The sequence below is a fragment of the Lycium barbarum genome, chromosome 3, assembly GCF_019175385.1.
Source record: "Lycium barbarum isolate Lr01 chromosome 3, ASM1917538v2, whole genome shotgun sequence".
Classification (NCBI taxonomy): domain Eukaryota; kingdom Viridiplantae; phylum Streptophyta; class Magnoliopsida; order Solanales; family Solanaceae; genus Lycium; species Lycium barbarum.
In genome coordinates this window covers 123,158,901-123,303,079 of record NC_083339.1, presented here as the reverse complement: position 1 = coordinate 123,303,079, position 144,179 = coordinate 123,158,901, and the positions used below count along the sequence as shown (strand labels likewise).

General features: G+C 34.0%; 10 protein-coding genes and 1 long non-coding RNA gene across 11 annotated transcripts; 8 read left to right on the top strand and 3 right to left on the bottom strand.

Annotated features, from left to right (window-relative positions):
* Positions 1-1,122: 1,122 nt before the first annotated feature.
* On the top strand, positions 1,123-5,447 carry LOC132632196 (protein NTM1-like 9). Its single transcript, XM_060348029.1, has 6 exons — positions 1,123-1,599; positions 2,175-2,455; positions 3,508-3,804; positions 3,921-4,283; positions 4,380-4,829; positions 4,943-5,447. Exons 1-6 carry the CDS (start codon positions 1,380-1,382, stop codon positions 5,225-5,227), a joined length of 1,896 nt encoding a protein of 631 aa, XP_060204012.1. The 5' UTR covers positions 1,123-1,379; the 3' UTR covers positions 5,228-5,447.
* Positions 5,448-10,354: 4,907 nt separating this feature from the next.
* LOC132634099 (uncharacterized) lies at positions 10,355-12,361 on the top strand. The gene is made up of 2 exons (XR_009580040.1): positions 10,355-11,137; positions 11,592-12,361. It is a non-coding gene; the product is annotated as an uncharacterized LOC132634099 (long non-coding RNA).
* A 4,897-nt stretch (positions 12,362-17,258) lies between these two features.
* LOC132632194 (heavy metal-associated isoprenylated plant protein 9-like) lies at positions 17,259-21,130 on the top strand. The gene is made up of 5 exons (XM_060348028.1): positions 17,259-17,554; positions 17,654-17,837; positions 18,215-18,387; positions 18,510-18,600; positions 20,371-21,130. Exons 1-5 carry the CDS (start codon positions 17,537-17,539, stop codon positions 20,817-20,819), a joined length of 915 nt encoding a protein of 304 aa, XP_060204011.1. The 5' UTR covers positions 17,259-17,536; the 3' UTR covers positions 20,820-21,130.
* A 4,074-nt stretch (positions 21,131-25,204) lies between these two features.
* Positions 25,205-26,483, top strand: LOC132634098 (uncharacterized). Its single transcript, XM_060350401.1, has 2 exons — positions 25,205-25,409; positions 26,038-26,483. Exons 1-2 carry the CDS (start codon positions 25,286-25,288, stop codon positions 26,331-26,333), a joined length of 420 nt encoding a protein of 139 aa, XP_060206384.1. The 5' UTR covers positions 25,205-25,285; the 3' UTR covers positions 26,334-26,483.
* Positions 26,484-69,602: 43,119 nt separating this feature from the next.
* On the top strand, positions 69,603-75,506 carry LOC132632193 (uncharacterized). Its single transcript, XM_060348027.1, has 7 exons — positions 69,603-69,739; positions 69,842-70,448; positions 71,046-72,553; positions 73,551-73,730; positions 73,834-74,011; positions 74,128-74,664; positions 75,057-75,506. The coding sequence occupies exons 2-7, from the start codon at positions 69,866-69,868 to the stop codon at positions 75,344-75,346; spliced, it is 3,276 nt and encodes a 1,091-aa protein (XP_060204010.1). The 5' UTR covers positions 69,603-69,739; positions 69,842-69,865; the 3' UTR covers positions 75,347-75,506.
* Positions 75,507-79,313: 3,807 nt separating this feature from the next.
* LOC132634097 (peroxidase 5-like) lies at positions 79,314-81,081 on the top strand. Its single transcript, XM_060350400.1, has 4 exons — positions 79,314-79,574; positions 79,854-80,045; positions 80,138-80,300; positions 80,383-81,081. Exons 1-4 carry the CDS (start codon positions 79,365-79,367, stop codon positions 80,793-80,795), a joined length of 978 nt encoding a protein of 325 aa, XP_060206383.1. The 5' UTR covers positions 79,314-79,364; the 3' UTR covers positions 80,796-81,081.
* A 1,156-nt stretch (positions 81,082-82,237) lies between these two features.
* LOC132634096 (peroxidase 5-like) lies at positions 82,238-83,957 on the top strand. Its single transcript, XM_060350399.1, has 4 exons — positions 82,238-82,505; positions 82,776-82,967; positions 83,068-83,230; positions 83,333-83,957. Exons 1-4 carry the CDS (start codon positions 82,308-82,310, stop codon positions 83,743-83,745), a joined length of 966 nt encoding a protein of 321 aa, XP_060206382.1. The 5' UTR covers positions 82,238-82,307; the 3' UTR covers positions 83,746-83,957.
* Positions 83,958-85,075: 1,118 nt separating this feature from the next.
* Positions 85,076-87,234, bottom strand: LOC132632192 (nascent polypeptide-associated complex subunit alpha-like protein 2). Its single transcript, XM_060348026.1, has 3 exons — positions 87,037-87,234; positions 85,696-85,808; positions 85,076-85,595 (listed from the first exon to the last, which is right to left on the bottom strand). Exons 1-3 carry the CDS (start codon positions 87,176-87,178, stop codon positions 85,248-85,250), a joined length of 603 nt encoding a protein of 200 aa, XP_060204009.1. The 5' UTR covers positions 87,179-87,234; the 3' UTR covers positions 85,076-85,247.
* A 9,755-nt stretch (positions 87,235-96,989) lies between these two features.
* On the bottom strand, positions 96,990-98,815 carry LOC132634095 (uncharacterized). The gene is made up of 2 exons (XM_060350397.1): positions 98,437-98,815; positions 96,990-97,613 (listed from the first exon to the last, which is right to left on the bottom strand). Exons 1-2 carry the CDS (start codon positions 98,612-98,614, stop codon positions 97,309-97,311), a joined length of 483 nt encoding a protein of 160 aa, XP_060206380.1. The 5' UTR covers positions 98,615-98,815; the 3' UTR covers positions 96,990-97,308.
* A 12,920-nt stretch (positions 98,816-111,735) lies between these two features.
* LOC132632191 (RPM1 interacting protein 13-like) lies at positions 111,736-115,074 on the bottom strand. The gene is made up of 3 exons (XM_060348025.1): positions 114,630-115,074; positions 112,961-113,047; positions 111,736-112,140 (listed from the first exon to the last, which is right to left on the bottom strand). The coding sequence occupies exons 1-3, from the start codon at positions 114,885-114,887 to the stop codon at positions 112,009-112,011; spliced, it is 477 nt and encodes a 158-aa protein (XP_060204008.1). The 5' UTR covers positions 114,888-115,074; the 3' UTR covers positions 111,736-112,008.
* A 23,845-nt stretch (positions 115,075-138,919) lies between these two features.
* Positions 138,920-142,854, top strand: LOC132632190 (caffeic acid 3-O-methyltransferase-like). The gene is given in 5 exon segments (XM_060348024.1): positions 138,920-139,413; positions 141,385-141,695; positions 141,797-141,861; positions 142,284-142,529; positions 142,531-142,854. Coding segments are annotated over 5 exon segments (1,089 nt in total). The 5' UTR covers positions 138,920-139,000; the 3' UTR covers positions 142,585-142,854.
* Positions 142,855-144,179: the final 1,325 nt, after the last annotated feature.

Here is a 144,179-nt window from a genome sequence, read left to right as displayed (position 1 = left end):
GATGTTGAAAAACAAAAACAATCTTATTTGTTTGATATCCAGACTTAAATTTTTTTAATATTTAAATATGTATTCAAATTCAGTTATTTAAATCTAAATGGACATCTCTTAATATTAACATGTGTTTTCAGATTCAGACATCTTGATCTTTATATATACAAATGAGACCTATATTGTGATTATATATAGATATTGCAATACTCAAGTTAAATAATGATAAAATTATTTGAGTTGATATTCGGTTCATTGAATTAAAAATGTACAAGATATAATAAGATTATATATATTTAACTGTACATTAGATAAACCATTATCATCAATTTTAACTTTGAATTTCTTAAAAGACTTTGGATGAAGAACAAATGTATCATTTTACTTTTTAATTATGCAATTACTAATCTCGAAAGTATTATCTCACATTTAATATATTATAAATAATCACAAATATGGTACAGTATAAGATACTAAAACAAATTTGTTATTTTATTAATTGACGTTTCATCTCAAAATTATTGTCCTTATCCTTACGACAAAACAACTCCTAAATGTCATATGTTGATCCCATCTCCCAACCCCCAACTAGGCTAAACAAAGCCAAATGGAACTTGAACTTCATTTCTGTCCCCTTTTTTCTTTTTCATTCATTTTCTTTTACACGATTTTTTAAAACCTGACACCATTATACGTAAAAATTAATTTATCACAGTTATATAAAATTATTATAATTTAAATTTCGAACCCAATAAAAATCACCGTGTATAAAATAAAAAGGTTGGAAGTCGAAGAAAATAGCAGTAGCAGTAAAAAATAAAAGTTGGTTCTCGAAGCTCTCGGTGGATTTGGTCAGGGAATTATCTTTTTTTTTTTTATGTTTAAGTTCGATAAACATATCATCCGTCATTAGGTTTGGTTTTATTTTCCACGTGGCAATTTACCATTCGCTTTATGACTTCCGTACCGTTTCTTAGTCTTAGTAGCTACGTTTCCCCAATTTCCTTATATACCCTCATCAATTTCTTCTTACTAACGTTATCAACGATGGACAGAATCGTATTTCACTTAACAGAATGGCATTTTCGAAATTTCAGTACAAACCCGTCCCAACATTTTTACGCGGTATATACACAGAATGTAAAAAGCACGGCTTCCTCTCTTCCAAATCAGCATTTTTTAAGAAATAATTCAACAAAATGTCACTCAGCTCACTTTCTTAGTTGTTTCCTCTATGAAAAAAAAAAAAACTTCACCATAGCCATTTCACTTGAGAATCTCTTCTCTTAATTCAACAACCAGATCTCATCAAATACTTCTACTTTTTCTATTAAATAATCCATTAGTTCATCTGCTTTTTTCACTTTTTTATCACATCTCAAAAGTGTATGGCTGTACTAGCGGGGGGTAATCCGATCGCTGTAATTCCAGTAGATAAACAGATGGGTATACCGCCGTTAAATTCTTTACCGGTGGGTTACCGTTTTCGACCAACGGATGAGGAGCTTGTTAATCATTATCTACGGTTGAAAATTAACGGTGCTGATAGTCAAGTCAGCGTTATTCGTGAAGTTGATATTTGTAAACTTGAGCCTTGGGATTTACCTGGTTAGTTTTACTGCATTTTTTTTCCACCCTTTTGTTAATTTGCTTAAAAATTTAACTTTTTAGTCTCTTATGAGTTATGATGTTAGTTAATTAATTTTTTTGAAAACCCCCAATTTGGAACCCCCAATTTTATTTCTTAGAAAGACTGATGCTTTGGCCTTTAAGATTTACTTTATCTCGTTTTATTAAGGTTTAGGAGTTTATTATCGTACAACTGTCTAGAACATATGTTAGTGAAAATCACACCAACATCTAAGTGAATGGGGTAAATAATACAAAAAAGAAAAAAGGTTAAGGGGTAATAGGACCCTCGTATAGTTTAGATGTGTAGTTGGTAGTTTTGGTGCTTGGTAATGCGTTATCCACTCGTAAAGTGGGCTGTTTCAATTTGAAGGATAAAATTTGAGGACTTTAGTGAATAACCAACTCTTAATTATGTTACAAAGTATACTTTCCGGGAATAAAATGAAAGGAAAGTAAAGGATTGTGGTTGAATAAGTGAGTGTACTGGTTAACCTTTCGTGTTATCCCCCAAAAGTTAAAATACTTGTGTGGATTGGTTTGGATGATTGCAGATATGTCAGTGGTAGAGTCAAATGACAACGAGTGGTTCTTCTTCTGCCCAAAGGATCGTAAGTACCAAAATGGGCAGCGACTGAACCGAGCAACAGAACGAGGCTACTGGAAAGCTACTGGTAAAGATAGGAACATTACTACTAAGAAGGGAACAAAAATTGGGATGAAGAAGACGTTGGTGTACTACATTGGCCGAGCTCCTGAAGGCAAGAGAACTCATTGGGTGATTCATGAATACCGTGCAACTGACAAGTCATTGGATGGATCACACCCTGGCCAGGTCTGCACTTCCTTTATTAATCTTGTGTCTTAAATTTGTATCTTTATTTTCTGATTGCATCATTGTGTGCATAAGATGTTGCTTAGATCACGTAAGTCATGCCTTATGCTGCATATTTATGTAATGGGTTATTTGAACATATAGGGTTGGTTAGTTTTATCCTATTTGGTTCTTTTCTGTTTTTCAGGTCACAAAATAATGCATGAACTACCTAGTTTCATAGCTATAGTAGTCTATTATTATGGGATTGTATAAATAATCCCATGAACTGGGCTAGATCATCCAGTTGCTGGTGTGGTACAAGTAACATCATCTGCAAAAAAATTGGTGAACCAATTGAATAAAACTTGGACCTTTCACTAGAAGGGAACAAGATTCATGATATAATGTATTACTGCTAAAAAGCTAAATTTTATTAAATGAACTTTTGTTTGTGCTTGGTTGTTTTGGTGGATAACATCTTCAGCGACATGAATTATAACTTTTGAATTGCTTAATTACCCGTTGCAAAATTGAAGATCCCCCGTCACATCCACATGAGGATTTTCCTGAGGCTGTGGAGTTGTACCGATAATAGCCTAACTAGCTGTTGGATTTTTTCTAGCTTTGTTCTTTAAAAGATTTTTTCTAGCTTTGTTCTTTAAAAGACTTTTAAGAGACTCGGACACCCGGTGCTAGTCAAAAAAAAAAAAAAAAAAAAAAAAAAAAGACTGAATTTTAGAACTTCTTACCTCTTTCCTAATTAGAATAGGCTCGTGCATGCCCTACATCAGTGGCAGCGTATTACTGAAATACACTGCAATTGCTCTCATAATTAATGCTGATTCTTTAGTTTTTGAGTTGTCCCGATTAGTGAGTTCGGATACGAAGCATCTACCTATCAAAAATAAATTGAAAAACCTTTTATCAGAGGCGTCCTTCTGAAATTGAATCAGGAAACACGCTTATACTTCTATTGTTATTTCAGTTACAAAAATACATATTTCTTTTTATGTTTGTGATGAAGCAATGAAAATTAGTTCATGCTGGGATATGTGATTTGCCTGTTGCAGGGTGCTTTTGTGCTTTGTCGTCTGTTTAAGAAGACTGATTTGAAGCCGGATGTTGAAAATTCCACTTTAGATGCTGAACAGAATGCTTCAGCTGCCAAATCACCTATGGAAGATGAATTATCAGAGGCAGCGACTCCATTAGAGGTCATACAACCTTTAAATGATAGTGATAAAGGCTATGCAGCAGAGTTTTCCAAAGGTGAGATGTATGGCAAACAAATATCCATTGAGAGTCACAACAATAGCTGTATTGCTGATGATGCTGAAGATCAAATGTTGGACATAACATCCATACCGGTAAGTTAACCTACATCAGGGTTCTACCTTTTTGCTTGAATAACAAGCTTTTTAACATGGATTAAATTGGTTGAAGTGATTATTTTCGTTTTCTGCTTCATGTTTAACCGGATCAGGAGCTAGCAAAAATGTTTGGAAATTTTGGTGACCCGTCATTGCAGCCTGGAGATTGGAAGATCTTCTCCCCACTGCACTCACAGATGCAGGTGGAATTTGGATCTTCCTATTGGCAAGCTCCCTTGAATAATGACATCTCTGCTTATCAAAAAGATGTCCAGTTTCAGTATGGAACAAATGCTCTTGATATTAATGACTTTTTGGACTCAGTCATCAACAACTCAGATGAGTTGTCATGTGAAGATTCTGGACAAGAATTGGCATCACATCATATTGACACCAAAAATTGCAGCATAACTGGCCCGATGATTAAGGACTCTGGATCCTGTAGTGAGTCAGAAGCAGAAGTTACCCAAAGCCTGGTAAGTAGAACCATGTCGACATCATTTAATCCATGGCATTTCTTAAAAAGGTTTTCTTAGATAGCTGATCTTATGCTGCATTTCTTTTTATCCAAGGTTGAGCCAGAATTCTTTGATCCTGAGGTGCTGTGGGGCAATTTGGATGAGACTGCAGTTAAGAGAGAAGTTAATTCCAATGGAACTACGGTGCTACAGGCTCATGGTGGACCTTCTGTTAGCAGTGATCATACTGTAGGAAATCTAGGTTTCCTTCAAAATTCCTACCCTGGGCATTATGGTTATCCTGCTGGTTTTGGTGAAAGTCAGGTCCCGAGCTTCCCAAGTGTAGAACAATCAGGTGGTTACATTAATGTATTAAGCCATTCTGGCTCAGGAACTGGAATAAAAATCAGGCCCAGGCAAATACATAATCCACCTGATGACATGCAGCCTAGACCACAAGGAAATGCTAACAGAAGAATACGTCTCCAAATGAAAATGCAAGTTGGACCAGTTGAGTGTGGCATTCGTAGTCGGGGGGCAGAAAGTCATCAAGCAGTATCTGAGGTAAGCCTCTCCAATCCCTTTTTTCCTAAAGTTATTACTTCTTTCTTAAATTTAGAAGACACATTTACCCTCTTAGACACCAAAATACAAACTATTATATTGGGATTGTGCAGGGTGAGAAAGCCACTGATGAACATAGTTCCACTGCCAGTGATACAACATGTGAAAAATATGAGGGAGTTAGTGGGGACACTGATGACTTGAGCACCCGAGTGGAAGATGCAGATGATTCTCTAGTTCAAGAAAGTCTTGATGCGTCCTTGAAGACTGCTTCAAAGCTCTCAACTTCATCACATGTTTACATGTCCAAGGTTCTTGTGGTTGCAAGTCTGCTAGCGGTCGTCATCGGTGTCTGGGGTTTCATTGGTGTCTCGGGTTACTTTAGACTCTCCGTATAGTGTGGCATCGGCTACCTGACTTGTATTTAGAGATTCCTAATGTATGAGGGGCATGTGTTCTGGGTATAGCATGAACAGGCCTTTCCTGTTTGAATTTATCCAATATGTTTATTGCAGCAGGAACTTGAGTTGAGACATTAGAGATTGCTAGTGTATATTTTGAAGGGCTTGCTCGTTTTGTACATGTATCTCTAAGAGTAGGACCTTACTATTGAGTTTCCTTTGACTGAGTTTATCCGTAACTTTTATTTGGGATTTCGATATTGAATCCCCCTTCCCTTCACTTTCCACACGAATACAAAAACCCAGCGGGGAAAAAAGAGAGAACACCAAAGCAAGGCGAATGTGGAACTTTGCTGTGGTGACTCTGCTTTCAAAATCATGACACACCATAGTCGCGGATGGCACTTTATTCCCTCGTGGGATTTGATGAAAAGGAGAAGTTGTAGCTTGGTTATTATTACCAAGATTTATGACATCTAATTTGCTTCTAAGGTTCTTAAACTTCCGAGGATCCTTAGCAACAGTTAGTCCTTAGCAACAGTTAGGTTAAGGGAAGACGTAGATGAATGAAAGTCAATACAGTTCACATGTTCGATCGGGAACTGGAGAAAAAGTAGAAAGGTTGCAAACAGGCATTGGAGCTTTAGAGTCTTTGATTGAGACAAATTCATATTCCATTGTATTTAAGGCTTGGGGAAAATTATAAGGCTCCAAAACAAGCCCCTCTGAGCGTAAATTTCTTATAAAATTAGCCTAAATAGGGGATACCCTTAGAGATTCTTGTGTAAGCAACTATTTGCTAGGCATATGAGATGCCAACTAGTTACTTTCCAAAGAAAATAAGGGTCGTTCAAACAATGCGTTTTTTCATGGGGGGAAATGGGAAGGGAAGCTACGCTACTGTTGGATTTGAACCTCCGCCTCAGTTGTGGAAGGCAGGGCCCTCAACTAATAATGCATTTTACTTTGTATTAACATGGATAATATCTTGACTACTTGGTTTCAATACGATTGACAGACTAGGTTTTCTAGGATGCCTGCGAACAAAATACAAGGCACATTTTTTTACTAGTGTATACGGTAAAAACCGGGTCAATGTGTGACCGGTGAGACCGGAGCCAAGGATATGTTCAAATGAGCACGAGCATGTTCGATCTTTTCTTCACACCGGGGTATCATACCGGATGTAATTGACTCGAGACAAGAAAAGCGTGTCCGTTTGTCCGGATACGCCGAGCCAAAATCAACGTGTCCGTTGGTCCGGTTAGCCGGTTGTGATACGCGGCAGGAAACCGTTATGCCATCAGCACTGACGATCGTACGGGTGTCAGACCGTACGGTCCTACCTTATCTTTTTTAGAGTGTTTTTATTCATAAAGGCTTTTGTATTGTATTCATGGCCCATAAGGCATACCTATAAATAGAGGACATTCTTCCCCTTTTTGGGGTTAGTTTTTTTCAGATCTCAACATTGTAATAGTCAAATATATAGAAGCTCTCTCACAGAGATATTGGTCCGGATTTTGTGGTGTTCTTCCTTAGCTTTGCTCATCCTTTCAATAAATTATTTAATATATATTTTGGCATAAATCATCAATCACAGTACACATTCACACAGCTCTTACACGTATATATATATAACTTCAAACAAATCCATAGTCACCTCATACCAACCAAATAAATTAAAGTTCATCCACATATCTTATACCTCACTTACAAATTTAATTGTTACCGAATTTTGAGGTAAACAACCAGATAGCGATTATGAAAGCTTTCGATGCGACAAAAATGGATAACAGTGTTAAGGTCCAAAACAACGGATTGGTTTAGGAAGAAATATTGAGCAACAATAAATTGAGACTTTTATGTTTAACGGGTAAATAAATATAAACTTATTTTTGCACCATGAAACTCGTCTAATATCTTGTGACCATGGTTTGGTTATTTAAAGAACCAACTGACTAGGGAAATAATTTTCTTGGTCATTCTAGAAACTCGACCTCTTTATTAATTGATATAAATAATAGGAGTATCTTGTATTATTTCAACTTTCAAGTGTGATTTTTACATTTACCAGCTAACTACTTGATTGGGATATCATCAGCACATCCATGTATCGAGTATCCAAACATTTTCTTCCTTATAATTAGTTTTATTTGAACAAACGGAGGATAAAAAATTTGCTTCCTTATAATTATAATCTAGTTATATTAGAATAAACGGAGTATCCAAACATTTTCTTCGTTATAATTATAATCTAGTTTATTAGAACAACTGGAGTATCCAAACATTTTCTTCCTTATAATCTTGTTTTATAAGAACAAATGGAGTATATAGAAAATATTGCTGAGATATATACCCAGTTGCCCGCTCTATGGTTATAACTTATAAGTTTATGACTCTTGACATTAGAAAGCTAATTGAGATAAAAAGAAGGAAAAAAAAAAAGATGTGGGGTGACAGAGGCTCGAACTCTCAACCTCAGGATCACTCAGCAGCTATGAGACATACGCGCTAGCCAACTGCGCCACCACCCCGTCGTGGTGAGAATTGTTTGTATTCTTTATATCAATTCTGGAAATAAAGTCTTTGAATATGCACATTTCACCTTCGCTTACTTAAAAATGTATATCTTGATCCCTTTGCCTACGAATATTCATAAATTTTCAGAATTATTAACTGTTCCAACTGTTTAATTATCCATGTATTATGTAGAATAGGTTCTTTATTTTGTTTCGTTGCAAGTCTTTTGTTTATTAATTAATAAAATTAGCCCTTTGGGGATGTAATTTTAAAAAATAATAATCATGTATTATGTTAAACATATATGTTATTCCATATTTGAGGGTAATATACTTCTAAAAGTCTAAATATAATGTAATGCTTAGATAAAGAAAAGCGGATATTAGATGTATTGAGTCATAAATCACGAGGACCATAATTAAGAATTAACAATAACTGAGTGACTAATAGTGCTACTCTCCCTTATTTTTTAAAACCTATTTTGTTTTGTGCTTTCAATTCGGGGAAGTTACTTTGATCAAGAGTCAAAACCATGCCAATCACTATCAGAATCATCATAGGGAGGATTTAGTTTTCCAACATATGGTCTATGCATGCATTGTGTAAAAAAAAAGTGAATTGAATAAGTTGAAACGCTTGAATATACATGTGATTCATTTTCGTTTCCATGTTTTGCTCGGGCAACTCGTGCTCTTGAATCGATTACTTACTCTCAAGCAAGTTATCAGGTTCGCCTGCCCTGAATTTCAATTCAAATTATGCATTTATAGTGGGATTTTCAAGTACATGTTCTTTTTTTGCTTCAATTAGTTTATTACACCTTATTACATTGGTGCATGTCTTCACTTTTCATCATGAAAGCGTGATTGCTTACATCCGAAAGAGCCTTCATTTTTCAAGCCTAATTCACTGTTTTATTTTGAATTTGCGCATTCAAATTAATTTCATAATTAGATGATGGAATACTACATAGATCGTATTAGCATTTATACAGCGACTTGTTCTGTAAAAAAAAAAAAAAAAAAAAAAAAAAGACAAAACAAAACAAAACAAAAAAAAAAAAGGAGAAGAAGAAGAAGAAAGTTTAAAAACAAGTATTCCAGATTTCGAGGATCAAAATCTTTTGCGTTCAAATTAATGTGACAAACTTAAAAAGAAGCAGGCAAAGCGTGTATTCTTCACTCAGCTATATTGGACTCAAAAGGGAAGTAGACAGACAACATTGGCATGGATATATGTCACACAACTTACATACCATACATTCAATGCACTTGCCCCTTACTCCTCTTAATTGTCACTCTTACTTTGACACCTAAACACAAACCCTCTATCAAAATCCCACTCTTTTTTCCCTTTTTGACTTGGAATACTATTGTGGGCTCCATTCGTCCGGTCCCTAGTGATTCAGGATTTAACTTTTATGGATTCAACCTTTCAAAATTTTCGACATTGAACTGATAGTATTTTAAAAGTTATGGTTTCATGTATCAGAATTAATAGTATATTAAAAGTTATGATTTCAGCATTGAACCCATAGTTTACTTTTCTTCATAATGCTTAGTTATAGTATTCCGTTATTGCTTCTTTACATTCGTTCTTATCTGAACCCTTTTGTCATGCTTTTTTTTTTGAGTTGAGAGTCTTTCGAAAACAACCTCCCGACCTCCCAAGGTAGGGTAAGATTTGTGTACACTCTACCCTCCCAGACTCCACTTGTGGGATTTCACTGGGTATGTTGTTGTATGGTTTCATGTATGCTATCTATTGCAATTTTAATAAAGTTTTACATATAAATTTATGCTCCGCATCGAAATTTACGAGTTCAATTAAAACTCCACCTATAATGCTAGGTTCGCCCGTGGCCCCTGGTACATACATGTATCCTCTATAAACTTTATTTTATATATGACACAACTTAAGGCAAGTTGTATTCAACTTCTTTTTGTTTCACAAATTACTGGATTCAAATCTTATACTTTTGTGTATGTGAACTTTCGGTCTCCAAACTAAAACAAAACGAAACTTCACATAAATAACACAAGTTATGTGAGACACAAAGAAAAATTTGTTGGAGGAATCTTCACTATTGTTGTCCCAACCTTTTTTCATCGATTTCCCGTATACAAGTTATCCACGTATTTTTTGGTTATTTATTTATTTATTTGTTTGTTTTCTTGTTATTTGCCTAACCAAGGTTGAAACAGAAGCATTAAATGGATTGCATGAGAAGGGAGAAATTAATCAGGGGAGAGTGCATGCACTAGAAATTCAAAATTTGCACGAAATCACAAAATTGTCTTGCTGCTTCCTTACGTTAATTGGAGGATAGATTTAGTAGTAATAAAGTCATCACCAGTAGCGAGGCGTGAATCAAACCATGCTTAGTCTGTTCGAGAAATTCAAATTAAAAATTACTCCCTCCGTCTCAAATTATTTATCATCGTGATTGAAAATAGCTATCTCAAAATATTTGTCGCTTTAAAAGTTCAGAGCATAATTAATGTTTTTTCCTTCCCATTTTACCCTTAATAGAATTTTGTAATAATGAAAAGATAGACACATGAATAGAGTAAACATTTAATGGAGAGAATATAACTTAAACATAAATAGAGGTAAAGTAGTCAAATACCCCTCCTAATCAATGTTTTTTAAGAGACGTGTAAAATAAAAAAACGACAAATAATTTGAGAGATATGGAGCAAAGTAACAAGAACATGGGCCGCTCCATGGCCGACGCCTCAAATTAAACGACCCGTTAAATGCACAATGAATACAACTATCCGCTGGCACGTCGTTTCGCTTACCCAATGTGTTCACTGTACAGAAATAATTTGATCTTTTCCAATTCCCATGTAAATAAATGACGATAAGTTGTATGTTGCATCTAGAAATCTATAAGTTGTACCAACAAGCAAGTGGGTTATTCATTTCTTTAATCTTTAACAATTAATAATTTTAAGTTACTGCTTATCGTTAATATTTTTTGTTGATCCCCATGGCCAACTCCAGAGCTACTAGACACCAAGAGTTAGAGGGGAGTAGAACCAGACTCTCTAGAATTACATGGGCATTCTGTTTTGAGATTGCATGTGCGTGAAGCTCACAGAGCAACAGGCAATAGAGACACTTGTTCCTTTATAGCCAGTTTACTCACTCTGGTGAACCCTGATTTTAAAGATGTGCTGACCAACAGGTTAGCTGAACTAGGCATTAGAGTAATCCACACCGTGAAATTACCGTCCCAAGCCAAGGAGCGCTTGATTGACTATCATGTTGAGGGTAATTCTACTTATAACAAGATCTTGGTTATCTTTGGCTACACCATACTGTTACTCCTCCAGAATGTAACCCGAGTTAACTATATGACAACTTCATGACCAAAAGGTATTAATATTTTAATACATACACACAGAGTCATCGCAGCGGAATATTAAACAGGAACTTACCTTCAGCCATAGTTATTCAAGTGTAGTTGGAATTGCCTTTCTTCTAGCACCAAAATTGTAACCCTGAAAAGAATGATAAAAGACCTAGAGTCTTCTAGCCTATGCCTATCACAATTTCAGAATTCTGGACTGATGGAGTCACAAGCGTATTTATAGGTAGGCTAGGGACTCTTAGGCAATAACTTTAACCCTAGGGACTTCTCCATAAAATATGGTTACCCTAGGGACACCCAATAAATGTTTCCTCCCATCAAGGAAACTTCCGGATATGCATAATAAAAATTATTATCTGCTATATTCATTATTTACTTGGAAGAGAAGGTAAATAATTTGTTACCATAATTGTGGGCCACATTAAATGTCTCATTAAAAAGACAATATTCTTACAAAAGGATCAAGGCATTGCGTGCTAAAGTTGGATGGTTTCCAAATGGAGATCAGATGTTGGTACCTTACTCTTTCGCAAAGGCAGAGGCTATTCGGTCAATGTTAGGCGCTTCAATGCCTCTTAAAAGAGGCAGTGATTGATTTTGTGATTTTAGCATCAACGTGTTCTGACTCGTTGGGTTCTCTAGGCTTTGGATTCTTAGCATGGTCCGAAATGTATGTTTACAAAGTCATGTATGAGACATTGATCTTGACAGGATCTCCTATTCTGGAAGACCCCAGGGTTCAACATGAGGCCCTTAATCTTTATGATACTCATAACGCGGTTAGTGAGTCAGATTATCCACAATTCTTTCGTTACATTGGAGGAAGTAGTGCACAGACAAAACTATTGAGGAGTTTCTATTTGCTGTGGCTCAAAATCTGACGCCCTATAGACAAAATTCTAACTTTGTCACTAGTAATTTGTCTGAACAGGACTATTAGCTTATGAGGGACTTAATTGAGATTCACAACAGGGAAATGTCTAGGCTGGGACGTACTATGCCTCTTTCGGGACTGATCAATGCTCTCACTGCTGACATTGAAATTGATTTTGATTGATATAAACGGTGTTCGTCAATTTGGTGGTGCTCATCATATGGCCGGCTAGCTCTTTAGTTCTAAGATAGTGATTCTAGTAATCTAGTATTTTAGTCGCTTTTGTTGGTTGCCTATGATGATCTTTTTTGTTTTTCGGTTATGTTTTAAACAACCGCAGAAAAATTGAAAATGAAATTAATTTGCCCTTGTGCTTGGTTTTAAGGTGAACTTTAACATGGCCATGTGCGCTGTGCCAAATTTCAAGAAACCGTAATTCTCACTTGTCTTCCTTAATTTTCTCCGTAAATAGCTTCTAAAGATTAATGTACGATTTAGTTCTGTCCTTTAGGCTGCTCGGGGGCACATGAACCTCCCTGAATCACGAGCGGACACTGGAATTTGAATGAATTAACAAGAGAGATACTCATGCTCTATTGTGATAAGTGCTGACAGACGGGTGTGTCGCGTCGGATATGAATGGGTCGGAAACAAGTTAGGTAAACATTGATAAAATATTCGATCAACTGATCATATTTAACACGGATGAAAAGTAGGTTAACTAGCGGATAATATTGATATTCATATTATACATGTCTTCTTGAACTTTGTTAATCTCGGGAGAACTCCTATCCTCATTTACATTAAGTTACAAAAAATGAATCAATATACAATGAGACCCATCAATTTCAAAATCTTCACAAACAAAAAAGGAAATATAGACTCAAGTAACTTTTGGGCGGTCTATGAGCTGCCCATTTATTAATTCAGCTCATTTTGATCTTCCTAAATTCAGTCTAGTTACTTGTTCATTTGACACCCCTAAATAGACGCAAGCAATTTTTGAGCGGTCAATGAGCTACCCATTTATTACTTCAGCTCATTTTGATCCGCTTAAATTCAATTAACTCCTCATTTGACATCCCTAAATAAACTAATCAAGGAACTAAGAAAACATGATTCATTTAATTTCATACTGTTAACACCTAAGTTCTGTGGACTCTAAGATGACAAGCAGCAACTACTCCAAAACCCAAATTTAATGCTCTAACACTTGAAACATTCTCACTTATCCTTCTCATCTAATCCTCGTCAGCAGAGGGCTTTGAGGAGCCACCAATTATCCATTTATGATCCGTCAGTTATCCATTTTAAAAAGGATAATATGAATTTGACCATTTATCTATTTTATCAGCATTAATTGTTGTGGGAATTTAATTAGGTGTATGTGTCTTTAAAGTAACATATTATACTGCACAAATACATATATAAAATCTCAAACTCGAGCGCGCAAAGCGCACCCACCATGAGTTATGAGTAGGATCGGCAAAGTTAGCCCATCAACGCATGATCCGCCTAATTTGTTTTTGAGGGGATTAATGACCCATCCGTTTTGTCAGTTTAGCTCATTTTGACCCGTCTAATTCAGCCCATCTAAATTCGAGGTTGACTCTAGCACGCAAAGACCATGAGTTATGAGTAGGATCAACAAAGTTAGCCCTATCAACACATGTTCCGCCTAATTCGTTTAAATTTGAGGTTGCTAATGACCCATCCATTTTGTTAGTTTAGCTCATTTTGACCCGTCTAATTCAGTTCATCTAAATTCGAGGGTTGATATGTAGTTCAAATTGATCGATGAGAAATCTAGTCAAAATATTTTTAAAACTATATTTTTTTGTTTGATATGTGTCATGTCATATAGTCATAATAAAGAAAAAATTTATTAGGTAATTGGTACGTACTTGAGCAAATTATAAACAAACAAAGAAATTAAAACTTGGTAAGAATTGGCGGAATAAGTTATGACCCGTTTCTTACCCCATTTAAGCTCAAGTAGCTTTTGGAAAGGCTATTGACCTGCCTATATATATTAAGAAAGCCTATTTTGAACCGCCTAAATTCAGCTCAACTCATTCATTTGACACCTTTAATTATGAAAATATGCATTCACCACTACCTTAATTATTTTACTACTACATCGATTTCCACATGTCCTTAGAAAAAGATCCAGTCCTTGGACTTACCAGTGGTCCGTGTAATTCATAAGCAACCTTGTTAATAAGATAAGAAGAGCACAAAAAGGATAGGGAAAATGCACCTGGAATTTTTTCAAACTTCAAAGAAGCACCCTTTAGAATAATCGAAGCCATTCATTGGTGGTGCAATGAATAGTTATGCTAAGTAACTGAAGTTACCAATTAATTAATGAGATCTGAAATAATAAACTAGTAGAGGAGAACTTATCCAAAGTAGTGGCCTTAAGCAACTTAGCTCTGTTTGGCAAAGTTATTCATTTCTTCAGTAGACTAATCTCTAGTTTAGATCGCACCTATCTGGCTTTGACTCTAAGCTCCATTTGAAAATTCAACTGCCTTTTGACTGTATCAAGAAACCAGGGAATACAGCACATGCAACCAACACAATCCATCTAAACAACACTCAACTAAATTTCATCTTATTTGGAATCTAAACCAATATACTCGCACCTCAATTATTTTACTGAATACTTTTACTTTCATCACAACAAATATCAATACTATTGCTTAAGTATATATAAGGAAAAAATCATGTACAGTCAAACTTCTTTATAGTGACGTCGTTTATTCTAATATTGTTTGGCTGCTATATCATTGTTAAGTATATAATATAACATGCAAACTATTTCTAAAAAAACTTGGACGTTATAATAAAATGTTACTCCATTATAGAGGATGAATATGTATTATCGAGAGGTTTTACAGTATATCATGTGAGTATCATCACTCATTGATCGTTAGGCTGCATCTATTTAAACATTTAACTTAATTCCATTTGTTTAATTAGGGAACAAAATCGGAAGTATATTCTGAACGTTGAATTGTAACCAGAAAGGTGTTTGAAAGCTAATGGGTGGTTGAGCTTTGATTGCCTTTTTGCTACTAATGATGCAATATGAATATGATGTGTCTGCATGTTACGAACTTTTCCATCCCACTTTACCAAATAGTATTCAAAATACCAGATTTAGTGACCCACAATTCCTCACCTATAAACTCTTCACCAACCGCACAAAAAACCACCAAAACTAATTAAGGACAAATCACAAATTTCAAACACGTCAGAAATTTCACCAAAAACATCTCTATTTAAGGAAATATTTTATTAATCCAATGAGATCCAAACCAAACTTGAAAATGTTATTGTCGGTATACTATCCGAAATTTTCCTTTGGTTGGCATGTCATTATTCAAGGAGTAACTTTCTTTGTTAGGTGGAATGGGTAAGTTGTAAACTTGTAATTAATGCTTCGACACTACTGATTAGTGCCGAGTCATTTCCACGTAAACCTACCGCCCGTATGTGTCAATGTAGGGACATATTGACGACTTTTGATCTCAAAAGTATTTACTTTAATTACCAAATTAATTAACTTCAGATAGAACTACCTTTTTGAAGTATTTGGAATGGATTTGAGGGGACGGACGTAAAAGGTAAGCAGTAGTCAGCACTTAGCAGTACATCAATTTCATTGTCTGTTGCTGTTTCGTTAGGTAGGTGTAGTGAAAGAGTCATTATGAATTTTGTAGTTAATTGATTGATGAACAGAAAAATATCACGTGAAATACAAACGAAAATGGTATTTTAAGTCGGCAAAATTTCGTCTAGTTTCCTTTCTCTTCCGGTTTCTGTTTTCCTTTTTCTGGGGTCTCATTTTATTTTCTGCTTCTGTTTCTCTCCTAGAGTTCATCGATTGAATAAGAAAAATAGTTATTCAGTTTATACATTCTTATTTCTTAATCATAGTTAATTTTGGACACAATCACTTCAATGTATGGCTTAAATATGAAATATTAATATGATTTAACCTAGACATTGGACGAAAAGAAATAATTTTTGGGCTTAAAGGCGAGAGACAGAGACGGATTCAAAATTTTAACTAATTGATTCGACTTTTAAGATCTTAGGGGGTCCAAATTTTGACTTGATTATTCAATCTTTGATGCTTTAGCCGAACTCATTGTATTTTTTAATTATGAATACATATCTTATATTAATAAAAATTTCAATTGAATAAATATACTCCCTTTATTCCATATTAGTTTTCATGTTTTGCTTTTCGAGAATCAATTTGGCTAATTTTCGAAACTAAACTGGATTAGATCAATACAATATTTTAAAATTATAATTTAGATATTAAAAAACTACACGAAAAATATTATAAGTTGCAATTCTTCTCATATCAATATGGTGAAAGAATATATATCAAAATATTGATCAAAATTTATATAGTTTGATTTTTAAAAAGGAAAAATGAATAAATAATATGAGACTTGAGAATAGTTATACCCCGCCTCAAAATAGTGATCCATCCAATGGGGTTTGAGATGCAGAAGTGGAACAACCCATGTGATACCAACTTTGAAGCCCGAAGAACTTTACACGGAAATCATTAGGGATTTCACATCCCAAAAACTTTGATCTCAACCCCAATTTTTGTTCAACTACCAAGTTGTATCGCAGCAATTAACGGGTAGGGATATATACTTTTTCTTTGCCAGACTCGTCTGGCTTTATATGCAGAAAAAAAAAAAGTACCTTTGAAATTGATGGTCAAATGAAGAGAAAAAAAATATCAGATAATGGACTTTGCTAGCACTTTCATTGTCAAGCAATTGGAATAAGAGTATTGTTTACTGATCCCTTAACAATCTCCATGCGAGGCACCACGTGTTTAATTATCACTACCTTAATATCATCAGCAGTTCAATATCTAACCTGTTCTAGAATTTTCTACAATTAAAAAAAGAAGGATTAGGAAAATGGTGAATTAATTAAAGGTGTCATTAACGCCTAGGTGAAGTAAACCGTGTTGGTTTAGATAATTAATGTGCTCTAAGGTGAATGTATTAAGACAAAATTATGTGATTAGGTAGGTGATTAATTATGAGTGGGACACACTCAAGCAGGAGATGATAGTTCTCGAAACCTAGGCGTAATAGAATTTGAATTAAATTAGTGCTCTCATAATATTCTCTTTTGTTTTCTCTCTCCTATTAATTCCCTTAATTCTTTTTTAATTGAATCACCTTTATGCCTATAAATTTGGTTAGCCCCTACTCTTTGGAAACCCCCCCTTTCTCTCTTATGTTCTTCCCTAACTAATATACAAAAAGCAAGAATTAATTTTATGTATAGTTAGTTGCTCTGCATGTGCTCTGCCATCGCACAGTTTGCTTTTTATGATAATAATCGCACCGCCCATTTCTCTCTTTACAATCTTATTCTGTCATATAACTGCAATTTGATTCTCTATACACCCCCTTTTCGAACTATATAAAAGCTCTCGCGCTGTTTTTGAAATTATAGTCATAAAAAAAAAACAGAGAAAATGGGTGAACAAATCATGGTTAGTGCACTGTTTTTCATTTTGTATCTTTTTGTTGAATGAATTTATGTGTGTTTCTTGAATTGATGAGATTATGAAATGAATTATATTACACTGCAGGAGCAAGCAAAGGAAGAAGTAAAAGTAGAGGAGAAAAAGGAAGAACAAACAGAGGAGAAGAAAGAAGAGAAAGTAGAAGAGAAAAAAGAAGAGCCAAAACCATCTCCCCCTTTCATTTTGTACGTGGACTTGCATTGTGTGGGATGTGCCAAGAAAATTGAGAGGTCTATTTCAAGGATTAGAGGTTTGTATACATTGTGCTAATTTGAGCTAACATGTTATTTTAGCTGCTTATGTGATTTTCTCGTAAGATTTGTTGGTTCCGGGTTCCGGCCATTTATTTCTAAAGAGATGATCTGCAAGCTGAATGATTTTATAGTGACAAAAAATAGTTTAGTAGTAACTTTTGTACGGAAAAAATCATAATTTTAGCAATCATTGAGAAATTGAACTCTTATTTTTCCCCGTACTTCAGTAGTTGTGTGTATGTCCCCGTAGTTTACCTTTTAATATAGGTGAATTAAGAATCTAGATTCTTATTGAGTTCTATTGAATTTACACAACTTGTTCTAGACTTGTCTATGTTTTTAATAGTATTGAATTTGCACGTAATTGGAGCAGGGGTTGAAGGGGTAGTGATAGACATGGCCCAAAACCAAGTAACAATAAAGGGAGTAGTAGAGCCACAAGCAGTGTGCGACAGTATTACGAAGAAAACAAAGAGAGTTGCAAAAGTATTGTCACCCTTGCCAGCAGCTGAGGGTGAACCAATTCCTGAAGTTGTTGCTTCACAGGTAATTTTGTGGCATGTATATTGTTCTTGCTTGTTGCTAGAAATTGATTTTTAAGTTACTATTGGTGAGTATGCATAGAGAATCATTAATGTAAAACATATCGTTCGTTTAATATATTTCAGGTAAGTGGATCGACTACGGTGGAGCTTAACGTCAACATGCATTGTGAGGCTTGCGCCGAGCAACTTAAAAAGAAGATTCTCAGAATGAAAGGTAATATAACTACTACTAACCATATTTTGTGACTTAAAAAATATGGTAAGGTGTTTATTATAACATGTTAAAATATATTGACGAAAATTTCTCTTTAACGCCATCAGTTGGATAAATTAAACTTAAGTAGTAAATAATTCAGAGTCAAACAGAAAGCTCAATAACATTGGTGCTGACTGCTGAGATTCTATTCACTTATGCCCCATTTTTAAGGTTTCGGTGGGACACAATGGCAGGTGCACGAATGTTATCCATATATATATAAGCTGTAAAAGTACTTTAAAAAATTACTCTATTTGAATAATTTACGCATAATTGATAACCTGAAAAACAAGATAAGAAACATGAGAAATGATGGGAAATATCTATTAAACTCAGTTAAATCACTCTGAAATTCCCCCGGTAAAATCAAAACTTTGCCTTTGATTGGATCTGGACCAAACATAATGAAAATTAACCGGAACAACAGCTTTTGAAAGTGGACAGCAGTCAGCAGATAGTAGTATATTTAAATATGATATTTTATCTTGGAATATAAAAGTTTGACCCAATAGAATTTGGCGATTCAGATTTCATCTCTACAGCTTTTGAGCCCGTTTGGATTGGCTTACAGCTTAAAGCTGTTTGCAGCTTATAAGCTGAAAAAAATAAGTTGGGGTAGTCCAACTTATTTTTTTTGGCTTATAAGCTGTTTTCAGCTTATAAGCTGCTTTAGATAAACTAAGTCAAATGGGTTCAATTATTTTTTTGAGCTTATTTTAAGCATAAAATGACTTTAAGCTGGCCAGCCAAACACTCAAAAAAACTGAAAACAGCTTATAAGCCAACTTATAAGCCAATCCAAACGGGCTCTTTATATTCTTTATTTACGAGTATAGTAAAGTATTGATTATTAAGCCGACTCTAACTTTATTGGCAATGTTTTCCCATTTTAAAGTTGCCGTAATTAACATTAGAAAGCAAACTGTCTAGTCGTGACTTGTCACACAATAACGTAATAATACATGTAGAATTAAGTTTTTCACACTATTAACTTTATTTAACTCATTATAACAGTATTAGTTACAACTTATAATTTTTTTATTATGAAAATTTGTAAATTATATTACTCCACGAATATAACATGCACCATGTCACTAATACTATCTATGTTCCAATTTATACTATTGATGTTTTATTGAACACAAAAAAATAAAGGGGAAAGAACGTCATTGCCCCCTGACAACAAAATTATTGCCCGTCCATAACAAAATTATTACCCGTCCATACCTCTCTTACTTTCATACCCTTAAAATTATTTACCCGAAATACCCCCAAAATTATGATACCAACATGGTATATAAATATACTGAGATTGTATCATTTTCATTTATTCAAAAGACACACTTTTCTAAAAATTAATTCTATGATACCATCATCTTATATACATATACTATGATGGTATCGTGGAGGACAACTTCAGTCCTTTAATGAGGCACCCCTAAGTCCTCCGTGATACCATCGTGATACATAAATATACTAAGATGATGTCATGGAGGACTACTTCAGTCCTTCTCTTAGTCCTCCATGATACCATGAGGAAAGGTCTGGGCGAAGGTTTACTCGGGTAAATATTTTCGGCCGATCGGGTAAGAAGCGAAATTAGTTTAAGAGGAGGCGGGTAAATTAATAGTTTACATTTTAGGGAATTTTGTGTTGTTTTCCCAAAAATAAATTGAAACCTAATGATCTAAACCATGTAAATTATTAATTTGTCTTTCCTGAATTCAGGAGTGAGAAGTGCGGAAACAGAAGCCAGCACGGGAAAAGTAACGGTGACAGGCACCATGGACGCCGATAAGCTCGTCGAGTATGTCTATAGACGCACCAAAAAGCAAGCCAAAATTGTCCCTCAACCCGAACCCGAAGAACCAAAGCCTGAAGAGTCCAAACCCGAAGACACAAAGCCAGCTGAAGAAGCTAAACCCGAAGAGAAGAAAGACGACGAAAAGAAAGAAGGTGGCGACGGTGAAAAACCACCGGAGGAAGAAAAGAAAGAAGGTGAAGAAGAGGAAGAACAAAAAGGAGAAGAGATCATTCCAATTGGAGATATTCATGATCAACACACCATCAATAAGATGATGCTTTATTATCCGTATCAACCACTTTACGTTATTGAAAGAATCCCACCTCCGCAGCTCTTCTCTGATGAAAACCCTAATGCATGTTGCATTACATAATAACCATGCAATCAATAATAGTACTTAATCGATCCCACACTGAGTTTTTATGATATTGTGGGATGATGATTAAACACGTAGGAAGTATTTCATTTGTTGTATGGATGGTCATGTGAAGGGGATATATTAATTTTCCCTAGATGAATAATGATAAATACCAATATTTATCGTGTAATACCTAGTCTTGAACATAGTACTTCAAGAGTAGCTACGTTACATCATTGTTGTTTTTTCTGTTATGTATATATACTATTATAAGTATTGTTGTTTTTTCTGTTATGTATATATAATATTATAAGTATTAATTACCATCTTCAATGTTACAATATGACATTTTGCTCAATATTAATTTTCATGTATATGACGCAATTATACACATATTTCTGACGTTGTCTGCCTTTGATTTTTTAATTCTATAATATGCTTGACTGTATTTCGGAATTATATGTATCATGCTATCATCCAGAACATGAAAACAAAGTAAGATAGAGTAACTCCCAACGAATTGATAAGCCAAAGAACAAGCAAAATTGAATAGTACAAAATTTTTAGTAACTTATATTGATTTTTTTTGTTTTGTTGTTGGAGTGAATATGATAGAAATGGGCGAAGAGGTGGTCCTATCTTTAATATTTCGTAGGTTGGAAAATGTCGCTTCATGTATGATCCCATATGTAGAAGTCTAGAACTAACACTTCAGCTGGGATATCTGGACTAAGTTTGGCCCACTCATCATGTACCATGATACAGTATTATATTATAGTTCGTAAATTCACATATCATTAACCTATCATGTTAATATTAGTTTAAATCATTAACCTTTCATGTTAATAAAGTTTAAGGTCTCTATTACACCGAAAAAAGGAACGAAAAAAGTAGACGCATTTGTGAAAAAACAGAAAATGGTAAAAACAAAAATTGTTACTATATTTATATTAGTGTAATTTCAGTGATTATTAAACACTACGTATGAGTTTATACTGAAAATAGTTAGTTTCATTCTATTAAGGATAGTCTATTAAACATTTAAATTTTCAGTACCTTTTAACTGATGAACTTTAGGTTTTGATTCTATATTTCTCTTATAATTTTCAACTATCGATATAAACATATTTCAATTGATGTAACCTGTATGGGATGAAGCCATGTTATAGGGACGAAATTAAAAGTAGAAGAAAACGAGAACACTTTTTGGAAGAGACATATGATAACAATTGGTAAAGCTTGTGGTACTATTCCTATTAATATAAAGGATATATTGAGACATGATGCGTGTTATAAAGTGTTCGATTGTGGATTCTCTTTTTTCCCTGAGCAGAGACAAATGCATGGGTTCCACGTGGTGAGGACCTACCTTTGACGGTTTATGCTATCTGAGTCATCTTCTGACTTGTATCTTAGTGCCACGCCAAACAAGTGGGACCCTTCTCTGACGTGGTTTGGGGTCACACTTGTCGCTTCTAAGTGTTGGAACTTAGGATTCCATTGTGTCCTCAATTTCATTTCTTGGGTCTCTATTGTATTGCCCAATAGCGACAATACACGTTTAACGTTAGAACATGGAGTGTTTAGTTTCATTTTTTTAATATGATGATATTCTATGAAAAACAAAACAAACAAACGAAAAACAACGATGTGATGCACTAAGCTCCCGCTATATATGTGCGGGGTTCGGGAAAGAGTCAGACCACAAGGGTCTATTGTACGCAAGGGTCAGTCTTACCTTGTATTTCTGCAAGAGGCTATTCTAACGGCTTGAACACTTGAGTACGTGACCTTTAGATCACATAGCAGTAACTCATCAGTTACGTCTAGGCTCCCAAATATGAATAATTTTAAACATAATAATTTAAAACATACTATTATAGGTTACATTAAAATTTATAAGTTAAATATATCATGATATTTATACCGAAAAATTCAATTAAAGTAGTTTCATTCTTTCTATAATAATATTATTAAAAATAAAAGTGTGTCATGTAATGGAACTGAAGGAATACCATTTATATGTCCATTATATTTTTGTGATAATTATGTTTGTTCTATGATTACTATTTACTACACGATCGAGCCAATAAGTTGAAAATGATCGCACAAGACAAACACATTAATTATCACTTTGGGGCTCTCTCGCCTTGCGCCCTCCCTGCCTTAGTGCCTTGCCGTAATATATTTAAGTTTTAACCCTAGCTAAATATGCCTTCATTAGATTTCACATTATACCATCTGAACTAAATGTCGCACTAGGATTTCATTGGTTATCCTTTTAACGTGGTTTATAAAATGTGTAACAGACTTAATATGAGAACAATAGGAAAAGCTAAAGTAATTAGTGTCTCAATCAGACAGAATTATTGCTGAAGAAGATGATAGGGGGATCATGTGAAGGGAATCTATGAGGAGTTGCTTTAATACGATCAGTTCTCATTTGATTAAAGGAAGAACATGCATGCTTTTATATTAACTCAAAATCTTGTGATTATAGACCCTCTCTGTCATTAATTCTAAAATAAGTAGGGGTTTGTCCTGTTGTATTTCTATTCAAATATTACTGCAGCTTTAAAACATGCAGGGCATGCAGCAAGACCAACTAGAAAGTAATAGGCCAAAATAACTTGAAGATATATAATCAATTAACCAACACAGGCTTGGCTTTTGTCGCAAGCTCATGCATTAATTTTGAATTTTGTCATTACTCCCAAGTTTATTCTTTTGGCTGTTTAATTAACCGAGTTTGATAATTCTAAATTAGAAGTAATAAGAACACTCAATGTATGGGGATGCTTTCTTCGATTAAATTAAAAAGATGTTCTGATAGTAACATAGAAATTGGCAATGGGATCAGAGGAAGTGCAGCCTTATTCCTTGTATAAGCTTTAGGTTCACTGAGGAATATACAGGATAAGATTACTTTGGCGTCATGTAAGACCATGAGCTATTCAAAAGTGCAACCACCTTTCTCATGATAGTAAAAGGAATTGGGCAAATTCTTTTGGGCTATCATTTTTGAAAACTTCCGAAAACTAAATATTCCTTTAGCCTCCCTTATTACTTTAGGCTGCCGCTCAAACACCTTTAATTCGTAGCGGATCTAGAGCTTGAAATTTATGGGCTAGAATCAATTAAATACTCTTATTTAATAAGTTTTCATTATAAACATATAGATATCGTCATAAATACACATTTTACGTCCATCCCTCCTTCAACTATGGGTGGATTCACAATTATAATATCGGGTTCATCTGAACTTGGCACTTTCAATGCGGAACATAAATTGATGTGCAAAAATCCATTAAAATTGTAGCAAATAGTAAATATGATTTATGTGAACCCATAGCTTAAATATTTTTTTTGTATATTGAAACGATACAATCTTTCAAAAGCAATGCCATGTAAGTCAGGAGCAAAAACTCCATATCCTTCAATGCATTTTTCCCCAGGTTATTAAACCTTAAATTATTATGATGGTGCCCTTCGTTTGCCAGAAAATTTGGCACATTTCTTAGCCTCTCCAAATGTGTTTAATAGAGGCCTTGTTAATATTCAACAAATATCTACAATCTTCAATAATAGACCTAAGTGGATGATGTTGTTTGTTCTCATCGTTATTAAGCTTGACAACAATTAACCAACATGTTTCCACTTCTACTTCTTGAATCATAGAGTTTAAATATGAATCCGCTGTGTACAAGGGATTAAATTATCAATCTAAGACTTCACACTGCACCAAATAGGTGCATGATCCAATCTAATGATAAGGTCACCAGTTTCCTTTTTATCTTCCTCTTAATTTCTCACACTTCACCGCTTCACGAGTTCACCCTTCGCCTAAAAAGATGTCATAAAAGGAAGAGGAAGTTTTTCAAAAAGCCAAAGGGTACCTACACTAGGATGCATGGAAGAAATAATAACTTTCGTGGTTAAGTTTCCAAAAACACTAACATTTAACAATATCCAATCCTTAGCATTTAAAAAGTTAACTTACATGCTAAGTTATGCAAGGCCACATGGGTTGTGATGAACAAACTTTATCTTTTGCTGATTGACTTAGGAACATGATGAGTTGATGACACTAATCTTTTTACCCTCGTCCTAGTCATAGTCCACGTCTCTTTTAAAGAAAATTTCCTCGATTCAGAGAACCATAAAGTAGAAAACTTTCAGCACCCAAAATGTTAAGAAATAGGATTAATTTGTACATATAAGATGAATTAAGAATATTGTAAAAGCGAAAAGTAAAAGAGGTGTGCTAGCTCTTTCATCCAACTTTTTTAGAAAGAATCTTTTGTGTCTTGTCTGCTGCTTTTGATTTAGGATTAGCAGATAGATCGTCACTAATGTCATAATACACTGTAAATGAAACTATATATAAGTCCTTATCAATCAGCTAAATCTCAACTTGAGGTAACACAACTGTTATTACATACTTATATAACACGAGGACTTTTTAAGCCTCGAATTTGGGCATGGCGAACATGCAGATAGTTCCAGCAGGCAGAAATGTAGAACCTCAGTATGTGGAAATGATGGTGCCTCTCTACTCTTATGGTTGTGAGAGAAAAGTCAACAAGGCTCTTTCCCATATCAAAGGTAAACACAATGATGCATTTATTGGAGTAATATGTCATCTAAAATCCCCATCCCCCCTCCCCCCACCCCCCCACCCCAAAAAAAAAAAGAAGATTTTTAATGATCTTAAAGGGTCAGCAGAAATCTCACATTTTTTTGTTATTGTGTTGAGTTTGTAGAGGTATAATTTGTATACTTTTAAGTCTCTTTTATAGAATAAAACACATACATGACGCCTTCCCAAGTGCACGGGCCAGGAGAGGATAATGCCCAAGTTATAACAGTTATTGTCATAATTAAGCAACAAGGCCCAATAAACTAGGGAAATGGGCTTTCTTTAGAGGAACTATTGTATGTGATTTCTGTGTGTGTATGCCTATGTCACTTTGGTCCTGATTGTGACTAATCCAATACTCACTGCTTTCTTTTTGAGCTAAACTTTAATCCAATAATCACTGTTTTTCGTTCGAGCTAAATTTTTTGACAAAACATAGAAGCACTCATTTTCGTTAAAAATGATGAATATAGTAGTATTTTGCATCGACTAACTTTTGGAATTGGTTACTCTCTTAGTTTTAGAAGTCAATTCATCCTAATTTCTCAGTTGGAATCTTGTACTAATACCAGTAATAATATATCAAAATTGCAGGGATATACTCAGTGAATGTAGATTTTGAACAACAGAAGGTGACAGTATGGGGAATATGCAACAAGTATGATGTGCTAGCCACAATTAGGAGCAAAAGAAAAGGCGCTCGTTTTTGGAATCAAGAAGACAATAACATGGACATAATGCAAGAAGAATCAGAAACAGATTCATCATCAAGCCCACCAGCTTCTCGTTTTCGAATTAGGCCCACTGCACCAACTTTGGCTCTCATAAGGGCTCGATCTCTAAGCTGGAAAGCTTTGAAAAAGGCCTTCACAAGAACATATTCATTTTAATAATTAAAACATTATGTCCTACTCCTCAACGTTGCTTCTTTACTCGCCACATAAAGAAATATGAGCATGATTGTAACTTTGTTTTGTATATAGCTGCCACTTTTATGTCGGCGATTAATTAAGTTTTCCCATCTTTGGTTCCAATCTTCACTTTTTGTGGCACAAATAATCCATTTATGTTTGATTTGGGTCTTTGATTGGGATAAAGTTTTGACATAAAATCAATTGCCATTTTTACCTTATTAATGTTTCGAGCTGCTAAATTTCACTTATAATTACTTGCCAATTAACTGGTCGAATTCCTCATCACTGCATACATAGTAAATTAGAAACTAAACCTCTTTATACTACCGTTGCTACATATTGAACATGAGAACTCAACTCAAAACAACGGGAGAATCCACTAAGCGCAACCTTTAAACTCATTATTAATGATCAGCAATTATTGAGAGACTCAATTGGTTTATAACATCGCCTTCGATTATACCGCTTCTTAGATCCAAGTCACTACTCTTGACACTCCTCTAATTTCGTTGGTTATATCATATATGACTGGTATTTTTTTTTTTTAGGGCCTAATTGGTCGCAATTGGAATTTGGAACTCATGCTGGGTCCAAGCCATCACTCTGACACTCTACTGTTCCATCATTTTAAGTCGCGATCTCAAGTCTCGATCAACTTGATCTAAAAATAATTGTTATACACTGAAACCAAAGGCTAGCCTATCAGATAAATAGCTCAACCTATAAATTCATAAAAATACTCATCGCAATCCATGAGGGACTCAATTGATTCACAACATAACACCATTGTTTTAAAAGGCAGTGTCAGGACTCGCCCCAGGGCTCGCCTCGGGGCATGGCAGTGGCAAAACGCCTTGGGGCTAACGTGCGGGGCTTAGTTCCTATGAGGCTTACGCCCTAAGCGCCCAATCGTACCTCTTAAACACGTCTAACGCCTAACGCCCAGGGCTCGCCTAACAGTTCTTACACAAATTATATTTTAAATTCCTTAATTAAAATCATTCACCCTCATAATTGTTTACCAAAATAATGATACTTAATAGTTTTTCATCTATAGAAATAGAAGATTGAGTGTAACTCATATAACAAGTCGTAGTATTGGATATTTACTATTTGAGAACGTCGTGAGGGTGAATATCACTTAATTTAAAAAAAAAAAACATAGCGGAATTGTACATTTTCACTTGTCATTGGTCATAAGTCCTATGTATCAGAATTATCATATAATTTTATTTTTTGTTCATGAAGAAGTTATGTTTTAATTGTAATATTAATAAATTTTATTGATTATTTGCTTATAGGGAGATAAAATGAATAGTATGATAGTAATAGTGTTTTAAGAAACTGTGTTTTTTTCCGTGTTTGAAAGTTAAAATGTTAGAATTGTTTTGCATTTCATAATAGCTTTTATTTCATTGTATTATTTATACTTGTAAAATTATGTTATATATAATTACAAGTTATAAGCGGTGTATAATGGATTGCTTTGATCATTTTTTTGTGAGGATCAAGCGCGCGCGCTCTCTCTCTCTCTCTCTCTCACACACACACACACACACACACACACACACACACACACACACACACACATATATATATATATATATATATATATATATATATATATATATATATATATATTTCATTTATTTACAGTTTTCTTTTTTTTTTATGTAATTTTACCTATTTAAAAATATTTATTGTAATTATATTATTTTAAGAAATACTAAAAATTAAATACCCATGGAGCTTACACCCCGTGCCTCGAGGCTTACGCCTCGTCGAGGCGTATGTAAAACGCCCCGCCTTACGCCCCGCCTTTTAAAACACTGCATAACACTATCCTGCACGTACATAAGAACGTATATATACGGTCTTTGTTTGAGTCCGGAGCCAAAATGACTTGTTTTTGCAGCCATTAGACTAAAATAGGCTGCCATTTTTTCTTTTTTTTTATACCACAATGGGTATTTCGTTGGTTATCCAACGAAATACCCACACAAGGCACTGTTCATAGCCGGATTTTTTTGTTCCATTTCGCTACACTTGTAGCGAAATGCAACAATTTTTTTATTTTTTTTTTGCATTTCGTGAATTAATAAACGAAATGCAACAATTTTTTTTTTTTTTGCATTTCGTGAATAAAAAAACGAAATAGAAAATTATATATATATATATATATATATATTGCATTTCGTGTATTAAAAAACGAAATAGGATAAAAAAAAATTGTTCATATAAAAACGAAATTGGAAAATATATATATATATATATATTTGCATTTCGTTGGTATATCTGCGAAATAGTAAAAAAAAATTGTATTTCGTTTATTAAAAAACAAAATATGAAAATATTGTTTTTTGTATTTTTGTATTTCGTTTATATAAAAAAATAGGAAAATAATTTTATTTTCATTTCGTTTATATAAAAACAAAATAGGAATACATATATATATATATATATATATATATATATATATATATATATATATATATATATATTTTCCAATTTCGTTTTTATATGAACGAATTTTTTTTTTTTTATCCTATTTCGTTTTTTAATACAAGAAATGCAATATATATAATTTTCTATTTCGTTTTTTTATTCACGAAATGCAAAAAAAAAAAAAAAAAACATATTTCGTTGATTAATTCACGAAATGTAAAAAAAAAAAAATTGTTGCATTTCGCTAATTCCGGCTATGAACAATGCCTTGTGTGGGTATTTCGTTGGATAACCAACGAAATACCCATTGTGATATTAAAAAAAAAGACAGTCTATTTTGATCTAATGACTGTAAAAATAAGTCATTTTGGCTCCGGACTCATCTTTGTTTAACGCGTTGACAAACTTAAGCCACGATTGGAGAATGATGCGTTTTTATGCCAAGGATTGAAATGTCAAGTCACTTTTACAAATTGTACTATTCATTAGGCATGTGAGGGAGGACATGTCAAGTCAAGTTTACAAATTGAACTTTTTGTGAGGCCTTTCTGTTGTTTAAAAATGGGGCCTCTAGTTTTCGAGTTAGGAATATGTCGGTATCGACTTGCCATATATTACATGGAGTACGCAACTTTTTTAATTCAAAAAGTGTCAAATGGCATCAAAATTGCCCACTAAAAAAAAGTAACCAAATTATCTTTTTCGTACTAAATGCTCAATAGGACCAAACTGCAAATTTACAGTTAAGGCCTATTGCGCACTAATTTAGTGTGCAATAGAGGTTTTTTTTTTTTTGTACAATTTTAAAGTTCTCAAATTCACGTTTTTTCCATACTTTGACCAAAGATTAGTTATGTTTCAAAACTCCAAAATATTAATATTTTATATAGAACTTGATATATTTTTTTTGCGGACAACAATGTCGGCTCATTACATCAAGTATACCTAAACGTTTGAATCGTCGTTTTAGGGGTTGTAAAGTGCCCCGAAGTAAATTTTGTTTGATTGAAATCTTGTTATCTTTAGGTTTACGCAATATATAGACACTTTTTATGTTTTTGGTTTTAGCAATATATAGAATCTTGTTATCTTTAGGTTTAAGCAATATATAGACGCTGCGAACAATAATGTAGGCTTAAACGTTTGGATCGTCATTTTAGGGGTTGTAAAGTGCCCCGAAATGAGTTTTGTTTGTTTGAATCTTGTTATCTTTAGGTTTAAGTGTTTTATTTTATTAAGATTTAACTTGTTTTGTAAGTCAAGGCAATTTTATTTTAAGGAGTAGAGAGAGAAAAACTAGTTGTAAATTGATGAAACTTTAAACGGTCATAGCTTCGAGCTCGGTTGTACGTTTGACGAGATTTTTTTTTTGATTTTGGATATTTTTTCGAGATCTAGCGGGTCAAACTGCGCAATTTAGCCAGGCCGATTTTTCAAAAAACACCCATTATCTCATTCAATTTGAATTTTTCCCCAAATTGGTGCAAAATTTTCATTCTTCTCTGGTAAAAATCTGATGATAAAAAGTAGATTTCAAGATGGAAATCGCATGGTGATGAAGTTTTGAATGTCAATTTCAATGTTGAAAATTCAATTTGAGAAACAATATAAGTAGCATTAGTGAACACTATAAAAATTAAAAAGTGTCTACATATTGCTTAAATGCCAACTTGGCTTAGTGGTCTAGCTATTTGACTACTTTTTTACCTCAACCACTAGGGATCGAACCTTGGTGGAGGGACATGATAAATAGTTAAAAATATTATTTTAAATATTTTGGTATTATTTTGTTATTGTATTTTTGAATTATTTTGAACTTCTCGTATTGGATGAATTATTTTTTAATATAATATTTTTATTTGTACATTCGAAATAAAGTAATGTCTTAACTAAATAAAACACTTAAACCTAAAGATAACAAGATTCAAACAAACAAAACTTACTTCGGGGCACTTTATAACCCCTAAAACGACGATCCAAACGTTTAGGTATACTTGATGTAATGAGCTGACATTGTTGTCTGCAAAAAGAGATATCAAGTTCTATATAAAATATTGATATTTCGGAGTTTTGAAACATGACTAATCTTTGGTCAAAGTATGGAAAAAACGTGAATTTGAGAACTTTAAAATTGTACAAAAAAAAAAAAATCCTCTATTGCGCACTAAATTAGTGCTTAATAGAACCTGTAAATTTGTAGTTTGGTCCTATTGCGCACTAATTTAGTGCGCAAATGGTAGTTTGGTTACTTTTTTTAGAGGGTATTTTGGTGTCTTTTGACACTTTTTGGGTTAAAAAAGTTGCGGACTCATATTACATGTGTTTTCGGTCATCATACTCCTCCGTCCCGTATTATTTGGCCATATTATTAAAAATATATGTTTTAAATTACTTATTTATTTATAAACTTAGGATAAAATTAATTAAATCTTTTCCATCTTATCCTTAGTATCAAATGTTCTTGAAAATAGTCACACGTAATTATTGGAAAGAGATAGGGGTAAGGTAGTAAAATATATCTTTTATTTATTATTTCTTAAGAGGCGTGCAAAAAAAAAAATGACCCAAGTAATATGAGACGGAGGGAGTGTTAATTAATGCTGCTCATAACTAGCGCTCTTGGTCAAAACAAAAGCATAATACGACTAAATAAGTACATGTTAGTGGTAGTTTGGTAGGTAATCAAAATTATCTCGGGATTATAATCGCGGGACTAATTTATCCCACCTTTTGGGATTATTTTATACCATCAGATGGTATAAAATAATCCCGGGATAAGGTGAGATATCTCACCCTTGGGATTATGCTTCATTTTGTACCGTGTTTGGTAAGAGGTATAAATTTATCCTAATTTATCCCAGGATAAATTTATACCTCTTACCAAACACAATACAAAAAATTAGTGCTGAGATATCCCAGCATATACCATGCACCAAACTACCCCTTAGAGTTAAATGGATAGTTTAACCAAAATCGACCACTGTACTTGTATTATAGAATATCTAATTGTCGTCCTACTTTTGAAATTTAAATTTTAAAGCCGATATTATTGTATTTGACCTCAATTATATTTTGCCCATTCTATATTGTGGTGGTAGGGTATGTCACAACTTGTCTTATATTAAAGAGTTTATGTTTTATGTAATAATGTTATATAAATATATTTAGAAAATCATGTCGCATATTTATAACAATAATCATACATAAATATTGATTGTTTATTTCGTAAAAATTATAATATATTAAATCATAGGGCTGTTAATATGGACCTCATCATAGTTGAGAAACTGGTGTCATTTTTTGGACAAGTTGTACTTTTAGCCGATCAGCCAAAAATAATTAACATTCGTTAACCAATATATAAGAAATATACACTATTATGTATTAAAAATATATATTTTATGCATATTATATATTATATGTAAAAAATTATATATTTATTAGCTATTATATTGGTGGGCGGCTAATTATGTCCAACTTCTTTTTTCTTGCGCTCCATAGACGACCACGTGACACCCTTATATGCGACAGTAGTACGAGCTTGAGGTATGAATCATCATTTTAAAGTGTCTTCGTAGTCTATTGCCTGCCATATATTTTCAACAACACAATCTTGAAGAATTTCTATTCATCTTTAACACCATAATAGTAATTATTGTATTTACAGTTTAATTATCTTCGTTTGATCAGTATCGATCGATATTTCATTTGTATCAAGTGAAAAGAGACAAATGAAATAGTGTGAAAAAATCTTTTAAGATACCAGTCCCCGCTACAGATCAAACTTAGAGATATTTTAGGATAAATAACTAATTCCAGAATAAGTTTATACCTTCAACCAAACAAAATATAAATTTAATCTTAAATTTAATCCTGGAATATCCTATCGTATCTCATCAAATTTAATGTTATTTGATCCTACTTTAGAGCCGGAATAATTAGTTCAAAAATTATAATTTTTGAGCTATAATAACTTAATTCGCAAACCAAATGACCTATAGACATGGACAACCACAAGGGAACAATTTAATTAATACTATCAAAAGAAAGGATTGAACTTAATTTTTCTTTTTCTTTGGTCCTTTTCTCTCTCTCTCTCTTTTTTGGTCCTTTTCTCTTCTCTCTCTCTCGTCCTTTTAGGTCGCATAAGACATAGTTTCATTATATATTTTTTCTCACCACAGAGTTTCCATTACGGAAAAGGTCCAAAAATACCCTTGATCTATTCAAAAAGGCTTATAAATACCCTCCTTCCACCTTTTGGTCTAAAAATACCCTTAAGGTTTGTTTTTGGCTCAAATATACCCCTCAAACTAACAAGTTAAAATTAACTCTTTTAAAAAGCCAAATGACAATTTGTAATTGGTCAATAATAAAATTCCGTAATTTAAAAAAAAATTCAGATTTAAAAAAAAGATGCCAATAATAAATTGCCAGTAATTTAAAATTCCAGATTTAAAAAAAAAAAATTGCCAATAATAAAATTCCGTAATTTACATTTTTTAAAAAAAAAAAATTGTGTGGCAACTTAAAAATTAAAAAACTAAAAAATATGAACGAAACTGTTTTTTTTTTTTTTTGCATTTCGTGAATTAATCAACGAAATATGTTTTTTTCTTTTTTGCATTTCGTGAATAAAAAAACGAAATAGGAAATTATAATTTTTTTTTTCATTTCGTGTATTAAAAAACGAAATAGGATAAAAAAAATATTTTCGTTCATATAAAAACGAAATTGGAAAATTGGACAAAATATATTTTCCAATTTCGTTTTTATATGAACAAAATTAATTTTTTATCCTATTTCATTTTTTAATACACGAAATGCAAAAAAAAATTATAATTTCCTATTTCGTTTTTTTATTCACGAAATGCAAAAAAAAAACAAAAAAAAAACATATTTCGTTGATTAATTCACGAAATGCAAAAAAAAAAAAACAGTTTTGTTCATATTTTTTAATTTTTAAATTAAATAATATATGTGTCCAATCACAAAATGCCATTTGGCTTTTTAAAAGAGTTAACTTTAACTTTGTTAGTTTGAGGGGTATATTTGAGCCAAAAACAAACCTTAAGGGTATTTTTAGACCAAAAGGTGGAAGGAGGGTATTTATGAGCCTTTTTGAATAGGTCAAGGGTATTTTTGGACCTTTTCCGTTTCCATTATATGGTACATCATATTCACGTGGCTGGATGAGCCTATATCACTATAACAAAATATGCTTTTAGCGTCAATTAATTTGCGACAGTAATTTAATTATCGTTAATTATATTCGAAATACCGACAATATCAAACTCTAGCCCTAAACAATAAATGCCACTAAAGTCTTTAGCGATCTTAGATCTAATGGCATTAACCAATTGCTGGTAAATATTTTTGTGACAATAATTATAGCCGCTAAAAGGAAAATATATTGACAATAGTTATATCCGCTAAAAGGAAAATATATTGCCACTAAAAACCTCTTTTGATGTAGAATTCCCCTAATTCATCATTCATACACAGACCCAAGTCTTAAACATAGGGAAAACATAAGATTCGAAGAAACAATGTGGGCTATATATAACACTAGTAACATTTGGCCCGTGCTAAGTCCGGGCTCAAACAAACATTAAAAGTTAAATTCTTTTTTTTTTTTTTTGTCCATTCCTTGTGGCATTAAGTTTTAAAAGAGTAGTTTTCTATAAACTCCTAAAAATTAGGATCTGTTACATAAACAACAAACTAGTAGTAGGAAATTATATCTAGTAGTTATAGTTTAGATTAATTACATCCTATAGCTAAAAGTAATATGTTAAATACAATTAATAGCTACCTATATTATTAAAGTAGGATACTCATCATCACATTATTCACTTCCAACCCAACCCTCTCATCTCTCTCTCCTCTCTTCCCCTACTGCTCCGGCGAGGAGCTCTAGCTCCGGTGAACCGGAGAAGCCATGCACCTCCACCACCACACCATCGCCACTGCCAGCCCCTTCCCCTTTTACCTTTTTTCCTCCCTCATCGTCACCACTACTTCTTATGTGTTGCTTCCAAGTATTCTCGTCAGTAATAGCAGCACTAACCTATGTATTCTCATAAGTAAATTGCTTCCAAAATGATGCAATTTTTTCTTGGATATGATCATTGTACTTGCATCATTTTATTCACAACAAAAAGAAAATGACGGTGATGGCAACTTTCTCTTTCTCGTCGCCGCTCTGCCTCCTTGCGTTGTACACATTTCGATCAGATCTGGCTGGAAACAGTCAGATCTGGCCGAAAGAGGTTTTTTTTTTTTTTTTAATACAATATGGTGTTGATGATGATGACAGTGACGGCGGTCAAATTTAGACGGAAACAGTTAGATCCGATCGGATTCTGATTGAAATTTTATTTCTTGTATTCCGTATTTGAGTGTATTCGTTAATTTTATTCTAGTATGCGAATGAATACATTGAATTTTGAAATGTATACAAATAAATAGAGTGAATTTTATTTCTTTGTATTCAGTTTTTGAGTGTATTCGTTAACTTTTTAGTGCAAAATTCTGTTTTTGTATACAACCGATTAAATATAATAAAGCGAATACAATGTAAAAGTAGCTACAATGAGTATAGTTGAGTTGATTACATTTAAATTGAATACAAAATTCAGCAAATTTTAATGACTGTATTCATGAATACAGCGACACGAATAAATATGTAACAAGTGTTGTGTGTTGTTATATGTTTGCTATGTGATGTAAATAGGTAAAATGTTGCTAAAAAGCAAAAATAAGGCTTCCAAGTTAGTCATTTATGAAATTTTCCCTAAATATAAATCATACAAAAGTATTTGGGAGTTAAAAAGAACATTCTTCTTACTTTAGAGTTTTTTCATTTTATTTCTAGCAAATGCAAATGTAGGATATAATAATCCTCAATAATTCGACTTGAGCTTTACTATATGCTTGATTAATCATTTTTCTGAATTAAATCAGTATTGACTAACCAACTTATCATAGAAAGATATTTCAGTATTCAAGAATAATTAAAACGATACCGCTATAAGCAAGAGTGTTTGACGAAGCTAATCATTTTATTTACAAGTTTTCTTCTTTATTTTCCTTTTATCGCTTTGAGTATTTTTATTTCTATTGAAATTATCTCTCAAGTCTCAACTAATTCTATAGGTCGAAACCAAGTATGTTTGTTCAACGATTTTAAGATGAAATCAATAAACAACACAAAACTACATTCACAATTATAATTAATAACCTAAAGTCATTACTAAAGTAAGCCCATCATATAAGAACTCGACAAATTTATCATGTGTAGTATATAAAGAGATTACTTAATAATCTTATAAGAGTAAAAATAAATACTCCCTCCGTCCAATATATGAGAATTTCGATAGTCAATCAAGTTTTCTTTTATCGAATTTTTTTATATGCCTTTTAAATATTTTAAGTTGTTAATTATTGTAATTTATAGTACTTTTTACGTAGTTTTCAAATATATAAATTTTATTTCAAAAAAAACTTAAAGTTTCTATATTTGGATGCACGATCAAAATTTAGAAGTTTGAATATCGAAATTCTAATTATGCCACATAAATCGGGATAGAGGAAGTAATAATTAAAGCAAATAAAGTAAAAAAAATAAATTAAAACTATAATTAAATTGAACTAGGACAGATGTAAGTGCATATGATGACACATGTTCAAATGTACAATTTTACAAGAATAAGGACAAATAATATCACAGTAACGTAATAAAGCTCAACAAGAGATCACAAAAAGTCAAACAACTCACCTATTAGGAAGGTCCAAGTGGGAGTGGCATTAAGAAATTAGTGAGGGCAAAAGGTGGGAATATGCAAGGCAAAGATAATTGTTGCAACAAGTGTAAGCAGAGAAATAGGAACTTTACTAAATGACAAATATAGCCTGTCAGGACTACAAAAAGCATTCATTTCCCCTTATATACAGAGTTTTAAATTAGGAAAAACAACACCATACCCCTAAAAGAGTCATTTGCACGATTACCCTTTAAAGGCACTGGTCTTTAATTGTTGTCCCTCAAATTGGTTGTCTTTAATTTTTGCCCTTCACCTAATATTATGAGGTTTAGGATTCGACCCCAGTTTAGTCAATTTTTTTTCAAGGCAGAGTTTTGAGCAAAGTTAGGCCTCACACAGAGTTTTGCATGTAGGTAGAGTTTTGCATTCAAAATACTGCCTGAGGTAGAGTTTTGAACTCTGTCTTGCGAATCCAAAATTCTGCCTTGCGATTTTTTTTTTTTTTTTTTTTACACTAAGCTGGGGTTTGAACCTAGAACCTTGGGGTATTAGGCGAAAGACAAAAATTAAAAACCACCAATTTTAGGGGCAAAAATTAAAGACCGATGCTTTTGAAGGGAAATCCGCACAAAAATATGCCCCTAAAATACAAAATAATTACCCGTTCCATGCCCCTCCTAATTCCTCCCTTAATATAATCCCGTCTCCGCCACTGCTTACATGACTAAAGTATTTCAATATTCTTAGCATCTTGTGAGTCAATGTGGAGAGAGATGATTAATACTCCCCTGTATTTCATTTTAATTGTCCATTATACTAAAAGTAAAATTTCTTTTATTTTGTACATTTTAGCAAATCAAGAGACTTATTATGCCTCTACCACAACTGTCCACAAGGCTTCTCTGTCAAATTCAAGGACTTATTATTCTCTTAGGGGTCGTTTGGTTGGAAACAAGTTATCGCAGGATAACTTATCTTGGGATTAGTTATTCCACCCTCCTACTATGATAAAATAACACTACAATCTCGGAACAACTAATCCAACGAAACATGAGATAAACTCATCTCAAATATAATTCCGGAACTATTTATGCTTATCCCTCGTACCAAACGAGCCCTTAGTAAAAACAAACGCATAATATATATGAGTAGCTTTTAAAGGGGAGTGTCAAGTCGGGACAATTAGTAAAAAAGAACGGAGGGAGTAATTTGGAAAGGGAAGTTAATAAATTATAGCTTCTTTATTCATATATACTTCATAAGCAGCATTACATAGAGCGAAATACCGAAAATACAAGACAAGAGATAGATCGATCCACATTATTTAGAAAGCCAGGTTAAGCATAATTATCAGGAAAATAACTATGCATCAGTCTTCTAGTATTTAACGAAGCCAAATGGAATAGGTTGGTTATTGAGAGCCAGACGATTATTACGGGTCACGCCCACATTGAGACACAGAAACGTAGCACCAAGACAATACCTTAAGGGGTCGTTTGGTTTAAGGTATAACATGGGTTATGCCCGTACTAATTTTTATACCACGTTTGGTATAAGGTATAGATTTATCCCGGGATTATTTTATACCTTGTACCAAACGTGGTATAAAAATTAGTGCTGGAATAACTCAACTTATACCTTCTTAACCCACTTATACTGGGATTATTTTATACCATCTTTCAGATGGTATAAAATAATACCAACAGATGGTATAAATTAGTCCCGGGATTGTAATCCCGGGACTATTTTGACCTCAAACCAAACGACCACTAAGTGGTAAGAACCTGGTTTAGTCTCCGCTTTCACAATCTTAAAAAAAATTGTTTCCTAGGGTACCACCAGTTACCACAAACCTATCGGGATTACCAACTTTCCAAACAGTTTCGTAAATACAGCTTGAAGTTGCAACTGTGAACATGATATTAATGTCATTCATTTCACGGACGACATCAAAAGGTGTCGGACCCGACTTCTTAGTAAAGAATGTCAAAGGCGTGCCTTCTTGAAATTCGCCTATCTGGACGATGGCGTTTGGGCATCTGGTGTTTCCAATATTGATTAAGTATACACTTCCGCCGCCAATGAGAGTATTGAGAATAGTGTACTGCTGACCGGTCTTGAGTGGTTGGCCGTCCATGTCAAGCACTTCAGGAAAAACATTAATGTCGTCCTCAGTAGTAGTGGTGTTGGAAATCTTACGGAAAATGCTTCATCATGAACACTTGTAGGGACTTCTCTTCATCACGAACACTTGTAGGAACTTCTTCTAAGCTTGAGGAAAATACTTGATCACGAACAATTGTAGAGAATTCTTCGTAGTTTGAGGCATGCCAATGACACTGTCCTTAAAGATATTTCACCCGGTATGGGTGTATCCCCCAGGATTCAACAAGCTCTTCTAGTACAAAACTAGGAGCCAGAATTTAACAAAGATTTCACAAAGTAATAACCCAGCAAAAGAAATAATAATAAGAAGAAGAACTATTTGCTCTTTGTCTTTTTCTGTACCCTCTATGATGACACAAGATCATATATATATACATATATATAGATGATTTCTCATTGTCTCTGTCATCTGCCAACGTTCCAAATATTTAATATGAAGTAAAAGCCATAAAGCAACAAATTGAATTGCAAGATACGTTGACAGTAAATACATTTGACTAAAAAAGATATGATCATCAAATGATGTGACCGTTTGGCAACAATCATATTTATCAAATGAATGATGCCATTTAAGGCTAATAAAATACTAATAAAACTTTGTCAATTACCGTTGGTATTATTTTGAGATACTAAAGAAAAATAATATATTTTTTCTAACAATCCCCCATATATATCAAAATAATAATAAGAAATAAAATAAAAGGTTTTGCTGGGTTTTCACATATAAATATAATGCGTCGAATCTGGTGTCGTGTAGACTATGAACTAGACCTAGACAAAATAAGAATATGCTTACAGAAAAATTGGTGAAGTTTACAACTTCTATGAACCAAAAATTCTTTTGTAAGCTCATGGTCTTATTCTATCACATCATACTCGCACAATCTTTGTCGTTATCGCGATTTTGCGCTAAGAGGCCATGCGCGTGTCCTGGTATTCATGAGTGCTCTAGAAATCCGTCACAATTTCATAGGAGCGGCACCACTCCACACTCATATAGGTCCACCCATCAAGTGTATTCTGCGAGCAATACACCACCTATAAAGGATATGGTAATGGATTAAGAGTTTATAGCTCAACCTCACTTTGCCTTGCAGATTTGCATTATATTCACACACCATAGGAAGGGACATAGTTTAATAGTGCACTTTTGATCAACTAATGACTTGTTATTACCCATATGAACCTAATTCATGGGATCTCCAATCAAATAGGTTGAGTTACCATCATTGTTAATCTTCTCAAATGACAAAAGTCTCATTCCCCTCGATGTTTCTTTTAGTCTTGTGAATCGACCAAATTCACCTCAGACTTCACACAATTATAAAAACTATCACATCTCACAATAGCGCTATTAAGAAATTATTTTCTCACACAACTAATGTTGTTTGGCAACCACAATATATACACGTTGGTTTTATCCCAACCTCAATACTCACTAAGAAGTATCTTAATCTCATCACTAGCCAACTTCAAACCATAAACTCATATTTCATTATGGTCTACTTGGCTTATTTTCACATTAATTATTACACCCCACAAAGGGTAAACACATACTCACTAGTGGATTTTGAGATCCACTCAGCATCATTGTATCCTCTCCAGTACATCAAATATTAATTCACTATAACACTTATCCATCAGTTGGTTCTTTTCAAAATCATGTACCGAGAAAAGAAATAACACCATAATTTTTTTTTCAAAAACATTTTGAATAACAAGACCAACTGAAATATTATCACTTTTAAAACATTCTCTCAAAATAACTCTAGTAATATATCATGACCTCCATAATTTCAAAATTTTCAAAGTAAGGACTTCCATGACTCATAACACCGTAACCCTCACATTTTCAAAGTATTTAAGATAGGGGAACAATATTTTCATAACCTCGTAAGTAGTATTAGTAATTCTCATAAAACATTTCATCTTATAAATAACAAGCTAATAATATAACTCACCCAAATAGCTATACTCACAATATGTCATCATCAATAAATATTTTTAAGAAAAACAATATGAGAAAAATAAGTATCGATACTAAAAGTATTTTTTAAAAGTAGTAAGCACATATAAATCATAATTCCAATACTTATTGTCCACAATTTGGAAACAACCTCATCATCTTCAAATAGAGTATTCACTCCAATGATAACACGAATATTTTTCAAAAGTAGATTTAAGAAGATTTTTTTTTTTCCATTCTAAGAACTTGAATAGTTCTTGAATCACCAACATAAGTAAATCATTTTTCTTCTTCTTCAACTTGAGTGTAGAACTCAAAATTAACTTTACTTGCACAAATATGATTAGTAGTATCAAAGTCATCTAACACTGAATATTTTACATTAGCCACAAGATTCGCTCAAAAAATGACCACAATAAATATATCATCCGCTTAACCAAAATTATTTTCAATTAGCGGTATTATCATTCTCCGAATCTTCTTTACATTGATGAACATGATGACATAGTTCGTCCCACACAAAATAATAAGTATTTCCATCAAAACCTTCTTTATTGGTTTTGCGGAATCTGACCAATACCATATCATTTGACACATGAAGTTGACTTTGTCAAGCATCATTCTCATAAAAAAAAAACACGTTAGGACCAAATTCAATTCCATATTCAAAAACCAAAGTAAAATTTTCACATAAATATCTCACATTTGTAGAAAAAGAAATTTGTCATAATTCAACATTTGTTCATCCAAATCATCAAGCAAGATAATTTTAAAGCCTAAATTAAATTTACCAAATCTCTTCAATGTGCAAAGAACACAACGTATACAAACACAGATCTCAAAGATAGGTCTACAAATTCTTGCACCATAATTAATCTATAAAGATAAACATCAATTTCAAGCCAACTTTTCATAAATTATCACAACATATAGATGCATATTATTATACATATCTTTGCACTCATCTTACCACCTCAAATATAGATTATCCACAAATATTCAAATGACTTGGACATTATTTAAGAGCTACCTAAAATAATATAACAACAACACAAATTCATCACAAACCCAAAACCAATTCATTGTATTCAGCATTTTGTTGACCCAAATGACTAAGACAAAAAAAAAACATGATTAATTTCAGAGTCTACATTATCCAATATAAAAATGTTCACCACAAAATCTCAAACTTGTAGACATCATGATAAACCCACTTATAATTCTTATACTAGAAGTCTGCTCCACAATTCAATATTAAATCTTAGAGAAGATAATCACTAAAACTACTATCCAAGCACAACTTAAAAGTCTCAAATAAAAGTATAAATTAATCATATCAAAAAATCATTACTACTTTACTTTTAGATCATATATTTTCCATTATACTATAATTCAGAAACATACCTGTAACTTAGACAGATTGTACTAAGTTATTTTCTTTTAATTTTCCGTAAGAACATAGCATGAAATATCCTTAAGATTGTTGGAAATCTTACGGAAAATGCTTCATCATGAACACTTGTAGGGACTTCTCTTCATCACGAACACTTGTAGGAACTTCTTCTAAGCTTGAGGAAAATACTTGATCACGAACAATTGTAGAGAATTCTTCGTAGCTTGAGGCATGCCAATGGCAATGTCCTTAAGGATATTTCACCCGGTATGGGTGTATCCCCCAGGATTCAACAAGCTCTTCTAGTACAAAAGTAGGAGCCAGAATTTAACAAAGATTTCACAAAGTAATAACCCAGCAAAAGAAATAATAATAATAATAAGAAGAACTATTTGCTCTTTGTCTTTTTCTGTACCCTCTATGATGACACAAGATCATATATATATATATACTCCAAGAAAAAGATGATTTCTCATTGTCTCTGTCATCTGCCAACGTTCCAAATATTTAATATGAAGTAAAAGCCATAAAGCAACAAATTGAATTGCAAGATACGTTGGTAGTAAATACATTTGACTAAAAAAGATGTGATCATCAAATGATGTGACCGTTTGGCAACAATCATATTTATCAAATGAATGATGTCATTTAAGGCTAATAAAATACTAATAAAACTTTGTCAATTACCGTATAAAACTTTGTCAATTACCGTTGGTATTATTTTGAGATACTAAAGAAAAATAATATATTTTTTCTAACAGTGGGCAGGACAATGGGATCGTCGGAAGTGAAAGTTGATGAAAAGGCCACAAAGGGAACCAAAGAGAAAGTAGTAAGCAAGAGGAAGCTGAAAATGGACTTCATGTTGGAGAGTGTTTTGTTATGTTGTGTATCTTTTAGTCTATTTTTAAAGCTTGAATTTATAGAGCTTAGTATAAGTAGCAGATGTATTTACTAGTTGCACGTTTTAGATATGAATAAAATTGTTCTCTTCTAGCAGTCGCTATGTTCCACATTTTTGTGACACTTTTGTATAAGACATGTCACAGGAAGTATAAACTTTATTGAAGGAGTATAATCTCCGAACCACAACACTTCTGTGTTTTCATATTTGTACACATTTGGTTGAAATTATTTTTTTAAACAAAAAACTAAGAAAGAATCTTTAAGACAAATTGTTTTTTTCCCCCTCTTTTGTAAGACATATGAAAAGAATCTAAATTAAGAGGAAGGTTGCTTTGCGGTTGCAAATATTTATTAAGAAATGAAAGTTATGACCTAATCTGATATGACTTTGTACCAAATCTTATTTGGAAAAACAACATCCACCTGCATTTAATTAATTCTTCGATCGTCTTTGAGTTCGATCCAAACTAATTATATCATGAAAAACTAATTTAATTGCAAATATAATTAAAAATAAATGAAATTGCGTAGTCAAAGGAGAACTAACTACGCAATGAAGTCAAAGGAATATATAAGTAGTCAAAGGAAAATTTAACAATAAATACACATATAATAAACCTGCTTAAGAAAATTTACTACTCATATAGTATTTCATTAACTTCATTGCGTAGCTTATAAGCTACAAACGAAAGCGACTGCAAACACTATTTAAGTCAAGATAACCACGCCTCAATTTAGATAGGAACGAACCCAATAATAGTAGGGATATTGGTTCTTGAAGGCGATGTTACTTTATCCAACTGGTTAATTTAGTTTGTATATCAAACATAATAAGCTAAATTAACATATCGCCGTTGATCTATTACATTTTTTGTTATAGAAAAAAGTTGTATTAGGCAATACTAATACTCCTAATTTCCTGACATAGATATTTTAATGATGACCAAAATATATCTACAAGTTTGAAATGGAAAATGTAAGGTTGAAGAGAACCTAAAAGTGTTACTGTGATTAATTTAGGGCCCGTTGTTACTGTGATTATTCATTTTTTTTTGGATTTTTTTTTGGATTTTTTTAAAAATTAGTGTTTGGCCATGAAAATTCCAAATACAACTTCCTTAAAGTTGTATTTGGAATTTGAAACAAGAAAAACTTGTTTTTCAAGTTTTTCACTTTTTTTCACAACCAAAATAAGTACATTCAACAAAAAAAAAAAACTATTTGCAAAATGTATGGCCAAACACAATTCCAACTCTAAAATTTAAAAAAAAAATGAAAAAGTTTTTAATTTCTACGGCCAAATGCCTACGTAGTCAACTTGTAAACCATTTCTGTATTAATTTAGGGCAGAGTGTGATTTTTGGTGGGTTATAGTCTTATAGACCGGATAGTCTAGCTCTAGCATTATGACTTTATCAAGATACGAGGGATTTAAAATTTACTATACAACTAATTAAAAGCACTAAGCAATTATTTTACTAGCTAGGGTTTGGCCGAGCAAGAAATTTTTAAATACTTTCCTTTAATCACAAATTTACTATCTTGAACTTTTCAGAATTTATTTCATCTTAAGAAGTTTTTCAATAATGTTATCAAATATTTTAAGTATTTTATTGGAAATACAGATTTTATCAGTCGATTTAATATTAATAGTTGAAAATGACTAGTATTATTAGTAGGTCGGGTAGGTAACATCTGTTTGAAATCTGTTATGCCTAGATGATGAGTGGTCAGGTCACATCCAAATAAATATAAAGTATAGCCCTCATTTTTTTTATTTTTTATTTTTTCATCCAAATTTATGCATTTTTATTCATCTTCTCGCAAAAAGTTACACTTTGATCTTTGATATTTGAGGGAATTCTAACAATGTTCCCTAATCCCTTTGAGATGAAGTAAATGCATAGCCTATTTCTACTTTCCTATACAAAAGTAGTGGACTAGTGACTATCATCAGAGTCTTCATAGAGGATCATATTTGATGCTGTTTCTTGCTTTCTTGATTGTACGAACAGCTGGTATGCTCCATCTGTCTAGCGTCATTAGTCCCTTAACTTGGTTAGGGAGATCTTCATATACATAGTATGTTTGATTGTTAATGTTGCCATGGCTTAGAGCAGCTAATTTATCTGCAACTTTGTTCCCTTCTCGATAGCAATGCTGCATGATAAAACCAGTTTGTTCTATGTACTGCCTCAGCTCTTCCACTTCCTTGATCATCCTCCATGGAATAGAAATTGCTTCATTGACACAATCCACCAAGATTTTTGAGTCACTTTCTGCAATGATGTATTCATATTCATATTCATTTTGAATACACCATTTTACTCCAAAAAGTAAAGCTACAGATTCTGCCCAGTTACTAGTTCCTTGTCCCAACTTGAGGGTATAAGCATATATAAGATGTCCTTCATAGTCCCTGATAACACCTCCACCTCCACACTGTCCATCTATACAACTCCCATCAGAGTTAATCTTTACAAAGCTACTAGGAGGTTTGATCCATTTAACCATAGTTGTGGTCCTGCAGCTGAATTTGAACTCCATGACTTGAATTATCTTGTACCAGTCTGGTTCTGGATGAATGCTTTTGAACTGTCCCTGTACAACTTGAGCAATGATAAAAGCTATCTTTTCCAAGGAAATTCTAATACTAGGCCTTTCTTTGCCATACTTTACTCCACATCTAGTTCTCCGGATTTCCCAAGTAATGATAGAAGGCATGATTCTCCCTATGAGAGTTTGAATAGGATTCTTGAACTTTCATTGCCACCAGGTGGTGATTAATTGCCTTTAAGATTTGTTAGTAAAAGGAATCCCACTGGACCACATATAGTACTCCATATTTCAGTAGCAAATTGTCCTGCATAGAAAAGATGATCCAACTCTTCATTTTGAGGAATTCTGCAACATATGCATTTTGATGGGATATTAACTCCCATCGTTGCTATTCTTGCATCCACTGGAACTCTATCTCTTAAAATCCTCCAAACCATGAAATTCATTTTAAAAGGAACCCTTTTTTGCCAGGTCATGGTATCCATCCAGTTTCTTTCTCTCCTATTTCTTAGGATTTGTCATGCTGAGGAGACTGAGAATTTGCCATTTTCTTCAGCTGTCCATATTGGTCTATCCATTTTGCTAATGTCCAAACTAATATGCATATCTTGGATAGTTTGTAGTACCTCATTAGGCAGTAGCAAATCTCACCCTCCCCATCTCCATTGACCATTAACCAGAACTTCAGAAAGTTTTTAATTCCTTGGTTTTCTATCTTCAGGAAGGTAATTCACTAAGGCTCCAAGGCTTGTCCAGTTGTCATACCATATTGCAATATCACCTTTCCCTATCTTCCATAGGATATGATTATCCATTTTCCTCTTGATCTTACACATAGCATTCCATGAATGAGAATTCCCTGAATACCATCTTTTCACTACATAATGAATCCTTTGGCAATACTTGTTCAACGTGAAATCTCTCCAAAGAGATTGACCTGTTCTCAGATTCCACCATTGTTTGGTGGTAAAAGCATTACAAGTGTCTTGAACTTTCCTGAATTTAGCTCCTCCTTCTTCATAAGGATAACACATGTTATCCCATGATGACCAGTGGTAATTGTTCTTCTCCTCAGATCCTCCCCAAAAGAATTTGTTGAGCATTTTCTCCATTTGGTTCATCACACTCTTTGGTGGATGCACTGCTGCTAACATGTGAATTGGCAGTGCTAATAAAACATGTCTTATTAACACTGCTTTTCCACCACTTGACAAGAATCTAGTTTGCCATCCATTGATTTTGCTTAATACTCTGTTCATCATTTCAGAAAAAACTGCTGCATTCTTCCTTCCATTGAATAATGGGCATCCCAAATATTTTATTGGGAAGTTCTTGTGAACCATTCTAGTGATCAATTCCACCCTGTTGATTGCTCCTTGTTCTTCATTACTTGCTAAGGAAACTGAGGATTTATGCCTGTTTATCAGCTGACCAGACACTTCTTCATAAGTTTGAAGTGTTTCCATCAACAGCATTAGAGATTTCCTGCACCCACTGGAAAAAAGAATAATGTCATCAGCAAAGGCTAAGTGATTAATTTTAGGACCTTTTTTGTTCATATAAAAACCTTTAAAATCAGCATTGCCATTTAGATTGTTTAATTTTTTTGAAAGGAATTCTGTACAAATAACAAAAAGAGATGGGGAAATAGGGTCTCCCTGTCTTAATCCCCTTTCTGATTTGAAGAAGCCTTGTCTAGTGCCATTGATAATCAGAGAATACCAGTTGCTTGATATATGCCTGTAAATTAAATCAACCCATAGCTTACAGAAACCCATCTTTCTCATTAGAATGCATAAGTATGGCCAAGATACTCTGTCATATGCTTTGGCCATGTCCAATTTCAGCACCACATTTCCTTTTTCATCAGCTTTCTCAATATCTTGAATAATCTCTTGGGCTAGAAGAATGTTTTCTGTAATAGATCTTCCTTTGATAAAACCACTCTGATTAGTGCTTATTATACTAGGCAATATATTGTTGAGTCTGGTGCTTAGAACTTTTGCAAAAATCTTACTAATGACATTGCAAAGACTAATTGGTCTGATGTCTGAAAATTGTTGTGGAGATGAGACATTAGGCAACATCACTATGCAAGTATGGGTGAGCCATTTTGGTAAATTTTCTCCATAGAAGAAAGCCTCTATAGCCTGAACCACTTCATGAGATATAATAGACCAACAACTTTGATAAAATTTGGCTGAAAATCCATCCGGACCTGAGGCACTATCAGGGTCCATGTTAAGCACACAATTCTTAATTTCCTCCTCATCAGGGAATTCAGTTAAAGCCTGGTTTACTTCTGGTGAAATAACATGGTCAACCACTTTTAGCTCAGAGAAATCATTTGGTGCAGGAATTTGGCAAAAAACACCTTGAAAATATCTGACTGCAGCTTCTGCTATTCTTAGAGTACCCTCCACCTATTGGAGATGCTCATCTTGGATCTTATTAATGCACAATCTCCTTCTTCTATCTTTGATAACCTTGTGAAAATAGGCACTATTGGAATCTCCTTCTTTTAGCCAATTTACCCTTGCCTTTTGTTTCAAAACGCTTTCTTGATTTTTGAGGTATTGGATATAACCAACTTTGGTCCTGCTAAGGTTAGTTCCGTTTTCTTCATTATTATCCTCTAGTAATTTTTGCTCCAAAGCCATAATATCACTTTCCCATTTCTTAGGACTTTCATGAATATTACCAAAAGTCTCCCTGGACCATCTGCTAAGCCTAGAAGCAGTCTTCTTTAGCTTTTGATGTAGAATCCACATGGGGTTACCTTGGCATTCTTCAACCCAAACTTCTTTTACAATCTCCAAAAACTGCTCATGCTCAGTCCAAAAATTTAGAAACCTAAAATACTTCACATATGGCTCATCTGTGACACTGAATTGAATAAGAATTAGAACATGATCAGAACATGCCCTTGCCAAGTGAGTCACAGTATTAAAACCATATTTTTCAAACCACTCCACATTATAGAGGAACCTGTCCAATCTTTTCCAAATAGTATCCGGGGCACCTCTATTGTTGCACCAGGTAAAAGGATTCCCAGAGAAACCAGCATCTTGTAAACCACTAGAATCCAAGCAGTGAGTAAAATCAAAACTCCTCTCTATTCTATGAGGAGATCCACCTTCTTTTTCCACAGCTACTGCAATAACATTGAAATCACTCATAGTACACCATGGTCCATTAATATTCTGAGACAAACTATTAATTTCCCCCATAGTTGATTCCTAAGATGAGATCTTCATTTAGCATACACTGTGGTAATGTAGAGAACTTCATCATTGTCAGTTTGAATAACTTTGCAAGTCACTTGTTGTTCAGTATCACTGATAATAGAAACTGTATAGTCATTATTCCAGAATAACCAAATTTTGTTGTTGATATTTGAATAGCAACCTTGCATATCTATGCTTCTCATATATTTTGGTAGATGTTCAGCCTTTACCATAGGTTCCTGAAGACCAATAAATGAGAGGTTGTATTGACTTTTGAGGGTTTTGAGTCTTGCAAACGAACTTTGAGTTCTAACACTCCTTATATTCTAGGATAGAATACTAATCATTGGACACTAAGGGAGTTAGACTTATGCTTTGCTTTTGTTTGCTCTTACTCTCCTTTCCTCCAGCCTCCTCCATGATGGATAAACTAGAGATTTTTGAAAGAAGTTCATCTTTGGTAGTTCTACCATTCTGATTCTGACCCATCATCATGTCAGCATCTCCTGCTTCCTCAGGTTGAGAATCTGAGAGATATTGAAATTCACTATCAGAGATACCCTGCAGATCCTCCATTTCAGTGTTTTTCTCATCCTCCTCCTCAGAAGCAGTTTCAAAATGTTTATATTCATCTTCTTCAATATTTTCTCCGGGAGGTTCAGGTCCTGGATCCACCACCATGCAATTGTTAGTAAAGGACTCAGTTTTTTGATCCACTATCTTTTCAGCTTGAACACTACTTTTTGTACTAGCATCCATTTTGTTAAAGGCTTTGCCATTTCTAAGAATAGTATTCCCTCTGTCGATTGGAGAATCAACTTGTTTTTCCAGATCTTTTGATCATTCCATCTCCCCATTTAAAATTTCACCTGTAATGGAAGGTGACTTGTCCATAAATGTGACACCAACATCCCCCATCTTGCTCATCTCTACTTTCTCATCAGAGTTTTCCTTACTCTTTTGCTTTTCAACTAATGAAATGTTCTTCTCTAAAAAGTGACATGTCCTTCTGTGCCTTTTTACCTTCCTGAGACCTGGTTGCCAAAGTGGATCATTGGAAACTTCCCCTTCTCCATTAACTGGATCCTTATCTCCACCAGCTCCATTAGCAGTGAATTCAAAAACACTCTGACCCTCCCTCTTATTATCCTTTTTTTTGTTGAAACCAGCATAATTTTTACCAATATTATTTTTAACTTGACTGTTGGCTGTTATACCCCTTTTTAACCGGGTTAAATTAGTAGTACAACATATTGGTGATTCCTATTTATGTTTGTTTATTTTAAGGAGTCGCCACCTAATTATTTATGGTGAATTAGGACACCTAAAGTTTATTAAAGTTATGTTTAAAGTTAACTCTGTTTAAGATCTGTGAAACTTAAGATTCTAGGTAAGGGTTCAATTAGTCTAAAAGGAAGGTATTAGGCACCCTTTAAGACCCATTAACAATGGTTAACCGACCGAACTTAGGTGAGTTAATTAAGGCTAAAACAAGTGTAAAGTATAAGTATTATCCTATAAGGTAGTTGATTTAAACTAAAAAAAAAAAAGAGTGGAAATCAATATTTAAACGAGAAAAGTAGTGACTAACTTTGTATTTGAAACCAATTGACACCTTTTAAATGTGTTGTGGGATTTTAAAACCTCTTTCTTCGTTGGATGTAATAACTTGAATTTTCTTCAACCCCAGTTTTTTTTTTTTTTTGATCTCGTCTTCTGAGCTTTAACATTGGCAGCGTTTAATTTCGACACTTCTGCATCCTTTTTACTCATATCCCATTAACTTAGGCTCCCTGATATTTGTCCTCTTTTCATAAGTGTTTATAACTATTGTTGTTATTGCTATTTATTGGTTCTGCATCTTCCGAACATATTGTTTTTACTAAGGAATGACAACAAATAACGAAGCAACCTAGTTCTTCTTTATATTGTTAATCTCTTCGAAAACATATAATTAAAGATAAAGTCATTCCAACACAAGCAAAGTGAAAGCAAGTAGAAATGAGTAAGATGACCCATAGCCATGTCCGGCTTTAACGGAAGGATAAATCTCTTATATATTTCACTGTCCAAGCAGTGCAAAGGCGAGGAAAAATGAGGGTGTGCGGATTCCGCGTAATGGCGGCATCGTTGAGTCTCAAAGTAAAACTCTCCAGCTCCGGTGTACATGTCAAAACAAATAAAATAACAAAGGGTTAGAGTAACGATATGGTTCTTTTACAAAATAAATAAACGAAGTAAAGTAACATTATCGTTCGATTCACAACCCATAAATTCACTGAAGCCATTACAAACATATACATGAATGAGGACCTTAAAGACATGAACAATTAATCAAATTTTCACACCACAATAAACAAAGAAACATGCTCTATGTGAAGTTGCAAAGGTATGAGTGACCTTATGAATTCGTTAAACTTTCGGTGAATTTAATATTTATACATTGCTCTCATGTTTTCTAGTACCCGAACTGAATGCTCATAAAAACTGAAAAGATAACATTTTTAACTGATACTCATCAAGAATTTAATTGGAGCCATGGGTTTAAAGGAGTGTTATCCTAGCTTTGTCTCTAGTGGCCTAAAAACGGTTATTTCTATAATCCAAGGTGTTCAATCATGAGGGTTGCTGGTTCTGGTTATAGCGAATAAAAAATGCCCAACCAAGTTTTATAAAAAAGAAAAGTTCACATGTTGTTCTGACAGCAATCCTTCTTGCCCATATTTATATTGAGTCAGATTCATAAGTGAAATACATCTAAAGAGTGGGCTAACATCCTTTTCTAGATACACCAGTATGCCAAACAGTAGCATCAGAATTAGTACAGGGGATTAACTATCCTTGCCAATGTCGAGAAAGAAATAAGAATCAACCATGAAAATCATAACTACTTGTGAGATACGTTAACATTCATGTTACAACCAACAGTCCAGCAGCATGATTTATATACCAACACCACATACTGTTTCTTTTAAAATAGTTTCGAATCTCGTTTACGTTTAAATAGGTTCAGAGATTGAATTTTAACAAACTATAGACCTGAAAGATACTCCTTTTGAAGTGGCTGTAATTACAGCAGTTCATGACCATAAGTGAAGCAGAAAATGGCTAAATGCAACAGCAGTTTCGACCTCAAAATGCAACAGCAAAAATGCTAAAATACACCAGCGGTTCTAGAACTCATCGAACATCTAAGGGAACATCTAAATACGGTCTAGACACGGAATGATGTTTAAGTCTTACTTAGCAACATAATAGAGGTTTGATTCATTAGACACGCAGCAGAAATGTATCGGCACTGGATGTAAGATTATCGACAGGCCCAACCGACGCTAAGCAAAGCATGATGCTAACCATTTATCCCAACACTGATCCTAACTCACACAAGGAAATGAACCACATACTAGCAAGAATTGAGTATTGATAAGCATAATTAGACTTAACGTCTAAGAATAAACTAAACACGGTTGTCGATTAGCACATATCAACCCAACTTAAACTAACAAGATTGCGACTAATGCATGGTTTTAATCAACAAATACAACATATACTACATTAAATATTGTCATCGAATACTTACTACTTATACTAAGCAAGTAATCAACCAGAATCGTTTAAGACATAAACAAACCATATGGCTTCTAATCAAACAAACTGCCAAAGCAAAACAGATGTTAAAAAGCTTAAAGAAAGAAGGATTACCCCTCTCGGGCGCAGTGAACGGGGTGTCGATGTCTCGAATCTACTCGACCACGACGAGCTCGAAATTGACTGAAGTAACTAAAGCTTCAGATTGGAAAGTGAAGATAGAGTAATGTGTGGCTATTTTTTCAGAACGAGGCTATCTTTTCGATGAGGATTTCAGTCCCAAGTCTTATATTTTCAACAGAAGGTTTTTCCGATTTTAAAGAAAATCAAGATTAGAGTAGAAACGAAGCTTAAGACTTGGGGATGGGAAACTAGTAGAAACGAAGCTTAAGACTTGGGGATGGGAAACTTGTGTATCCTCTGAAAACCTCCGAAACCCCCCCCCCCCCCTCAAGATTCCATCCGCTCCCAGATTTATAGGGCTTCGTTCTGTTTAAGAAAAGAGAAGGAGGAGCGTATGAGAGAGAGGAGCGGCGTGGGGAACAAGGGGAAGTGGGGATGGCAGAGAACGTGGAGAGCAGGGAACAGGCGTGGAGGAAATGGCAGGGAACGTGGGTGTGGTGGAGAGGAACGTGAGGGAGTAGAGAGATGAGGTTGAGCGAGAGAGAGAGAGAGAAAAAGACGAGAGAGGGAGGGCTGCGGTTGTGAAAAAAAAGAATGAGAGGGAGAGGAATTAGGTTAAGGGGGAAGGGGAAATGGGTTGGACCGGGCCGAGCGTTGGGCTGGACTGGGTATTGGATTAAAATAGTGGGCTGGGGAATAAAATTTTGGGCTAATTATTGTATTTGTATTTTCGGGCTATTAATTTGGCTGAAAATTATTAGTCTTTCCTCCTTTATTTAATTATTCTTTGGGCTTTTGACTTAATAACTAGTACAATGTATACTATGATAATTAGTGATAATATGTAAAAAATAAAAAAAAACTTGATAAAGTATAATTAATTTAACGAGTACAGAGTCCAAAAATAAAATGATGACGAGCCATTTAAAATTTGTGATAAAGTAATACTAGTAATGTTGATAGTAAAATAGTGAAAATTAATAGTAGTGAAAATAAAGTGTTTAGCTCGTCAGTAAGTTTAGAAGCTCAAAGAAATAGATTGAAATAAAGGAGGGACAAAATTGGGTGTCAACATTGGCCACACCCATCTGTTGTGCCCCTTTCTTCTGTTCATTGATTCCCCATTTACTTTGAGAACTATTGCTTTGCTGATTTGTTTTGTTCTTGTTCTTCCCTTTGCCCCTTGTAACTGTGGTCCATCCATCTTGAGCACCAAAAATTGTATTTCCTGCCCAAGTTCCATCGTTCTCATCATTCTTTGTATTCATTATGTTCCTCATATTGTTTTTGTTGCCATAATCCTTATTCAGACCCTGCTGGACCACATTATCCTTTGCTGGAGAATTTTCTTTGTTTTTTTTACCAGGAACCCTTCTAAAAGTCTTATCCTCTCTCACTTTTTCCTCTCCCTTGTCTGCTTCTCTTCTCAATTCTGGGTGTAGGATCCTACAGTTAACATCTCAATGCCCTTGAACTTTGCAGTGGTTGCAATATTCCGGTACATTCTCATATTCCACAGCTTGCACAATGGTTTCCATACTACCATCCTCATGTTTAATCTCAATCAACACTTCATTAACCAACGGCTTAGTGATGTCAATCTCCACTTTAATCTTAGCTGTAGTTGGTCTAGACTTAGAAAGGGTGGCTTTGTCAGTTATGATAGGAATTCCTATTGGATCAATCACCCTACAGAGTGCATCCCATTCAAAATAATGCCACCTTAGGTCAGGTAGATTGACCCATACAGGGGCCAAAGTGGTCTCAGCTTCAGGTCTAAACTTAGTGGTCCACTTTTGCAATTTCATTTGTACTCCACCTATAGTTAGGAAATTTCTACCGTATACATTATTATGGTCTTCCTCAAGGTCAAAGTCCATGAAGATATTGTGTAGGTCATATGCACCTATTCGAACTCCACCTTTAGTGGATATCGTTTTGTAGAATTCATTATGAATCTTCTCAATAGCTGGTCTAGTTCGAATAAACTTACCTACTATCGTAAGACGACAGGTCTCTGCCAATAGCTTATCTTCCTCAGAGGTGAAGGAGACTACTGCTTTGCCTTGCCTGATCTCATATGGCCGGTGGTTCAGTTGAACTTTCTTTTTGGAGTTAGTAGCATTCACTCCACCAAGAACAGCCGCTAAATTTTTCATTGTATTGTTTGTATCCTTACCCGTACCATCAACTGAGCTGTTATTATTACTACTTTGAGGATTGTGGTTCAAACCATTCTGAGAATCTGATCTATTGTGGAAAGAGTTGTTGGTTTTTGACTGATTAGAAGTAGGTAAAGGTGGGAAGTTTGCATCTTTGTTGAGTAGAGGAGCCGAATTGCTTGGATTTGCCATCTCCGATGGGCAATCAGCCCACCGGCGGTGGAAGTGGTTGTCGCTCAGTTCTGTTACTGTGGAAAATAGGACCGTTACTATCAGAAATTAAGCCGTTGAGAATTTTGGGAAATAAAATAAAGATTTATTTTTGTAGAGAGAAGTTGGACCTTCTCTCTCTAAGCAATAGCTCTTTTTGAGTTTCTGAATTCGATAGTATAGCCCTCATTTCGCATGAGAATATATTTATGATTCTATAAACCGGCCTTATAGCTATTTAGAATAAGGATTTCTGTATGTAATTCTTATCGGCAAATAGATTCCTCCGTATGGCAACTGACAATTCTATTCCATTTACGACTTTGATGGTCGTTACATATTATTTCATAATAAATTGTATTATATTACATTGCGTTATGTTATATTGTATTGTTTTAATAAATATAATATTTGGATAAATTATACAATATTATTTTCGTTGATTTCTAATGCCACACACCAGCAACTTGAAGAATAAACCAATATTACGAAGAAAAAGTATGTAAAGTTATTATAAATAAAAAAGGCAGTATAAAGGATAAAATAAGATTATTAAATGGTACTCCCTCCGTCTCAAAAAGATTGTCTTAATTTGACTTGACACAAAGTTTAACAAAAATAACGGAAGGGTTTTGAAATGTGGTCTAAAACAAGCCTTAAATATTTGTGTGACTGTAAATCATCTCATAAAGTTAAATTGTTTCTAAATATAGAAATGTACTAATCTTTTTGGGACATACTAAAAAAGAAAGGAAGATTTTTTTGGGACAGACTAAAAAGGAAAGAAAGATATTTTTGTGACGAAGGGAGTATAAGTATAGACAAGATGAGAAAAATTGTGATTACACCAAATTGGTCATTACATAAAATAATATTTTTCGTCTTTAGATAACAACAGGTTTGGCAATATGACATAATAAAATTTGATAACAATTAAAAATAGATATTATATTTAAAGTAATAATACAATACAATATAGTAGTAATAGGTAACAACCATCCAAAGAAGCTGTTATCGTCCTACCACCTAAATCCTTTTTAATAATCATCATCTATTCTCCTCATTCTGCAGCGCGAAACACCATTTTGCGTTCACTACGCAAAACCCAAATGATCAAGAAATGTTAAAAGTGAAAGAGAGAAAAAATGATTAAGAACTAGCTAGTTCAAATGCGTTTCATATCGAAATAAAAGTATGTTGAATCCAAATCACTACAAGACTGGCTCTACATAAATCTAGTAGGTTAGATAGATCAAGTTCTCTTTCTTTTTGCCCACTTCACCTAAAAGAATTAACTAGTGTTCTCATTTACATTTTGAGTGACTGGTTCTTTAGATAAGAGATCTACACTTATCAATTGTCAAAAGTAACATAACGCGCAGAATCTAGAAATTTGTCTTTTAGATGAAAACTACAAAGGTGGATTACACATGTAAAATGCCATGACGAATGTAGTTATCTGATGTTTCACGCAACTTCCAATTACTCCAAATTAAATACTAAAATATAAGTACTCCTCTTTAGACAAGCCACCAACCTTTATTCAAAAACCAAACCATTGTAAACTTTGTAAAAGTTTCAACTTTTCAATAATACCAACATCATTACGGGGCAGAATCCACATGGAACATTGTCAAATTATCCTAAAAAATAAGTCAAAAACCTCAACATATAAATATATATTTTGGGCTATAGCTATCGCCTATCACCCTCTTCTCCTTTTCATTTTCTTCTAGTGGTTTCACACAAATTCTTTCCTTGGATTCTCAAGTTTCTCAACTACCCAAATTGTGATTTTTGAAAGCAACCCTCTTCCAATTTCCCAATCAAGAAAAAAGTAGTGTATTCAGAAAGAAGAAAAATAAAACAGAGAGGATGATACAAGTAGGAATAATGGTGGAATTACTTGAAGAATACGGAATAGTGATATCAAGAATGAGAGAGCAACTATTTCTACCAAGGCGTTTGCAGGTTCCTCTGTTTTTCCAGAGCCTTCGTTCCCCTGAAATTCAAGATTCTTCTTCTTTCCTTGTCTACTTTTAGTTCTCTATACGAACAATTTGTTTGATTTTTATATATTGGTTGATTTGAATCTTTGTTAGGTTATAGCTTCATATATAGGTGTAATGCGAGGAACCCTTTTTTTTTTTTTTTTTTTGCTTGTTTAGTGCAGCACTGTACAAATTTTGTACGTTGAACCTTGTAATGTGCATCACTATGGATGATGATTCATTTTCATCAAATGAATTTAAAAAAAAAAAAAAGGTTTATGAGTTTGTGTTCATTTCGTTGGTGTCGCTTCCAGTGAAGGAAGAAATATTTGGCTGATTCAGTTTTGATGTGAGTGCTTATCTTCAGGTGAGTTACTTTATGCAGAAATGGATAAAGTCCGATTTCTTGTTCTGTGGGATGATAGTTCAGTTCAAAGTTAGAAATGGAGCATCATGAAAATGAATACCAAAAGTTACACTCATTATACTAACATCTTGGATTCTCCTATACTTCTACTTTGCTTGATATCCACTTGAGCATTTCCTATTATATTTTTTAATTACATGAAAAGAACTGTTGTTTATTCTTAGCGTAGGGGCTACACAAAATGAATGAGTAATCGTTTTACAATCATTTAAATTTCATTATAGGATAGAACATTTCATGAGGGCAGGGCCTCAACGGCTCAACCCAACTAAATACGTCTTGTCCGTATTGAAGTAATTGTAACTGTCTAGGGGTCGTAAGCCATGAGAGTCATGGGTCCATAATAATCAAGTGGGGTTAGAGAAGAATACAGGGTCCAAACACATCCAATGGCCCCCGTCATCACAAAATATACAATCCAACCAAGGTGAAATAGCTTTTTTATGTATATATAAATTGTTAAATTCAATACTATAAAAGATGCTACTTGTTAGCGATAAAGATAGCCATGGTTGATGTTAATTTCCTATTTAAATATCAGCCCTCCACCATCTGATTAGTTTAACTATTACTGACGGAAATTTCAACGGTTGTATGTCACACTTCCAAAAAATTGTTTTGGTTGCTTCTTTCATTTTCCTTTCTCACCTCCTTCCTACCTCTTTCAACAGGGAAAGAATAATCTTCTATCACGAACCAAACTAGGGGGTCGTGATCGGCAAATGGCAGAGCTCTCTCTGCTGACCGAATCCTTAACATGTATATGTTCCTTTTAAGGCATCATCAATCGGGTGAATCACATGATTTAAGGGTTAAAATTCTTATTAAAGATCATTGAATAACCAAATATAGTTAGTACAAAATAATGCTCATCTTGATGACTAGGGGTAAGATGTGAGATGAAATTTTCATCTCTGGATCGAGCCCTAGCCCTGGGAAGAAAAATAAAATCGAAATGGAGAGTTTGGGTCTCATAGAAGGATATTAACAGAACTCATCCTGAAATCTGAAAAATTAATATCGCCCTAGCACTAATTTCCGTGTTTAGCACCACTTATATCTAGTGGTTGTTGGAATGCCATAAACCCCTCACACTAATTCTAGTGCTCTAGCACTGATTCTAGTGCTGAGGACTAGCCATCCCAGCAAGTTATTTAGTGAGTACTTTGTTTTACTTTGGACATTTCTTCTTGACATTTTCAATTTAACTTAAAACTTTTTATTTCCACTCGCAAACATCTTTCATACTTTTCAAACATAACACTACTATAAATATGAGCTTTTTAACTGCAACAATTTAAATATACGCTATTGGAGCTGGAATTACCGCGGTTGCGCTGGCACCAAACTTGCCCTCCTCCAATGGATCATCGTTATTAAACTGTCTTACACTTCTTCAAAATGTCAAACATCTCTTTGAGTAACTTAGAACGTGAGTGTGAGTCTAGAACTTAGCGAAAAAATTACGGACGTAACACCTTCCAAGCTGGTAGAGACTGAAACTTTCATTAAATTCATTCATAAGCTTACTTTGTTAGATGAACTCAAAAGTTATTTCAGGTTGCATATTTTAGAATCTTAAGTATGATATTCTTATATATATTTTTTTAAATTTCCATATAATTATATTTGACTCTACCACTGTGGGACAGAAGGCTCATGATTAAAGAGTAGGGGTGTACATGGATCGGGTTGGTTCGGATTTTTTAAACACCAAATCAAATCAATTGCGTCGGGTTTTAAAATTTATATACCAAACCAAACCAATAAAATTCGGGTATTTCAACCTCGGGTTTTCTCGGGTTGTTCGGTTTTCTCGGGTTTTTCGGGGTTTTTTCGGAATAGTCTTGATACAAAACATATAACTTTTACTTCAAATATTTCTTTAGCCCTAGTAAGATACAATTATATAATTAAGGAGTTTCTTAAGAAAATAACACAAAATGTGAGAAGAGTGATGACATTGTATTAAAATATTCAACAAAAGCTAATATAATCGGTTAAAATAAATATTGCTAATTAACAAGCCATAAAAGAAAATGACTATAATCTGAAAATACTAAGTCATGCTAAAATAAGTATTAATTATATGACAAAGAAAAAAAAACTTAAGTTATGTATTTTTACTCTCTAAATTAATTATGCAAAACTAAAGAATAGATATCCAACATTATTGTCATTTCTAGTGGTAAGTTGAATTTCTTTTGTTAGGATTAGTGTTGAGTTGGTTTTGGTTTGGACTTTATTTGAGTTACTAACATCCATAGGATATAAAACTTATTGACATTCAAAATTCTAATTTCAAGCTTGAATAATATGATAATAGATAAAAAATTACGAAAAAATTTAAGAAATATTTATAAATTACTTTACAAATAAATATTTTTATGTATAAAATATTTTAAAAATTGAATACATATAATGTCGGGTTGATTTGGTTCGGTTTGACTTTTTTTAGCTAAAACCAAACCAAACCAATTATGGTCGGGTTTTTTTTTCCAACACCAAACCAAGTCAAACCAAACCACTAGTCGATTTTTTTCTCGATTTGACTCGGTTTATCGATTTGGTGCGGTTTTTCGGTTTACTTTGTACACCCCTGTTAAAGAGTAATGTTATGTCATTGAAATGTTGTGTATCAACCTCTGCCTCTGGTTTTCTGTTGACATAATGTGCAACAGCACATTATATTTCGAGAGCGTCCCTGTGATTTGAATAGGATGTGGACCTCGCAGGCCACCTAGACTGAGGTTCAAGTCTCATGGCATCACATGTATATATACTAAATTCCACGTAATGTCATTCACCGGAAAAAAAATTGTTCTATAAACTCTTTTACTTCGATTGTGCAACACAGTTCGCCTCTGCATTATTAAATTTTGCTACTTATGAAATTGATAATTTTTTGTAAAGATATAAAGATATTTCTTAAAGAATATCGAAGAGGAAAACAACAAGAAGGAAAATGATCATATATATTAGTATATTACCATCTATAGCCTTGAATAAGAGGAGGCCAGATTTCTTAATGTGTAGTACTTCCACTTTCCACAAATTCATTGTCGTTTAAAACAAGAATTAATCTAAAAGATTTAGAGATTGATGTAATAGTTTAGTTGTTCCTTCGAGGACATCCGATAGAAACAAATAAGTTGTACTATATAGTTTATATTTGTTGCAAGTTGCAACTTGCAACGCTACCTTACAATATAGTGAAGAGTTTAATTTCAGTAAAACCCTCCTATATATTTTCTATTTTCTTATTACTCACTGTCCACTCCATTGTTAAGATTTTGTTGAAGGAATATGCAAGCAACAAAGTTAAAAATAGGGATGAAAATTTATCTCTCAAAATTCACTAATCATAGGACTTTAAATAGATGCGTAAACAAAATAGTACATATTTCTCACAACTAAAGTATTATTCTTAGTACAATTTAAGAAACTAAATATTCTAGTAAATCAAATATTAAATTTATTCTCTAACTAAACAACTAATTTATTCTGAAAAAAGTGTATGAGCAACATATGCAACATCCAATATCAATAACGAAATAATTAGTAAAAGAATCAGAATGACCTATTATCGCTATTGTACCTAATACACTTGCAAGTAGTTGCAGATACAACCTTCACAGACCCTAGTCAAATTATGACATGTGAGAGGTTCAATGGACTAATCGTTGACGTCCGAAGCTTATCACAAACTTTTCAAAATAGAAGCTTAAAATTAACTAGTCCCTTCAAACATAAATAAAAAGAAAAACTAAAAAAATCAACTTAATTAAAATTACTGCTGGTCATCAATTACCAATAACGGTGAAATGACGTCCAGATGGTGACAATATGCCATAATATTGGTTCACTGCGTCTAGGTATTGCACTTTCCTAAGTTTATTAAAGTAGGCCTAACTGTTGACATAAGGATGTATGTTTTGATGATTGACAAAGTAAATGAACAAAGATAGTAAACTAGCTTTGAAGACCGTTGATATAGAGCGAATGAACTAGACACAGAAAAATAATGAACAAAGCCACTGAACAGGGTGGGTGAACCAGGTCTGGTGATATGTTCTATGAGATCTTGAACTAGACAGTTAAGCAGGCAAAACTCATGAACCAGGTCTATTAACATGTTCCACAAAAGTTAGTGCAGCGAATAGATCAGAGATATACATAAACATGCAGTGAATGAGTTGAATGAGACATGTTCTTCAGAGTTCAGATACGCAGAGGTGCGCAAATACAAAGGACATGGGAAAGAAGTGTATGAGAACAGAAGGATTCAGATGCAGTTTTAAACAGGGGGAAACAGGATGTGTGATTAAGCTTGTCCTGATGAACATAGAGTTGATTGAACCAAGTCCAAGAACATGCTCTATCTCAGAGATAAGTGGATGAGCTAGAAGAAGATAGATTCGAGAATCTTGCAGAACAAAGATGACTGAAACAGGTGTATGGACATGTTCTATCTCAGACAGAGTGAAGATTTAGAGAAGAAAGAACCAGGTGCTTGGACCAGGTTCAAGAACATGTTCCAGGTCACAACCCTATTGCGAGTAAGATTTGTGTGTTATGGTAAAGACTTGACGGTCAAGAATTGCAGGAGTGCTTGCCATAACTCGGGACTCCTACAAGGACAGTGAAGCCGCATTGAAAGGCGAGAATCCTAAGTCAACTCAAACCCTATTACAGAGAAAATACTCAAAATACCCCCCAACGTTTGACCAAAATCCCAACTACACACCTAACCTTTGCGGGGGTCCTATTACCCCCCTGGACAATTTTTTTCAGTAGCAAAATGACCCTTTTTTGCTGATGTGGCAGAGAGCGTGAATACACTGCCCAGTGGCGCGTGACGACCTTCAAAAATCTGCATCTGACGTGTTTTGGACGCCAACTAAGCTGCCACATATGATGCCATGTAGATAAAATTTGAACTCCCTCCATTTTTAGGCTACTTCATCTTCTTCTTCACCCTATTTAATATCCATCTCCATTTTTTTTTTTATTGTTTGATCAAATTAACCTTGGTTTCTTTCACATTTGGGTTTGTTTAGATTATAATCACTGTTTTCCCAAATCAAATAAAAAAAACAAAAAAAAACGACAAATCTGGAAAAAAAAATCAAGATTGAAAAATCTAATCTTGTTAAAGAGATTTGAGATTGGAAGTTGCTTGTTTGGAGTTGCTACTTGTTGCTTGGTTGGAGATTCTTTGAGTTGATTTGGGGAGAAAATTAAACTCCATTGTGGAGAAAGCTATGAAGAACACCAAGTGGGTTTCTTTAAATTCTTGATTGTTTGATCAAATTAACCTTGGTTTCTTTCACATTTGGGTTTCTTTGGATTATAATCACTGTTTTCCCAAATCAAATTAAAATAAAAATAAAAACTAAAGAAAAAAAAAACGACAAATCTGAAAAAAAAAAATCAAGATTGAAAAATCTAATCTTGTTAAAGAGATTTGAGATTGGAAGTTGCTTGTTTGGAGTTGCTACTTGTTGCTTGGTTGGAGATTCTTTGAGTTGATTTGGGGAGAAAATTAAACTCCATTGTGGAGAAAGCTATGAAGAACACCAAGTGGGTTTCTTTAAATTCTTGATTGTTTGATCAAATTAACCTTGGTTTCTTTCACATTTGGGTTTCTTTGGATTATAATCACTGTTTTCCCAAATCAAATTAAAAAAAAAAAAACTGAAGAATAAAAAAACCACAAATCTGGAAAAAAAAAAAAAACCAAGATTGAAAAATCTAATCTTGTTAAAGAGATTTGAGATTGGAAGTTGCTTGTTTGGAGTTGCTACTTGTTGCTTGGTTGGAGATTCTTTGAGTTGATTTGGTGTGATTTTTTTTTTCAACTCCTAATGAAGACGATGATGACGTGGCACGTGGGCCAGGCGCGTGTGGACAACCGTCATTTAATATTTGGGGGTTGGCTGATTGGTCTGCCACATCAGCAAAAAAGGGCCATTTTGCTACTGAAAAAATTTGTCCAGGGGGGTAATAGGACCCCCGCAAAGGTTAGGTGTGTAGTTGGGATTTTGGTCAAACGTTGGGGGGTATTTTGAGTATTTACTCCCCTATTACAACTAATAGGTTGATTCACAAAGGGTTTGGGTTTTGCCGACTTGCTGTGCACTCAATGTTATATATATCTAAGTCTTACCAAGAAGTAGGTTTGTACATTCATAAATAAAGAAATCAGAATGTTGAGCTAATACAGTAAATGCAATATTGAGTGTTCTAATTCCAAAAGTTCCACCTGATACTACGAAGAAGATTGAAGATGTTCTACAGAGTTTATGTTTTACAATTCTTGAGTCTAGATTTGTGTATTAAACTGTTTTATCGAGTTGTATCTTTATTTGCTTTATTAAAAGCACAAATTATAGCTACAAACAGTTAGTCAAATTCAACTTCAAGTTGGGATAACTTGAAGGGTGCTTACTAGTTTAGGGAGATTATTGAGATAGAAATTCAAGGTTAGTTCCTAGGTTACAGAGTTTGTAACTTGAATTTTTACAGGCTCACAGTTGTAGTGGAGTTTGGAAAAAATCCTACACAAGTGTAGGTCTGGGTGTTTTCCACGTAAAATTGTTGTGTTCTTACTTTACTGTTCTTTACTATTCCGCAAATGCTAGCTTTGAACAGGTAGAGTAATGTGTTATATCTCATAGGTGAAACACTGGTATTGATTAGGATAAAAAACAAGTCGTGCAACACAACAAGTGGTATTAGAGCAGGCTTTATTTAAAAGGTTAACACCTCAAGAAAGAAACATGATGAATGCTGCACCACCTCTTGGACACAGTGAAGGATACTCTCCTAGACGACCACCACTGTTCAATGGACAGCATTATAGATGGTGGAAAGCTTGCATAGAGGATCACCTATAGGCTGTGGATTACGAGCTCTGGGATAAGGTTATTGAAGAACCTAAATACCCCCATGAAGGATGCTGATGATGGCACTAAAGTGAAATAGGAGAAGAGTGAGTATACTGAAGGTGACATTAAAATCCTGGAAAAGAATGCTGAGGCCAAGAATGTCTTAATCTATGGGCTTGGACCAAATGAGTATAATAGAATCTCAGGATGCACAACTGCCAAAAAAATCTGCGATGCCCTGAAGAATGCTCATGAAGTGACCACTCAAGTAAGGACATTATGAAAAGCTATGTTAGCTACTGACTTTGAAAATTTCAGGATGTAGCTTGGAGAAATAGTTTCCGAGATGTTCATAGGATACACCTCCATTGTGAATGAATTGACGTCCCTTGGAAAGACCATCATTGCTGAAGATGCAGTAGATAAAATCTTAAGAACTTTATCCAAGTCATTCAAGATGAAGGTAACAGCCATAAGGGAGGCAAAGGACATAGAGATCATGTCTCTAGATGAACTAGTACGGAATCTGAATGGATCTCTTGCATTCAAAGCCACAGAAGAAAAAGAAGAAGATAAGATGGCTTTAATTACTAGAAACTTTCGCAAATTCCTCAAAAAGGAAAATGAATATGGAAGAAATAATTCTTCTGAAAGGGGAAGGAGCTTTGACAAGCCACAAACTGGAGGATGCTTCAAGTGCGAGAAGACTGATCACTTGATTAAAGATAGTCCACTATGGGAAATAGAGTGGAAAAGAGAAAAAGCGGAGAAGGAGCGGAGCAATGACAAAAAAGACAAGGAAACCACAAAAGCTATGCTGGAAACCTGGGGCTCTAATGAAGCTGATCTCTAATGAAACTGATCACACTGCTCTCATGGCTACTGAAGACTCAAAATTTGGTACTGAGGAGGATATCAAGGCAAGTACCTATGAGCTTAAAGGCAAGTTAGATTTGCTCTCAAAAGAGAAACTGATGGATTTAATGAACAACCTAATTGGTGAATACCAAGAGATGAGTACAAAAAGAGTTAAGTACCTCAGTGAATTCAAGCTTAAAAGATCAACTGATGAATAGTGAAGCTTGTAAAGACAGTATTGAAAAGGAAAATTATCTGTTAAAAGAACAGGTTGCTCAACTTGGTTCATCTGTCTTGGCTCTTAAATAAAATTGGGAAAATCAGGGATGAGTAGTGAACAACTTGGGGTCGAATCTGAACTAAAGAGATAAAAGAGGAATTGCGTCTTGAGAAAGAAAAATCTAAAGAAATCGGTTCCAAATTGCTTATAACAGAGCATGATCTTGAAAGAGCAAGGTCTCAAGCTTCTCAATGGCTCTCAAATCTCACCAGTTAAACACACAATATAACCACAGGATTGGGATTTGATATACGGCCAAACCTGAAGGTGTACTCTCTGTGGTAAGTAGGTCGTGTAACACAACATAAACTTAATTGGATGTTCCTACGTTCATTCTATTCCCTCCATCTTAAATTATTTATCGTGATTACTAAAAATAATTTTCTCAAATTATTTGTCGTTTTAGGAGTTCAAGGCAAAATTAGTTATTTTTTCTCCATTTTACCCTTAATAGAATTTTATCATTAACGAAGATGACACATAAATAGATTAAACATTCAATGGAAAGAGATTAAAACTTAGACATAAACAAGAGTGAAGTTAGTCAAATACTCCTCCTAATTATTACTTCTTAACGGGCCTGTAAAAAAAAAACACAAATAATTTGAGACGGGGGAAGTACATTGCACCAGATAATAAATGATATTATTCTCTAAAGAGTTTATTCAGCGCCACTAACCAAAATCTTGCGATTCAAGTGATTAGTCGACGACAATATATATTAACTCGAACCTAACTGAAACCGAGGCTACATGACGTATTAACTTCAGCCTTCTTAATCAAGAAAGTGTTCATCTTAGGGCTGTTCAGCGGAAACCGATAAATCGAATCAAATCAAAGAAAAAAACCAACGTTTTGTAGGTTTGATCTAATTTGATTTTTAAATATTAAAAACCGACAAAATATGATTTGATTTTGATTTTAAGTAAAAAAATAACCAAAAAAACCCGAATCAAATCGATTATACGAATAATATTTAAAACACCCCCCCCCCCCACACACACAGATATATATATATATATAAAAAATAATTTTAATCTTATATATACACTGTAATTTTTCGTCGAGGGGGTTCGGATGAACCCCCGGAGCCTACCTAGCTCTGCCCCTGCTCAGACCATGTTGTTAGATTTTGTTTTGTTGCAAAGATGATACTCAAAGGCTTTCTTTGAATAGTATGGAACAATTATCAATATATGTTTCTTGTTGGTTTTATCTTGTTGTAGAAATACGTGCAATTTTTGTTGCTTGAACCAAGTAGTTGCTTGTTAGAGCCTCAGTTTGGTGAGTATTCTTTTCTGGGTTTCTAGTTCTTGTAGTCATGTGTTCTGTAATTAATTCATTTTGTGTATATAGTTAAGAAAAATAATTAATCTTATTAAAAACCGATAAAAACTGAAAAAATAAAAAAAAAATGAAAAAACCTACATAAACCGATTTAATAAAAAACAAATTAATTGATTGGATTTGGTTTTGTATTTGAAAAACCGACTTAATTGGTTTGATTTGGTTTTGTATATGAAAAACCGAATTAAATGATTTAGTCATCTTTTAAGTACTAACCAACCCAAATCGGATCATGAACACCCCTAGTTCATCTAATCAGAAGTTTATCCATATTCATTTCAAGGATATCAATCATACTTTGGGTACATTCATGCATTTTCGAGGGGAACCATAACCCATGTTCCTCCTCTCATATTATGTATATTAAAGTTTTTTTTTTCAAGACTACTTAAGTTCATGCATATCAAGGGGAACCATGGCCCATGTTCCTCCTCCCATATTATGTATAGTAAAGTTTTTTTTTTTTTCAAGACTATTTAAGTATATATGTGTGTAGAGCTGTCAAATGGGCGTGTTAAAACGGGTTAAGTTAATAAAGTTGTTTGGGTTGAAATACATTGGGCTAAAATGCGAGTCATAACCCAACCCACCCAATTCATACTAAGTTTTAATTGCTTTATTTCTTCTTGTATAATTTCTTTGTACCTTTTACAATTATTATTTTTCTTTATTATGGTTATATATTACACATCAAATAAAAAAATATTTCTTTTAAAAATATTTTGACAAGATCTCTCATGAGTCAATTTGGGTTGCATATCAGCCCAATTTTTTATGGGCTAAAATTGGTTGAGCTAATAAATGGGCAGGTTATGTTTTCATGAGCTGATTTTGCCACCTCTAATGTGTGCATTCAAACTATCGGATCAATCGGTTTTGTAACACTTTACAATTTCTTTTTTGTCATTTTATATCTTTTTACATGAGATCTTTATTTCACATACTAAGATCTCTGACAAGAGATCTTTACATGATCATTTTTTTCTATTCAAATTGCAAAAGACTATATGTTACCAGTTTCCTTGTTCGAGAGAGTCATATGGTGCGATGATTATCAAGTGCCTCTATAAGTGAAAGTTGATAGATTTTTTTTTTTTTTGAAGAAACATAGATTTTATTGATGAATATTGCGGATACAATTCTGTTATTCCCTTGATTCTTCTCTCTTGAATTTTTTTTTTTTGATTCAAGGGCCGTTAGTAGCGTATTTCTCGAACGTAGGATGACTTCCTTGTAATGTATTTGATCTCCAAGAACATTAGTCAATTTAATAAAGGCAGTATTTGATGTGATTTATGAGATTTTTTGAGATTTTGATCTCTTTGTGAATATCTAAGAGTTTGTGGGATATTCGGGATATGCTTTGATCTCTTTGTGAATATCCCTGAAATTTATGAGATATTCGAGATGAAAGTTGAGAGTTCAATTCCCATCTATCTTGTTGTTTTTTCCTTCTTTGTTTCCCCCTAGAATTGGATTCAGGGTTTTCAAATCTTACGTTTGTCGACACGTCTATATCATTTCTTGCGTTTTAATTAAGTATTTTTTTTCTTTTTCTTTCATTATTCACTTGAATTATTCTTTCAAGTCATTCAGCAAAATCAACACATATAGTGTAATTGGATGTAACAATTTAATTCTGCTAAAATTAGAACGGTGGTTTGCTTAAAAGGCAGTTAGTGATTAACTAGACTGAAGAGGTAGTTAGGCCTCATTTCTATTACTATATAAACGATCAATACATTTGAAGAAGGCAACCTTGACCAACGGTAAAGTTGTCTTTATAATGCTTGCATTAGGGTATACTACATCACACCTCTTAGGGCTCGTTTGGTTAGAAAATAAATTATTTCGGGATAACTAATCCCGGGATTAGTTATTTCGGGATTGTTATTCCACCCTCTACATGGGATAAAAAAACACTATAATCCCGGAATTAGTTATCCCGAATTTTTTTCCAACTAAATGTGGGATAAGGCGGCACTAAATTTTTATCCCAACACTATTTTTGCTTATCCATCATACCAAACGAGCCCTTAGAGCGCATCCCTTCCCCAAACCCTGCTAATGCGGGATGCTTTGTGCATCGGGCTGCCCTTTAAGACATTTGAATTTGAGTACACGTTTGAATAATAGATGTGCATAAAGATTTAGATTTCTGAATCTAAATATATTTGAATATTAAAATACTATATTAAGATCTGAATACTAAATATTAAGACAGTTTATTTTTTCAATATATGAACATATAAATTTGTCTTTATTTTAAACGTAATAATATAAAATTCAAATAAAATACTAAATTAATCCAATATTGTATGAACAAAATAGTTTATAAAAAAAGTATACGAGGTTGGTAGCGGTGATCGTTGTAAATGGTGGCTAATGATGATGACGGCTAATTGTGATGATAGGCGAAGGCGGTCATTGGTGGTGGGTAATGCAGTTGATAATAGTGGGCTATGGCGGCGTCTAGCAGTAAAAGTGAATGAAGTATGGTGAACAATCATCCTTGTGGAAATTCTTAAACAATCATCTTAAATTTGTGAATATTTACTACCAAAAGGATCAAATGATCACATTTCAATTAATTGATAGGTTAAATATGTTTGATCAGATTTTATAAAGATTAAAATTGAAATTTATTAGTAATTAATGCACAATAAGTACTATTAACCCTATAATAATAATTAATCCAAATAATACTCCATCCGTCCAATTTTATATGGGGTATTTGATTACGCACGTAGTTTTAAAAAATAAAAAAAAATGCTTTAAAATTAGTAGTTTAAAATAAATCACAAATATTTATATCACTATAAATCACTTTATTTAAAATAAAACCGTATTCTAAAATTAAATTATTACTAAAATGTCATTCTTTTTTAAACATATTAAAAGTGATTAATTATATTAACTTCGGCTTGTTCGCCGGGTGTAAAGGAGAAGTTTAGGGTAACATTGTAATTTGGAAAAAGAAAAGATAAAGAGTATAGAAACAGAATATCCAAAACTCCACTAGTCTAGCTTTGGAAAAGGGAAAGAGAAAGAGTCTCCGCTACCTCTCTCACGGTCTGGGTATGTTTAATTAATCCTTGATTTTTTTCAAGTTGTGATTCTTTTTTAGACTGAATTGATAATACTGTTAAGACTAATTATAGTTTTGTGGGTTTTGATCAGTGGATTGAAAATATTTGTTTTGAGATGATGGGTTTAGGGTCTTTTGGTAACGGAGGTTCATCCAATTTATCACCTTTAGCCCCACCTTTTACTGTTGATCGCTCAAATTCAAAACAAGTGTTGAATTTCACTGATTCCAATTATAATACTGGTACAGTACAACCATTTGGACAACAGTCTTGGCAATATACTGCTGACCCTTCAGTCAATGGATACAATTTTTTCCCAAACAATGAAATGGTTACTGATTCTATGCCCAAAACTTGCATGCCTGAGTTTTCCCCAACTGATTCTGTTAAAGTCAGCAGTATTTGGTCAACTTCAAACCCCACCGTTAATGCTTCGAGTGACGCGTATTCGGGATATTATACCCCTTATGTGCCTTCAGTAGTGAAGAATAATGAACCGTCGTTTGATGTTTTGCCTAATTCGGGTAATATTGCTGTTAATGTGTCGTCTCAAGTTGATTATACCCAGAGCTTGTCTGGTTTGGAATACCCGGTATCGCATTGGAGTTTTTGGAATAAAGTGGCTGAGGGGAAGCAAGATGAGAGGAAGGGAGTTAATGCTGGTGCTTCTTTTGGTTACATGAATAGCATGTCTCAAGGTAATTTTGCTTTTGTTTCTTATCAATGTATTCCTTATACAATTGAACAATGATGTGAATGTGTAACTTCTCGTATTTTTTCAGGCTTTAATAAGTTTCAGCATTTTCATTGTTCAGATATGTTCCATGCAATGATCTCTTTCGAATATATTACCAAGTTGTATGGATTCCTGGTTTATGTGTGTGAATTTGCGCATTCTGAGTGTATCCAGCTTTTAGTTTATTTGCATTTAGGACGTCATATTTGACTTTTATTGGTCTACCTTAATAATCTTTGTTCACTGCCGTAGTACTGTTTTAGTTTTTCTTTTAAAAAGAAATCTAATTGAATTGATGAGTATTATTATACTATTCCTGACCTGAAAATTTTCCTTGATTTTCCAATCCATTTCTACTTGTTATGTCAATGACAAATTATTCATATCGTGGAGTTAAAAGTCTTTTACTTCTACGTGTCTGATTCATGTGATTTTATCTCTATGTGGGGCGAGGGTTGCTATGTGCTTGTAACTGGTTCAAAGTTGGAGCTTAAAAGAAGTATCTATCATTTTTTCAGTTGTCTAAACTTAGAGGCTTTTAATGTCCGTCTTTTTGTAGGTAATTCACTTGAAGGTGTGAACATAGCTGGAGAAGATTCTGGTGCTCTGTCTGGAAATTTTACTGACGGAGTATATACTGGGCCTTCAAGTATGGGACATGTGGATGCCAAATCATATCTCGCTCAAGAACCTGTCTACCCATCTTTTAACTCAAAAACAGCTATGGGTTCAATTCTCCCTGTATCTTGCCAAGCGGGACTTTCTTTAGGATCTTCTAAGAATTACCCGAACTATGAAAACCCTTTTACTCCACATGAAAAATCCTTCCAACCCCTTGATTCTTGTCCCCGTGATACTACATCCACATCAAAATCTTCTCCTGCAGTGGTTATCAGACCAGCACCTTCTGGAAGCCGTTTCTTCACACCGAAGACAGACTTGCACAAAAATGTGGATATTTGCAAATCTGGAGCTAGTAACAGTGAGAAATCAGATGTCCGTTACCTGTTAAATAAGGGTGAGGAATCTCCGGTCAAAGGGTTTACCTTGGACACAGGCCCACCGCTGGACTTTGGCAAGATCAATGACATTTTTTATGCATCGTCGTCAATTAACAATCCGTGCCCAAGCCATCCTTGTGGAAGCAATAGCATAGAGACTGCAGTTAAAGAAAGATCCGGATCTCAAGCTCCTTACAGTAGTGCACCACCTGTGACTTTTACTGAGAAATGTTCAGATGCTTTAGAACTTCATAACCCAAATGAAGATTCACCCTGCTGGAAAGGTTCTCCTGCTTTTCGTATTTCTCTCTGTGACTCTGTTGAAGCTCCAAGCCCATGCCAATTCAAAAGCAAACTAGAATGCTCTGATTTTGGTCAAAGCAATCCTTTGTTCCCTCCACCAGAACATTCAGGGAGAACTTCAATAAAGAAACTTGGTGAGGACAATCTACATAACCATAACGTATATGCAGGAATTGGTCGGTCAATTCCTTCAGAAGGCACTGGAACTAATAACTATATTACAGAAGAGCACAGGACCAATGACGTCACAAAAGAAACATTTGAGCATATGGATCTGTCCAGCAGCAGTGGGGTACTTAAATTTTCTGAAGATCTGAACAAGCCTAGCAAAGGATATAATCTACCGCATTACTCTGAAAACGACGGACCCACAGAGCATTGTTTGACGGAGGGTTTTACACATTCTGGTTTGAACCTCAATGACACATTAGAGGGTGGAGTAGTTGCACTTGATGCTGCAGAAAATGTTTTACGTTCACCAGCTTCTCAAGAAGATGCCAAGCCGGCCCAACCATATCAAATAGGATCAAGTCCAAAACTGGATGTTCAAACACTTTTGCATGCAATTCATAACCTTTCGGAGCTACTTAAATCTCAATGTTTGACTAATGCATGTGTACTGGAGGAACAAGACCATGACGCCCTTAAGCATGCAATTACCAATCTTGGTGCATGTACCGCTAAGAAGATTGAAACAAAAGATACAATGTTTTCCCAGCATGATACTTTTGAGAAGTTTGGAGAATCTCGCCGCTCTTATATGGTATGTCTTCGGGAGAGATCAAACTAGCTAGTTTTGTTTTTAGGTGTGGCCAAATGTGTTCAAATTGTGGAAGCAGTAGCAGTATTACCATTACTGGTGTGGAATTAAATTCCTCCTTCCAGACCTAAATAATTGTGTGGTCCTTGACCACCTCTTCTCTGCATTCTGGACAATTGGATACCCAAATATCTAATGGTCCAGATATAATAATGGATAGAAGAGGAGCTCGCATATGCATTTTTCTTTTATGTGACAATTTTTCAATATTAACAACTTTTACATGATTTCACTTATTTTGTTTGTTAATCAACCTACTTTATCATGTAATTGTGCATGAAGTTGATATGCTTTGCTTGCTTGCTTTACTCTCTTAAGTCTTATAGAGAAGCATAAAGATGAGATGTGTATTCTGCAATCTTATTGTTGCTGTTAGTATGTTGCTCGGACTCTCCTAAAATGTTGCCGAACCTGTGTCGGATCCTCCAAAAATGCACTACTTTTGGAGGATCCGACACGCACTCGGTGGCATATTTGAAGAGTTCGAGCAACATACTTAGTACTATTGTCATCATTAAATTTATACTTCTGAATGGATGTCTTATATCCATGAAATATTGTTGTTAAATGAGAGAACCTCAATCATTAAGCTACCTTTTTGGCCATTGACTGGGTCAGTCCTGTTTTTGTTTGACCTTTGAATATTTTTATCATGCATTTCTTTTCGTAAGCAAGAATATGAAACTAAGTTTTAATATGTCCTTTTTCTTTTCGAATTAATAGGATTTATTTGTCAGCTTTAGACTTTTGATTGTGTACCTTTGGCCATTGACTGGATCGGTCCTGTTTATCTTGTTGAACCTTGGGTTTTTCATTATGTGCCCTTCTGTTTTTTGTACGAGTGAATGGATCTAAGTTTTAAGTTATCTGTTTGCATATCAACTTGATAGGCTGTGCTTGCTAGCGTAATTTTGTAGATAACGGTAATTTTGTCCGCCAGGGCACTGGGACAGGCCTCCCCCAGTTTATGGAAGAAGTTACTTGGGATTCTTGTGGACTAGGTAATCAGCCTATGCATCAAGATAAGAGCAAGAACAATGGTAAGAAAGCTGAGAATTCACCCCTTCTAACTCCTTCTGCAGATGAATTAGGGGATTCAAATGAAGAACAAGTGGCCCAGGTATGCTCTATGTGTACGTTGTGAAATTGTTATTTAAAGTTTAGTCTTGTAAATTCGAGTGTTGAAAATGGAACTTTAAAGGAGTTGCAACTACCTTTTGCAGGCTATAAAGAAAGTCCTCAATGAGAACTTTCTCTCTGATGAAATAATGCAGCCCCAAGCCCTTCTCTTCAAGAATTTATGGCTTGAAGCTGAAGCAAAATTATGTTCCCTAAGCTATAAAGCTCGTTTTCACCGTATGAAGATTGAAATGGAGAAGCATAAATTCAGCCAAGGAAAAGGTAAAAGCTGTTTGTTTTGATATCTGTGCTGTGACTCTGTGGTCTCTATTCTGTTTCCGACGTTTCAGTAGATGCGACTGTTGCAAATAAGATTTTGTGCTTCATATTTTCTCCAGACCTAAACCTGAATTCCTCAGTGGCACCTGAAGCTGAAAACGACAGCGCGTCAAAGACAACCACCCAAAGTCCCCCCTCTACTTCAAGCAAGAGTGTCCACATTGATGATTCTGTAATGGAGAGATTTAATATCTTAAATAGAAGGGAAGAGAAACTGAGTTCATCTCTCATGGAAGAGAAAAAGGATCAGAATGTGGATCCCAATGATGCTGAGGATCCTGTTATGGCGAGACTCAACGTCTTAAGACAGCGGGGAGACAACTTGAATTCATCTTTCATGGAAGAGAAAAAGGATCAGGATGTGAGTCCCAATGATGCTGAGGATTCTGTAATGGCGAGACTCAATGTCTTAAGACAGCGGGGAGACAACTTGAATTCATCTTTCATGGAGGAGAAAAAGGATCATATGGTCGCCAATGATGCTGAGGATTCTGTTATGGCGAGATTCAATGTATTAACGTACCGGGGAGACAACCTAAATTCACCGTTGACGGAGGTGAAAAAAGATCTGGATATGGTTGCTGCTGGTTCTGCAGGTAGGGATGTCAAATGGGCGGGTCAAAACAGGCTAAGTTAATGACCCAACCAAAGTTACTTGGGCTGAAATGGGCTAAAAAGCGATCCAACCCGCCTAGTTCTTACAAAGTTTAATTTCTTTGTTTTTTCTTTTATATTTTTTTAAGTAGCTAGTAAATAATATTTTTCTTTATTATGATTATATATAACATATCCAATAAAAAAAATGTCTTTTTGATCAAATATTTTGACAAGATTTCTCATGGGTCAATTTGTGCTGCGTATGAACCCAATAATGGGCTTGGCTGAAATGGACCGAGCTAATAAATGGGTGGGTCAATGAGCAGCCCAAACTCGAATGGATAGGGCGGGTCATGTTTTCACGGGCTAATCTTGCCACCCCTATCTGCAGGTACGGAGAATCTTGGATTGTTAAAAGGAGAAGTATCAGAAGATCAGAGAGCAAATGTGGTCATAGAACCTTACTTCTATTATCACAGTGTTAATGCCAGCGAAGGTAAATTTGGGTCTTACTCGGATGGTTCTGGATGTGACTCCATGAAACAGTTTCTTCTCTCTGTCGCGGATGATCCAGTTGTCCATTCAAATAGGAAGGGCAGACTGGGAAATCTCAACTCTTCAGGTTTGTATGATAATTCTTCTTCAGATTGGGAGCATGTAGCCAGGGATGAATATGTGTGACAGCTGACGAGACATTGCTACGCGAAGATATTTAATGTTCTCTTTCCAGTCAACATATGAAAACACTGTATATATTGTAGAGTGCATGTGATGAAACTACGTATGCCTATTGTCTACTTTCTGATACTGCAATATGCTTACTACGTTACTCGGTTGTGCACATCGTTTTGTTTCTAGCTCGCTTGTGTAGTCATTACTATATTTTGGTAAATCATTACTTAAATACTGCTCCCACTTGAAGAAAACATATCTCAGCTAATGAAGTAAACACTCACCAGATATCAAGATCATTGAGAAAAGACTTGAACTGTCTCGAAAGGATGTGAAAACTTTCAACCTATAATGTTCTAGTAAAGTTTTAGTTTATATTTTTAACTATTAAAGATAATTTATTTTGTCTTGACTTCACTCAAAAGTGGATCTTTAGCTAGACAATTAGCCGAATCATGCATAAATTTTCTAGCTTGTACTGGCGCTATATGCATGGTTTTTCATTTTGTTTATTACAACGCATCGAAATACACCACTTTTGTATAAAATATGAAATTGGTTTCAAATATTTGCATAAAATAATAAAAAGGAGGAAAAAAATGTTATTTGCTGACTAGCCGGTACTCCTTCGTTCACTTGTCTACAATACCAAAAATAGATTCACTTTTACTTTGTCTTTTGCATATCAAGAGAAAAATAATTTATTTTACTTGTTGCACCCTTAGCATTAATTATTCATTTCAAATCTTCAAATTTATTAAGATCATACACCAATTAATATGGGTATTATGGTAAAATGCGCACTTCATTTATGATTTTTAAAGGGTGTGCAAAGTCTACAGTGGACAAATAAAAGTGAACGGAGGGAGTACAATTTTTCTTCTTCATGAAACACGATATAATATGTTAAAAAGGTAATTGACCTTTTAAGATCCTTTTTTTGCTCAAAAGAATATTCACTCCGTTCGCTTTTACTTGTCCAATATACTATAATTATATTTTCAGTTTTACTCGTCATTTTTGGCATATCAAAAGTTTTTTTTTTTTTTTTTTTTTATGTTTTACCTTAACATTAATTACTTATTCCCCAATTTATTTTTCAAGACCTAAGACTAAATATCAATTAATATTGGTATTATGGTAAAATACTCATATCAATTTATTGTTTCTTAAAGCATGTGCAAAATCCAAACTGGACAAGTAAAAGTAAACCGAGGGAGTACTTTTTTATTTCTCAAGTCAAATGTCCAATTTTATGGAGCAAATTATAGTTTACTAGTTTTGCTTACCTTACCTTATCAATACTACAAACCAGTTGTCATGATTATCAATTTATATAAGCCCAAAAAAAAAAAAATATAATGTATTCTAACAGCGAAAATATACATAAGTTTTTGGAGATTGTTGTTGTATAGTTTTTCACTCATTAACTGAACTTAAAATAAATAAAACTATGAGTTTTATTGTCTAATCACGTTATATTGACACTAGGTGTTGTTGTAATACGAGGAAGCCAGCGAAATCCGTTATTTAAGCTGTGTCGTGAAGAAACAGCATAATTAAAGACGATAATAGAATTATAATAGGGAGGTTAGCCGTTAGCATACAAAGCTTAAATGAGAATATATATTATATTTTTATGTATATATATATATAATAAGTTGGATGTAATTTGTTCCGTATAAGTGTCTGATTGCTTGTATGTATTAGAAATAACATTACAGCATTAATGCAATTTTTTTATTTTTTTGTTTATGATTGTTGTTTAACCCTTGATAAGGACCTCACATAATGTGCAAGCTGGGTCCTAATTGAATTTATATCTTGTTATTTATAAGATAGAAACCGCGGGTGGCTCTTAGATTACATGCATGTGATATTACCTTGTTTAAAATTTTGTTTCAACCATCAAATGCCGACATTAAACTTTAGTTAGTGAACAGTGTATAAACAAAAGAGACCCGTAGAGTTACCTCCAATTAATCTGCAAAATCTCAAGTCACGGATCCAAGATCATATTGTTCAACTTATATGCATGGGCAGTTCTTATTTTATCAATGACTATTAACTTGTGATAGTAAGTTAGATTACCAATTTTATATTTATACAGAGATTGTATAGATATATTTTCCCCACCGTCAATGCATAAAGCTTATAGTCTTCTTTGTATAACCTTCGACTCATTTCCTATCGGCGGCAAGTCTTTGTTGTTTACGTAACTCAATGGTTATACATTTGATTAAAGAAATTAAGAACTAAAAGAAAAGAAAAAGACCCACTTGCAAGCATAATCCACTATAATTAGCAGAAATCTAGAGTTAAATCAATGTCTACCACTACACTTTGTATTTTCATGCAAAAGAAGTCAACAAAATGGATTGGGTGAGTCAAGCTTGTCTTTTACCTACATATCCTAAAAGATCTAATAAGAAAAGAAAAAAGTTAGTAAAATGTATTTACGTGCAATTATAGTCAATCATCTGACCAACTCCAGTTGTCCTTAACCTTCCAAAATATTGGGCATCTTTGCTCACGTATATACTAGTTTACTGCTTTCTGCCTTCTCAACAATGACCGTGCACTAAAAAATATAGATTCTACCAGCAAGATAACCATGCACTAAAAAATATAGATTCTACCAGCAAGATAGTTAATTATTGTGTGCTGGTCTCTATCACAATTTGTGTGACACTTTTGCTTTGCGAGATTCAAATTATGTGAACTTTGACGAATATTTTAAAATATATGTTTTCATCAGATTGACCTGAGAAGAATTGCAACTTGTAATAGTACGTTTCATATAGTTTTTGAATATCTAAATTTTAATTTGATTAAAATTTTGAGTCAATCTAATCCAATTTAGTTTCAAAGATTAGTCATATTGACTATTGAAAAAAAAAAAAAAGTGCCACATTAATTGGGATGGAGGGAGTATTAAAGACCAGTGTTTTAAAAGGCACGGGCGTAAGGCGAGGCGTTTTACATATGCCTAGCCCAGGCGTAAGTCCCGAGGCACGGGGCGTAAGCCCCATGAGTACTTAATTTTTAATATTTTCTAAATTAATAAAATAAAAATATAAGTAAAAAATATATTAAAATTATATAAATCAAAAAGAATTAGTATAAAAATGTATATATATATTATTAACATGCTAACATATGCATGAACTATTAAAAAAATCTTGAAAAAGTGAATGTAAAGATGCATTACACAATAACATGACTATGATGAAACATAATTAGAGTTGACAAAACGATACTCTGTCCTAATAATTCAAAGATAAAATTGACAATAATATAAAGTTATTATTTTAAAACTTAAAACTAGATAAAAATTAATACTCATTATAATACAAATAGTCAGAGTAGAGTCTTCAAAACATTATCTAAACTAGAGTGATATCAAAAGAAATTCTAAAAATAAAAACTATCTTGAAAAAGATAAATTGAAGAATGCTAAGAAAATCTTGAAGAAAATAAAGCATATAGAAGGAAAATGCAAACATGGAAGATAGTAAGAATTGGAGGACAAAACTATTTGCTTTTAGTTTACTTTGCATACAAAGGTATAAAGTGTATATGTTACTCCGTAAACAACAATGAGAAAAGCTTATGGAATTAGGATAAACGATTAGAAAAAACTTTTGACTTTTTGAGATATTTAGTTTGAGAATTTACTATGAGTTAATTACTAGATATTTAACTTTTTTTTTAAAAAAAAATATTAAGCAATTTTGGCTCAAATTTGTAAAAGTTCCCCGGGCTTACCCCCAAATGAACGCCACAAATGTTGGGGCTTATGCCTAGGCGAACGCCCCAAGATACTTACACCCCGTCTGTACACCTCGGTGCATTTTTGGCGCCTCGCCCCGGGGCTCGCCCCAAAAACACACTTTAAAAGACTGTTAAAGACAAGTGATTCAGCGGGTCCATTTGATTTCAACGGCTTGTCTCTATATATATTGACATCGTGGTTTGAAGCTACTCAAGCTCAGTAAGAAAAGAATTGACTAAGGAATAGAGGTTAATGAGTGCAAGAATGTTGATGAGCGCACTAATATTGTTGGTTCTATGTGAGTGCCTGATGTTAGAAGCACATCTTCAAGTGGGATTTTATGAGAATTCATGTAGTATGGCTGAATTCATAGTGAAACAAGAGGTTACAAAGGCCTTCTTTAAAGATAAGGGAGTGACTGCTGGCCTTGTTCGCATGCATTTCCATGATTGCTTCGTTAGAGTAAGTCTATCAATTTTACATAATCATTTGTGTATTTTAATCTGTTGTAACGGGTAACCTTGTCTTATTTTTCACGTTATAATTAATCCCACCTTTTATGGATGGTTATGTGTAGTTATCTTCAGGTTAATATTAGAATAATTCTTTTGCACTATTAGTATATATATGTACAGTAGAAGTCGAACTCTTAATTAGAAGAGTTAATTAATACATTGTCATCCAGAAAATTAACTACTGGCTCTGTACATTGGTAATATTTTGGTTCTGGCATTATGATAGGGGTGTGATGGATCAGTGTTGATCGAATCGACTCCATCAAACAAAGCAGAAAAGGACTCACCAGTAAATAATCCGAGCCTTCGAGGTTTTGAAGTCATTGACAGTGCAAAGGCGAGGTTGGAATCTGTTTGTCAAGGAGTTGTTTCGTGTGCTGATATAATCGCATTTGCAGCTAGAGATAGTGTAGAGATAGTAAGTATTACTGCCGATAATCATACTAATTAAGATTTATTAAGCATTATTATCACATGATGTATTTACTTGTACGCTTGACATTATTACAGACTAGAGGATTTGGCTATGACGTTCCAGCTGGTAGAAGAGATGGCAGAATCTCATTAGCTTCTGAGACAAGAAGTTTGCCGTCTCCTGCATTCAACGTTGACCAGCTAACCCAAAACTTCAAAAATAAGGGACTCAGCCAAGAAGAAATGGTTACTCTCTCTGGTAAGCAGAAGTGTAGCACATCGTTTAAGTTTTATGCACCGACAGTTTCTATTCCTTAGAATCTTTGATCTTTGATGTCTAGGAGCACACACCATTGGTCGATCTCATTGCGTGTCCTTCAGTACCAGACTATACAACTTCAGCTCAACAAGAAGCCAGGATCCTAATCTTGATCCTGCCTATGCTGCTCAATTGAAGCGGCAATGTCCACAAGGCAGCACGGATTCAAGTTTGGTGGTGCCAATGAACCCTGCAAGCCCAGTTGTTACTGATGTAAGTTACTACAGGGATATTCTGGCCAACAGGGGCTTGTTTGTCTCCGATCAAGCTCTTCTCAAAAATCCAAAAACAGCTACCGAAGTAACGCGATATGTTAGGAGTCCATTCCTCTGGAGTAGTAAATTTGCTAATGCAATGGTGAAGATGGGCCAAATTGGTGTCTTGACAGGCAATGCTGGTGAAATCCGAGCCAACTGTAGATTCATTAATAGCTAAACAAATCTTATATATCTCTCTGTATTCTAAGCGGGGACTACTCCTTTCTAGTTGGAGCTTTCACACCGTTGTATTTTCTTGAATCTATTAGTACTGTGAGGACCATCATCCAGGAACCAGATTATGTATTGCTTTGCTGCCCTATTATGTCATTTTGTCTCATTTCCAGAATAATTTCGTGGAGAGATGTAAGTTAGAACTGCTAGGGTTAGATTCATCCTGAGAAAGACTTATGTTGATTGACTTCTATACAACTTCTACAAAATAGTATTTTATTCGATAACAACTTCTTGATATGTATGTGAATGTGTAAGGACTACAATTTCTTAAACACGTGGCAAAAATTTCTAGACATGAATTATTTGCAACTATATCCGACGTTACTCATCTTCCCATGTTATATATTGATGAAACATAAAAAAGAAACCAACAAAATTGTCGAGTTGAATATTTGGTATATATAACAATCGTATTTACGTGACTAAATTAGGTGTTCAAACAATATGTAATCACCTTACGCTCAACAATTAAGTCAGTCGAATAGGCTGATCTTTCATTAATTTGAGCTTTGTATTTTCTCCCTTCAAATTTAGTGTAACTCATCACAAACATATTCTAATATTATTTGTATAGTTATAAAATGTTTGTAATGATTAGTATGAGTTGCACGTGTCCAAGAACTAGTTATAAAAAAGAGGGTAAAGGATATCATAGGATTAAGAAAGTATTAAATAATAAACAAAGTCAAAATGAGAAAAACATAAGGCACCAACTGTGTTCCATAAAAGTGGACTTTTCCAGCATGTTTGGACAGCTATTACCTATTGTATTATATGGTGTTGTTAGTTTAAGCATAATTAAGGTAGAAATCTCAAAGCAAACCTTAATCATCGGTGCATAGAAATTATACTATTATTTGTAACCCTTCGGACTCATTTCCTATCGGCGGCAAGACTTTGTTGTTTACGCAACTCAATGAGTATACATTTGATTAAAGATATCTAACTTAAGCACTAAAAGAAAAGAAAAGACCCACTTGCAAGAATAATCCACTATAATTAGCAGAAATCTAGAGTTAAATCAATGTCTACCCACTACATTTTGTATTTTCTTGCAAAACAAATCAACAAAATGAATTGGATGAGTCAAGCTTGTTTTGTTCCTACATAAACGCTAAAAGGTCTCTTAAGGGAAAAAAAAGGTTAGTATAGTGTATTTACGTGCAATTATAGTCAATCATCTGACCAACTCCAGTTGTCCTTAACCTTCCAAATTATTGGGCATCTTTGCTCACGTATATACAATTTTACAGCTTACTGCCTTCTTATGGAACTGAAAAATATAGATTCTACAAGCGAGATTAATTATTGTATTAAGAAAAATTAACGTAGGGTCCACTTGATATCAACGGGCTGTCCCTATATATTGACATATGGTCTTTGAAGCTACTCAAGCTCAGTAAGAAAAAAGATCCTATTAGTCTATAAGGAATAAAGAAAAGTGAGTGCAAGAATGTTAATGAGAGCACTAATATTGTTGGTTCTATGTGAGTGCATGATGTTAGAAGCACAGCTTCAAGTGGGATTTTATGAAAATTCATGTAGTAAGGCTGAGTTCATAGTGAAACAAGAGGTTACAAAGGCCTTCTTTGAAGATAGGGGAGTGGCTGCTAGCCTTGTTCGCATGCATTTCCATGATTGCTTCGTTAGGGTAAGTCCATTTTTCACTCCCTCATGAATCACTCCATGGTAGTATGTTTTTACATTTTTACATAATACTTTGACCTGTTAACACAACAGGTAACCTTGTTTTATTTTACATGTTAATAATGACTCCTTTTGTGGATAGCTACACCTAGTTATCTTTAGGTTATGAAAGTAGAAGTTAAACTTTAATATAGAAGGGCTAATACATTTTCATCCAGCAAATTAACTGCGGACTCTGGACGTTGATAATATTTTGGTTCTGGCATAATGATAGGGGTGTGATGGATCAGTCCTGATCGACTCGACTCCATCAAACACAGCAGAGAAGGACTCACCAGTAAATAATCCGAGCCTTCGAGGTTTTGAAGTAATTGACAGTGCAAAGGCGAGGTTGGAATCCGTTTGTCCTGGAGTTGTTTCGTGTGCTGACATAGTCACATTTGCAGCCAGGGATAGCGTAGAGTTAGTAAGTATATAATATTATGTACTACAGTTCATCAGTCGCATTAGATTTATTAAACATTATTACCATATTAGATATTTACTTGCACGCTTGAAATTACTAGACTAGAGGATTTGGCTATGAAGTTCCAGCTGGTAGAAGAGATGGCAGAATCTCATTAGCTTCCGAGACACGAAGTTTTCCGTCTCCTGCATTCAACGTTAACCAGCTCACCCAAAATTTCAAAGATATGGGACTCACTCAAGAAGAAATGGTTACTCTATCGGGTAAGCAGAGTTTAAGTTATATGCACTAGCAAGCAGAGTTTTAAGTTATATGCACTAGCAGTTTCTATTCCTTACACTGAATCTTTGATCTCTGATGTGTAGGAGCACACACCATTGGTCGATCTCACTGCGTGTCCTTCAGTAACAGATTATACAACTTCAACTCAACAATGAGCCAGGATCCTAGTCTTGATCCTGCCTATGCAGCCCAGTTGAAGCAGCTATGTCCACAAGGCAGCAAGGATGCAAATTTGGTGGTGCCAATGAACCCTGCAAGCCCAGCTATCACTGATGAAGGTTACTACACCGATATTCTGGCCAACAGGGGCTTGTTCACCTCCGATCAAACTCTACTCACTAATCCAACTACAGCTACCCAAGTAGCGCAAAATGGCAGGAATTCATTCCTCTGGAAAACTAAATTTGCTTTTGCAATGGTGAAGATGGGCCAGATTGGTGTCTTGACAGACACTGCTGGTGAGATCCGAGCTAACTGTAGAGTCATCAACAGCTAAACAAATGCTATATATCTCTGTATCCTAAGAGGGGGCTGCTGCTTTCAAGCTGGAGCTTTCACACTGCCGTATTTCTTCAACCTATTAGTACTGTGAAAAGCATTATTCAGGAACTAGATTATATAGGTAATGCTTTGCTGCCCTATTATGTCATTTTGTATCATTTCCAGAATATCTTCATGGAGAGATGTAAGACAAAAGTGTTTGTGTTAGATTCATTACCCTTTTCTACCTTCAAAAAGATTGACATTGCCAAGTACCTTTACTCGGTGCTTTCCAGGCAAAATGGAAATGCTAGATGAGCACCCCGCGCAACAATATAAATGTTCCAAGCAGTGTTTTAAAAGGCGGGGGCGTAAGACGGAACGTTTTACATACGCCTCGACGAGGCGTAAGCCTCGACGAGGCGTAAGCCTCGAGGCACGGGGCGTAAGCCCCATGGGTATTTAATTTTTAGTATTTCTTAAAAAAATATAATTACAATAAATATTTTTAAATAGGTAAAATTACATTAAAAAAAAAAACTATAAATAAATGATATATATATATATATATATATATATATATATATATATATGTGTGTGTGTGTGCGCGCGCGCGCGTCCTCACAAAAAAAATGATCAAAGCAATTCATTATACACAGCTTATAACTTGTAATTATATATAATATAATTTTACAAGTATAAACAATACAATGAAATAAAAACTATTATGAAATGCAAATCAATTCTAATATTTTAACTTTCAAACACGAAAAAAAACATAGCTTCTTAAAACACTATTACTATCATACTATTCATTTTATCTCCTTATAAGCAAATAATCAATAAAATTTATCAATATTACAATTAAAACATAACTTCTTCATGACCAAAAAATAAAATTATATGATAATTCTGATACATAAGACTTATGATCAATGACAAGTGAAAATGTACAATTTCGCTATGTGTTTTTTTTTTTTAAATTAAGTGATATTCACCCTTATGACGTTCTCAAATAGTAAATACTCAATACTACGACTTGTTATATGAGTTACACCCAATCTTCTATTTCTATAGATGAAAAACTATTAAATATCATTATTTTGTAAAACAATTATGAGGGTGAATGATTTTAATTAAAAATTTTAAAATATATTTTGTGTAAGAACTATTAGGCGAGCCCTGAACGTTGGGTGTGTTTAGAGCGTACGGTTGGGCGCTTAGAGCGTAAGCCTCATAGGAACTAAGCCCCGCACGTTAGCCCCAGGGCGTTTTGCCACTGCCCTGCCCCGCCCCGGGGAGTCCCGACACTGCCTTTTAAAACAATGGTTCCAAGACAACCAAAATAATAGAGAACGCCCTTCATTTCTTGATATTAGTCATTGAGGTTCTACAATAGCACTACTACTCAAAACGAGGTTTAACCAATAAACAGGGGCAACAAAAATAGAATGAGCATGATATCTTCAAAAATTCATCATAAAGCACAAATTGAAAGGTGAATATCTAAAAAAAAACTTAAGTGGTGAGCTCCATAATGGCACTGACTATGTCACCATGATGGGTCTTCAGAGCCTTGACGGCCTTGCCCCTGGACACTCCTGCTTGTGTCATGACCAAATCAATGTCCCGTGGTTCAACACCAGTCTCATCGACCTCTTCTTCTTCCTCATCTGCCTCAGCAGCAGTAGAGGCAGACACATCTGGCTTGGCCATCACAGATCCCATGTCTGGCATCCTAAACTGCTGAGCTGCCTGTGTCTGCAACTGTGAGCTCAAATCCTCTATCTTAGCCTCTCCAAATATGACATAAGTCTCAGAATTTGGGCTCTTGAAGACATCTGGCTTTGAGATGAAAAATAGAACCTGCAGTATTGTGATTACACCGGTTTCCATCAATCCAAATACCCTTTTAAAGATACTAAATTGAAAAAAGATGAAATAAAGAATGAACAAGGTAATTTACATTTTTGGTCCTCTTAATAGTGACCCTGCTAACCCCTGTAACAGGTTTCATGCCAAGCTTCAACATGGCTTTCCGACTCTTCTTCTCACTTCTGCTTTGCTTAGAATTACCACCTGCATCACTTTCCACTCAGATTCTTCTACAGAATATATTAACAAGCATAGTAGAGTGTGGCATGGTTATTTCACACGTCATATAACCACATAATGACGTTAAACAGATCGTGTGCAATTTAGTGCAAAAGCAAAACCAAAATGGATCATAAAATAAGCACAAATAGATAAGTAGCAAGTTCAGAAACATTAATGCTGGTCAAGACTAGACGCCAGTAAATACATTGCATGTCATAGCTAATAACAGGCATAGCTAAGTCAGACATAAATGCATAACATAATTTCATAAAAAGCTCAAACTCCTGGCAATCCAATAACATCTATCATGAATTACAAATATGTTCAAGTATAAATCAATCCTATGCCAATTATGAGGTTTAATTATTCCAGAATTAGATATGCACACCCGAGCAATCAGATAACTAAGAGTAGCATCCGTTTCTCCCTCTAACAAGCTTTTACAAACAGTGGCATTAAGCATTTATATTACTACTACTACATGCATTACATTATCCACAAGACGGTTCAAAAATCAGGGAGTTAAGAAATGCAGCGGCAAAATAATTCATCCAATAAAATCTCAGAGCCTTGCCTGAGCACGTGGTATACTTATTATTAAAAAAAGAGGTCAAAGGATATAAGAGGATTAAGAATAGTATTAAATAATAAGCAAAGGCAAAATGATTAAAAAAAATATAAGGTAATTTCCAGCTTGTTTGGATGGTTTTTACCTATTGTATTGCATTGTGTTTTTAGTTTAAATACAATGTTTATTTTAATTGTTTCTTAAATTTTATTATGTGACAGACGAAAAGTAAAATGTACGTGCAATAGCTTTGTTAGCTCTTTTTTTTTTCTCATTTTCTCTTTGCTTATTATCTAATAATCATATTTTATCCTACTTTTTTAATATAGCTCTATCTCGTAGCCTACTTTTCTTGTAGGTTTATCCTTGGCATTATGTAACAATTACAGTACAATACAAGACAAGACAACTCAATGTCAATACAATATAATACGATAGTGTGTGAAACAATAGGCAACAACCATCCAAATAATCAGTTCGTGGTTACATAATAACTAAGAACAAAGATTGTATTTAAAAATAACAACAATAGGTAACAACCATCGAAACAAGCAATAAGAGGAATGGATATTTCACATTTTGACAGATTGACTAACAGACCAACATTCTCAGACGACCAAAAAAAAAAGAAGAAGAGGATACCTTGGGCGACATCGTCATCGTCGTCGTCAGAATCGTCGACGTCATCATCGTGGTCGTCTTCTTCTTTGACGTCCTCGACTATTGGCTCATCATTCTCAAGTTTCTTCTGGGCTACGAGTTCTTCGATGACTGGACCTGGCATGGCTGCTACCACTTCTTCTGATGGGAATGGAAAGAGTTGCTTGCTTTCAGGATAAAACAAATATCATGGGGTTTTATCCTTTAGGGTTCCTTCCTCTCTATGGGCTTTCCCGTAACTACAGCCCAATTTCATCAGCCCACTTGTACCTTCTCTTTCATTTTATTTCGCGGATTGTCCTTCTTTTGAGTGGTCTTTAATTATTGTCCCTCAAATCAGTCATCTTAAACTTTTGCGCTTCACTAAAAGCCTCTTTGATTTCGGGTTCGAACAGGGGCGGATGTACCAAGAGCCCCTGGATAAAAAATTACAGTGTATATTTAAGGTAAATTTTATATATTTATGTACATATATTAACTTTTGAACACCCTGAATATATATTACAGTGTATATTTAGGTTCAATTATTTTTTCGAATACCCTGAGTGAAAATCCTGAATCCGCCACTGGGTTCGAATCTCAATTCAATTCAAAAATATCGCAAGATATAAGTTGGGATTCGCAAGGCATAAGTTGGGATTCGCAAAGCATAAGTTGGACCCTACATAAGTTGAGTTTCAAACTCTGCCATCAGGATAAAAAAAATAATTAAATAAATAAATTATTTTGCTGAAATTTTGCAAACCTCTGCCTTAAGGCATAAGTTGGGGTCCAACTTATGTCTTGCGAATCCCAACTTCTGCCCTGCGAATCTCAATTTATGTCTTGCGAATTTTTATTTTTTTTACTGAGCCTGAGTTCGAACTCAGGGCCTCTGGGTGTTAAGCGAAGACCAAATATTAAAAACCCCCCATTTGAGGGACAAAAAGTAAAGACCACTCCAAAAGAAGGGCAATCCGCTCAAAAAAAAATATATATTACATAAGGAAATGATTATTATGAAATTCAAATCCCTCTTCTTCTGAGACAAACTTATTATAGAAGAAAATGTTTCTATTGACTGTGTTAATTAAGATATTTTTTTCTTGTAATAAATGATGTTAAAGTCAGTTTTTTTTTTTTTTTTTTTTTTTTTTTTAAGCTCACTACAGAATATTACTAAAGTTGCTGGCAGAAAATGTGAGATTTTAATATGTGAATGAACTTTCCTAAAGATATAATCTACGATGACCAATTATAATTCAGATTTAAAAAATATCTTTTTTAAATATCTCTTGTATTTTATTTTAGTTATATGTGTTAATTTTTTATTGATTTTATGTGGCAAATGTCAACTGACTACAAGAGCTTTTATTATAGGTCGTAAAATAGATCTCTTCAAATGGGACTACCCGGCTGCCTATAATCATGGAAATGTAGTAAGTCTTGTTTTGCTTTAAATATAAAATTGGGAGGAGTTATAATACCTTATTCAAGGTTGCTTGTTAGATGACTGGAACTCTGGAAGATGAATTTTGGTTCTTATTTCGATTTTTTCTTGTAAACTAAGCTTCCATTTGGCCATAGATTTTGAAGTTAGAAATTTGAAAATGAATTATTGAAGTTGTAATTTTTGAAATTGAAGTTGTATTTGGACATGCATTTTATTTGAAAAAAAATAAAGTTTTATGAGTGGAAGTCCAAAAAACTGAAAACTAGACCAGTTTTTGGAACTTGAAATTTTTTTGAAGACAAATCTTCAAAATCTATGACCAAATAGATATTTAAAGATAAATTTTCAAAACCTAACCCAAAACCTGTGACCAAACACTAGCTAAGTGAGCCATTTTACTTATAACTATTTTTTGATTATGTGTTTTCTTCTTAGACAATGAAAGTATATGCGATCAAACAACTAAAATGAATCTAGTAGAGTATTGTTCTCTCGAGGATTATTGATTAACCAATTACTAAGTTAAACTATACCTTACATTATCTAGTCAAGAAATATATCAGTTTAATTGGTTGATTTAGATTCTACGAATTATAAGAATTAATAAAAATAAACAATTGCGCAAGCTTTAAAATTATAATGGGCGGACGATTTCACTGTTATGAATTACTTAGACAGTCTAGTATTCTCTTATATTCGCCTAAATAAATTAATTTATTTGGGTTACTAACCTACATGGTAAGTAATAGTAATACTCACTAAATTTTTTTTGTTTGCTCTAGTTATCCCAAGATCTCCATGGGATTATTATAAAATAAATGCATAACAAGTTCCTGTGTAAGTTGGCTCAAACAAGGTAAATATGTATTATTTCTATCATATTCACGAATCACACCCCTAATGTTTATGATTATAAACTTGCTTTATTCACTCTTACTGCAATCTTAATAAAATTCCTTTGTCAAGTTTGAATGAAGGTTCATAGATAGCGTTTAATTGGTGATCAAATAATCAAACGATTAATATTTAAAATGAATTAAGTAACATAGCGTATGATTTATCAACTCATAAATTGAATATAAAATTCCCGATTGTTGGGATATATACTATTAACTATGTGTTTGGATATTAATATTTATTATAGAATAATTATTTATTCAATTTTAATAAAGAGTTAAATAGATCATGTACTAGTATGTGTGTCCTTTACTTATATAGTAGATGATTTAGTGTATAGAGTTTAGCTTATACACGAAAGATTAAATCATCGATTTTTATAAGTTATAAAGTTATGTTCACAATCAAAGATAAAACTAGAAAAATTTCTTGATGATTGTAGCATGAGATTAAAATATAATTTATCTTGATTATGGGAATAAGCTTATTCCAACTTCTTGTGCTAGTACATTTTGTGTGTATTGGACGGATCAAATAGAGATAAGTGTTTTTGTACTGAATATATAAAACAACCTCTCTAGCTCATTAAATGTACTTATACCCTTAATCTTGATATGATTATAATGATCAATGTGAATTGTTAATTATTTTGATTTATTAAAAGGTAAGACTCAATTGCGGGTCTATGTATTCCTGCTAAACTGGATAATGACAAAATACATTTGTGAAATAATAATTAGTTGATAGAATTCATGTCTTGACTTTGAGATTGATGATACCACTTTATAAATGCTTATAAGTTTTCATGTGAAAACCCTGCAGGTGGATTTTGTATCTGTCACGTGATATAAGTTAAGCGGAAATATAAAGGATTCAATTAGTCAATGAACTAAATTGTCAGTCATTTAATTTAATTGATTGGTAGCTGTAATCTTAACAGTAAATAAGATTTAATGAAAGATTTCGAAATTAAACTGAGGAGTGCAATTACAGTTTTTTGGTGGAATAAATTGTAATTTATTGTAGTAGGATCAATTCATTCATATTTCGAATTAATACCACAATTGGAAGCCTCGTTATTAAATATGTCTTCCTGCTATGCCTAATTATTCTTGGACTTGGAAAATAGTATTCCTAGGGGAAAAGCAAGCCCACACGTTTTGGACTAGGGTTTGCACCCTAACAACGTGGTTATAAATAGAATGTTTTTCAGCCCTAAGAGGTACACTTTTTCCTGAGCCGTAATACTTGCCTACACGAGTATTCTCTGTCTAAAGGATAATTAGGTTACATAGCAGAAGACTGCAAACCGTGGAACTGGAGGATGGTCTCGTAGATGGTTTCTGCTCATGATTGAAGGTTCGATTCGTGGTCACGGTCACGCTTCAATAGATAAGTATTGATTTTATATTTGGTTAATATCTTGAGTATGTGTTATCTATATTACATGCAAATTCGATCCTGGCTATTTGCTTCCGCTGTTTATGTTAGAAAAATAATATTTTCTATTTAATATCTCAAAAAATAACATATTCTTTATTTTCTTAATATTTATTTTGTTTTAATGTCAGTCAAATATTTTATTGTTCAAAACGTTTCTGACTACATTTAATTAGCCTTAATAGCTTAGCTTTTATTATGAAAAATGTTTACTGTTGTCATATGTTAGTATTTTGACAAAGGCATATGATCATATTGAATAGGCCTTCAATGGCTTTTATTTTTGATACGTTTTAAGTCTTCCAACGTTCAGATTTTTGCTATTCCTTTGACTATAAATTCTGAAGTTTGTTCACTGAAATATAGAAAACTAAGAGATACAATTTCATCTTCTCAATTTCAATGTTATGCTGGGTTTTCTACTTTTGTAAAATCTTTGTTAGATTCTAGCTCCTAGTTTTGTACTAGAAGAGCTTGTTGAATCCCAGGGGATACACCCATACCGGGTGAAATATCCTTAAGGACAGTGCCATTGGCATGCCTCAAGCTACCAAGAATTCTCTACAATTGTTCGTGATCAAGCATTTTCCTCAAGTGTAAAAGAAGTTCCTACAAGTGTTCGTGATGAAGAAAAGTCCCTACACGTGTTCGTGATAAAGTATTTTCCGTAAGATTTCCAACAATCTTAAGGATATTTTATAATATGTTCTTACGAAAAATACCAATTACAAAGAAGGCTCGAATGACTGGTACATGTAGACAAGTGCACATTCCTTGACTTCTGGAAGATGGCATTATTGTGTTTAAATTTGCGTTCAAAAGTCCGTGAAATTAAAGGGAAGGAAAAGTTATTTTTTTTCTTGTATTACTGATACAATAACGGATACGTGGAAGCAATAAAATAACAAGGAAAGTAAAGGATAGATAGATTGACACAAGAAAATGGAATTAAAAGCAACCTAAAGGTATATTAAACCTAAATACCTCAATTAATTAACATTAATAAGCACCAACCTCTTAGGAAGACCTCAAGGGAATTAGATTCCCTTGCAACCAACCTCTCAACAATCAAAGATTCAACAAGAGTCATCCATGGCCTCTCTCACAAGTTTCTCTCTCTAGAGATAACTCTCAAAATCACTCATCAATTCATCAATTCATCCAAAATCCCTAATGAAATAAAAGACTAGCTATTTATACTAACTAAATAATAGAAGACCCTATTATTACATAAATGTCATTAATGAGGCAAGGGCCTTGTTTGGCTAGTCTTGTGGAGATGAAAATCTTGAATTTGCGAATGTGGCCTCTTGCAAACATAGCCTTCCTTGCTCGGTGGCCACTTTAATGCTCTTTCATCTCCCATCCGTCCTCTCCATGCTATCATCCAAACTTTGGCTCCACGAGATGGTCCTTTAAGTGTCCTTAAGGCAACTCGGCTTGCATCAATTACTGTTTGATTTTGATTTTTAAATAATTCTACTATGTTAAAATAAATTTTAATATGATAATTATTTTCCTGGATATGGAGTCAAAGAAGCAGACCCTTTCGCGGAATGGGGTCTGAAGGGAGGACAACAAGGGCGTACTCCGGCATGGATATTAACATTTGATCATAGCAGTATGGGTGATTGAAGTGAAGGACAAGTGGACTTTTATGTCCACACAGGTAAGTGACGATATTATATGTCTATATTTTCGATGGAATTTTGTGTGACCAATTAAGCCAATATATCCCTCGATATAGAAGAAGATTCGGAGAAATAATAATCCCGCTAAGCAAAATTAAGTGTGACTAAGCGAAGGATATAAATTATTGTGATCATTTCTCAAGCGAATCTTGTAGTTAATATGAAGAGATTGGGTGTTAGACTTTGGTGCTAGTAAGCATATTTGTGCTAACTAAATTAATTTTGTGTCCTGCACCCAATTAGTTGAAGAAGAAGAGTGATTTAGTTATCTTGGTGAGTCAAGAACTACTTAAGTTCTTGCAAGTGGAAAATTCTTCTTCAACTCACATTTGAGAAAGGAAAAGGAAAAATTGATATTAACTGAGGTGGTACATGTTACTAATGTGTGAATCAATTTGAGTTTTATGTGATTATTGGGAAAAGTTGGGTGAAGATTTTATTTGAGTTTGATTAAGTGTTTTTAAAAATAATGTTCGTGTGGGTAATGAGTAGTATAATCGTGATTAATATGCGTATATTTTTTCAAGATGAAAACACTAATACTTATGTTTAGTTGATTGATTCATATAATTTATGGATGTTAAACTTATAATCTGTTTAGTTTATCTTATATTAAAAAAAATGCAAGGTCCTATTTCTAATATTTACATTTTATTTAATGATATTCTAAATGTTTAGAAGGTTATTTGATATTGGTAACAATCTTTACTACTAAAATTATTGCTTTGAATTACAGTAATTGCTTTGGACTAATTCTACTTTCCAAAAGCGTGTCTGTCTATTTGAATGGTCCTAATGATCTTTATTATATTCGAGATAATGATGAAGTATTTGATATATTTTATTGATGTATAAAGTTAGAGTGTGAATTATTGATCTGGTTAGCTTATAAGAAAATTGAAAACTCCCTTATGAATTGTGAAAAGATTATTCGTTAACTTGAATATTTGAAAGTGTGGGGGTTGGCTTACTAAGGTTATGCTAGCTGATTTTGAAAAGAAGCAACGATTGAAAAGTATTATAGTGAATTAATATTTGTTGTATAGAGGGGTACAATGATGCTAAGTGGGTTTCAAGATCCACACGTGGTTATGAGTTTGAAAGATGAATATGAAAATTAGCCAAATAGACCATAATGAAATTTTACTTTGTGGTTTGAAGTTGGCTGGTAATGAGGCTAAGATACTTCTTAGTGAGTATTGAGGATGAAATAAAATCAACGTGTCTATATATTGTGGTTGCCAGGCAGCATTAGCTGTAATGGAAAATAAAATTTTCAATGGCAATAAAATACATTCGTTTGAGACATAGTGTGATAAAGCAGCTGCTGTGAGGTGAAATTATTTTCATTAATTATGTGAAGTCAGAAGGTGAACTTGATCAATTCACAGACTATAAGAAACATCGAGGGGAATGAGATTTTTAAGTCAATTTGAGAAGATCAACAATGATGGTAACCCAACCTATGTGATTGGAGATCCCCATGAATTAGGTTCATATGGGTAATAACAAGTCATTAGTTGATCAAGTGTGCACTATAAAATTATATCCCTTCCTATGGTGTGTGAATATAGTGCAATTCTGCAAGGCAAAGTGAGACTGAGTTATAAACTCTTAATCCATTACCATATCCTTTATAGGTGGTGTATTGCTCTGCAGAGTACACTTGATGGGTGGACCTATATGAGTGTGGAGTGGTGCCGCTTCTATGAAATTGTGACGGATTTCTAGAGCACTCATGAATATCAGGACATGCGCATGGCCTCTTAGCGCAAAACTGCGATAACGACAAAGATTGTGCGAGTATAATGTGATAGAATAAGACCCTAGGCTTACAAAAGAATTCTTGGTTCATAGAAGTTCTAAACTTCACCAATTGTTCTGTAAGTTTAATCTTGTTTTATCTAGGTTTGGTTCATAGTCTACGAGACACCATATTCGATGCATTGTACTCATATATGTAAACCCAACAAAACTTCTTATTTTATTTCTTTTATTATTTTTGAGATATATGGGGGATTGTTAGAAAAATAATATTTTCTATTTAATATCTCAAAAATAACATATTCTTTATTTTCTTAATATTTATTTTGTTTTAATGTCAGTCAAATATTTTATTGTTCAAAACGTTTCTGACTACATTTAATCTAGCCTTAATAGCTTAGCTTTTATTATGAGAAATGTTTACTGTTGTCATATGTTAGTATTTTGACAAAGGCATATGATCATATTGAATAGGCCTTCAATGGCTTTTATTTTTGATACGTTTTAAGTCTTCAAACGTTCAGATTTTTGCTATTCCTTTGATTATAAATTCTGAAGTTTGTTCACTGAAATATAGAAAATTAAGAGATACAATTTCATCTTCTCAATTTCAATGTTATGCTGGGTTTTCTACTTTTGTAAAATCTTTGTTAGATTCTGGCTCCTAGTTTTGTACTAGAAGAGCTTGTTGAATCCTGAGGAATACACCCATACCGGGTGAAATATCCTTAAGGACAGTGTCATTGGCATGCCTCAAGCTACAAAGAATTCTCTACAATTGTTCGTGATCAAGCATTTTCCTCAAGTGTAAAAGAAGTTCCTACAAGTGTTCGTGATGAAGAAAAGTCCCTACACGTGTTCGTGATAACGTATTTTCCGTAAGATTTTCAACAGTTTATGCCTATATTCCATCACCACGTTCATATTAAATCTCATAGCCTTAGAATACATTTCGTCGCCATAACAACAATCTCAAGATCCACCCAAAAGAACATCAAAATCAAGGGAAAAGGATAAGAAAGACCTCCACCAAAGCCTCTTGGTGAACGTGGGTTAAGAAGCTTTAATATTGAGATAAAATGTTCGTAATTGACCAAATTACTCTTCAAGTTTTCGCCTAAGCCTAACCGTATTATCTTTCCTTTTTTCCCTTTCAATTCTTCCAAAAATCTTGCTTCTCGCGCTAGGTACGTATAAGGTGTGCCTGAATTGACCTAACTATTGGTAGCGCGATCGACCTTTGTTGGTCTGTCCAGGATTCAATCTAGACCCCAAAAATTCTTGTTCCAAGTAGTGTGCCTACCTCTACCTAGGTTTCCGGTTAACTCCCGTTCTATCCAAATTTTTTTCCTTAATTGTTTCCGTTCATTCCTTTCTCATCCTAAACCAAAAAAATTAACAACACACATAGTTGAGCTATACTTGTCATTGAAACCACCTAAAGCACGGTAAAAGAATATGTACATTGATATAAAACCATAGTCGCATACGTCCAACATCAACACCTCATTTGAACTTTTGCTCGTCCTCGAAAAAATAAACCAACCGTCTCATTTACAAACAATGATCAGTTTTAGCTCACTTAGTTCATTCATAAAGACCCACAACAACAACATGAATACATTGCTAAGTACCTTAATGAAAGAGAATGATGCAAGAAATTCATTCGCAGGTACAAGTTGTTTCGTGGTTCCACCATGTGTGCAGTCTTTCCCTATGAAATAATGCAAGAAATGGTATCATAGAAGATCATCACAATTCACAACCCGTTATTCTCAAATTTCAACTTCTAACTTCGGCCTAAAGGGCCGACAGTAGAGCAGTCTAATGATACAAGAGAACATTTTTCCTTTCAATTTTTACATCATGGGTGATCAGGATCTAGGAATTCAAGTTATTCACTTTAACACCACCCTATGATGTTGCTTACATATCGGTACTCGCTGAGATCACAATAACAGTGTTCACTCTTAACTGAGCATAGGAACATTGTCCACGCCATTCTTTCCTTCTCACACCATTGTTCTCAAGTTTCAATTCACATATTTCTCAAATGTTTATACATTACCCTCGTCTCATCCCATATCATAAGCCTCCAATGTCTATCTTCATTCCTTTTCTCTATTATTCCAACAATTCATGATTCATTCCCCTAAGGCCACTATTCAAAGGTCATTGGCATAATAATCAGGATCAGAAGATTTAAATTAATGATCAATCAATGCAAGAGGAATCCAGGATTGATTTTTAGCATCATGCCCTTCACTACTCGTTTAGTCAGTTATTTCAAACTTTCAGCCAGTATTCTAGGGTCATGTGATGAACTAGCCCAAAGGTTTGTTCTCATTATTTTTTCATTTAACAAACCTGTTAACACCTGATTCAAAACAAAATTCATTCTTGTGGAGCGAATTGTAGCTCGAAGAAATTTACTATTTCCTAATTACGTATTGACTACTAACAATAAACAAGAAAACAAAAATAATTGCGGCAAACAAAACGAACCATAGCAACACAAGAAATGCGGAAAGGTAAACATATTACAGCTCGGCAATATTTCTAATGAATACTACAACCAAAAATAAATGAAGCAATCAAATGACAAAAAGAAGCAGCAAGGAAATATGAAGGGTAAGTACTTCTTTTTTGGTGCAAAAGGATACTTAGTGTTATACTTAACCATGTAGTGTTTTCTGTAGCACCCGAGTACATACAAATATTAAAAGCCATAGATTTTCTAATATATGGAATTCCCCATTTGTTTGCCTCCAAAATCTTCAAAACATACAAGGCGGGACCAACAAAAGGTTTGCTATACTAGACTAGTAGTAGCAGTACTATTAACATCATGCTTCCTAGTTCCAAGTTTTCGAGCAAGTCAGCAGCACCATTTTTGCTAGAAGACGGTTAGTGAATTAACTACGATTACCCACAAAAATTTGACCCCCCACCCCACCCCACAACACTTAGAATCGTGCATTATCCCCAATGCACGCACAACAAAAATAAGTAGGATGAAGAGAACTCCCGCTAGGCAGCTGCGTCTGGCATAGTTGTGTGTCCAGTCTCAATTGGCGGGATCTCTGATGTCGGGATGGCAACAACAGCAGCAGTAGCATCAGTGGTGGGTGCGGTGGGAGTTGGGCCAGGCTCATGGGACACGGATGGACCCGCTGAAAGCTGGACCAGAATCTCTGTGAACTTGACTAGTGCTTCTAGCATTACGAAGATCTTCTCGAAACTATCAGCCACCATATTTTTAAAATCAGCTAACTCCCTTTCAATATTAGCCAACTTCATCTTAATGTCAGCCGATTGCTCCACTATGGCCGGCTCTGCGATTTCAAAATGCATGTTAATAGGTTTCGCTTTCTAACAAACTTTTCAAAACAGAGGGGCACTAAGCATTTAAATTGTTAAAACTAACCAAAAAACACCAAATAGTTTCTATGATTGCAAGGAATTAACTACTTTTTTTATCACATGGACAACCGCAACCGCTACCTTTCGGGTGCGCACAGGGTAAACCCAGCTCCTGTGCAATAGCTCGCAAACCACACAAGAGAGTTAACCCGCACGACCCAGAAGGCAAATCTCATGCTGTCGTAGGTACGGGGTTTCGAACCTGAGACCTTCATCATGAAAGTCTCGTGCTCAACCAACTGAGCCACCCGCAAGGAATTAACTACTCCCTCCGTCCATTTTTGTATATCGACCTGGCACACCTCTTAAGGAGCTATAAATAGAATGACAATTTTACTATATCACCCTTAATTATTACTATGTCATATAATAATTGAAATCAATAAAACATACTTTAAAATTTGTGCAGTCACTAAGAAATCCTTAAACTTTCCAACCTCATAATTAATAATGAGGGTAAAATAGATATGAAATGACAAATTATCTCTTAGTTTTTCAAACTGGACAGCTATAAATAACAAGTAAAATGGATGGAGGGAGTACGTGTGTAGCAGCAATATAGCTCGTCTAATAAAAAACTCGGGGCCTTGAAATACCACAATGATCTCTAAAAGGGATGGCAACTCAATCGATATTACAGAGATGTTAGGTTCACCAATAGACCCATATTTAAACCAGCACATTTAGACAACGTACGGAAAACAAAAACTGAGTAACAAGAAACATAATGAATACCTTGGAGGCCATCTTCCTTGTCACTGTCATCATCGTCCTCAGAAGAATCATCGGAGCTTGAGGAAGGTGGAGGCTGTATAAGGCCAAGTTGAATTGTTTCATCAGAATCATCGGAGTCAGTAGAATCATCATCAAGGTGGTCGTCTTCCAGATAATTCTTGACGATGAGACCTGGCATGGCTGTATTTTGGTGCAAGAAGAAGGGCTTCTCGCTGCTTTCAGATTAATAAATTTCGTATGCCCCAAGAATTATATTTTACTTTACCAAATGCTGGGGTTTTACTCTCTATTATGGACCTGCTTAACTAGACCCCAATTTCATCACCCCACTTATACCTTCTCTCTTCTCCTTACTCTTTGTTTGGATGATTGTTACATATTGTTTGTTTGTTTCATAATGTATCCTCTGATATTCTATTGTGTTGTATTGTATTATACTGAATTATTTTAAGGAACTAGGGCTAAAATTATCCTTCGAACTTATTTTGGGTCAAAAATACCCCTCCATCATTAAAGTTTTTAAACATACCCTCTCTTAACGGAAATCTCCAACATAAGCCGATTTCATTTTTAAATGCGCTCATTTAAAACCGACCCTACTGTTGACATCCAATTTTGTCCCTCCTTTATTCCAATTTATTTCCTTGGGCTTCTAAAATTTATTAACGAGCTAAATACTTTATTTTCACTGTTATTTTTGTTGCTACTACTATTAATATCGTTATCTCTCTTATTACTTACATTTTCACTATTCTACTATCAACATTACTAGCATTACTTTATCACAAATTTTAAATGATTCGTCATCATTTCATTTTAGGATTTGTACTCGCTAAATCAATTATAAGTCAATACTTTAGTAAGGCCTTTACTTTCTACATATTAATTATTATTTGTCTTCACATAATATATATTGTACTAGTTATTAAGTTAAAATCCCAATAATAATTAAATTAAAGGAGGAAAGGTCCATAAATTGAGCCCAATCTTCCCAGCCCACATCCTCTAATCCAGCCCACATCCTCTAATCCGGCCCACTATCCCAAAAACCCTTTCATCACAAAAACGCACAGCAGCCCTAAACACAGCCGCACATGATCGTCTCTCTCATCTCTTTCCTCTTTGAACAAAGGTTCGGTTTTTTCCTCAACAATGGCAGGCTTAAAATTATCCATTTTCGTGCAATGCTTGCTGCTCTCTTCTTCTATTTTAAACGAAAATCCAAACTCCCTTCTCTCCAACTCAGACCGTGCCTCTCCATTTCTAGGAAATCTTTTGCTTTAACATAAAAATTTTGGAAAGTTCGCTGAAAAGATCAAAAAAACGAATAGCTTTGTTCAAATTCAAATGGCTTTCACTCAAAATCCCGCCCAAAAACGAGTGACAAAACCCTAGTTTTCGTCTACTATAAAACAGGGCTTTAAGTCCTCAGCCGAGCAGGGATTTTTTTTGGGTCAGGGACTTGCTCCTCAAATTTCATACTATTTTGATAAATTACCTTTTATTCTTAAACATTTTCTCATACATAAGACGTTCTAGTCTGTTTCGATCTGATTCGAATTTGTTCGGGAGTAAGAGAGTAGATCGAGATTCACGCCCCGTTCACTGCACCCACAAGAGGTAATATCCGATCTGACTCTTTTCCATTTGTCTAAACATCGTGTTCTGTTGTAGAAATATAACGTCTTAGGTTTCCGATGAGTATTTCGTTGTAGAAATATGATGTCTTTAGACGTTCGATGAATTCTGGAATGTTTGCAGCATGTGAGTTTAATTTTTAAAAGTCGTTTGGCGTCAAAATGCTTCTCCTATGTTTGAACTTTGCGGGACAAGAAACGTGTTTTCTCTTTGTGAAATATAGCGTTAAATACTTGTCGGGAATTTTCTTTCACATATTCTGGATGCGATCTTTATATTTAAGTTCATTTAGAAAATGATTTGAGCATTTAAGTAATGTAGATAAACTTAATCATGTTTGAAGAGTATCTCTGTCCTGTCTATGTGTTTGTTACTAGCCTAAAGCATGCTTAGTCCTGATTTAATGGGTTGAATGGTTAGTTAACATGACACTATGTCTATCCTAGCTTTGTTCAAGTATACTATTAGTTCAAAATCTGAGTTTCTTCTTATTTATTTGATGTCAACTTGTGTTTTGGTGTTTAGAAGTCATGTTCTTAGTGTCTAAGCTTATGTTCTGGAAAACATGGTTGTAGTGAATGATTTCGTCTAGTCCAATAAAGACATTGGCCCTCGCGATAAATGGTTATATTCTGTTAAATGTTTGAAGAGTGTATTTGTCTTCATTTCCCTTTGTCACGACCCAACCCCGTGGGCCATGACTAGTGCCCGACCTGGACACTCGTATACGTACCTGTTGGACATAGTCAAACTGAATCTAAAATCAATATGGAAACTTGCAAAAGAACTCCAAAGGTTCATAACATCATCATATATACATCCAAATAACCGATCTTTGGGGAGTCACAACTGATCAGAACATAATATGATACGCAAGTCGACAAGGCTGCCACAATATATCAACATGATACGCAAGCCGACAAGACTGTCATTACAAAAGAGCATATCCATAGCACATCGTACAGACACAGCTGAACAAACTTATACACAACCCACACATATGTCTACAGACCTCTAAGAGCATCGATAGTGAAATATGACGGGACAGGGCCCCGCAGTACCCCTGGGTAAACATATATATATACACCATAAGATCTGTACCAAAAGTCTAGGCTCCGGAACAACGGAGCTCTCCAAGACAGCTGAGTAGAAGTCCTATGCTGAAGGGTCACCAAATCGACTATCTGTACCTACGGGCATGAAACGCAGCCCCCCGAAGAAAGGGGGTCAGTACGGACTATGTACTGAGTATATAAAGCATAAGAACATCAAGTAAGATGAATCATAAAAACTAGTCTCAATAATTGAATGCATCTGTGGCTAACATCTGAGAATATCTGCGTAACCCGGTATGACTGAAACTGACTCTACGGCGTATGATAGGCATCGATTACAATATCACTGATAGTGCTGTGGAACGTACAGCCCGATCCATATATAATATAATAGTGCCAAGGAACGTACGGCCCGATCCATATATATATAATATGTTAGTGCCGAGGAACGTACGGCCCGATCCATAAATATAACATGTTAGTGTCGAGGAACGTACGGCCCGATCCATATATAATATAATATGTTAGTGTCGAGGAACGTACGGCCCGATCCATAAATATAATATGTTAGTGCCGAGGAACGTACGGCCCGATCCATAAATATAATATGTTAGTGCCGAGGAACGTACGGCCCGATCCATAAATATAATATGTTAGTGCCGAGGAACGTACGGCCCGATCCATATATAATATAATATATATAAATGCATGTAAGACTCGGAAAAGGATACTCTGAACTCCTCTGGTGAGATAAGAAGCTAGTATGATAAGTCTCTGGGAGTTATGGACATAAAACATAGGAGGCCAACGATACAAATATCTCTGCACTCTCTAAGAATAGAGTCTTTGGAACTCACTTGCTCACTGTGTCCGTTCATATGATAAGGATCATGCCAAAAAGAAAGAAGGGATAACTTTACATACCTTTACGCTTATTTAAATGTCCAACGTCTACTTCTCGAGCTCGTAGGTCTAAAATTAAGATAACATAAGCCACAGTTAGATCATCCACATCACTTACTAACCAATCCAAGTACGAATGAAACTTAACAAAATTCGGGCAGCATTTCCCCTGAAAACTTAACAATCCTCGAGATTCCAATTTAGCCAAACATCAATCAAAATACCATCAACAACAACACCAACAATTTCATATCAAACTAGGATTAAATCCATTCTTAAATCACTTTCAAAACAGCCCAATATACATTCGTATACCAATGCTTGTATACACTTCTTTATTTTCGTATATCTATAGTATAACAACAAACACAACAACAACAACTATAGCCAATCCCACGATATTCCAGCCCACAAAACAATTCATAACAACCACCAAACAGCCCCAAAATATTGTCACAAAACAGCCACGAAAATCATATAAAAACAGCCCGGTATACGCTTTGTATATGATATCTTCATACACTTTATTCTCCCAAATTCAAGAACAGCAACTTGTCAACAACATCAACAATTATTATACATCATAACTCAGCTAATTCCATCCATTTAATCCAACTAAAACAGCCCCCGATCCATAAATCTCAACAAAACAACAAACAAATTTATAATGCTATTTTTTCCGTTCTAATCCGTTAAAACTCTAAATAAACTTATTAATAACATAAAAGGAATCTTATACATACCTTAGCATCAGATCAACCACGAAAATATCCTCCCCCAGGAGCAATATTTTGCTTAAAACGACGATGATAACTCATACTACACTTTATCCTTCACGAGCCTCGGGATTCAGGGCCTCGAACTTGATCGATTCTCCACTTCCTCTCTCTAACTCTCTCCTCTCTCTCTCTCTCTCTCAATTGTTCTGGATTTTTCTGGTGTAAAAATGAGGCTAAATGTTGAAAATTTCCCTTAAATAGCAAGGGAAATGGGCCTGACCCGACTTGGAATCGGGTTGGGCCCATTTCACTACCCAGCTTGACCTTTCTGCCTTAAAACATCTATAACTCTTTATCTCGATGTCACATACAGGCCCACGACCTATAGTTGGAAAGGTATTTCAATTATCTACAACTTTAATTTTAGGAGTTTTCCAAAATTCCCAAATAATGATGGGGTTATGTCCTCCCGAAGTGAGATCACCCAAAAACGTAACTTAAAAACATATTTTTGGAGGGCTTACACTTGGATTTGGCTCAAGGGTACTTCTTGAGTTGTGTTTAAATTCACATATATTATCCATATAACTTGTCATATGTATATTTTTTTAAAAAAAAAATCTCGACATGTGGACCCACCTCAGCTTACGAATAATCCAACGTACAAAAATACGGGGTATAACACCTTTTTCGGTCAAAGACAAGATAGTATGGCTGCATAAATGATGTTGGATTGTGCAATATAATATCTTGTAATCGCGTGCCACAATTTTAGCATTGTTTGGTCATATTTGAAGCACTATTACATTTTTCAATCGACAACTTTTCACATTGCCATGTGTGGAATGTTCTGCATATGCCCCTGCTCTGTGCAACTATTTTTGCTTAATCAAGATGTATCGGTTTTTAAGGATTAAAGAAAAAGTAAAAATCTCTCTGCTTTGATGGAGTTGGCTACTTAATTCTGAAGCTTATTTTGGGCTGAAATTGCTGGTGCGTTTTAGCCATCTTGCGGTTGCATTTTAAGTTGAAACTGCTGTTGCATTTTAGCCATTCTGCTGCTTTACTTATGGTCATGAACTACTGTAATTTCAGCCACTTGGTTGTTGTATTTTTGGGCCATGAACCACTGCATTTTTAAAACTGAATCTCTGCTGCGCTTTGAGCTAACTCTCAGCCTCATTCTGAGTTGAATTGTTATTGTATTTTGGGGCTGAAAACACTACTTTTAGATTAACTTTGCTGCTACAAATTTTCAGCAAGCATTTACTATACTTGGCTGGGCCAATTCTTTATTTTGGTACCTATTTGAGGAGAGATTGTTGCTTGTGGTTGCTCTACTATTTTTACCGTTACATTATGCTGCCTCTTATACTACTTTTCTTTGTTTGCATGGACACTGTCATATCCCATTTTAACCGGGATTAAATTAGAAGTACGACATATTGGAGATTCCTGTTTTTGTTTACGTTAAGGAGTCGCCACCTAATTATTTATGGTGAATTAGGACACCTAAAGTTTATTAAAGTTATATTTAAAGTTTAACTCTGTTTAAGGTCTGCGAAACTTAAGATTCTAGGTAAGGGTTCAATTAGTCTAAAGGGAAGGTATTAGGCACCCTTTAAGACCCATTAACAATGGTTAACCGACCAGACTTACGATTAGTTAGGCTAAGTGTAAATATAGTATTATAGAAAAGAACATGGCTTTGTCAATATAACTAAAGTGGTAAATAGCCATGTAAGAATGCTATTTGAAATAAGACTTGTAGAAAATAATAATTTGTATAAAAGAGTACTGCTAATGCTATTTTGAAAAACGACTTACAAATATTGTTAAAGTTTTTAAATGAAAGTGTAATAGTGTTGTTTAAAATAATACTTGTAGAAAACATAATAATTTGTGTATAGTTAAAATAAACTAAAAGAAACGGAACATGTAATGTTTATATGTATTTGGGAAAAAGTGAGTTTATGCCGACTCACAAATTAAAAAAAAAAAAGAGTTATTGTGAGATTAATATTAAATAAAGCTTAAAGGTTTTATAGAAGGATTATTAGTTTAATGTATATTGTGCGAACGTTGTTTTAAACAAATATGTATTTCAAGTGTTGGAAAGGAACTAAAGTGAAAAAGTTATCCGTTGAAACTGATTTGCCTTTTATTTCTTAGAATAAGCTAACGTTATGTAAAATTCGTGACGTTTTAAACTTCTAAAATAGTAAGCATAAATTATGATTCCTTTGGCTAAAAGATATAGTCACGCTATTTCGAAAGTCAATTACTCAAATAAATGTTATAGATACTATAAATAGTTTTAAAAATAGAAGTGAATGTAATTTGTGGAATTAACTACCCATTGCTAAACTAAAACTCTTAATGTTACTAAAGTTTATCTTGATTAACAAGCACAAATGTTAGTCATACGATACAAGTTAAATGCACACAGAAATAAGATAAAAAGTAAAATGATTTAAATGGGCTCGGCCCACTTTCTGTTTGCTGCCACTGTTATGGTTGTGCTGATATGGTGGTGATCATGTTGGGCTGTTGGCCCAACGCCAAATGTGGAAGGAGACAAGTCCGAGGGACTCGTATGTGATAGCCATGCATAAAAATGAAAGAAAAGGATTAGTATATAATCAATGAATAAGACTAGACATGTATAATGTAAATTCAAAGATAGGATGGATCGGTGAAATGGATCAGTGACATGTATAGCATAAATTCAAGGAAATACCCAGTCCAAAACAAAGCTTTAGCCGTAACTAATGTTTTTTGAGAAATAGATGAAATGAACAGTAAGGTCCAAGTATCAGGCAAGCAGATACAGTGGGCGATGAAGTTATTAGAAACAACATTTTTTCGCACACGACTAGATACTTAACACTTGGGAAGCTCAATATAAAACATGACTGTAAACACAGCTTGAGACTGATTCTTTATATTTTAAGTCAAACAAAGTTGTACCGGGATCCATGTAGCTATCTCTGATAAAAACTTGACGCTAATCTTATCATAACTTGGTCACGGGTTAATGACGCATTAAATAAACAGAACTGAAACCAGATTATAACTCAAAGTTTAAGGAAAGAATTTGAACATACAACTCAGGATCCATTTTAGAATAGAGAAAGATTCAGTTTTTTATAACTGGGAAACAATAATCAGTCATGCTTTTATAAAGGAAATACACATCAAGACATGGTTTGATAGTTCACTATCAATGCTAGTTAGAATTATTTTTTATGGCATGTGCTACAATAGTTCAAATTAAGCAAGTTCACATTGGTTAATAGCCAAAATTGATCAGAGTGACTCAGCAACTGTCTATGCCTCTGAATTAAACAAATTTGTATTAGCACTAGTCCATATCAACCGAGGTAAACATTCATGATTTAGACCTTCGCTACTGACATAGAATTCTATTAACAGCTAGCCACATTTAATCTAAACAACAATGGTGGTACAAACTCAAAATCAGACCCGGGGTTCATATGGCATCAGCCATATCCAGACTTAAAGCAGACAGTTACATCAGTGTAAGCTATTCAACATTTCACCAAGCGAGATGCGGGGGAAACAACGGGATAGGGAAACACCAGGCCGACATTAATGTAAAGCTTAATGCATAATATCATAAGGTTGCCACAAAATCCAGTTTTTAAACCACTGAAACTCCACAGATTCAACCCTTTATCCAGTCTTCAAACACACATATGTACTTAGGATTTGCAAAGTACCAAAACACATTTAGAAGCATGTTTCATAGCTATGGAAGCCTAATATAATACTTAACAATATGGACTTAACTCAATTCATGACTTTGAATTAAAATCAAGATCAGGTGAAGGAATGTTATTAAGAAAGTTTCAAAACAGATTTGAGAAAAATCATATTAGCAACAATTGTGTTATCGACCATTAAAACTGCCATTAGCTAAACATAAAAACATATACGAATCCTATCAAGATACTAACTAAGACTAGATTGACTAACCACGGAACACACACAATTGAACCGACTGAAATGACAGACATGTGTGAACATATAAGCATTTATAAAACTGAAATTAAAGCAAACCAAATTAAGACACAAACATGCAGGACTATTAACTGCTAGACTGGAAAAACTAAACTAAGATGTGAACGTGTGGATGTTACTAAAAAAAACCGAAGCTAAACTAATTAAAACATGAATGTGCCTAATCCAAACTAATCAAAATATGCACAATCCTGCTGAGTTACTAAACTACAACCCGACCAACTGAGAATGGAACAAGGTTTAATACATGACTTATTAATGAAGCTAAACACAGAATTCGGATTTAAAACCAAACAGAATTCAACAACCAATATCGACATGTTGCATAATCATTCTATCATATCCAAATCTAAATAAATTAATTATATAACAGAATACATTATTCCAGACAAATAAAGCAAAAGAGGGACAGTGCTGACCTGCTTTAATCATATACATAATATACCCAAGATATATACACCATGGCACGTATATCAGATGTATATCGAATGTATATGCTCTTCTTACTTTGATAAACCACTGTATATCCTATGTATATTCGACTTTAAATAAGTTCTAAGTCTTGTAAATTTCATCTAATCATCCAAACTACAATAGACACATTTCAAATTCAATTAGCGATTAATATCCAATCCTAACAGCACCCGAACATCAAGCGAATGACACTACGACAGAGAAAGATACCTAACTACTGAAAATATAGCAGAAGGGCTAGATTCAAACCAAAGCAGAAACTACAAATTATAAATAATAAATATATCGAGTTTACCTTTTTTGTGCGCAGTGAAGTGGGTGCCGACGTCGTCGAATCTACCCTCGAACTCGAAGAATCCAAATTTGTACCCGATTAAAGTAATTAGAGTTTTAAAACAAAAAAAAAAAGGAATGGCAAATAGAGTTATTGTTGGCTGTTTTTGTTGATTAAAATTGATGCTTTTGTAGGGGATTTTTGGGTTCCAAAATCTTTTGATCGATGTCTGTTTTCTTGTTGATTTGTCTAAGTTGATTGGATTTTTTTTGTTCCAGAAATCCCCCAGGAATACTGGAAATCCCCGAAAACGCTCAGTAAGAAAAAACCTCCCTAAAATGTTTAATGATTCTGTTCTTTATAGGGAAATATGAGGAGAGAGAGGAGCGTATGAGAGAGAGGAGCGGGGGACAGAGGTGAGTGGAGAGAGCGGAAATGGTGGGAGGTGGGAGCGGCGGTGAAAGGGAGAGAGGGAGAGAGGAGGGAGGCGGAAAAAGAAGAAGAGGAAAAGAAAGAGGCGGAAATGGGATTAGGGTTAAAAGGGGAGGGGAAATGGAGGGGCTGGACCGAGTCGGGTAATGGGCTGGCCAATAATTCGTTTGGGCCGGTCTATTAATTTAAATATGGGCTGATATAAATGTGGGTTGGGTATTAAAATGTGGGTTGTTTATTTGGGCAGGGAAATAATATTGCATTTGTATTTTAAGCCATTAATTGGCTGAAAATTGTTGACCGTTCCTCCGCTAAAATATTTTGGGATTCTAATTTAATAACTGGTATAATATATATTATGTAAAGACAATTAATATGTAGAAGAATAAAGATTTTGCAAAAATGTGGTCTTGTAATAAATTTAACGAGTCCAAACCCGAAAAAACGAAACGATGACTAACCGTTTAAAATCTGTGATAGAGTAATACTTATAATGTTGAAAAAATAAAAGTAGCGATATTAATAGTAGTGAAAATAAATTATTTAGCTCGTCAGCAAATTTAGAAGCCCGGGTAAATTAAATAGGAAAGGGACAAAATTGGGTGTCAACAGACACCGCAACCGAAGAACCCAATTTTGGGGACCGAACGACACCGATCTTGCAAGGGGTCTTAATATAAGACCCCACGATGTCGCTAAATCAGGAACCTACATTTACATCTTCGTTTGTGTCTCTTTCTCCCTCGAAACGTAGTCCAATTGAAACCGAAAAGAGTGGCGAGCCAAACGGCGAACTGCTAAAACACTTTGTCCTTCCACAGGAGCCAAATGTGGCTTTAATTCGTCTCATTTTATTCCGTAATATTGTTTGTTTTCTGGTGTGATTGCAATTTTATTTGTGTTTGGTAGTTATTTTCTAATAGCTGTACTTTGCTTAATCGCGTAGAGTTTTTTTTTCTTTTAATTAACACTTATTTGATCAGTTATGAGTTGCCTTTAGTCAAGAATGTGATTTCTCCTCTAATTCTTAATTGCTTTCTCTACCCAAAACTTTATCTGTTTCGAATGAATCAAGCTAAATGGTTTTCGATTTTCGCTAACTTATTTAATTTAGAAAGGTCAGTAGGTTTACTCTATGAACTTTGGTCTTATATTTGAGAATAACATTTGTTTCAAATAATAAAGATGATAGTAGACTCACCTTTAATCTAAACCACGTTTTGGCCTTGGTCCTCTTTTAAGGTTAACTACTTTCTTATGCAAAAAATGTATTTGGACATCTGAAGCTTTTCTTCTATTTTTTTTTTTCAACTCTTGATCAGGAATCATTTTGTTGAAATGTTGTTACTTCAATCAATCTAAGGAGTACAAATTATTTCTTTTCTCCAAAGTGAACTTAGCCCTTTTAATTAACTTTAAGTCCGGTCGGTTAACCATTGTTAATGGATCTTAAAGGATGCCTAATACCCTTCCCTTTAGATTAGTTGAACCCTTACCTAGATTTTTTGGTTTCATAGACTTTAAAATAGAGTTAACTTTAGAAAATAACTTTAATTAACCTTAGGTGCCCTAATTCACCATAAATAATTAGGTGGCGACTCCCTAACTTTAATTAACCCCGGAATTATCGGAATGTTGTAAACCATTTTGACTTCGGTTAAAATGAGATATAACACCTGCTACATAAAAAAACTCATATGCGATCACCTTGTTCCCGAGTACTACATCTGGAGCCATTAGGTACAGGTGCGGGTAACCCATATGAGTTTTTTTATTTAATTAGGTCGGGTTTAAATGGAGCGGGTTTGAAAATAAAATTGGGTTATGTTGGCAATTTCCGTTAAGACAGGGATATATTTAAAAACTTTAATGATGAGAGGGGTATTTTTTGACCCAAAAAAAGTTCGGAGGATATTTTTAGCGCTTTTTCCAAAGTAGAAAGATATTTTTACGCTTTTCCCTTAATTTAATGAATATACAATGTTTAAATAGATTGTATATTTTTCCGTCGTTACGTAATGTCACACATCAATAATTTGAATAGATTGTATCGTTTGCCGTCGTTACATAATGTCACACATTAATAATTTGAAGAATAAACCGATAAGAACGGGATAGAGTTGTTATAAAAAGGTACGATAAAGGATCAAATAAGATTATTAGATAATATAAGTGAAGATAAAATGAGAAAAAAAGAAAAGTAAGGTAACGACACGATCACACGAAATCGGTCATTACATAAAATGAGACTTTAGTCATTAAAGAAAATTGGATTTAACGATACGATACAATAAAATTTAAGTAACAACCAAAACAAATATTGTATTTAAACTAACAACATAATACAAGAGGTAACAACCATCCAAACAAGCTGTTAATATTTGCATAAGAAATGAATACGGAAAAGGCTCAAATATGTCATCGAACTATCAGAAATGACTCATTTATGCCACTCGTTGAAAGTTTGGCTCAAATATGCCACTGCCGTTACCTTTTTGGCTCATCCATGCCATTATTCACTAACGGTGGTTTTAAAATACCAGATATGCCACGTGGCAAAATTTATTGGTCCACGTCACTTAAATGAAAACCAGCCAAAATAAATCCTAATTAAACCAACGGAAAAGGCTCAAATATGCCATCGAACTATCAGAAATGGCTCATTTATGCCACTCGTTGAAAGTTTGGCTCAAATATGCCACTGCCGTTACCTTTTTGACACTCCGCAATTAAAAAAAAATGAAAAGTCAATAAAACTAAATTGTTCTTACGTTAAGCTCTCCTTTTTCCTTTCAAAAGATGCATGTTAAGAAATAACATTTATTCCGCTTAATTTAATGAACCTTTTTATGAAATTGATATTGCAATAACCTTTTCATGTTAAACTTAACTATTTTATCCTAAATTATGTAAGCTATTAATTATCCCATATTTTGCAAAATATTTAATAATAAAAAAAGTGAGAAATATACTTTTGCAATTGTTTACTATTATTACTGTTTGGAGATTGTATTTTCGTTAACAATAGTTTTTTTCAAACATTTTCAGAATATATATATGAAAATAATCTTCTATAGTTTCTTTTTTAATATAATTTGAAATAAGTTTAACGGAAAAGGCTCAAATATGTAACGGCAGTGGCATATTTGAGCCAAACTTTCAACGAGTGGCATAAATGAGTCATTTCTGATAGTTCGATGGCATATTTGAGCCTTTTCTGTTGGTTTAATTAGGATTTATTTTGGCTGGTTTTCATTTAAGTGACGTGGACCAATAAATTTTTGCCACGTGGCATATCTGGTATTTTAAAACCACCGTTAGTGAATAATGGCATGGATGAGCCAAAAAGGTAACGGCAGTGGCATATTTGAGCCAAACTTTCAACGAGTGGTATAAATGAGTCATTTCTGATAGTTCGATGGCATATTTGAGTCTTTTCCCTTATGAAGTCCAAGCGCCCCCCACCTTTTAAATCTTTGGGTAAATAACGTACTTAAGTCTTAAGATGAAAATGTCTCAAATGTCTGTGAATAAAGGTAACGTTTTGTAAGTAAGTAAAACTTAACCCTACACATAATCATTGAAATGTAGTAAGGCCTCGTTTTGATATTGGTTATAACTCGAATTTTATCTTGTAAACCGAGTGACTTTTTTTATTTATTTTAAATAGTTCAAAGACATAAATACAACAAGAATGTACGCGCAAAGATTGAGGATTTTATCTGCAACATTGTAACACTAAGAGAAAGAACAGAAAGAATGCCGGTTAAAATCAGTTTCCACTGAATTTGAAGCATTTACTGGTTAACTCCATTTCAACCGTTTTTCATCTAATATACATACGTTGGCAAAATATCTACAAAAAAAGACCAGCTTAATTTTGAGAGACACTTGAATACAGACGTCGTATTCAGCTTAATCCCAGATCATAACTAGGTAGATAACTATACTGCAGTTAACGATGCTGTTTCAACAAGGCAGAGATCCAATTGCAGAATATTACAACTCTAGGGAAGTTATATGGTAGAAAATACTAATTCTTCAGTAACTTTCTCGGGGCGTTCCTCAGAGTCTTCCAAGCCTCATTATTCATTGCATGGCAATGGCCTGAAGACCCAGTCCAGGATGTGCAAGGAGCAGCAACATCACATACAAAGCAATAACACTGCACCAAAACACAAAGGCACACAAGATGATTAATTTAATACAACATCAACTATATAAGACATAGCTTTGAAGCATTAGAATGTATTACATATGACTACAGGTAAAACTAGAGTAACAATACAAAGAATGTACAACAACAGTAAGGTTTTTATGTTTGTAGAGACACTCGTGGAAGTTTCAATTCAGAACTGCCACATTTTTTTATCTGAATTTATGGAGCTAACAATGGATTGCAAGGATATTTCTTTCTTTTCAAACAAGTCCAATTTTTGAACATATAAATAGTCAGACATCAACCCAACACAGATTAGCTCTCACCTAGACCAGTAATTTTTCATGGCAATACAAAATCTACAAAGCTATAGAAAATCCAAATAAATTGGTAACTCAAACATGTCTTACAAAAAGCGTTATATATTCAGCTAAAATAGTTTTCAGATGAATAACTGACAATGCTAATCTCACAACTTAAACCACTAGAAAGAAACAGTTCTCTATTACTAAGTTATATCTTCTATATGCCAACAGATATTTCTTACCTAATTCTTTTTAAATAGTAGAAGCTAAGAGGTAACATGATAACAGAGGCTTACTACTGAAATACCTGAACCAAGAACATTATACTAGAATTAGATGCATAAAGTTAAAACTTCAAATGAAATAATCGCAGTTAAACTGCACCAAAGCTCAAAGGCACACAAGATGATTAATTTAGTACTACAAAAACTATGTGTCAATCCCAATCTGATTGAGTCTAAAAATGATTAATCTAATGACATAAGAAAACTACATAATTAGGAAAATAAAACAAATATTACCATTTCACAGTGGGTCTGGTGACCTGTCTTCTCAAAAGGATATTTGGCGCAAGCATGCCTTGGATGTGGAAAATCTCGACATGCCACCTTTTGACCATCAAGAACAACAAACATTTTATTTGTAAAATTGGACATTAAGAATAAAAGGTTTATCCAAGGCTGAAAAGTTATACAGGGGCACAAAATCAAGAATGGTAGCCAAATGATGGTTGGAAACAAGAAACCAAAGGGACCCCTCTTGGCAAAAACTAGTGATTAACTCTTGGCAAAAAGTAGTGATTAACTACATGGGGCTTTTTCAGCAACTACTCGAAAGCATCAAGATTATTAGAAACAAAGTGAGAAATTTACGGGGTCATAAGGATCAAAATCAAGGACGAATATGTAAAAGGTAAGTGTACATAGATAAGGAATCGTGAGAAAAAGCAAAAGATTATAATCCAGCCTTTTGTTTGTTCTCTGGGAAGTATGAATTAGGAAATTATCCAGGATCAATCCAACACTTGTTGGTTGTTCACCAAATAAGTATATTTTCAACACAGTGCAGGAAAAACTCAACTGGGATATTGAAGTCAGACTAATGATAATATAATTCAAATTGTGAAATTTTAAGAACTGGTTCACCGACTAATTAAGTTAGTGTTTGTATCACTTCACCCCAACACCATCAGGAGATTATCAGTATCATTTCATGCTAAGGGAGAGTGGTGTTCGATTTAGAGGAGAAAAGTTCTTTGTCATTAACTCCTCCATTATATTAGACTTAATCTGTACATTAATGATGTGATATCTAAAGGGAGATGAAAAATCACCTCAAGTGTAAGTGCAACCACATCGCCCATATGACTAATTGAACTAGTAGGCATTTACCTTTCTTACTGGGCTTCAAGCCTTCAAGTTCATAGACTCATAGTCAAAGAAAAGGCATTATCATTGAAAAGTCAGAAGTAGAATTACTATTTATAACAAAGCAATATACTAAATTCAAATTCCTCTTTTTCATAGCCTTGATACAACTAATCATCGTGAATCCCATGTTTAATATAAAAAAAGGGTAGCCCAGTGCACTAAGCTCCCGCTATGCGTGGGGTCCGGGGCAAGGCCGAACCGGAAAGGTCTATTATACGCCGCCTTAACCTGCATTTCTGCAAGAGGCTGTTTCCATCGCTCTAACCCCTGACCTCCTGGTCACATGGCAGCAACTTTACCATGTTTAATATAGTAATCCTTATCATTATAGTTCTCCAGTGGACTAGATCTGTAGAAAGTAAAGTTACCTTTTTGAACATCTCGAATAGCTCTATCGTATCTCCTTTTCAAAAATCACAAGTCACTCTAGCTGTTATAAGAACCCAATCATTAAGGAAACTTGACCACATTTCATGTAGTAAACAATTTCATATAAGGAGACTTTCTGACCGATCAATAAAAATTCATCCTTGCATCTTTATTTTCACAATCAAAGCTAAAGAGAAGCAGAACCAGTCAAAACAGGGTCCCAACTCCACTCCCAGAAGGTTAATTACAAGATTAAACATAGGCCATTTAATGCTCCAGCAATTTAAAGTTATACATTGGCACAAAATCAAGAATGGTAGCCCAAAATGGTTGAAAACAAGAAAAAAAAAAAAGGAACCCCACTTCACAAAAAGTAGAGATTAAACCATACCTGGCCTTTTTCAGAGACAACTGAGATATCAGGAGCATCATCATTCTCACAAAAAGAAAGCTTTGAGATATCCACTGAGTCGTAAGGATCAAAATCAAGTATAAAACACTCCTCTTTCTCTTCATATTCCTTCAATTGCTCTCTCTTTTTGAGACAAAAGATGGATCTCAATGGACTTCCTTCATCAGAAGAAGATGAAGAAGAGAAATCAATTATCAATGGGGTAACACATTCCGAATTGCCGAGTTTCTTCGCCATTTTTTACTGTACAGTAAACGCTTAACGGAAACAATTTCAAACATCAAACGCTAGAAGAAGGAGAAATGTTTATGGAGTCTTGTCAAAGGAAGGACCGGACAGTTGTAGTATGTGGTTGTTCAAATTTCGATTTCTTTTCTTTTGGGGAAGAGGAGTAGCCGTAGACCTTTTCTATTCTCCCCCACAATGGGCCACCTAAAGGCTTTTTATCTCTCGTCATTTTTGCACTTCTGTTCCTATTAACTTTCTTTTTGTACGGATTGTCCCTCAAATGCGCTAATCTTTTAATTTTTGTCCCTCCAATTGCGGATCTTTAATTTTTAGCCTTCACCTAATACCATAAAGTTTGGAGTTCGAATCCCAATTCAGTTAAAAAGAATCGCAAGGTAGAATTTCCTGGCAAAATTAGATATAATGTATGAGATGGTAAATTAATTTAAGTGTTGATGCACCAATTTGCAGTATATATATAAAAGTGGGCAATTCTGCGAATTGCTCTTCTTTTGGGGTGGTCTTTAAATTTTGCCCCTCATATTTGCGGTCTTTAAATTTTGCCCCTCATATTTGTGGTCTTTAAGTTTTGCCCTTAGCTTGGATACCTGAGGTTCTGGGTTCGAACCCCCGCTCAAGCATAAAATAAAAAAATAATTTCGCAAGGCAGGGCTGGAGGGAGTGTATGCCGGATCCGGCATAAAGTCCTTAAGGAAAAACTAAAGTTATGCCGGAGGGGGCATAACTTTTCCTCAAGGCATAGTTTTAGTTATGCCTTATGGGGCAAAACTTTTCCATAAGGAACTATGCCTTATGGGGCAGACTTTTAATTAAGACATAACTAAAAGTAGGCCTCATAAGGAAGAATTTTTCCTTAAGGCAAACTTTTAGTGTTGCCTTAATGAAAATTTCCGCCTTATGAGGCATACTTTTAGTTATATTTTATGGGGCACACTTTTAGTTAAGACATAACAAAAAGTATGCCCCATAAAGCGGAACTTTTCCTTAAGGCATAATTAAAAATTTGCCTTGAAAAGTAAAAAAAATAAAATATATGTCTCAAAGCAAAGTCTGCCCCCTCCGGCATAACTTTTCCTCAAGGCATAGTTTTAGTTATGCCTTATGGGGCAAAACTTTTCCATAAGGAACTATGCCTTATGGGGCAGACTTTTAATTAAGGCATAACAAAAGTATGCCTCATAAGGCAAAATTTTCCTTAAGGCAAACTTTTAGTGTTGCCTTAATGAAAAGTTTCGCCTTATGGAGCATACTTTTAGTTATATTTTATGGGGCACACTTTTAGTTAAGGCATAACTAAAAGTATGCCCCATAAGGCGGAACTTTTCCTTAAGGCATAATTAAAAGTTTGTCTTGAAAAGTAAAAAAAATAAAATATATGTCTCAAAGCAAAGTCTGCCTCCTTCGGCATAACTTTAGTTTTTCCTTAAGGATTGTATGCCGGATCCGGCATACACTCCCCCAGCCCTGCCTTGCGAAATTATTTTTTTATTTTATGCCTGAGCGGGGGTTCGAACCCAGAACCTCAGGTATCCAAGCGAAGGGCAAATCTTAAAGAACACAAATATGAGGGACAAAATTTAAAGACCACCGCAAAAGAAGGGCAATCCGTGCAAAAGAAATGTATAAAAGTTGGGTAAGTAGGAAATTTTGGATAAGCTATAAAGTTGAGGAAATGGGCTAGGGCCGCTCACATATGGTTTGCTGCACGTTGCCATTACCAGAAGGAGTATAACTTGCGTTTGCAAGTTTTATATCTTCATAATTAGAATAAATTTATTTAAAACAAAAAAAAAAAAAAAAAGGAAATCAGCAAAGAGAGCAGTTAGTATGTTCAGTGGCGGAGCCACACTATGCCGAGGGTGTTCATCCGAACACTCTCGGCGGAAAAAAATACTGTTTTTACAAAGTTAAAAGTATTTTTTATGTATATATAGTAGATGTTGAACCTTTTTAGGCTTGTTCATATGTTTATTTTTTTTATATTTTGAACCCTCTCGACGAAAATCCTGACTCCACCACTGAGTACGTTTGGTCAAAAGAAGAGCAATCATCATGTAAAATTTACCTTGGATTAAAGATGGCAACCAGGTACAATCCTAAGTCTCAATAGGGTAGCTATGTTCGTACAATGGGTTGAAAGGGCTAACTTTTTTTTTTTTTTGGGTTATATATTAGAAGTGGAATCTTTTTACTATGCCATCATTGGGGTTCATTAGTGGAGTAATGATTGGAGGCATTAATTTATTAAGGAAATCATAAGCTGTTAGTTTTGGAAAAATAGCTACGGATTACAAAGTGAGGCAACCGAAAAGCATTGTTTCGGCTTTCTTTAATCAGAAAAGGGTCAAAATTACCCCTGAACTTTCAAAAATAATTTATTTATATCCTTCGTTATACTATTAGGTCAATTGTGCCCTTACCGTTATATTATGAGCCAAATATACCCCTGAACTTTCGAAAATAGTTTATTTATGCCCTTCGTTATACTATTGGGCCAATTGTGGCCTTACCATTATACTATGGGCCAAATATGCCCTTAAGCTACACGGCCTGCCATGTGTCACAATCACAATGGCCAAACCCATTCCCCCCTATAATTACACTCAGATTAAATTAATCACGGAATCCGACCCGTCACTTTATTTCACTCAACCCGTTTTGGTTATTTCAAACAAATAAAGTACATGTACCCGTTTTGTTTGCATTGTTTTCATTTCTATGAAGAAAGGATAAATTTGTTTTTGTTACTGTAACGATCATATTAACGTGGTGAAAAATTATATTTGAGTTTTCATTTTGTATACTACCATATTTTACATAAACGAAACCTGTAATGAGATAAACAAAACAGGTACGGGTACTTTATTTGGGTTTGAAATAAACAAAACGAGTTAGGTGAAATAAAGTGACGGGTCGGATCCGGTGATTAATTTAATCTGGGTGTAATTATAGGGGGAAATGGGTTGAGCCATTATGATTGTGACACGTGGCAGACCGTGTAACTTAAGGGTATATTTGGCCCAAGTATAACGGTAAGGGCACAATTGGCCCAATAGTATAACGAAGGGTATAAATAAACTATTTCCGAAAGTTCAGGGGTATATTTGGCCCATAGGATAACGGTAAGGGCACAATTGGCCAAATGGTATAACGAAGGGTATAAATAAACTATTTCCGAAAGTTCAAGGATAATTTTGGCCCTTTTCCGTTCTTTAATTCCGTTTGTATGTCGTCATGGACTCTTAGAAATTTAATATTAAATTAATGGTTATGCTTATTGAATTGGTGTAGATCATGATATGGAGATATATTTGTACCTTTAAATTGAGGTCTAGAACATTGAACTTTAGTCTAGGCTTGAAATTTAGGAAATAAAGATAGTTGACCCATTAATTGACATCAAGGTTGAAACTTGATTATAGATTTAGACTCCATGTTATGGGTAACGTGTCCATTTAATCAAAGTTGAATTTTGGATAGTTGATTCGAGGGGCCGGTTTGAATTGACCAAAAGTTTATGACGAGGTCAAAGTGCATAGGAAAATTCGCTCGTACTCTGTCAAATTCTAGTATAGTTTAAGATATCGTCCCACAGAGATTGGAACCACCTAGGCTACAGATGTGTATTATCTTGGGTACTATTTGAGAGAATCAAATTGATGAAAGGAGAGGTTTTGAAATTATAAACTACTTAAAATAAAATAAACAACTTATTATAAAATTTAGAAAGAAAAGAGTTGGGAGTCGTTGAATCCACTTGGTACAATTATAATAAAATCTCATTCTATTAAATTTCACAAAAGAATAGAAAAACTTATTTGACTTGATATGTGTTATGAGGAATAAAGATCTCTTGCGATTAACCCTTAAAATCACTAAACTTATTTGAGTCAGTCCCTCCGCGAGAATTAGAACTGAAAGAAATAAGATAGAGACCCCTCAAATCATTAAACTTATTTGAGTCAATCCCTTCGTGAGAATTAGGACCGAAAGAAATAAGATAACAATTTTAAACCAACAAAATTCTTTGAGTTAATCCCTCTGTGAGAATTAGGACTAAAAAAAATAATATTGAGATTTTTGAATCGATAAACTAGCTTGAATTAATCCCTCCATGAGAATTAGGAATAAAAGAAGCAAGATCAAAGATTTGAATATCAAAACATGAAAAGAAATTAAAGTAAAGACAATATTATTACATCATACCAAGCTTCTTCAGCTATCCCAACAAAAAGAAACTACTCCATTAAGGAGTATGTAACAAAGAAATCAAAAATAAAATACTACTCCTACAAATATAAAATAAAAAGAAGAGAAATAGAGCAAAGACTATTTCTTGTATCTTGCTAAAAATTGGATGCCCTTTGTCTTCAGAGTAGCTTGCTACTTATAGAAATGGATGCCTGACTTTTTCTCCATATACGCATTTGTGGATGCCATAGATGCGACTGTAGTAACGGACGCGTTTGTGGATGCCATAGATGTCACGACCCAACCTAGGGCCATGACGAGTGACCGAGCTTAACCTGCCTGATAACCTAACTTATGTTACCTGTACTCAAACATCCCAAAACATATTTATATATATATGTAACATATCACAATGCAAGCCAACGAGGCTGCTGATGCTTCTGTACAACAAAACATTGGCCAGTAAGGCCAAACAGTATCCATGACACTCACACTGTCCGCAGACTACTAGAAGAGTATGACCATGCATAAGTGACGGAACAGGGCCCCGTCGTGCCCATAATATATACACACAAAATTATACCAAAACAGGAACAGTCTCCGAAGCAAGTGGAGCTGTCTGACTCTCAACGCTGACTCCTCCTAGGTGGCTGAATTGTCTGACCGCATCCCTGAACCTGCGGGCATGAAACGCAGCCCCTGAAGAAAGGGGGTCAGTACAGAATATGTACTGAATATGTAAAGCATTACTGAATCATAAGTAAGGAAAAGCGTAACAGTAAACAAGTTTAGAAAGCAACCCGGAAGTAACCTGGAACAGCATTTTGAACCATGATATATGGTCCCTTACACAAATTCTTGCATACATAATATAAATATAGAATATCCTACTCGTAGCCGCTTCCGGCTAATAATACAATAGTCCCTTCGGACGGCCTCTTCCGGCTAATAACACAATAGTCCCTTCGGACGGCCGCTTCCGGCATAATGATGATGGCCCCTTCGGGCAGCAGCTTCCGGCATAATAATAATGGCCCCTTCGGGCAGCCGCTTCCGGCTTAAGAATATCATAATCCAGCTGATCAGGTGGAACAATAACAATACATATGATATCCAGTATGAATATGTAGTGAAGTCACAAAACGTTGCTTGTCAATATAGTATGAAACATTTTATAGAAGTCAAGACATGAGTCGTCATAGAGTTCCTAAAAATAGAAGCTGATATATATCGACTATTATCCAACGTACACAAGACTGAAGGGGGAGGCTCAATCACTGGAGAGTTCTAACATCAAGAAGTGAATAAGAATCATAAATCACACTCGAAACTTATGAATAGGATTACCCCAAAATTCATATCATTCATCACTTAGATCTAAGACATGCCAAAAGAAAGAAGGGTTAGCTTTACATACCTTTGGCGTTTATTCGTAACACAACACGTATACGCTGCCCAAAGTTTCAACCTATATTAAGACGTCAAGAATTATGGTTAAGCTACGGGGAGATTCAAAACGTATTCTAACGTTAGTAACTCCTTTCTAGATGTTTATACGATGTTTTCCTTATATCTAAACCAACTACATACAACCAATCCAACATCAATAATCATATGTTCAATACCAACCCGCACAGCCCACACAACGTTCCAAACAACCCACATTCACAACATTAAATAACGATTGACATACGGCTACTACATTCTCAAGTTATTCCTAATAGTCTGTAGCCTTAACGTTTTCATGTAACAACTTTACAACAGCCCAAGCAACATAAATACAATGTATATTCTTAACTATCATTAATCCTCTAAGCGCAACAAGATCAACAACAACGTATCAACACAGCCCGTACCTTACAACACTCGATAATAGTTTACATGCGATCATGACACATCCAATTTATTCTTGTTAGTCTATAGTCACAATATTTCGTCAAAACGATTATATAACAGCCCAACCAACATACAATACAATGCATAATCTCAATTATCATCAATCTCCCAAGCTCAATAAGAACAACAACGACACATCCAAAACAGTCCTTAACCGATCAACATAAAAGATGTTCGGAATTCTTGCAAACGCTTACGAACATACTAAGCGAACTACACACAATTTTTACACATTATTTCATGTCTTCTTTTCATATAATTTCAGTAAGTTACGACCAGCAGTCACACGACAACTACATCATCAATTCATACGCAACTAAGCTACATTGTCATCACTATAAACCTTACAACAACCCACAAACAATTTTAGTTCCAACTCTAACCATTAAATACCTTCATTTCCACCATAAAATTCATGACAACAACCATCAAAATACCAAGTAAAATCAGTTCACTATCTTCCACACAAAACAGTCCACTACACGGCCTCAATTCAACAAAATAACATGTTCATATCAACACAACTTCACCTTTAACCTTCCAATTCTTTTCATTCTTTTTACCATGCAATCTATGATAGCAACAACCATAATTACTAAATAAAATCAGTCCATTTTTTCACACCAAACAGCCCCCTACGGCTTCCACAATGCCTCAACATCAACACCCACAATTTCATACATGCAATTCACATTTACACATGCACAACATATCCAAATCACCCTTAAAACAGCCCCTACGGCTTCAACAACATTTCAACACCAACATTCATAATTTCATACATGCAACTTATATTTACACATCTACCATACGTTTTAAACCACCCTTAATACATGCAAAAGAAAGTTAAACCTTACCTTGACAATTTGACTTCTCAACTTGGCTAGAGTTTGTGTCTTGAATTTAATTCTTGTTCTTGCTATCTAGGGTCAATCCCACGTTGTTATACACCTTCCAAGGGGTTGAAATGCTTGAAGAAAATTTTTTTTTGAATCAACTTGGAGAACCCAAGTTCTGGCCGTGAGCTATAAGAGTTTGCATGGCCTGTTTATGGTTTCTCCTTCACTTGAAACATAATGGTGAATGTATAGAACACTTTAGGGGTTTAATGGTAAGAAAAATAGAAGGGCTGGCCGTGAAATGGTGGTGGAACTGCCATGGCTGGTTGTGGCTCTCTCTCTCCCTTCACTTGGTGAAGATGAGAGCCTCTCTCTCTAAGTTCACTTTGTGGAGTTGGGAAATGAGTTAGTGGCTGAACTTGGTCAACAAAGTAGACCATTTTGCTTCCCAAGAGGGTCTTACATGTCCCCCCAACTCAAGCATGGGCAAAAATCTGATATTTTCATGTGGTAGTGGGGCCCACACAGCCACTAGTGTATAATTAGTGAATATTTAAGTCTCAATCCCCACTTAATAATCCAATCATGGTTAATTAATCCCTAATCTCCATTAATATGTTTATACTAAGTAAAAATTTATAAACACTTAGTTCTAATTTAGAAATTAAGAATTAAAGGTTTCTATTTCGTGTCCGGGAAGGGTTCCGTTTTTTACTCACGTCGATTCCTTCGCGAATAACTCGACGTATAAAAATACGGGGTCTAACAATAGATGCAACTGTGGTGACGGACACGTCTATGGATGCCATAGATAGGACTGTGGTGAGGGACGGTGCCATAGATGCGATTGTAAATTTTCACGGATGTTTCTACGGAGTTGTAGATGCATAAGTGGTTCTATTTTCTTTGGCAATTTGTTCCTTCCCTTTATTTCTCTTATATTCTTTTTCCTGCAAGATTTGTTAGAAGATATGCGGGAATATGATAGTATTATTCATGTTTTATTTATAAATCTTATTTTTTATATACAAAATTACGTGACTAATTTATATCCATCAGTTTACTTTGATCCCGTGGTATCTTAAAATTATAAGATTAGTTTCCCTAGACTAATTTGGACCGTTATTTATGTTATTGAATAGATTGAGACAATTGGAGACTGTTGAAGAGAATTTGGTGTTTCAAGAGAAGTTTGCTTTCCGATTATAAGGCAAGTGAGACTTAAACTCTTAGCTTACTTGCTTTTCATAAAAAGCATATGGTTTGTGTTGGATGTATGCATTTAAACAATTTAGTTCGTGTGAGTGGGCAAGCATGATCTAAATTGGATTATTTTCAAGTGTCTAAAGTAATGACCGTATGAGTCCTTTAGCGTAATTTCGCTTAAATAGATACTTGCTAGATATGTAGAGTCTTGAATTGGTATTGACTGGATGTTTGTTCCACTTTATCATATATTCAGAGGGTCATACTCCGACAGGCCCTATTGGGTTCGGTTGGAGGTAGATGCCAGAATTATAAGTGACCCGGGTAAGATGTGGATAAATAATGCCCACTCCAGAAGACGGGGTAAGACATGGACAAATACGTACCATGTCCCGTGAACATAGATTTAGCTTCAGTGTATTTTGAGGTAGATGCCAGAATTATAAGTGACCCGAGTAAGATGTGGGTAAATAATGCCCATTCCGAAAAACGGGGTAAGACATGGACAAATATGTACCGCGTCCCGTGAGCATAGATTCTGATTCAGTTTATTTCATGCCTTGCTTGTTTATGTTTCATGATTTCAGCTTCAGCTTTAGTGTTTGTATATATTTAATATACTTGTACTATTTAAGTTCTTTTATGCATTATCAGGGATTTCAAAGACTTGCCCCGGGGGTAAGCTGAGAGTGTCGATGATCTTGCTGGGTCTTTTAGACTCACGCTTGTTGATATTTGTATGTGTGCAGGTGTGGTCAACGACGACTAGGTAGCCGATAACTGGTATTCCAACTTTCTTTAGTCTAGTTCAGTCAAGGTGAGCTACCATTAGATCATGGCGGCCTCTTCTTCTTTCTGACTTGGTAGTATTCCGAGCTGCGACTCGTACTCTTGTATTTAGACTAGTAGTTCCATGACTTAGACATATTACGGGATTTATGGGCAGACTCAGTATTCGTATTACGTTACCGCACATGTCATTATATTATAAGACTTTGAGTATTATTCTTCTTCATAGTTTAATTATCCGCAGGATTAGCGTAGAGGGTTCGTCTCATGGGTAAAAGCTCGTCAGGTATCCTGTCGCGGCTTAAGTGTCAAATTTGGGTCGTGACACTATTAAGATTTCAAAGTCTGGTTATTAGCTGCATGACTAAGTGATTGATCACTTAATTTTATAGGAGACTCCTTCTGAAGACCGATTAAGCAGATAAAGTATTAAGAGGAAAATAAATTTATTCATTGAATGGAATGGTCAGTATTCTCATTGTTAAAAATTAGAAAAACTATAGAGAAAATATATAACGATAAACTCATTGTATATTTCAGTGTATTGTTCATTGCATTGAATCAAAATAGCAGACTAGATCACTATTTATAAAACTAAAGGGAATAAAATATATAAGAATATGATATTTTTCTTATAGATTTTAACCAAAAACAAAATAAATATTCTAGAATATTTCTGCATCAAAAGGAACATATATATTCTTCATTTAATATAGATCCTAAATTAAAAGAAAATCATACTATAAATATTTCTAGAGTATATTGTTTACACTCATTGAGCAGGTTTTCCATTTTTATTTTTATACTTAATAATGACGGATTCAAATTTAAATGTTAAAGGTACTAAGTTGAGAGATTGAATTTTTTTGTAGGGCAAAAATTATTTTAGTCCTTCAGTTTTAATCTAAAAATCAAATACCTTCTCCAACATTGAACAATCGATATTTTCATCCTCTTGTTTCTACTTCTGGCCATTGACCGGTAACTCTAGATTAGTTGAACGATCATCAAAAAGCTAAAATGAAATTTTTCACTTATACTCTAATTAATTAGTGGGTGCCCTAATTAATCATATATAATATATTTCATAGTTTTCCTCTGTTAATTAATTCTAGTACATCTCTGCCGTCTTCATATTTCCAAAGAACATTTCAACTTTGTGACCATGTGATCTTAACCCTAATTCACAAACTAATAAATCTTGATGCAATTAAATGTAAGATTCACTTTCAAAACATCTAGATTTTTATGGAACCTACTGCATCTGAAGAGAAGTTGGATGATAACGCAATAATGCTATTTGGATTTTAAGGAACAAGCTTTTTCTTTGGTTGACGATGATGATTCAGTGAAGAAGAAGATTATAAACCGTTCGAGCATTGTCCTTGAAGCTATAATTAGTTGGTGATGTGATGTGATGTGTTTCACAGGTGTTGCTGCTCGGTATTAGGACTTACCAATTTCCTTTGGTGAACCATATTTTTCTTTGGAAATATGCAGAATTGTTTAGGTCAACGGAGAAAAAATGATGAAGGTGTAGAGACGCATTAGAATTAATTAATGGGGGAAAACTGTGGAAAAATTATGTATGATTAATTAGGGTACCCACTAATTAATTAAGAATATAAGTGAAATTTCATTTTACCCCTTTGAGTATCGGTCAACTAATTTAAAGTTACCGATCAATGGCTAAAAATTGAGATAAGAGGATGAAAATGTCAATTGTTCAATGTTGGGAAAGATATTTAATTTTTAAAATAAAGGTGGAGGACTAAAATAATTCTCACCCATTTTTTATATCCAACATTATATTTCTTTTTTAAAAGAAAGTTTGACCCGACATATTAAATTATGTCGAACACACATATCCATTGTTGAAGCAGCCATTAATTTTATTTATTAGAAATGCTCTCTATGTGAACAAGAAAGTTTGACCGACATATTAAATTATGTCGAACACACTTATCCATTGTTGAATCAGCCATTGATTTTTATTATTAGAAAAATGCTCTCTATGTGAACAGTGGAGTCGGTGAAGACAAGAACCAGTGCTCTTCCATTATGTGATCATCGTATGTGTTCGCTATGTACTAACATTCTTATCAGCATATGGGCCTCCCGTCCCTGACTCGTCGGTACATATTTTGAAAATTCTAAACTATTACTCCTTCCGTTTCATAATAAGTGATTTTTTAGTTTTTTCAAAAAAATTCAAAATAAGTGGTGCTTTAGAATTTCAAAAATATTTTGAGTAGACTCTTTCAAAACTGTCCTTATTTAAATAATCAAGATACAGTAAATACTTTATTCTTTTTCTAGGCATTTAATTATTTAAGCATAATTTGATTAGGGGTAAGTTAGTAAAAATACTTCTAATTTTCTAAGAGTGAGTAATTTCTTAAGAGGTGTGCATGAGATAAAAGAATCATTTATTATGGAACGGAGGAAGTATTATACTTTGGAATGTTAAAAAGCTAAACTTGGAAAAAAAAAAATCCCCTAAACTTGGAGATAAGACAGGGAGGAACAAGCCCAATGCGAGTCCAAGGAGGCTGCTACGAAATTTAATACGTTAAAGTGCAAGTGGTATTCTCTAACTGAACTAAGAAAGAATCAAGGAGCACATGGGAGATCTTCCACAAGATATGACTCTTGCTATATTAATAATTATTTTATCAGTGCTTCTTGTTGTCTATATAAATTTCTAGATGCAACGCCTGCCGGTTCAATTTGCTCTTTAAAAAAGAGACCTGATCCAGCGATAGATTCAGAAGTTTAATTCATGAATTTGGAAGTTTAGACAAGAGAACGATTAAGTTTAGGATAAATTATTTATATATTAAATGAGTTTCTCAACACATATACATAATTTAAGAGAAAATTACATACTTCTACCGAATTTGTAACTCAATGGTGTACATGTAGATGGATCGCCCCCCTACTCCGTCGACTCATTTTCATAAATGTTGATTATGTAAGATCTGTAAGGTTAGGTATAATGGATCCTCTGACACTTAGTCAGGTCGTGCAATTAACTTTTGATTTGAATTAAATGACCGTTTTTAAGTCCCACTAATTGCAATGGAGGCTTTAATCCGAGGTCATTGTTCTACTACATCTAATTTATTTCTCATAAACCTTTATTAGGCAGGAAGTGTAACCACGTACACAATTTCCGTTATTCCATAGGACCAGTCCTTGCCCCATTTTTTTATTTATGCTACGGGTTTGGCTAAAATAATGGGATCGTTTTTTGTCTTTTTTTCTAATTTTTATTGACAAAATGGCTTGGCCTTAAGTGCATATATGGTCACCAATGGCTGCAGTGTAAGTTGTGTTTGTTTAGCTACTTCTGTGTATTTTTCTACATACATACAAGTTAAATCAAAGTAGGTTATATGTCAGTTATGTCTTTAGTTGGATTAGTCATTGTGGACCAATTAAAATCTTCATCCATTTTCCCGAGTAATTATTATCTTAACTTGACTTTGCTTAATTCCTGGTTTTTTGTAAAAATGAAGTAAAGCGATCTTTCAAATCCTAACGCAATCATCATATTTCACTAAACAAATAAAGCCAAGAAGAAAGAAAACAGACATCATTGTCATTTACACCTTCTTGGGCCCAAGGTGGATGGGAGTTTAAGTTTATTCGTCTACCATGATAATGAAATGAATGAAACCACCTCATTATATTTTAGTTTTTTTCCTTCGGCATTTGACATTTTAGCTGTATAATTTTCACTCTGTTCGTGCTATACATACACTTATTGAGAGATGACAGCTCCCTATATATCTCAAATTTTAATTTTTAAAAAGGTTTGGTATATAGGCGTATATCTCACTTGGTGAGTTCACTCATATTTCCTCAAAGCAGAAGGTTCTAATGCTCATGTTAAGTTATTTTTTTAAAAACAACTATGGGTGCATATTAAAATCTAAAAAGTTTTAATCTGTTAAAAGGAATACTCTTCTATTAAACTAATCATGCCTTCAATAATGCCCCTTTATTCTGATCGTAATTTTTAATGAGTTAAGCACATATTTTTTTTTTTAATAATGGGTGACAATTAAATTTGAATTCATGACTTTTGTTCATTCTAATACCATGTTGAATGGTGTATGACTACCTCATATAAAACTTAAGTTGTTATAAAGAATATATTTTTATTTACTTAATTATATTTTCAATATTTGTCTCTAGTAATAAAAAGGCACTACAAGAAAGAAGACATTTGCCTATAATTTTTTTTTGTTTCCATAGTATTGACTTTTATTGCAAAAAATACTTTTGATAATAATTTTTTTTGTTGCATAAACTTTTCCCATCGGTTGTTATTGCAACGACATGCAACAACTTTTTTGTTGTTGTCAAAATTACTTTTTGCAACTATAGTCAATATATGACAACAAAATTAAATTGTTTGGCAATAAAAAAAGTTCATTTTTAAAAGTTTTGTCATATATGCCAACAATAAAATTATGTTGTTGCCAAATATTGAATTTTGCCAACAATATTATTTTTGTTGTCAAAGAGTTGTTGCAATTTCTATACTTTCTGGCAGTGAGGCTATTGGTGACGTGAGATCATTTCTGCCGAGAACCAAAATAATATTATCCATAATGTTCTCCTTCGGTTTGAACATTTTGTTTGTGATTAATTTTTCATTTTCACAAGAACGTAAGAACTACAAGAAAGAAACAGCAGGTTAGTAGGTTGTGTTATTTACGTGAATGATTAAGAAAAGTGAAATTTGGTTTGTTTGGGGACGTTAGAGCTATTCTCCTTATCTTTTTTTTTTTTTTGGTTACATTGGAGAATGCTCCTTATCTTAATTCTGATAGGAAATTATTGTGTCGTTTCAAGGAAAATTATTAATAACTTGATATAGTTCTCCTCTGATGATTGTTTTTGTAAAGCCCAAACCCATTAATACATACATGTGATCGTCCGGTTCTTTCACTTGAACATCTCAACTAAACTTTGTTTCATTTAAACACTTGAGATAGGATCCGACTGTGCCATTTAGACATTTTTCGCTGAATCAGCCAAATTTATAAAGTGTGTGCAATACACTCGCTGCTGACGTGGCAAATGACGAATAAAATGAGGACATGTGTCTTATTTAATTATAAAAAACTATTTTAAAATATGTAATAACAAATTAAAAGTAATACTCTAAAAAATAAAAAGAAAAACTTGATTTATACCCAATCAGAAAAAGACACGTTATTAACAAAAAAAAAATGACATATTAAAAATTCTGAAATGAATAGTTGTTCTTGGTGTTCTTCACCATCTTTATGTTATTCTTGTTACAACCACGATTTTTATCCAAATTTTGAAGAGAAACTCCTGCAAATTTGTTATAACTTGAGCTAAAGATTCTCACGAAGACCCAAAGACAATCCAACATTAATTTCTCAAAATTTTCATCAAATCAATTAACCAATTTTAAACCTTCAAGCTTTCTAAAGATTTTTTTTTTAATCTTTTTGGGATTTTTTTTTATTAAATATATCCAAAGAAAAATCATCTTTCTTGTCCTGTAAACTCTTAGGGAGAGAGAGGGTGGTGCGGACTTGATTTTTTTCTGTGAACAAGATAGCAATGGTGAAAAGTTTGTTAAATGCAGAAGAGAAAAAATAAATAAAAGGAAATGAAAAGAATTAAAAAAAAGGAAAAAAAATATGTTTTTTGGGCTCTTCAAACTCCAGTTTGGTGTGCAAATCACGCTAGTTGTCAAGTCAGCGAAAAGTGTCTAAATGGCACTGTCGCCTACCTCAGGTGTCTAAATGAAAAAAAAAATTAGTTGCGGCACTACTAAAAAAACTGTATTTTCCGACCTCAGTTGAGGTCGGAAAATAACCGACCTCATAAGGTCGGTAAAGTCATAATATTTATTTTTCGATATTTTTAAAAATTAACCGACCTCATGAGGTTGGTAATATTGTACCAAAATTTCAAAAAATAAAGTACCGACCTCTGTACGTCAGAAATTCATTTGATGCTAAATATTATAATTTTATTTTTAATTTAAAAGAATACCGACCTCATGAGGTCGGTATTATTTTAAATTAAAAATAAAATTAAAAAATAATATACATACTGACCACATGAGGTCGGTATAATTAGTCAAATAAAATAAAATGCGTACATACCCTTCATCGATCTTTCCCCTTTATCTCTCTTTTCCTCTCACCTTCTCCCCCCCCCCCCCCCCCCCCCCTCTCTAACCCTAATAACGATGCTGTCAGTCACGGTCGTCACCTGCCAGTGATGGTCGCCGCCGTCGCCATCCACGACCTTTTCCCTTTCTCTCTTTTGATCTCACGTTTTCTCTCCCCCTTTCTCTAACCCTAATAACGCCGCCTGCTAGTCACCATCGCCACTTGCCAGTCACCATCTCCGCCATATGCCGTTGCCGTCGCCGAACTATCTGACAATTTGAGGTATACTTTCTTTGTTTTCTTCTTCAAAATTGCAGGTCAGATTTTGAACGACTATTCTTCTTCCTTGTTTCTTGGTTCTTTTGGTTACCGAGATCCTTATTCTTGTCTTGTTGGAATAAAATTGAGTGTTGCGAGATACCATATAAATTATTTGTAATCGACTACAAGGGTAGTTATTATAGTGGAAAGTGATTAAAATATTACATTGTCTTTTAGGTATATTTGGTTAATCTTATTTCGCGATTCTCGGCTTTTCTTGGGGTACCTATATTTTTATTCTTTATTTTTACATTTCTATATGCAGAAGAGCTAGTAGGGAGATGAAGTAGATTTTGTTGAGAATCAACCATTATAGTATGATATGATTAGATATCAAGTGGGTTGCTACTTTTGTTGTTCTGTTATTTTTTACTTAGTTCTTTTGGCTTTATGAGATTATGTAGTTAAGTATATTTTTTTGCGTCTTTAGCAACTTTTTTCCTAATTTAATTGGTGATTATCAGGTTGGGTTTGCTCAAGTTTGTTGTTGATTTGCTATAGCTAGTTTCCTGAAATTTATGATTGGTTGGTTAAAAAATAATTAATCTTTTGCTCAATTTTTTCCAGTTGTATATGAACAATTTGCATTTGGCAGAATAAATGTTCATTTGGTTTTACAGAGATCAAGTGTCATTGTACACATGTGTATAGCATACTAGTTGCCTATTGTGGAAGTGCGCTAAAATGCTTTTAATGTTCAATTTTGGTGTTTGTTGGGGGGTGAAGCTGTTAGTGCAATGTATATCAAGTGTTTTTTGTCTGAGTTATTGTTTGAATGGGGATGAGTATTTTGCATTTGATTGAATGTATGTTCATTTGGTTTTACAGAAAGTGTCATTGTACAAAGATGTCTATTGTGGAAGTGCACTGAGATGCTTTTAATGTTCCAACATTGTAAAATTTTGGTGTTACTCTTGAGAATTGACTGAATATATAGTATCAGTGGCGTATGAATGTACATGTTGGTAATTTGTTTCTTTCATCGATGAACAAAATTTAGAAGTTGAATGACTAGAAGATAGTCCTAGCGATATCATGTTCCCATCTATGTAGTATTGCTGTGAAATCTAAAAGTTTGAGCACAAAGTGGATTTGTTACCATGGCATTATCGTAAGATAAAGTGGATTTCATGTTCAAACTACACTAAGAAATATAGAAGTTGAAGATGTTTCTTCTCATAAAAGCATTTTCTGGAACAAGGATATTTGGCAATTTGTAGGTATCTTTCATATAGTTCTATAGTGTCCTTCACTGTCTCAATATAACAATGTTCTATAGTGTAAATTTGAAATGAAATTGGTCACCTCACTGCTAAATTTGAAAATAATATATATATATATATATATATATATATATATTATTTGCAAAGTGAATTCCTGTACTTGTGATGTTTGCATTCCTGTAATTGTTTTTGATTTACAAAGTGAAATCTTGAATAAAATTACTTGTACATGAATTCCTGCCCGTCAACAATGAGGCTGCTAAAATTCATAACATGATAAAGTCTACATTTGGCTCATAATATTTGTCACTTTACTATATGGTACGTTGGAATTTATGTGTCATTAACTGGTCAAAACAGTAAACCATTTTGTCATATTAGTAAAGTTGGTGTAGGACTTTGACCCAAAAAAAATATAAAAAGAAAATAATTAATGAAGGATATTAAAGTTGTTGAATTGTAAAGAAAATAATGGAGTACTGAAGTAGTCTACAGGCTATGATTCTTATCTTTAGGAAAAGTCAGGAATAAGTCCTTAATTTTGAAATTTTCTTTGATTAAATTGTGCTAGTAGCTAGAATTATTGAGAAACCTACTGGTGCGAATGATGATGGGACTCACGTGTCAAACACACAAAGGCATGTTTGAATGTTAATGTTGTGGTAGATTTGTGGATTGTGTAAGTGTTTTGTGGATGTTTACGAGGGGTGAAGTAGTCTAATGTTGTAGACTAACTTAGTGTAGACTAGTTTAATGTTTTATGGATGTTTACAAATGTTGAAGTAGTTTAATGTTGTTTTGATGTTTGCGAGGGGTGAAGTAGTCTAATGTTATAGACTAACTTAATGTAGACTAGTTTAATGTTTTGTGGATGTTTACAAACGTTGAAGTAGTTTAATGTTGTTTGATGTTTCCGAAGGTTGAATTAGCTTAAGTCTCTTGTGAATGTTTCATTGATGTTTTTATTCAATTTTGAAGTAGTTTCAAATTGAATTTGATGTATTGGTGGTTGTAGTATATGTGTTGTAATAGTAGTTTAATGTTTTATGTATTTATAGTAGTTTGGTGTATTGTTGGCAGCTATTTGAGCTGGTTTTAGTTGAAAGTAAAATTATTTTAATCTTGACAGGGGAGCAGCTGGAAAAACAGCTAGGTGCTGCCATTTTTCTTGCAGGGTACCAACCTCATGAGGTCGGTTTTGGGGCCAGACACATATAAAATACCGACCTCATGAGGTCGGTTTTCTGCAAAATTTTCCAGGGAATTGCAAATTACCAACCTCATGAGGTCGGTTTTCTACAAAATATTTCCAGGGAATTGCAAATTACTGACCTCATGAGGTCGATTTTCTGCAAAAATTTTTAGGGAATTGCAAATTACCGACCTCATGAGGTCGGTTTTTTGCAAAATTTTTCCAGAAATTGCAAATTACCGACCTCATGAGGTCGGGTTTCTGTAAAAATTTTGCAGAAACTGAGAAATAGCGATCTCACGATGACTGAAATCTAAAACAATATATTATATATTCATATAACTTACCGACCTCAGGAGGTCGGTAAACTAATATCATTATATTATTAATATAATTTACCGACATAATGAGGTCGGTATTTCATATAATTAATATCCGACTAAAAAAATATTACCGACCTCATGAGGTCGGTTTTTGGCGACCTCATGAGGTCGGTAATATTTCCGACCCACTCTTTTCCGAACTAATTTTGAGGTCGGTTTTTGCCCAAAACCGGCCTCATGAGGTCGGAAATGACTCTTTTTTCAGGTCGAAAAATACAATTTTTTTAGTAGTGAGGTGTTCAAGTGAAAGAACCTGACGACCGATGGATTTGGCCTTTTGTAAAATTACGAGCAAATTAAATCAATACTTAACAATTCTTTTTATGCATGTTTTGTCATTTTCAGAGAGCAACTCTTCACAAAATACATGTACAAACAATGATCACTCGGTACATTATGACTTGTAACATAGTTATGTCGCCCAAAGTTCATGTGTGAATTTGTTAAGTTTCTTTTCTTACTCTTCTTTCCTCCATTTCCTTTTCCTTTTCCCTTTTCGCCTTAGGTAACTTTCCAATTCACGGATCTGCGCCCCAGACCAAAATTTTGCCACGGCAAAATCAGGAACTACCTATTGCAAATTACATTCTATAGCCTGTATGGATAAGATCTACTAGCATATATATCAGTGTTTTAAAGTGCAAAGGTGTAAGGCGTTTTACATATGTCTCGTCTAGACATAATCCCCGAGGCACAGGGCGTAAGTCTCATGGGTATTTAATTTTTAGTATTTCAAAAACAATATAATTACAATAAATATTTTTAATTAGGTAAAATTAAATTAAGAAAGAAAAGATACAAAGCGCTTTTGATCCTCTCAAAAAAGTAAACAAAGCAATCCATAATACGCCACTTACAACTGGTAATTATATATCACGTAATTTTACAGGTATAGACAATATAATGAAATAAAAACTATTATGAAATGCAAATAAACTCTAACATCTTAACTTTCAAACAATGAAAAAATCACAATTTCTTAAAATAATATTACTATCATACTATTCATTTTATCTCCTTATAAGCAAATAATCAATAAAATATATCAGTATTATAATTAAAATATAACTCCTTCAAGAATAAAAACAAAATTACTTTCAAATAGCGAAATAATTAAATATGATGATTTTGATACATAGGACAAAAGACCAATAACAAGTGAAAATGTAAAATTCGGCTATGTATTTTTAAAAGAAATATTAAGTGATATTCATCCTCACGATGTTTTCAAATAGTAAATATGTAATACTACGACTTGTTATTTGAGTTATACCCAATCTTCTTATTTCTATAGATGAAAAACTATTAAATTATGAGGGTCAACAATTTTAATTAAGGAATTTAACATATAATTTGTGTAAGAACTGTTAGGCGAGCCCCGAGCGTTGGGCATTAGGCGTGTTTAGGGTATACAGTCAGACGCTCAGGGCGTAAGCCTCACAGGAACTAAACCCCGCATGTGAACCCTGGGGCGTTTTGCCGGTGCCCCGCCTCGAAGCGAGTCCTGAAACTGTTTTTTAAAACACTCATATATATATATAATGCTTTATGTATCATCTTTTGAACCAAAATAGATATTTTCCCAGATGTCATTTTTTTTTAGCTTCTCTCGGTAAATTTTGAAACCTAAGATGTATGTTGCCATAAAAGAAAGAACGTAGAACGTACTGTAGAAACTAGTTTATTTGTAGTTTTTTGAAATAATAACCAGTCAGACATGTAATATCCAAGTCTCAAATTCCGGCCCTCATGCCCATCATTGGTCCAAAATCTAGAAGAAAACCAAAACAGAAAAAATTTCACTATTTTTTAAAAGTCGGTTGAAATAGTCATTGAACACTTTTAAAAGTATGCATTTGCATTCTGATATGAAAAGTTTGAAATTTTAATAATACGCCCTTTATCTCATTTTACGTTTCACACATTTTTTAATATACTTTATTAAAAAGGAATTATATCTTCTAATATTCGTACTTGCAACAAATATTTTTGGTATGTGAAAAATAAACTCCAACAACAAACAAAACAAACAAAGCATGAAGAAACGTGAATATTTTAGGGACAAAGACATAAATGGCCATTCGGGTGAAACTATTGACACAGGATGCCGCAAAAAGCTTAATAGACATTTTGAGCCATTTTAAAATAATATCATTTTGTAACTTTTTTAAAACTAATTTCAACATATGTATAAAAATTATATTATTATTTGTATAAAACATATATCAATAAGATATATGTATAAAAAATGTATCATTATTATATAAAATATATATTTTCACCGTATACGTATATAAAATGTATCATTGTTATATAATTTGAATATAATTAACAATAATTATATAATTAATGTATAATCAGGGTATGATGTATATACGCTAATGATACACATTATAACACAGAAGCAAGGATTATGGGAGAAGAATAGAAACAACCCCGAAAAAGTTTTTCGGGCCAAATCTAGATCTGATGATATTACGGTGTCTATATGAACTACGACGAAAGCACGTCGTCAAACCAGCATCTCTGTCCATTTCAACCACCCGCCGGAGATGGCGAAGCCTAGTTTAGCCGGAGGTGAAAATAAAGAGATGGTTTGCGCTGAAAGAAAGGTGCAAAGCAACGATGTCGACGAAAAAGTCGGCAAATTAAAAGCAATTTACTTGCGAACTGGTCTTTGTCATCATCCATTCATTATAATGGCAGACCAAATTTTCCACCTCCACTGTGAAGTGAAGCTATTGTCGTACGGTTTCCTTTGACGTAAATGTTAAGAGAGCTTTATTTCTAGGGAATAGCAACGAAGAAGACACAAATACTCCATCGGCATCGGCAGTGGGAAGAAACGTGGAAGAGAGAGCGGAGAATGAAATTTTAGATTTTGACCGCAACTTAGAGCCCGTTTGGATTGGCTTATAAGTTGGCTTATAAGCTGTTTTCAGTTTTTTTTGAGTGTTTGGCTGGCCAGCTTAAAGTCATTTTATGCTTAAAATAAGCTCAAAAAAATAATTGGACCCATTTGACTTAGTTTATCTAAAGCAGCTTATAAGCTGAAAACAGCTTATAAGCCAAAAAAAATAAGTTGGACTACCCAACTTATTTTTTTCAGCTTATAAGCTGCAAACAGCTTTAAGCTGTAAGCCAATCCAAACGGGCTCTTAGTAGGCTTTGTCATGCGATTTCATGTCATGATTTCAAAGCCTTTAGACATGTAAATTCATCTCATGAGATGAAATTCTAGAGGCATGATTTGAGATTTCAAATTATGATTTTAAAGATCCGTAAGTTGGTAGATATTTTTAACAATTACTCCCACCAATCATTTACTAACCTCAATAATTATATTAAAGAGTAGTTACACTATTATTCATGTTAATTTTTTTTTTATTAAACTAAAGTTTGATCAATTGATGTTTTATTTTTAAGAAAGATCTTCTAGTAGTGTATTAATTTTATTATGAACTATGAATTGCTCATTTGATAAGATTATATAAGAATTGGGAAAATTTTGATAGTTTTCACAACTTGTGAATTTTTTATGTCTATAAAAAAAATACAACTTAAGAATTTCAAATTGCATGTCTAAACATGATTTCATCTCATGGTTTCAAATCACGTCCAAACAACTCCTTATTTTTAGTGTGGGCCTAAGAATTATTTCGGGTCATTTTCTTAAAATTGTGCCTTTTCTTTTTGCTGGTGACCACACAATATTATTTTTTCAATATTTTATTAGATAAACAGTGCATGTATAATTCTATTTATTCCTTTGATTCTTCTCTCCTAATTTTTCTCCACGATTCGAGAGTTGTTAGTACGTATTTCTCAAATGTAGGATGACTTCCTTGTGATGTATTTGTTCTCCAAAAAGCAGTTTGATAAAGTCAATATTTGATGCCTTGATCTCTTTGTGAATGTCCTAGAGATTTATCAAATTTTTTAGATGCGTTTTCAAGGGAATATGTGTCAATTTATATAGGTATGAGCTAGTTTATGGTAGTGTAGCCTCCAAAAAACCCTAACGAACCTTATAGTTTGAAGATGAATTGAACTCATGTTGTAGAATTCTATTTTAAATCCGGTAAAATTTCGATGTGTACAATTTGAAATCAATTAATGAATTTTAAACTTCTTAATTTATCCTTAATGAAAGCTTTTACTACTACATAGATATTTATGCATTGCTTAGATCAATTTTTTTCGAAACATCATGATCAATCGAATAACGTCGTATAAATTGAGACGGGTGAAATATACATTTAGAGCATGTTTGGCCAAGTTTCTTGGAGGCTAAAACTACTTTTTTCTTTTTAAAGATTAGAGGTGTTAGTTGAAAGGAAAAAAAATGTTTTTGAGGAGCAGCAAAAACAGTTTTTCTGCTGCTGGAAATAAGCTATAAATTTTTGTTTTTTCATATATCCAAAAATATAAAATTAATTTCTTTAAGATAAAAATATCCTTAACATAAATTTATATTTACCCAACTATCCTCGTGAATTTAACACATATATTTTTCACTTAAATACAAACTCTTTTTTCTTTTGATTTCACCGTGTCTAGTTTTTTCATCCCTTTTTTGTTTTCCTTTCTCTTTGGAATAGCCCGTGAACGATAAATATGAGTTACTCTCCCTTTTTTCTACTGTGCCAGTGTGCCTTTCCTTTCCCTCTCTGGATTAAGTAAACATTGGTAGAAAAACAGTGCTAATTAACATTTTTTCACTTAACTTCAATGACTTCCATAATAAATATTAAGAAAAACTTCCCCATTTAAACAATCTTAGTATTAAAACGTGATATGATACTTGTCTTTTTTAGTAATTTGACATTAAAAATTATTTTTGTAAAAGATTGGTGAAACACAATTTACTTTAAACAAGCATCTATCAAACGAATTAGTTAAACATAAATTGCTTTTATGAAAAGCGGCAAATATATTTTTTAAAGTAAGCAATTTTTGACAGTTTGGCCAAACAACCGCTTAATCCACAACTAAATAAACAGAAGGTGATCCAAAAAATATCAATATGGACGGAGGGAAAAGTATTTGCGGTAGTTGCTCAATTCAACTCTACGTCACATTGCTATCACTACTCACAACTATTGGGAGAGAAAAATTATTAAGTAGGCGTTTGGCCATCAATTTTGAAACCATAATTTCAAATCAGCGTTTGACTATCAATTTTCAGTCGTGATTTGAAACCTGATTTAAACCTAAATCATCCAAAAAAGCATGATTTGGGTTTGAAACCATGGTTTCAACTTTTTTAAATACAAAATTTAACTCATAAGTTAAGATTTTGTAAAAAAAAAACCCATGAGTTGATAAATATTTTTAACAATTACCCCCATCAATCATTTACCAATCTCATTAACTTCCACCAACCTTTATTTATATATAACAATTTTTAATTTATGTGGGAAGATTATATTAAATAGTAGTTACATTACTATTCATGCTAATTTTTCGATTTGATTGAAGTAACGTTTGATTAATTGATTTGCATTTTTTAGAAAAGTCTTCTGGTAATGTACTAATTTTGTTATAAATTATGATTTGCTCATTTGGTAAGATTGTATAAGAATTGAGAATGTTTTGATAGTTTTCACAATTTGTGAAATTTTTATGTTTATAAGAGAAAATACAACTTAAAATATTTAAATTCTATGTCCAAACATAATTTTAAACCATGTCCAAACGGGCCTAATACTCTACATCTTAGTTGTGGGGTCAAATTATGGGCCATAGCCACCAAATTTAGGGGTTGGTGAACCAAAAATGACCATATAAAGACCGTACCAGACTCCTCTCATAGCCACATCAAACACCTCTCTGTTTCTTCCACTACTCCCCTTAACTTTCCCAATTTAGTTAACCAAAAATCCAAACGAATGGGTTCAACAAGCCAAAACAACAATCTAACTCATACAGAGGATGAAGATTTCTTATTTGCCATGCAATTGGCTAGTGCTTCTGTACTTCCTATGGTCTTAAAATCAGTTGTGGAACTTGACCTTCTTGAAATCATGGCTAAGGCTGGTCCAGGTGCAACCATTTCGCCTTCTGAACTAGCTGCTCAGCTTCCTTCCAAGAACCCTGATGCACCCGTTATGCTCGATCGGATGCTTAGGCTCCTGGCTACATATTCTGTTCTCAATTGTACTCTTAGGACACACCCTGATGGACGTGTTGAGAGGCTTTATAGTTTGGCTCCAGTGTGTAAGTTCTTGACTAAGAATGCTGATGGTGTTTCTGTTGCTCCACTTTTGCTCATGAATCAAGATAAAGTCCTCATGGAGAGCTGGTAAATTCTCTTAATTTCTTCAGTTATGTTGTTGCAATTTTGTTACTGCTACAAATCATATTGTCATCTTCTCTTCCTTCTGCTTTTCTTTCTGGTTATACCATATTTTCAAGAGCAAATGAATTACACATTGAGAGTTAATATTAAGTTAATAAAAGTAGTGCGTTCTTTGAGATAATATCTCATATGCTCTCGGTTCTTTCATTCAGAAATTCACTCAATTTTATTTTTTAACTAGAAAGTAACTCAATTATTTGATGTTTCTCCTATAAAGTCTGATTTTTTAATTACATTTTATTGATTCTTATTTAAAGTAAAAATTATAAGAAATAAATAAGTACTCATCTTAACTATTTTATTGAACCCACACTTGATCCGACCCATTAAAAATTTATCGACCAAAACCTTTTATTTTACCCTTATTTCCTCCTAATTTATCTCAGTATTTTGGTCCACCAGAAAATTTTGGTCTAAACAGTGCTGCCTCAAGTCTTTTTTTTTTTTTTGGACAGATGAGACCTTGGTACCTGTTAATCCATTCCTCCTCCTTATACAACCTCTTCGTAAGCTTATTCTGTATCATTTCCAATAAAGTTATAATTACTTTGTCTCTTGCATCAAATATGTACCTACAAATTAAAATATAAAGAGCATAATGAGGGGAAAAACGCAGAGAAAGAGGAGAAAGAGTCCTGGACACGAGAGAAATTAGGAGTCTGGGTCTATATATTTTTTACTGGATCGAGTTAAGCGGGTGGATCAATAAAATGATTAAAATGGATATTTGTTTATTTCTTACAATTTTATTACTTAAATAAGTTGAGTGATTTTGTCGGTGAAATACAAATAGTTGAGTGACTTTCTGAGTGAAACACCCAAAGTAGAGTGACTTTCTGATTAGAAAATAAAGTTGAGTGACTTTCTAAGTGAAACATCCAAAGTTGAGTGGTTTTCTGGTTAAAAAATAAAATTGAGTGACTTTCTGAGTAAAATAGTCAAAGTTGAGTGACCTGAGATATTTCTGCGTTCTTTCCACCAGCTATAGCTTTAAAATGTTATAATCACACAATTCAAACAGTTGTTAAGGTGTTGGTTGAGTTTTAGAATATTCTTGATTTAATAACTATTTGGTTGAATTTTAGAATATTCTTGATTTAATAAATATTTAGTTGGCTTTGTGTCTTTATCATTGTTGACTCCTCACCCGTATTAAAATAAAACTTAGCGTGTAATTCAACAGATTGAATGATTTAATATACCCGTTGAATAAAAAGAACAGACAATTGATGAAAATTAGTCAGTATATTAATTAGGCGTGTGGCCATAGAATTAAAAAACAAATTCACTTTTTTTGAAATTTTTGGAGTTGGAGTTGTGTTTGATCATAATATTGAAAATAATTTCTTGTTGTAGAAATGTACTTTTTCAATAAGGTTTGATTGTGAAAAAAATAAAAAATAAGTTTTGGTTATTTTTTAAATTTTAAATACAACTTAAAATTATATTTGAAATTTTCATGATCAAATACTAATTTTTTAAAAAATAAAAAAATATTTCAAAAAAAAAATGAATAATTCTTATGGCTAGACGGATCCTAAGTTTCCTCATTGTATGTGTTGGAAACTGGAAAAGAGGTGTGGAGGTTGATATTGACAAGTTTCATAATTTGGTTACACTTGTGATAAGGTGCGCCACTAAAGATGGAATAATAAATCATACGGAAGCAGCATTAGCTGTCTAAATTATTGAAATAACAATTGAGCACCACAAAATCACAAACTCATCCAACGACTATCGTTCAGTCTTGTGGTTTTAATTCATGTAACGTCACTGAACTTTTTCAAATATAATACTGAAGTTACAAAATTATCTTATTGTGACAATTAAGTAATTAAATTATGTACAATCCACTAGTTAGTTGAATGGTTAACATGTGTATTAGTATCTGAATTGATTTTTTGTCTATTGTAGGTACCATTTAAAAGATACAGTTCTTGATGGTGGAATCCCATTCAACAAGGCCTATGGAATGACAGCATTCGAGTACCATGGCACAGATCCAAGATTCAACAAAGTTTTCAACCGTGGAATGTCTGATCACTCCACCATGACCATGAAAAAAATTCTGGAAGACTACAAGGGATTTGAAGGCCTCAATTCCATTGTTGATGTTGGTGGCGGAACAGGGGCTACCGTGAACATGATTGTCTCCAAGCATCCTTCCATTAAGGGCATTAATTTTGATTTGCCCCATGTCATTGAAGATGCTCCGGCTTATCCAGGTAATTAATTAGGAAAAAGTCTTCTCCTAACTTGGTAACGACATTAATGTTCTTGTTCTAGCTAGTATTGAGCATTAATCACTTTCCTAACTTTTGTTTAGGCGTCGAGCACGTTGGTGGCGACATGTTTGTTAGTGTGCCAAAAGCAGATGCCATTTTCATGAAGGTAAGACCCTTTTTCTTTTAGATTTAAGGCCGAATAGTCTGAAAAACACCTCTACTTGTTTCGCTTTAACATCCTGTCCCTCCTATTCCACGGGTTTTATTCAAAACGTGGAGTAGGAGGGGCAGAATATCCAAACGAAACAAGTGGAGGTGTCTATCAGACTATTCGGCCTTAGATTTAACTTATAAACACTGATAGTGTAAACTATTTTTATAAGAATTAATCCCCCTTATTTTATAGATTAGTAATTCCACCTATTACGAATTTTGTCACATGCAACTATTTTTGAGATAGTCTGATAGTGCAAAAATTCTTTCATACTATCACTATATAGAAGTTAAACTTTCTTTATTCTAGCATTGTTTTATTATTTTTTAAAAATAAAGATTTTAATCAGAGGATAACTTAATATATTGGTGCAGTGGATTTGTCATGATTGGAGCGATGATCATTGCCAAAAATTCTTGAAGAATTGCTATGAAGCACTTCCTGTCAATGGGAAAGTGATAATTGCGGAGTGCCTACTTCCAGAGGCCCCAGATACATCATTTTCCACTAAGAATACTGTACATGTTGATATTATCATGTTAGCACATAATCCAGGAGGCAAAGAAAGGACTGAAAAGGAATTTGAGGCTTTGGCTAAAGGGGCTGGTTTTAGTGGATTCCGTAAGGCTTGCTGTGCTTACAACACTTGGGTCATGGAATTCAACAAGTGATTAATTACTTAATTTGGAGGATAAAAAAAAAAAAATTACCCAATATACTGTTCATTTTACAATTGGAATTCTACTTTTCTCGGAGTGACTGCGAAATAAAAGAAAAATAGCTTTTATCTTATAGAGATTGATGTTCAAAAGAAAAGGAGGAATATGAAATAATTGTTCTGGGAAAAAGAAATGTGTTTAATATGAAACTTAATTTTGTGCTGGATTTTGAACTTGTATGTATTTCTGTAATACACATGTATTGAAGGAATGCTAGTTTCAATCATATATTTTCCCAAATTTTTATGATTCCTGAGACATATTTTACTTATATTTAGTAAGGTGTTCAGAAATTTGAATGTTAATATGGATGTGCGGTAATAAATAATAAGCGAAAGTAGTAATTATCACATCAAGAAATAAACAGAAGAGGATAAAATGCATTAAAGGAAATAGTCTTAGATGATCTGATAGTCCAGCGAAAAATAAATTAGATTAGAATAGAACAAATTAAAGTTGTAGGGCTCACCATAAGAATAAAGTAGAAACCAAGTTGCAAATTGGAAGTAGCCAAAAAATATAAAACACTTTCTTAATTTGACTTTGGTCCCAGCAAAAGTCTAAGAAGTTGAGTTATGCACGACGATGGTAACTATCCTCTTTGTTAAAAAACAAAGAGGAAACTACTATACATTTTGATGGTGAAAATGTCTAAATTGGCCAAAATATGAAGCTGGAAAGCTAAATTCACCATTATGATTCTCAATTTTAGCACAATTACATTGAGGAAAAGTACTTTTACTCATCACCTATGTCTAAAGTACGCCGAAAAAATAAAGGTTAACGATTTAATGACTAAATTCGATATAGTGACTGCATAAAACGAAGGAAGCAGTGGGGTGATTGATGCCTAAATAGAGCAGGGCTTGTAAATGAGTCTATAATTAAGGATGCTTTTGAGTAGCAAGAAATAAATTTATTGAAGGTCCGGATTGAGGAATGCCATTCTGTATACAACACGTCTCTGATCAATTTTTTGCTCGGATTATCCTCCAAAGGCACTGCTCTTTAATTTTTGTCCCTCAAATAAAAAGGTTGTCGAAAATACCCCGAGGGTCTGGGTTCGAATCCCCGCTCAGTCAAAAAAAAAAACACAAGACAATGCTTTGCAAAAAGTCTTCCTTATGCGGGAGAGTTTGCCTCAAGGCATAACTAAAATCTGCCTTATGCGGCAGATGTTACCTTAAGGCAAAGTCTGCCGCATAAGACAGATTTTTTGCAAAGCCTTGCCTTATGATTTTTTATTTTTTATTTTTATGAATAAGCCGGGGTTCGAACATAGAACCTCAGGATATTTTAGGCGAAGGGCAAAAATTAAAGACCAGCAATTTGAGGGGCAAAAATCAAAGACCACCCCCGAAGAAGGGTAATCATGCAAATTGTCTCTGATCAATTACCACCAAAGATCGTTTTTGGTAGAGAGCGTTTTACTCAAAAGTGAAATTTTTCAGTGCGAATCCAAATCAGTCGTGCCTACTAATCGCTGGGTAAAAAAAAAAGTCCTTTGATTAATATTTATATATTTCTAGAAAGCAGGACTACCGTTGTTCC

Bases quoted from the DNA above. Each gene is read 5' to 3' on its own strand.
- LOC132632193 (XM_060348027.1), top strand. From the start codon at position 69,866: ATGATGGGTTTAGGGTCTTTTGGTAACGGAGGTTCATCCAATTTATCA. The intron at 73,731-73,833 runs GTATGCTCTATG...TACCTTTTGCAG, and splicing joins ATGAAGAACAAGTGGCCCAG to GCTATAAAGAAAGTCCTCAA. The intron at 74,012-74,127 runs GTAAAAGCTGTT...TATTTTCTCCAG, and splicing joins TAAATTCAGCCAAGGAAAAG to ACCTAAACCTGAATTCCTCA.
- LOC132632192 (XM_060348026.1), bottom strand. From the start codon at position 87,178: ATGCCAGGTCCAGTCATCGAAGAACTCGTAGCCCAGAAGAAACTTGAG. The intron at 85,809-87,036 runs GTATCCTCTTCT...AAAGTGATGCAG, and splicing joins CGATGACGATGTCGCCCAAG to GTGGTAATTCTAAGCAAAGC. The intron at 85,596-85,695 runs GTAAATTACCTT...ACAATACTGCAG, and splicing joins CTATTAAGAGGACCAAAAAT to GTTCTATTTTTCATCTCAAA.
- LOC132634095 (XM_060350397.1), bottom strand. From the start codon at position 98,614: ATGCCAGGTCTCATCGTCAAGAATTATCTGGAAGACGACCACCTTGAT. The intron at 97,614-98,436 runs GTATTCATTATG...TTGAAATCGCAG, and splicing joins CAAGGAAGATGGCCTCCAAG to AGCCGGCCATAGTGGAGCAA.
- LOC132634098 (XM_060350401.1), top strand. From the start codon at position 25,286: ATGGCGAACATGCAGATAGTTCCAGCAGGCAGAAATGTAGAACCTCAG. The intron at 25,410-26,037 runs GTAAACACAATG...TCAAAATTGCAG, and splicing joins GGCTCTTTCCCATATCAAAG to GGATATACTCAGTGAATGTA.
- LOC132634096 (XM_060350399.1), top strand. From the start codon at position 82,308: ATGTTAATGAGAGCACTAATATTGTTGGTTCTATGTGAGTGCATGATG. The intron at 82,506-82,775 runs GTAAGTCCATTT...GCATAATGATAG, and splicing joins TCCATGATTGCTTCGTTAGG to GGGTGTGATGGATCAGTCCT. The intron at 83,231-83,332 runs GTAAGCAGAGTT...TCTGATGTGTAG, and splicing joins AGAAATGGTTACTCTATCGG to GAGCACACACCATTGGTCGA.
- LOC132634097 (XM_060350400.1), top strand. From the start codon at position 79,365: ATGAGTGCAAGAATGTTGATGAGCGCACTAATATTGTTGGTTCTATGT. The intron at 80,046-80,137 runs GTAAGTATTACT...ACATTATTACAG, and splicing joins CTAGAGATAGTGTAGAGATA to ACTAGAGGATTTGGCTATGA. The intron at 80,301-80,382 runs GTAAGCAGAAGT...TTTGATGTCTAG, and splicing joins AGAAATGGTTACTCTCTCTG to GAGCACACACCATTGGTCGA.
- LOC132632196 (XM_060348029.1), top strand. From the start codon at position 1,380: ATGGCTGTACTAGCGGGGGGTAATCCGATCGCTGTAATTCCAGTAGAT. The intron at 1,600-2,174 runs GTTAGTTTTACT...GGATGATTGCAG, and splicing joins TGAGCCTTGGGATTTACCTG to ATATGTCAGTGGTAGAGTCA. The intron at 4,284-4,379 runs GTAAGTAGAACC...TTTTTATCCAAG, and splicing joins CAGAAGTTACCCAAAGCCTG to GTTGAGCCAGAATTCTTTGA.
- LOC132632191 (XM_060348025.1), bottom strand. From the start codon at position 114,887: ATGGCGAAGAAACTCGGCAATTCGGAATGTGTTACCCCATTGATAATT. The intron at 113,048-114,629 runs GTATGGTTTAAT...GATGGTCAAAAG, and splicing joins TTGTCTCTGAAAAAGGCCAG to GTGGCATGTCGAGATTTTCC. The intron at 112,141-112,960 runs GTAATATTTGTT...GTTTTGGTGCAG, and splicing joins ACCAGACCCACTGTGAAATG to TGTTATTGCTTTGTATGTGA.
- LOC132632194 (XM_060348028.1), top strand. The intron at 18,388-18,509 runs GTAATTTTGTGG...AATATATTTCAG, and splicing joins CTGAAGTTGTTGCTTCACAG to GTAAGTGGATCGACTACGGT. The intron at 18,601-20,370 runs GTAATATAACTA...TCCTGAATTCAG, and splicing joins GAAGATTCTCAGAATGAAAG to GAGTGAGAAGTGCGGAAACA.